The following is a 121,896-nucleotide window of genomic DNA, read 5'->3' on the forward strand; positions in this document are numbered from 1 at the left end:
GTTTTAATGAGCCCCTTTCTCAGGGTGAGAGACTAAACTTCTAATTTTGGCGTGGGCTGAAAATGATGAAGAACCTCTGGAGTAAGACAACTATAACTATGTTCATCAGGCAGAGCAATTCATTAGAGATGCAACATTTGTTATCTATTGTTTGTAATGTGGATAAACCTAGCATAAAAAGTAAGGAAATTTGTCATTGGTCAATTAATTTTCACCTTTAAAAATATAATACCAAAATGAGATATTAGAGGGGACTTTGGCACAATTTTTGGATCCTTATAAATTATAACTTGTAAAGGTGACTAATCAGGCTGTCCAAAAATGTTCAATACCAATTAGTATTATTAAAAAGAACAAACAAACACAAATTTCCTCACCTTCTGTGCCATGTTTAGTCAGGGCAAGCAGATATACCCACAAAAAAAGCATTTTCTGTCTGTTTACAAGCATTAAAAAAGGGTAATAAAAGACTTTAATAAACATGAAATGGCATACATTATACAGGCAGCGTGTAAAGATGTAAGTATGCATATTTCATTTGTAAAATAGAAAAAAAAAGCTCCACTGATAATACATTGCCTCTTGGGCTGCACGTTCTCTCCCAATAGTTCCACTGAATGGAAGCAGCAGCACTAGCTCTACAAAATACATACAGCTCTGTCTCTTATAGAGTATTTGGGAATGAGAGTTTCCAATATCCTTACAAAACCAGCCTGTCTTGACTTTCCCAAAAAGAAATGACAACGTTTCTGTAATCTTTTTACCACCTCTGCCCTAACTTGTCACCCAGAGAGATACCAGAAAATGAGGCAGCTAAAAAGACACACATTGTTCCCATTCCACGGCATGCTTTTGTTTCTGGTGCTGCAACAGGTTTGTCGTGTGCCATTTTTCATAGTGCGGTGGTCTGTTCAACATCAGTCCTTGGAAACATAAACCATGTCCATATAATGGAATCATTTACTTGTCTTCAGCTACTGCAGCTGACATTACTCAAGTTTGTGCATGACCAGCAAAGCGAACACATTCAGAAACCAGTAACCAGTGACAGCCCAGCCCTATACATAGCATGCTTATGGATACAGCAACTATAGTGCAGTAAAATTAGGCTTTATCACATGTTTTGCCATTGTAGTTCAAGAAAGAACAAATACTAATCATAAAATTATTTCATAAAATTGCTTTCTTTACCAGCAAAACATTGAAGGTTAATTTGCTATTCTGACTTCACTTTTAGTGATCTATAAGGATGATTCAATAGCAAAACAAAATGAACAAATACATGCAACTCTGATTTATAATTTACACTTTCAACTGCATCAAACTTTTGATGAGCATGTCCGTGGAGGAAGATTAAACCCTCTAGCTAACAAATCTTACATATAATGATTTAAAGTGTAAATATCTATGTCCAGAGGATAAATCAGACACAAAGATATGAAAATAACACCCATTTTCTCTTGGAAAAAAAAACAAAAAAAAAAAAAAACAAAACTTGCACATGCAACAATATGCATACGCGTTCCAGGTGTGTATTCAGCACTGCCTGTAAAACCTTCTAAGAGCCAATAATCTTGCCCTGGAGGTGATCTTTAACTGAACTTGAGCTGATCTCAATGTGTGGTCTCAGTAAAAGTCTAAACAGATCCACAAAGCTCTCTGCAGCCTGAGATCCTTCACTGCTCATCGATAGAGTGATCAATACGTGGACATGTGGGTATTGACTAGGGTAATGATGATAGCAGCACAACTACACAGCCACGTACACACATGGAAGTACAGCATTTACACACCGGCCTACACACTGACTCACATAAATGCGCATATATGCAGTCTTACTAAACTGCTCTGAAAAGGCAACTTTGAGGCAGAGATGGATTTTGGCTGAGTGTGTTTGTGGAAGTGAAGTATAGGTACGGTAAGAGTGCTCGTCTGAGAAACTCATAACAAATAAAGAGTATTCTTGTCAATGGTTGTTATAGACTTTCTGAGACAGCATTTTATTTGCCCTGTTGTGACCCTGAAATGGCAGCGAGTGACATTCATTGACTACTGTAGTTGAACGGGACTCAGACTATGAGACACTTTGACTCCATCATTCTTTTTTTTTTTTTTACTTTTGATTTATTTCAACTGTATTATTGACAAGAGAATCTCACAAACAGGAAAACAAAGAAACCTAAAATAAATATGTTTCTTCATACTCAGTTTAAAGCAGTTTGCTTTAAATGTGAGTTTGGACCCAAAATTGGCTCATAGGTCTCCATTTGGCAGGTCTTCACTGGACACAAGAAGCAATATATTTTAATGAGGCTCAGACCTATGAAAAAAAGATTAAATTACACATTTGATTCCTGAAAAAAAGGAAAGTTTAGAGACTTCAGCACAGATGTGGGCAGAATACAATTGAGTTTTAGAGCATTATTTTACTTATATTTTACTTGGCACACTGGGTTAAAATGACCAAAACCCCTGGCGCCATCCAAGAAAAAAGAGTCCAAATCAGTTTTCCATTCAGGTTAGAACAAGCCATAAAAATTATTTGAGAACACTACTGCACCCAGCTGTGAATAATCGAACTGAGAGGAAAAATGGAGATGTGAAGCCTGGCAAATGAAACACTGTAAGGTGCAAAATGTGTGCACAGATCATCATTCAGAAAATGCCCTCACAGTGAAGAGGAGGGCATGTTAATTCATTAAAATAATCTCAGTTTGTCTTGATGTTGGTTTGAGTCGTGACACACATCAAGTCATTGTTCAGGGAGGCCTAATAAAAGCAACAATGACTTAACAGGCAATTGTGTCCATCTTGCTACGAGCACACTCTTAGTCACGGACAGTGAGTTTATTGGGTGGATCAGTGTCAGGAGTGTGTGCATACACACACATGCGCACACACACACACACACACACACACACACACAGAGGGTTTAATAAGCCCACACTTTAATTTAGGCCCCGTCACTACAATGAGGCTTCCAACATCAGACAGCAAATTGTTCTTGCTCAATGAAAAAAAAAAAAAAAAAAAAAAAAGAAAAAACATCCTGTCTTCTTGTCTGGACAGGAAGACTGGCAGATAAAAGGAAGAAGGGGGAGACACTATGCATGGCAGCCACATGTGCTTGTGCAGGGTGTGTATACACATCAGGGATGGTATCTCATGTACATTATGAACTTTACACATCAAGTGTTTTTACGTTTGATTTTGTGTGTGTGCATGTGTTAATATGCGCATATCACTATCAGGTAATGTGTGTGAGAGAGAGAGCGAGAGAGACTCAGAGTTGGTGTCTCTAGCCTCTTGAATATGTTCAGTCAAATAAGCCGATTGTTCTTTAAAAGCTTAATCAAACCCTAATTAGCATAGCTATAATTGCACTTGCCTGGTGGCTGTGGCCCATTGACATGGATTCCCATGTTAATTATTGTAATTGCCTCACTAATGCTATGAATACTTCAAAGTTATGCTAATTGCAATGATGAGTAATCCAGCAAGTGTTTGAAATGACTGCCACTACACACACATATACACAAACTGATTGTCAATTGTTGGATGTCTTTCTTTTTGATGAAAACACATACAGTGGTACACAGGTGAAGATATAACACTCACATTTACATACTCATTCACAGTTGTTTAACACAAGCATAAGAACACACACACATAATTTAATACAAAGGGGAATACACGCCAACATTAACTAACTTGCACCCACCCACACACAATCAAACTCTCAGATCAAAGTGTTAAATCATAAAGATGAGAAGCTCTCTAAGAGTCTAACACTTCAAGCAGGGTGGTGGTTGTATTAGTACAAAGAATTAATGAGGGCACACAAATACACTCGCCCTCTTGCTCGCAGAGACTCACACACATATTCACACTCAATGGAAGTGAAGCAGAATGTTGGACTATTCTATATACTAATTACCCTTGGTTCATCTCTCTCATCTCTCATACTCACTCCCTAAAACATGCACACATACACACATTAATGAAGGCCTGTTGACTGCTGTAATCCCATGCTAATACTCCAGGGAGTCAAATCAATGTGACCCCACAGTCTTTGTGCATAAAGCCACGCTATAATGAGGTTGGTGTTGGAACGTCTGCGTATTCACAAGCTCACACACATACAAACGCCAACACTTGTTTTGTATAAAGGTTGATTTCTCTCTCTCAAAGTGAAGATTAATGAGTCAGTGTGTAAGGAGTCTGAAAGTATGTACATGGCAGACAAAATGTAAAAGTCTATTTGTATTAACTAACAATTGTCAACAGTGTGATGACTGTTCTGGGCATCACAGATGTTGTGCTAATTTACCTATTTTGGAAGAAACTGTTTTAAATTCCCTTTTCATGACCCAAGTTAGAGTTTAAAATAATTTAACGTCACATTTTGGAGTAAAATTGACAACATATATGACTCACAATTGTCACATACAACAACGAAATGTGTTCATTATAGCTTAAAAATGATAAGACAATAAGGAAAGCTACATGAGCTCATGAGGACTGTTCTAGTTTTATGTAATCCTGCATACACTAAATTAATTTACTATGGAATCACAAAAGCTTCATTAAAGTGTGTGTGTTCCTTTACATGTGCATATGGAATTTTAACAGCATCACCTTTAATTAAACTAAAATTAGACTCATTAACATGCCGGGTATATGCATTCCATTTGGAAACTTTCTAATGCCATTTTCAGATACACCTAACGATTAAATTTGTTTAAGAGATCAAATGTCAAATATTTAAATCTTTATGTGTAAGAGACGTGTTTGAACGTATAAACAGATTACTTTAATCTTCTGCTCCATCCTCAACAAAAAGTAAGTGTTATCCAATGCTTGGGTATGACTTGTATTGTCTAATAGGGGCAGCAGGGTGTCTTTAAGGGTGGTAAATAATAGAAAATGTTATATTTAGTCCATTTAAATCTGGGCGATTCTTTTAAAGTGTATTTCTTAATTTTCTGAAAACTTTCAAATACAAGCTATCAAATAATACAAATACTTCAGATTTGCAACCTACTGTTGTTATTTTTAAGAGAAGTTGCAAAAAGTCTGAAATGTGTAAATTTGTTTAAACAGGGATGGTCACTGTAGTGTTGAGTAAAGGAGGTACACAGATATATCCACTACACATACAAAACACACAACACATGCCTCACCCACAAACATGGTGACAGTCCGCACGGACAGCTCCCTGGAGAGTGCCACTACAACTTCCACCACTTTATTATTGGTCAATTTGGAGGCTTCTTTCACAGGGGTGACATGGCTTAGGAGATGTCACAGCCCAACCAATCAATACCACTCTGAAAGCTCAGGATTCACAGTCTGTGTGTGTGTGTTTGTGTGGCTGCACACAAATGTGTGCATGTGCCTGTGTGAATATGTGTGTGACTTGCTGAAAGCTGCAGCAGCTGTGGCTGGACTCTACCCTTCTGACCTGTTTACTGGACAGTAATTACATGGGAAGAGACGTCCATCCAGCTCCTGCTGACCAGTTGGGCTAATGAAGTAAAACACAGACAGACAAGCAAAGCCAAGGACCAACAAGAACACATCACAGGCAGATAAATACACAAAGTAATTGCATGCTTGTGTACGCCTACAATTAATGCGTATAAGAGCTTTTATGTATATCTTGAACATAGCTATGTGTTTTTTTTCTGTTGCCTGTGGCAGGATAGGCCTGAGAAGAAGAACAAGCAGCACAGCATGTAAGCAATCCCAGGCGCGAGTTTCCCTGACAAACCTATTGATTCTATGGATTTCCACCCAAAGTTGCGATAATGATACATCATGGACGGATTTGGCAGGACAGACTGCTGGGGAAAGAGGTGGCAAAGCAATTTGCAGCTGTAAAGACCAAGGAATGGTGAAGGTGGGGGGGAGGCTCTGATTACTAATGCCCCAAACAAAACTAAAAAGGAGAAATGTATCCTTCCATCACTCTGTCCATCACTCCATCCTTCTCTCCTCGGGTGTTCTGTTTCCTGGTGTGTCGATATGGATGTATGAATTTGTTACAGAGGGATCTAACACAATGGATTGGCTTTGCTGCTTTGTTAAGGATAAGGGGTGTGCAGGAATCATAGACTTTTTCTGTGTTTTGCGTGTGAGCAAGAATGGAGCTTACAGATAAACCAGATTGTACTTATGTCTGCTGTTTCTCTGCCGAAGGCTCAGAGCATCTTATCTTAGCAGTTGAATTCTAAGGTTTTTTTTCTTCCTTTTTTAAAAATTTTAAAACCATCTTTTACTTTCTGGCTGAAAGATATTTTAAATGAATGTATGAGCGCTTCTTTTGACACTACACTGTCGTACAGTGGTGTAAATCAGCAGCAGGATTTAACTGCACATTACTTTTAGGAGCTGTAGATTCCTCAGTTGTGCAACAAGTACAGTGAAGCTAAGCATACTCCTTCAGGTTATTAAGATAAAGCCTTGCAGATATTACACAATGTGAGCTGTAAGTTAAAGATTAATGTCATGTGTTTTATTTTTGTATTTCAGTTGGCTGGCGTGGATGAAACACAGGCAGTTTTGCTGAAGCAAGGGCAGGTTATTTCAAGTTTAGAATGCAATTCTGGGAAAAAAAAAAACCTTACAGTATGGAACATAATCCCCACGAGTGAAAGTATACCCGAATGATTTTTAATTCAGAGTTCCTGAGTAAAAATAACTATCTTTTAAGCCTCTTAAAAATGCTGAAAAATTAGATTTGTGATGCGCTGGTGCATAAACACAAGTTTGCATGAAAGGCAATAATTTATGGCCCATATTTCACTCTGATTAAAAACCTAAGCAGCGATTATAGTGACTACTCAGCAATCTTCTCTGACATCAAGGCATGTTTTTTTCCTCATTCTAATCCACTACATTATAATTATTCAGTCATTTCAACTTTCATAGGGGAAAAATAATAATCTTTTGGTTATGCAAATGATTGGGCCGCTGAAAAGGCCCTCCTTGGCAGATGGCTGGTATTTAAAATAGGGAATGTGGTCATTTGGGTATTTTCTGACAGAAGATAGATCTTTGATATAATGAAATAGGGGCTTAGGCTTGTCCTGAAGAATGTACAATAAAATTACTTAATAACCACCATCTCTGTTTAAGTATATTGCTCTGTGTGTTAATGTTTAAGCATATGGGTGGGTGTGTGGTCACAGTTGTTTGGCTGTATTGGCCTTGTATAGGAGAACACTGCGTTTTATTTAACACTTGCTGACAGATATGCATGTGTTTAATCATCTATTGCTGGGCATCTGATTGCATTTATTGATATATTTTAATATTCATTCATTCTAAATGGCCTCTGCAGTGTCAGCAGTAATTTGTTTTTTTGACTGATTATGTAGAAAAAATATTTCTGCCACGGAGCAGTTATATCTCTCAATATGGTCTCTGGCACAATACCAGACATTTGTTTTCATATTGATATCCTTTCAAAATGTGAAACGAAATATACATTAAAATGAAATGCATTTAATACCTTTTAGAATAACAAAAATTTGACCAGCCTTTCATCATCTCTCTCTGGTGGAAACTCTTCTGTCTTGCTGGTTTTCTACTCTTATTTATTCCACAGTGATAAAAGGACACAGTTTCCAGCCTCTTTGTCTTTAAAAGAGAGTGTCTAGCTGCCAGTCGGTATCCAATCCCCAGCCGTTACGGGCAAATCAGGATAATAACACCTCCCTTTAAACCAAATGACCGCAGCGTGGGACTGCCAGCTAAAATTAATTCCACCTTTGACCAGAGGCGAGAATACCCCACTGCTTAACCCCCTCTACACACTCATCCCCCCCATAAACACACACTTAAGCTCTCACATACTCAAGCACATGCACACACACCCACACACACACACACACTGGAGTGCTTCTATGCACACGCAGGCTCATAAGCACACATTCTGAATATGGAATAGTTCTTATTTGCGCTCACTGCTCACTATTCAGTCTTGATCACAAACCTGTCAGCAAACACTAAACTGCAGCATTTAGACAAACTACTGTGTTTTAGCAACATTTTTTTTTCTTTTTCTTATCTGCATAAACTTTAACAGCTTTCTTAAAATACATCACAGTAGATGCAACACACACTATTCTATGAGGAACTATGCATCTGCTAAGCACATAAACTGTTAAAATGTTTAGGTTTTGAACCAAACACTTGATACCACAGCACTAACTCCCCTCTCCAGCAATATTGATTTACAACATCAATAAATGTTGGCTCCATCTTAATACATTTAAACTCTAAAAACAGCAATATGTCACAGCAATTTCACTGCGACGCTTCAAAAATAAAAATTCTATTCTAAAACACTGCATAATGCTTGTTTGTTAAGATGCCCGAGTTTTGTTTTATTCTGACTTGTTGTTAAGTGACCTTTTGTTAACTCATTTTTAAGTGACAGTCATTCTTCTATCTGAGGGCACACTTTGTCTTTGTTACCAGGGCTTGGAGCTATTCAACTTTCCATGTTCTTCATGCTTCGCACAATCATCAAACCAATGGAGGCGCTGCCTTTTGCAGCCCTTAAAATGTTTATGTGCAGACAGGTGTAGCAAATGATTAAGATTTATTGCTGTTCATTTGTCTTAGCAAAACCAGAGGCAGGAAGTCCAGATGCTGCCAAATTTGAGTGGGGTTCAGTGATTTTCTGATGAAGATATAAAGGATGTGAGTGGCGTGAGGTGATTTTAAAGATTCTCACTTGCATCAATGTATATGTATACACAGAGAGCCCCTACTAGAATCATTACACTGTGCATTGTTTAGAAGCATGATTCTAAATTAAGTGTGGCCATTATCTCACTCACGCTCTGAGTATGTGTGAGTGTGAGATAACACAGACGTGTGTGCCCTCCCATGCATGTGTGTATGTGTTGTTTCTAGGGCAAGTCTAAACTCTGTCATGTTGATTAGCTGTAGGTGTTAACACGCTAGATACTGCCTCATCACATTCTCCTCCTGACTGATCAATGTCACTGTCTCACTTCCTTTTCCTCCTCATCCCTCCCTCCACTCTCTATTTGTCTCCAAAGTTTCTATTTAATACATTAAGCCTTTTTCTTTTTGTTTTGTTTTTCAGTTTGATTCATATAAAGAAATCTCGAGTATCTACCCTACATGTGTGTACACGTTTCTTGGGGCACAGTTTTCGGAGGTGATTCCAGCGTGTTACTAATTGTTCCTGCTCAGCTGCCAGTGGGATGCAACCATGCAGACATCAACAGATTGGAGGCTCTCAGCTGCCAGCCTCCCACCAACTGCCTTTGTGCCTCTGCCACTTGACATCTCCATTTGCTGTGTGTGATGATGTAAATAATTACACTCAATTAGCACTTAATTAACGATGCTGAAACAAAAGGACAAGTCCCTGGGCGCAGCTCATCTCCGCTCTGTTTCTGCACTGCTCTCTCCCTCTCTCTGCACACACACACATCAGGGAAAACAAAACATGTCAGCTTTTGACAATGTGCCATCTGTCCTCGAGCCAACAGATAGGCTTAGACATACACACACACAGATACAGCCCCTCAGCGCCCATAAGACATGCAGAAACACTAATCGGGTCCTTAGGCGAACATAATTACAGCTTGCCATGTTAATTACCTAACAATTAGCAGCCATCTCCTCCAAGGGCAATCGATGAATTAAGTTGTGATTTCCATGTTAAGTTATCAACCATCCCAGTCATACATGCCTTACTTCTCCTATACCTTCAGTGTTTTTCTTTGCGAACACAAAGGCTGTGTAGTACATGGGCAGAAACATATGAAACAAGCACCTATATGCCATATAAAAAATAAAAATTAATTCACATTCTGCCCAATTAGCTTATTTCATATCCCTAGGCAAACTCAAACCATTTTGCACTTTTAGTAAGCAAAGTGGTCAAGAATTTCATTTTTCCTTCTCTATACACCTAATGCCTTAAGGCAACAGTTAAAAATTCAATGTGAAATAGGCTCAGGAAAAAAACATTAGAAAATAATCACAATAGAGGAAATTGAACAAATTGGACGTCTTGTATTGCTCTTTGTGTTTGTAATTCCTGCTCGTTATTGAATGAATAATGAGAAAATTTTGCTGCTGTGATGCGAAATATGAATCTTAATGCCAATTCTGATTGGAAACAAATTGGTGAAGCAGGTGCAGTCCTGAGACTAATGATCAATAAGAAAAAACTCATATTTCATCATTTTTAGAGGACCCAAAAACCTATCAGCATGAAAAATGTGCACCCTTTACCAGAGAAATCATCCATCACTGCTCCTATTGAATTTCCCATATTAAAACTCCAATATGGAAGTCATATAGGCTGATAACACAATCAGACTGAAAATTGAGAAAAATTCACCTCCTGCCGATAAATGTATATCACAGATTAGTGCACTTGGATGGTTGCTTCCTAGAGAAAAGAAAAAAAATCTGCTGACCTCTGAGAGGATGAACAAACCAAAGCTGTCTCTTGATGCATTCAAGTCTAATCAAGCAGAAACAGCACAAGTAAAAACACTCAAAAAGCATAGTCAAAGTCCTGTAGACATCTACAAATCAGAAGCCAGTCATGGGGACTTGCACTATTTGATGTATATAATTGAATTCCACCTCTTTCTTGCACTCTTATAGAAATTTCTGTTCCTCTCATTACTCATCGTATTGCCATGGTTATTACTGCAGATATTAGATTGGTACAGATGGCCTTTAGCTTCTTTTATTACTGAAATCCTGAGGCCGGCCACATGTGTGGGTAATTCATTCGTTTTGATTGCGTTGTGTTATATTTACACATCAGAGCTACATGTCTCAACCAGCCTGCTGTGCCAGCAGCTGATGACATATGTTATACCACAAAATCAAAATATGACTGGCATATATGTTTATTTATACACACTGAGCTAAGCAGGGTTGAAATATAATTAAACAGTAGTCCAGAATGAATGCACACTCTTTCCCTCTCTCTTTCCACATCACCATCTCAGACCACAACAGCCATGCTAGGCCCAGCCACAGACAGATCTCTAATAGGCCTGGCTGTCTCCTTCTTAATTTGCTGAAATTGCAAAATCAATAGGTGTAGTCGTGGCCACCCGCTCCCTGTTTTAGTGGTAAAAGATAAAGTCTATGGGAAGGCAATCTTCACTTTCAATTTGCTCTCTGTTCAGCATTGAGGCCGAAGTGCTTATCACTCTACTTAAAGAGACCATATGCCTGTCTCGTAGTGGGTTGTGCTGCTGGACAGGACAAGCGTCCATTCTGAGCAGGTTGAAAGACATAAGAAAAGTTAAACCTAGATAATATATTACAATAGACTGTGCTATCCAAATTTGCATCCACTTCTAAAATGTAAGTGAAGGTAATTATGATCTCTTCTGGCTTTGCCTTTTTGATTTGAGCATTTAACTTATTCTTTCTCTCACTACTGTGCTCTGTATGTGCAAACTTTCATGCTTAGTATCTCAAGATTCTTCTGAACTCAGTAGGGGGTCTTCTAATTCCAGGCTCACAAGGATTATGTGACAACATCTTCCCTAAATCCTTTACTGTATGATCTGTATGCTGCTATGTGTCACTGGAATTGTAGTTTCCACAAAACACAGCAATTTCCATACAGATATATACTGAACAGTTGACCGTTTTGGTGCATGTTGATGAATCAGATCTTTCTTTCAGGCATGTGTGTGTACATCTAGCTCTCTAGATGAACATTTGTAAACATGCACACGTGTTATTGTGTGAGTGTTTTGAGACATGTGCGCTCCAAAGCAGCTCTTGTCAGTAGGATCTTTTGTCTCAGCAAGCCTGTTTGTCCTTTCCTAATCTCCCCTTGATGCTGCCTTTACCCATAATCCTCTCTTTCATTAACTGCCCTCCTATACAGCACCACCTTTATTGCAGTCTCTCACTTTCTAATTGCAAAGAGATGAGAGCAGGAGGAGGCCAGTGTGTGCGTCTGTGTGCTCTGTAGCGAGAGCCTGGGTGGGTGGCAGTTGCATTCAGAGCATCTGCATATGAAGTTATGTTTGTGGAGGCCAGGCCACAGTTGAGGGGAAAGGGTGTGGGCGGGGTTGGCTTTGTGGCTGATTGCAGAAATAATTTAACATGTTGTAGAAAAGAGCTTAAAGAAAAATTTTAATCTGGATATTAAGAACATTATATGTTCAAGTTAAGGGGGTCAAAGCCATGGCTGCTCTTGGCAGGAAATCCATAGAAATTAGAAACAGGATTTTGATGATGACGATGAGACAGGGAGAGAGAGGGAGGGTGAGCGAGTGAGAGGGCAGTTAATGTGTGTGCTTGTTGCACCACCATTATATATACAGTTGCACCAGTTCGTGGAATTTTCTAATTACTTTGTGACTTCAAATCATTTCTAAATCATCCCACGTTATAATACAATAAGCAGATTTAACAGACAAGAGGAAGAGAGACAGAAGGAGAAAGGGCAGCTGTGGAAGAGGAGATAGAAGCATAGAGGGATTGTTTCAAAACATACACTAGTGGGTAGAATTTAAAGATGTTTTAGTGTTGTGAACACACTCAAAAAATAATAATTATAATAATAAAAGGAAGGGAGAAACTAGGAGAAAAGGGAAGAAAAGAGGGGAGAAGTTCAATATTGAAAACACTGCCACTGATGCATATTTATAACTGTGCATCATAAATGCACTTTATGATAAGGCAAATAATTCGCACAGCGCATCACAGACATTACTTTAACAATATTCTATAACCTGAATTAAATACCGCCTTGTTTGCCGTTTCCTATTTCACAATAACCCCTCTAACAATTGCACCCCTCTGCCCCCGCCCCCACCTGCTTCCTCCAAGCCCGTCTATCTCCTCCACCAATGAATGCTGGCCTCAGCAAGGCCCTATACTTGGTTACACACTGGCCCCTATTGGCAGTCTCTCCACTAGGACAGATCTAGGTGATGCATGCAAATAGCCACAATTGTATGTTTAGAAATAGTCAATCTACTTTCATTGATGATATATGTACATTTTCATTTTGTCATGATTTTATTTGTGTATTTCCTCTCATGTATATATATATATATATATATATATATATATATATATACACACAATTATCTCAATTTCCTAATTGACAAAGTATATTGCTCTTGAATTATTGAATAGCAGTATTATATATCAATAGCACAATCATAGTTTTTTTGTTTTTTTGTTTTCTTTAATCGGTCCAAAATGATGGAATTGTCACATTTTTTGCTCCCAGACATAAATATTTGTTCAGGTCTAAGGGAATGAATGTCACTGTCAGAAACATGGAAATTGATCTCAACGGTAATATCCCTCAATTAATGTTGGGAGTTTTCTTTTTCCAGGGAGGAACTGTGTGTCAGTATATTTCTGCAGCTAAATACATGATTATACTTAAGCCCTGTAGTTAGGTGTGCCCAATTTCCACACACTAACACAGGAGGAACACAAGGTCACATACTGTGAGAAATGGCAAAAAATGGAGGCTAGAGTGAAGGACGAAGAAATCAAGACAAGGAAGGTGCAGCATGACCACATTTTATTTTACAAATTTTCTTTTTTTATTAAATATTTTAGACCCCGTGCATTCACCCAAGTCAGTTTGACAGTGTGTCAGACATGGGATGTGATCAGTGTCTTTGCTTCTGAAGTCCAGATTTAAGAGGTTAAATAATTAAAGTGAAAAGAACATTTGTAAGGATTTCATAAAGATTTTTAAAACTATAACTTACTGAAATTGCAGGTTAATCATAAACAACCAGGTAGCAAACAAAAGTAATCAAAAACTATTTTAACACATGGCATTGCCAGTTTACACGCAAAATTGTATAAAAAAATTGTATGGTTGCAGCTTGTATAATTAAATGGTTTATTCTTTTTCCTCAAATATTAATTTAAATTGGTAACAGTGATTTTAGAAAATAGTATTTAAGTTGCCTTAAAGTTATTAAATATGTCACCTTAAACTATGAAAATTTATGGTCTGTATATTTTTTTTCCACTTTTACATTTTCTTCCATATTTAAATCAATATTACAAAAAAAGCACTATATATATATATATATATATATATATATATATATATATATATATATATATATATATATATATAATAATTTTCATTGGTTTTGAATCAATGGATTCTCATCTTTGTTTTTAATGTATGAATACCCTCTTCATTTCTTTTTACACCCCACAAAATATGTTCTCCCTCATATCCATTTATAATAACCTATATTATTATAATTTATTTGTTATCTGAGATTTATAATTAAAAATACATTTTAAAAAAGGATTTAAAATTATTTAACCTTTGGAAGATTTTTTTATTATTATTATTATTAAAACAAACACATTTTTCTCAATGCAGAACACTTTGATGTTACCTTCTTCAGACAATTTTTTTGTTTGTTTGTTTTGTTTTAATTCCACAGAATATACACAAAATTCTACAAACAGCCAAGAAACCTTTCAGTGTTTGAATTGAACTTTGAATTGATTGTGTAAAAGAAAACACAGCAATACAGAAATCTAACAATTTCAATGTTATTTTATCACAAAGCCCCAACGTACACACTCATTAACACACATGGAAGTGAAAAGCAGACATAGACAGACTTATTCTCGGCCCCTCACATTAAAAAAAAAACAAATGTGTACATTAATACAGCTATACAATTTGTTTGCTCTCACACCTTCTCAACACTTACTCTTCCCTATGCAAATAAGCCAGGTCTCACTCACTCCCAGTCATGGTGAAGTGATATGAACTGCTGAATATAAATGATTGGGAATGATTGATAGACCTTCCCACTTGCCGCCCACCACACACAGATAAAATCCAGACAGACATATGCATCCCTTTGACTTCTTCCACACAATTCTACTCTGTCTCTTTCTGTCACAAACTCGGTTTTTAATCCACTCAGCCACACACTCAAACACATAAAAACATGCTTATAAGCAACAACCTAAAAACAAATACTCATTCTCCTATTTGATAATCAAATTCACCCAGGAGAGCCAGTGAATATTAAAAATATTACAAAATTCAACCTCAGATTAGGTCTACATGGTAGGCCTCAGCTGACTGTAAACATGTCCAGTCTACTTTTGTTAGAACATTATATCAGCATTATGCCATCTGAATTTGAGTCAGAAGCTGCCAGAGCAATAAGATTAGCTGTTCACAAAGTTAAATATCAACTCCGTAGACTACAGGACATAGGCTGTATACATGAATAAATCAGCTCAATGGAACATGAGAGTTTCCAATAAGTCACTGCGGCCATTTTAAATCCCTCAAGGTGTCAACTTTCCTCCACATCGAGCTTCAACAACTGCTGAAAAATCCATCTAACTAACTCTGCAACATCCCTGTTGACAGCGCAACTCAACTCACTGTTCAGTGCATTCAATTTCTCTGCATTTCTACCGTACCTGTGCATGCGCTAACTGGGCTCTGTCATGACAAAGCAGCTGGCTATGAAGGATTGAGACCCATACTCAAGAGGGCCAGACTTACACCTTGGCCTCTTAAAGCGCACATAATAACAGCAAGTTTACAATAAAAACTAACAAAAGCACACAGCTAAGAATGGAAAAAATACAATGCTGTGGACAACGGCTGGAAAAATAATAATACAACATAGTATAATGGCATGCCGGCGAAGACAAACACTAAATATCTACAAAAGATTCTATTTACCCGACTGTTTCCATCCGTTCCCTTTCCCCAATGCCCGACTGGCCAGGTGTGTGTATGTCAGTGTGTGAGCTACTGTTGGAGGGTCTGTGTGTGATTTCTTTCAGACAGGAGACTGGAAATGGGGTAGAAGCCATTACGCTGGGAGAATCACCCAGAGCACCCCGAAATGAGGGGCAGGGGCCTGTCAACACACATGGATGTGTGTGTGTGCTTGTTTGTGTGTGCAGGCAGGGTCCAGCCGGTGACCTTCTTTCAATGAGCCCCCCATGATTTATTTACTGTGCCCTTATCCAACCTCTCCCTGCACACACACGGACACATGATTTTTAGTATTTCAGTGATAAGGTAGAATCTGCAAATGTGGCTTTTTTTCCCACTCAGGACAGGACAGGCAGGAGAAAATGGTGTTTGGTAGGAGGAGAACAGATCTGTCACCCTATCTCACACTGCAGTAGCATCTTATTTTCCTCTCCATTTCTCTGCTCCCTCTATCCTCTTCTCATTTTAGCTTCTTCTCCAGAGGCGATGCCTGCCTCTCACCCTTACACTCCCATCCTCACCTTCCATGTGCCTTCCTCTCTTACATTTGTATCGCCTAGACTAGCAAGTCTAGATGCCATCTCCCACTTTCACTCTTTTCTTCTCCTTTTCTCTCTCATTCATTCCACTCCTGTCTCCCTCACTTTCCCTTGCTCTCCGTCTCTCGAAGAGGGTGGAGTTTAGCTGTCGTTGAGAGATGAATTTCTGATTGCTGTCGGCTAGCACGGAGCAATCTTATTGGTCAGAATAAGCCAGAGAGGACAGGCAAAGGCTGCAGAAAAAAAGACCTCTTTTTTTTTCCCATTGGCTGCATATGACCATAATTGCACCCCTTCCTTTTTCTCCCCCCTACCCCAACCATCCTTTTTTCTCAGCAGAGCAGCAGCACGCTATAATTTGAACCACTGGAGCCAATTATGCAGATTAGCTTGCCCCAGGTTGACCAATGACCTTCTCCCCCGTTTACATTTGTTTACAATATGCAAATTACCACTGGGTTCAAAAACGCGCTGGAGGGTGTCAAAACACCTTTGGACTAACATTGCAATGCAACAAAACTGGCCCCCCCACCCTTCTAGCTCTCCCATACTCGCACACGTGAGTGAACATGTGCAAATGAAACAAACAACTTAGCAGGAGAGTTTATTTTATTATGTGTTTAAGTGTTTGTGAACTGGAGGTTTAATATCACAGTGTCAGAGCCCCTAACCTCTGATCTGTGTTTGTACAACCAGATGTAAAAAAAGATGAGGAGTTTGAAGTCCTGCAACCTTTTTCTACTTTTTCTTTCTTCCTAATCTCCTTCCGTTTAAAGGTCCCATCTTTCCCTCACAAATCATCTGGCTTTCTCTCCCTTATTTCTATTCTTTCTTCCTCTCACTTTCCAAGTCTTTCCACAAATGTCTCTTACTCTCTATTCACACTCCTCCTTTCCAACCCCCTTCACTCCCACCTCCCCCTGTTGGTACAGAGATGGAAGCTAGTCTGTCTAATTAGCTGTATGGTTTACCTTGGCTCAGTGGGGCCTGGCTGCCTTAGCTGGGTTTAAACAGGGAGATGGAAGGGCTGAAATGCTGAAACCCTAGACTGTAATTAGAGACAGGCTCACTGAGGGCACACCACTGCTGACACAGAGCCTCTGTTCCACTATGTGCGCAAACACCGGGGAAAGCTTGGAAAGAACACACACACAAGCTTGTGACCAAAATACACACACAAAAAAATGAAAACAAAAGGAGTGGGCATTAAGTGCACCACCCAGCTATGGATGGCCACTGGCATAAAAAGCCCATACACGTAGAGAGTTTGCATACCCTTTTGCCAACAAACACACTAGAGAGTCTCTGATAGAATTTAGTTCCATCTTTTTCCAAATCATATTTATCCAGTTTATTAAACTATTTTGTGGCAAGATGTCCTCAAACACACTGCCAATTATGTCTGTTGCCTCTATCATCTCATCTGTTCTGGCCTCTTCACCACTGCTTTTTAAAAAAAAACACTCTTGCGGCCAAGCACATCTGTTGTTGGAGGACTGGAAGTGTTGTGTTTTTTTCTCCTCAAAGTTAACTTCATCACAACCGGGAACAAAGAGACAAAGCCAATCAATGAAATGTATTAATGAAAACTGAAATGCATTTTATTCTTTTCTAATTACACGCATTGTAGCTCATAATTGAGCTGCTGTATCAGACATGAGATTACTTCACACTTGCCAATGTGTTGCTGTTTGTGTGTACCTATATATGTGTGCATTTGTGTGATGGAAATGCAGCCAGAAAAAGCTGAATGTTGAGAAAGGAAAGTGATATGAAATGTGGAGGATGAAAGAAGGGGGTAAAAAAAATGAGTGATATAAAGCTGGAGACTGTATTAGATGTCATTTTCTGGTATTATACTGCCCCCTTTTGTTGATGCAAAGAATAATATTTGCCATCATAGTCTTGCCTTCACATGATAAAACCTGTCCCACATCTTTTTACAGAAACTATTCAAGGCCACTGTATCGAGACAACATGCATAGCTTTGATTTGAGTTCAAAGTTTGACAGCATAAACTAGATTTGCTTGCGTTTACTGACTTCCAAAAAGGAAAGATCTTGGCAGTGAGCTGAAAAGTAAGAGTCATCACTGAGGGGGGGATAAATAAAAATGTGTGAAGCCAAAGCAAATCTGTTTGGATTTTAGTTTTCTCTGTACTTCATTTCTTTTCATCTGTCTAAAAATGTAGTGTTTTGTCACGAAGCCATGTCATCACAACAACCCCTCTTTTACATTTTATTGCTAAACTGCAGTTGTTGTTGTTGAGATTAAAGCGGACTGTTCTAAAGAGAGTGCATACTTGCAGGTGTCAGTGTTTTAATGTGCTATGACAGCAAAAGACAATGTCATTATTAGCATGCATTCAAAAAGTACAGACATCTCATATTCTTTTAGGCACTGCTCACCCCCAATCAGACAAATGATTAGAGAAAGGTAGATGCTATTTGCAAGCATGTCTGTGTGCGTGAGTATAGTTTGCCATCTGGCCCCAACTGCCCTACAATAACAAATGTTCCAGCCTTCTGATTGGGCAATTAAAGGCAGCAGGGGTACTGTGCTGACGGGTTAAAGTGTGACATCCATCATCTGAAGCAATCGGCCCCTACCAAGCAGAAGTGCGTATGTGTTTGTGTGTATATGTTTGTGTACGCTCATGGGCTCCTCAAACTACCCGGCATCCCCTGCGTCCCCATAATAACTCCATGAAATCTAACACACAACTTCTTATTCCCAGTAGTGCAGTAGCCAAAAGCAAAAAAAGAAAACAGAAAAAAAAGGAAAGAAAAGAAAATCAATAATGACCATGTGACCAAACCGGGAAACACTTGAACAAAGATCCACATAAAGAAGTACAAAGTGTGTTAAAGTCCATTGGTTTCTGAAAAGTTGCCACCACTGAAAAGTTTGCAATAGTCATCATGGGTTTTGGTTTGGTACTTAAAATCACATAAAATCTAATTAGAGAAATAATGGATTTTATACCCCTTCTTAAACATGTGAAAAAGTTTTCTTTATTCTAACATTCCTGCTGAACATCATATGTATAACATATATATATATATATATATAGATATATATATATATACACTTACTATAAAAGATCTACAGGAATCTGAGGACTTGAGTACAAGCTGCAATTTCTTGTTGCTACGATTTTAATGGATATTACACAAGTAGTATAAAGTTGTCTTCCATTTGAATCATATTCTTATTTAAAATCCATAATACAGGTATGAACGTCATAAAAACATGGGTCTAAACAGACCAGAGTTTTCTCTCCTAAAAGCAAAAGGAGCATCTCACCGCTTCTTCTCATAAAAATGAGACTTTTCCATTGAAATCAGTATTACCGAATCCATGGCAGCTGAAAAATTTTATCTCTCATTATTAATTTGTGTTTGACTATGTGTCCAAATTGAAAATTTCCCATAAAAAAAAAAAAAAAAAAGAAAACATTTGAGACAGATTTTAGTTACCATTTGTATTTTTAGCATTTCCAGCAACCCTCTCTTCATCTTTGCATGTGATGAATCTTTTCAGATCCTATCAATAATTAGATCTGGATTTGTAACAATTCAAGAGTCAAGTGAGCTTCACAAGGGCCAATTCCATGAAAATCTGAGTCATTACTCACCAATATGACGGAAACATTTTTGGATATGACTTAACCAACATCATTGGTTGAAATTTGCTCACCCATCAAGATAAAAAGAAGCCAACTTTTTTAAAGAGCACTCCAAAATGACACCACGCTCAAAATTAGCTTTTCATTGTGCACTTTGTTTAAAAGTTAGCAGTTTAACGATTTCATACCACAGCAACAGCAGGGGTGGAAGGTAGGGAATATTCACTTTTAATATGTTGCCAGTATATTTTATTTTCCTTCCAAGCAAGACGTAAAATGACATGAACTCATTTAAACTGATGCAGGCTGATTTTACACCATCTCTTCTGTAACAGTACCAGTGTGTTTGTATGTGTACTTAGTAAAAATTGTTCAGCAACTAAGGAACATGAGTCCAGACCATTAGCCCAGCTTCCCACTTCCCAGAGCCCAGTCTGACGAAACATCAGAGAATTCATTGTGACAAGTGAGTTCCTTCTCTGCAAACCACAAGACTGATGAAATGAGTTCTGAATGATATTTATGTTTTCAAGTTGCATGTTTTTATCTTGTAGAATTAACATCATATACAAATAGGGCAAAGTAGACCACATAACTCATGGATTCATGAATATTAAAATTAAAAAATAAAAACATTGTAAAAATAATTTAAAATACAATTCAAAGTTTAGGTAATATAAAGAAAAAAAGGTAAGGTATTAAGCCCACAGAAGAGAGAAAGGCTTCCCGAAAAAAAATGTGTAAGGAAATAAGTCATATAGGCCAACATTACTAATTTGACAAGTTTTATGTGTCTCTTTGGTATGCAAAAGATGTACTATATTTAAAAGCGCTCATGTTTCTGGCTCAGCTCATATCCAAGCAGGACTTATACTCTCTGCTATGTAGAAATGAAGCTCAATATCAAAGCACAGCCTTAGTCTTAGCTGTTGATTGTCTAAGAGCATAATTAATACAGCAACTAATCCAGCATGCCATCTAGTCAACCCAGAAATGTCCAATCACATTTACTATTTCAGCTGGGGTTTGAAGACACTCAAAGCCTGAGTCCACAGCTGCAGAGCTTTGAGACCACTGAGTGAGGCACTAATCATGACACCATTAACTAAGAAAACATAGGGAATTAGTCAGATGAGGGAAAACTTGTGCTTCTCCACAGAGGTTTTGTTTAGTTAATTCCCTGTTGACAGCCAAGTGCTCTACTTGCCTGAAGAAAACTTCCATGAGAGTAAAAGATTATTTTTTATCCCTAATTAATGCAGCTTATTTGCATTGCTCACCAAGTCATAATATATGCTAATGTGCATTTTCATTGAAGGCTGCTGCCTAGGCAGTTAATATGTCCTAAATATGTCTGTAAAATTATTTTAAACATTATTGTAAGCTTTGTTACGGGTCTTTTTTTTACCCATGTTCACCATTTTTCCCTTCAGCAAGGGAGGTTCATCTCTTAAGTCTATAGCCATTTACACCAATGCCTAGACTGCCAACATAAGGTCACATATTATATCTGAAATCAGTAAATAACTAATATCGTGCTGTGAGTGCATATTTTATGTCTGTGGTGGATGTTGTTGAAATGTTAACACAGTTAATTGTGTGTATGGCAATTTGCCTTCCTGCATGTGTCAGAGCTTCCTACAAAATAATCAAACACTAAAGACAAGGTTTGTTGCCTTTAAGGATGAATATTGCAACTGTATTTTCAGTAGATCTGTCACAAATGGTAAAAAGCATTTTTTATTTTTTATTTGCTTTCCAAAAAGGTAAAAAATAAATTTCAAGTGTGTTTATACACAATATACACTGATGACGAGACGTTTATCCTGGAAGTGGAGAATCACAAGATCTCCAGTTCTCCTGGGATTTTGTGATCTTGCAGATTCAGCTAGGCAGACTGCACTCGCAGGTGATCCATACCTGACGCGTTCCTGATGTGGATTGACACGCCACGGAGGTTGGCACACACACACCCGGTGTAAATTGGGTGTAAGGGTATTCAAGCCAAAATAGTCCAGGAGACTCTGTTCAATTGATTCGATAAACTCAGCACAGTCCCACCTTAGGGGAGTGCAGAGTTTAGAGTTCACCATCGAGCTCTGACATCAAAAACACAAATAAAACACACAATCATAACCATGTAACTCAGTCAGTCCCACTTCTAAGATATCAATTTGTCCAGGTAGAAAGTAATACTGATTGTGAATAAACCTGCTGCTGTACAAAACAGACAACAGGTGGAAAGAAGAGACAGTTAGCAAGACAAACCCTATGAAGGAATAATCCTGCAGGTGGTGGCCAAAGACTATTTCACACTGACCACATTTGACAGACACCAGAGACTCTGGAGACACTGTGGAGAATGTTCTGCTGCCTGCAACATCCTCCAGCATGGCCAATTTGGTAGTGGGTCAGTGATGGTCTGTGATGGATGGTCATATCCTTGGAGGGTCGCACAGACCTTCATGTACCAGCCAGAAGTACTCTGACTGCCATAGTGCTGCTGCAGTGGGACCTGAGTTCCTTCTAATGCATGACAATGCTCGGCCTCATGCAGCTGGAGTGTGCCAGCAGTTCCTGCATGATGAAGGCGTTGATGCTATAAACTGGCCTGCCCATTCACCAGACCTAAGGTTCCAATTTGGCAAATTTAGGGACATCATGTTTCATTCCATCCACTACCGCCATATTGCACTACACTGTCCAGGGGTTGACAGACGACTCAGGAGAACTCTCATTAGGAGCATGCCCAGACGTTGTAGGGAGAGCATTCAGACATGTGGAGGCCACACACACTACTGGACCTCATTTTGAATTGTCTTGAGAAATTTCCACAGAAGTTAAGTCAGCCTGTGATCTGATCTTTCCATCTTTATGTGTGATTCCTAATCCAGACCTCCATAGGTTAATGATTTTGATTTCTCATTTTTTGATCATTCCTATGTTTAGAATCACTGTGTAATGAATGAAGATTTTCAACTGGAATATTTCATTTATAGAGATCTAAGATGTGTTGTTAAAGTGTTTTTTTTTTTTTTGTTTTTTTTTGTAGCAATGTATTTAATCTGTGTGTGCATAATCACCAAATCGTGCTATAACTTAAAGAAGACAATGCATTTTTTTAAATTTTCAAGATATTTGGTGCAGAGTTATTAACTAGCTTCAGTGAAGTAGTGGCAGACTGATGCCTTTGGACAATGGACAAAAGAAAGTGACCCCATGATAATGTAAAGAAAGTAACATATGTCAGGTGTCACACAACAAGAATGAACCACTTCCAGCAGTTTAGATGATTCCAGCAATGTGACAAGAGCAAGATAGTAACGATAGCAACCACAGGTCCATGTGTCCCATCTTCTCCTATATATTTGGAGGCACTGTCTGCAGCTGGATAAAACGCAGTACGACTCGTCCTCACTTAGGGGAGTAAGTCGCACCTGTCTTGACATGTTTAGTATTTCCGGTTTTTGTCTGCTGCAGATGTTTCCTGATGTTTTACAGAAATTAAGTTGTACAAAATGAAACAAGATCAGTCTGGTTGAGCTCTAATTGTCATTCTCTAAGACGAACTTATGTAAACTTGTGCAGGTTAGTAGCTTACTAACCTGAGTGTTCCACCATGGTTCCTCACTGGCTGAGATGTGGAAGTTGAGCATGATGGAAACAAGTTGTGCTGCTGAGCGTTTATGTTGTTTTGTGTAAAATGTGATCCATGGATCTGAACGTCTCTCACATAATGTTGCTGTTTAGGTTTTTTAATGAACTGATTTCCACCTCAGACAGTCTGTCATTTACTTCTAAAGGCTGATTATTTGTTGAAATGACTAGATTTACTTTGTTAATTAATAAACTTTTAATTAGTCAATTATTAATTATTAAATGTTCTATTTCCTGTCCTGTTAGATCTGATATCTGTTGGCTTCGGTTTTAAGAGTTTATTTATTTATTTATTTATTTAGTAGAGGGGAAAAAACATTTTTTGTTTTGTTATTGTATTCTATTCATAATCTGTGTCATGGGTCAAATATTGAATTATTAAACTGGAATTTGTCCTCTTATAAAGTCCAAATTCATTTGATTAATGGGGCTCGCCCCAAAGCGATCAATTACCCGCCCTGGTACTTTGGCGCTGGGACTGATATGTACGATTATGATTTGGCTTTAACGACTGAATGACAAAGCTGGGCTGTAAAACTATAAAAAATGTATAACTACTAGTATTTTTCAAAACGAGATACAAACTCATAAAGCTACTGTTTAAGATGGTATAACCCCATATTTTTCCTGTACAGCAGTGAGCTCATTTCTTGTCATTTATGGCACAGCCAGAGCAAACTTTTGCCTTAAATTTACCAACAATAAATTAAACTGCACCTTAATTCATCTTATCTTAATTGTTACTACTTTGGGGAAAAAAAACCCAAATAAACAAAATACAGCTAGCACTGAATGAGCTGGACAAGTTCAATTGCATTAAAATACAGGTTGAGAGCAGAGATAGGAGAAGGACACTTCTTGTCAGTTTTAGATTTAGTTTTTAACAGATGCATGCAGTTTAAGAATCAAATTTGTTGATTTCTTTTTAAAGGAAACCAGTGAGTGTTTCATTTGAAAAGACTTCTCAAGGGAAAATTGACCAAGTTAGTATTAGTACGCCCTGCAGTGCATGGCATGGCATGCATGCTTTGCAACAAAAGTTTGGAGAATCTATATAGAGGACACAAGAGAAGGAAGGAGGAGCATAGAATTCCCTTTTGTTGATATAAAATAGCCCATCTTGTGTCTTCGTTCCAGCTGGAATTAAGTGGATACAGGGTCTATGATCTTTCCATTCTCCCTGGTCATTTGCAAGCTTCACTTATCTTTCCCTGAGTGATTCATTTGGCTTTGAGTGGTTTTGAGAGGAGAATAACACCAGATGAGACCAACTTAAAAACAAGGTTTCTCAGAATTTCCAGTCTCTTATTGTAGTGCCGGGCTTTCTGTTTTACACACTCACGCAAACGCAGGACAAGCAGCTAATGCTGAACATGAAAACAAGTACTTTTCCATTAATCTGCAATAGCAGTGTTCTAATAATTGGATTTGCCTAAAAGATTGAGACATTGAAGAAAGAAGCAAAGATTATGGAGAGATGAGGACAGCCCATTATTTTACAGAGCATAAGGACAGCAGCACTAAAAAACAACAACCTACTGATTTCTACTGAAGTGCTCTCTTGTTTGATTACCCCCTCCCACCTTCTTTTCCTGCCTACAGAAAGGGATTCATATGCATTTTGTTGCTTTTTGGTTTTAACATCAGGGGGTCTGAGCCACAGAGGGCAAAGTGTGTGCATCAGTCCATCTACAACTTTTCAACCAAGAGGCAAATGAATTCACTCATGGCTTATGCTTGTGCATGCTTACACAGTAGTGTGACCATGTGTCTACAAACTTTTCGGTTTGTATTCATGTGGACAAGGTAGAGACCATATTCCATCTTCAAAACACACAGTGGCATCATCAAATGATTCACCCCTTTCATCTGCTGCTACTGCTCTCAGTTACTCCAGCTTCCACGCCTTGCCTAATGGATTTTCAAATGCAGGTACACGATTTCTTTTAAGACTTGACAGGCATTTTCCTTTGTGTTTAGGGATGAGGATCAGGCCCAGAGTGGTTTGTGGCTGATAGTGTTGTTGAAAGATTCTGCATACAGAACAGGAGCATTTTCCTTGAACTTACTTGTAAAGTTCAGATGTGAGATGTGTGCGTGTTTCCATATGTGGCAAGACAAAGCAGCTGAAGTAATTTAGTATTATAGTGTGCATTTTCTGTTTTTATATATTTTGTGTATTCTTATATTAAGCAGTATATTAGACATAAAGTAACTAAGGCCACTGTAATTTTTATTTTTTGTAAGCACTTTTCAAGATATATGAAAATGAATTTTTTTTTAAATATAACTGTGTACACAAAAAATAAATGAGAAAAATTCACAGTTGTGTTAATCATTTGAAGAAATACCCATGTTCTTAACTATTTTACAATTACTTTTTTTTTTTTTTTGGTTGAGCTTCACCACATGGACTCTTCCAAGACCCTGGGGATCTTTCAAGTCAAGATTCAAACTGAGCCACCCTTCACACCATCCTTATTCACTGGTGGTCAGACAAGGAGAATTAAAACCTTGATGGTTGAGCAGGCTATAGAATGAATAATAAAGCTACGATTAGTAGAACAAATCATTAAAGTGTCGTATGAGGTAGCTGGAAAGTGTATTGTCTGTAACACAGTAGGTTGCAGTTGCCAAGCCATCAGCTTAGAGAAACATGCAGGAGTCCCAGCACACAAATGAAGCAATGCAATGTTGTTCGCAGGGCTAGCAGCAAAATGCATTTTAGCAACTTAAATTTAAAGATGGGCTTTTTTCCATAAGAAAATAGCTGAAAAAAAAATGTAAATTTAGAAAACTGGCACCACTTTATCTTTTCCTAAAAGGTGAATTGAAGGCATTATCACTTTCTCTCCTTAAAGCTAAAAAACAGTTTATTTCACCTTTGACAACAGAGTCGTTGGTCAACCACTGCTTCAACGTCAGGGTCTTAAACAAGTGGTTTGGATTAAAACTGCATACCAAAGAGCCACAATGATGGAACACCCAAGTTAAACAATGACACTAAATGAGGAAGTGGTACAAAAAAAAGAGAGTTCAAATGTATATCCCTAAAGGAGTCCAGTGCTGTGCACATGCTGTGCAATGATACTACACAAAGACAATTATATGCAAATAGAAAACAAAGGCACTTAAGTATACAAAAAGGATATAATCTGGTTATGGACTTGTTAACCCATTTATGAGGAGAGCCCTTCTCTCCTCTATACAGCCTTACACATATTTGTAATATTGTAGAAGAAATTATGCTATTAGTTTTTTTGTTTTTGTTTACAAAAAGTTGAAGTATACACGAGTATGTGCAGATGTGCCATGATTGACTGTGGAAGTGTGTTGTCATGTGAGCTGTGACAAGCTGACCAAACTCATATTCTAACCTGAGTGTAATTGACTGTGATTTTTCAACTGCCCTTTTGGAGCCAAAACGGCAATGTCTTCTAATTAACTACAGAGCACTGACAGCCTGGTACCACCTACATTTGGTCCCCTCTTGATATAAGTGCCATGTCCTGAGGGTTACTGTCAGACCTAGCGCTCTGTGAACAGTATGACATGTCCCTTCATGTCTCCATTCATTTCTCTCTCTTATTTCATCTCCCTCTCTGTCTTTCCCTGGCAACTACTTTCTTCTAATCACGCTCAGGAAGAAAACTAGTGTGTTTGGCTGAAACAGAACGTGTCTACTATGAGTGTGTATGATGAGATGAAGACAGCACAAGAGAGTGACCAAGTGAGCAAACGAGAGACTTAACAAAAGAGAGATGTTCAAAAGTTGTCTTCTCTCTGTCTCTGTACACTCTGTTTCATTAGCTGCCTTGACAGAGGAGTGATGTCTTCCTAAATCAGCACCAGAGCCAGCAGCCTGCAACCACTGCTTTTCCATTTACAGCAGCACACACACCAAGCTGTTATTTAACACATAAGCACAGTGGGAAACAGACTAGAAATAATTAGTCTGTTCTGACTCTTTAGTATAATATGTGTAACTTGCATGCAGGCTTAATGAACAGGATGTAACAGCAACCTTAAAATCAGCTCTGGTGAAGCATGTATTCATTAAATCTGTAACAGCAGCAGGTAACAGCAGTGGCTCCAAAACTCCAAAAATGGAAGGTTTAAAACTGCCAGAAACACCATAAATAAGTTTTTTGGTGTGTTATGTTAAAAGCTGGGACAAAAGCACCCAGCTTTTCTGAGTACCCATATGCTGAACATCAGCTGCTCTGGCAAATATAGGGCCCAATTTGGGTTTTTAAAATGGCACCCGTAATAACTTTGTTTCTGGAAACCCATTAATAAAAATTCAAAGTGTTAGACTTGGAACTATCAGAACTTCATAAAGTTAAGGAGGATAAAGTTATTTTCTTTTTGGTGGCGGTGGTGGGGGGGGGGGTCAGTACACGTTTGTTCCAAATCACCTACATGCCCAAACTCAGCTTCTCTCGCCAAGAACAGATTAATATTGCATGAGTAATAACTTCACAGATTAATCTCTTTGCACTGACGCATTCATTTTGAGAGCCCCAATAAAAATCCTAATTTATTTGATAATAGTGGGCTCTACTATTATCAATTATATATATATATATATATATATATATATATATATATATATATATATATATATATATATATGTGTGTGTGTGTGTGTGTGTGTGTGTGTGTGTGTGTGTGTGTGTGTGTTTTGTTTTTTTGTTTTGTTTTGTTTTGTTGTTTTTTTTACAATAATCTGATGACCCCTGAAATTATCTTGGGAGAGTTTGGGAAAGGCTCAGCTCCAGGGCCAGGATATAGTAACAGATCGGACAATCAATGGCTGTAGGCGGACCCATTTATCAAGTGAAGTTTGAATTCATAAGAGGCCAAATTATAGATTAATAATTCAATATTTGGCCCATACAGAAGCAGATACTATTAAAGTATTTTACTTTTTTAAAAAAAGAAGAAAAATAACTTTTCTAGACACATAGCCTGAAATAGGATCCAACTGATATCAGTGACCGATAGGTTATAACAGAAAATGTAACATTTCAATCACGAATATGTCAGTCAAGTAATCTCATTCAGTAATCAGACTTTATAAATAAACGACCCACACAGCGATATTATAAGAGATACATTCAGCACCATGGATCACACACAGATACTCAGCGCAGGTGTTTTCATCATGCTTCTACCACTCAAGTGTGAAGGAACGCTTGAAAAAAAAAATAAATAAATAAAAAATTTAACTGTGACTTACTACACTTAGCAAGGATGAGGCAAAGTTTAATCCAGCTGCAGTTGATGCTTTCAGAGGCAGAGAGGCAAAGAGGGCAGACACCTGTGGTTGGAGCAGTGGTTGCTATCTTACTAGGTCTCGTCACATTGCTGGAATCATCCAAGCTGCTGGAAGTGGTGGATTCTTGCAACATGACACCTGATCCGTGTTCCTTTCTTAATGTTTTTGTTGAACCATTTTCTTATGTCTGTTGTCAAAAGGTATTATTCTATTAGTACTTTATTAAAGCTAGTCAATGACTTCATGCCAAACCTTGCGATACCTACACAATTAATGCTCCGTTTAAATTATTGCCAGATTTTACGATTATACATGCACATACATTTAATATACAGACACACCTACACACACATACACACACACACAACTTGCAAATATCTTGAGAGATCAGTTTTCTCGGAGCAGAAAGAACCCAAACAGGAACAGAATTATTTAGGTTGATTTACTACCACTATAAAAAAAAAAGCTGCAAATAAAATGAAATTATATTAATCATAATATAAAAGCTTGTTTCTGGATGGGAGGGCCTTGCCCACTGGGGCCAGCCTGTAGCACCGGGTCTGGAAAGGCTGCATTACAGAGTACAGTGTGAATAACGTTTGATAATGACAAAATAATTTAATCATCATGGAACAGCTACACTCAGCTGAAAGTCAAGTCACATTTTCGAACTTCATTGCGGACCAATTTTCCATAAATTGCTGAAATGCTGTGATAAACCCTAATGGCAGAAAAAAAATTCACTTTTAAATGTCTTGATGAAAACATTTCATTCAGTGGAGCCGCTCTAACTTAGAGCCTCTAAACGTTTAACAGAATTAAAAATCAAGGCAACACCCTCTATCACGGAAAAATATCTTTAAATAAATCTGTAGTCTGACACGCTCCTTGCAAAGATCTTGACATTAGGACCATGCAAGGAAACCACACAAAGCAGCCACTTAAAATAATATGATATATTCATTTAACTATTCTACAAACTACATAGGCTAAAATATGAGCATTTAAAGGATAAACAGAAAAGATGTAAATATGGTGTTCAACCAAAGTTTGTATTGTGAAGAAGTGTAAAAATGTAGGGAAATAAAGCATGAATTAAACTGAAGGGTTAATTAATTAATGTTCAAGAGGATGAAGAAAGGATTTCTGAATCTGACTAAATTTGATGGGCAGTTTAGGAGGTAGGCCTATGTTGATGACAGATAAAGGAAGACTGATTCGCTTTAACAATCTTTTGCGACGCAATCATGGGGATTTCATGTTTGACTGAGATGACACTCCCGGACAAAATTAGAAGAACTCTTCTGAGTTATTCTTCTGTTAATAAATGTGTCAAATCGTTACTGTAAATTCCAATAATGTGGCGTGCATGCATTTTACTTGTGGAAAAACAATAAACATGAATGAGGGAGGCTAAACTTGGTGAAGAAACCTAACGAATATACACAGAACAAAGAGACAGAAAGACGAAGACATTGACAAAAAATACATAAAACATTACATCTTTCTTTCACTCCATTTCTCCTTCTCTCTCTGAGTTCTCTTTGTGTTTGAAGTCCCAGGACTGAGCCTGCAGGGAGGCATGGTTTACTGTCCTCAGCTAATGAAAGCAGACAGAGTCAACAAAACATCTGACAGCCTGGACTTCATATTGAATATTAGTATTTGGATTAATGTTACTATTTGTTCATTTCCTTGCTTGGCATATAATATTTAGACATCTGTGAACACATTTGTAAATTAAAGGTTGTTTAAAGGGGTAGTACACCCAAAAATGTGTTTTTTGAGCTGTAAACAACACAGAATTACTTAATTGTGATATTGGGATTTGTATTTTTTTTATTTATTTTGAAAACAGGATTTTGTGGGTAAAAAATTACTCATAACACCTTCTACAGGGTAAAACAATGTTATGTTTTTCATGACATAGAGAGGTTATCTACGTCATGAGAAAAATTTAAAAACCTCACAGCCCCTCCCTCCAGATGCAAACGAGATGGGTCCTCACCTTGCAGACATAGAAAACCATGCCCACCAATGCATATGAAGGGATGTGAGCATATACTGTATGGTGTAGATTAGCTAGTTTCAGACTTCTATTTTTTCTGAGTTTCTGAAGAAATAGTGCTGTAATGTGATGGATTTGTGCTTTTCAGGGGTGTAAAAGTAACATACCTATATACCTACTGATCCTCATCTGACGACTTAAATTGTGGCGATGGCAACTTACAGCGGCACTTCCTGCAGCTGCCACAACCTGCCGCGAGTCTCCACAGCTTTCCAGAGCCTGCTGGAGCTGCAGCTCCACAGCTTTCCAGTGTTGCTGGAGCTGCTGACAGGTCAGCGCAACAGCGCTAACGGCTCAGACTGATACGGTTCAGGGCCACCTTGTTCCTGCGCCTTTTGCCGATGTTTTCGGAGAGTGATCCGGACTCGTTTTTTTTTATTTTTGAGCGTCTGGCCGAGGCGCGTAAGTGGGATAGTTCTGCGTGCACGCTGTTATTGCAGTGTGTCCTTGTGGGCCGCGCTCAGGAGGCGTTTTCTGCGTTGTCTGCGGCGGATAGACGGGATTATGTTAAGGTAAAGGCGGCTGTTTTGAGGGCCTATGAGTTGGTGCCTGAGGCGTACCGACAGCGGTTTCGGACGTGCAGGAAGGGTTCTGAGCAGAGTTACCTGGAGTTCGCTCGGGATTTAAGGTTACTTTTTACACAATGGTGCTCAGCTGCTAACGTCAAGGATTTTGGCCAGCTTTGTGAATTGGTCCTGGTGGAGCAGCTAAAGAACTCGGTGCTGGACGCGGTGGCTCTTTACATCTGTGAACAAAAGGCCGAGACGGTGGCTGTGGCCGCGGCGCTGGCAGATGATTATGTTTTGACGCATAGGTCTCAGCTTGTGTTTGGCGATGGACTCCCGGGCAGTGGGCATGGTGAGCGCCAGGCCGCGCCTGTGCGTCGTTGGGATGGGCCGCCTGGCTGGCGTGACGGGGCGGACGTGTGCCACTACTATATGCCTACTACTCCCATTTGTTACAACCAGGCTCACGGTTATAACAAATCCACGCCGAACAACCAAGAAAACCAATTATAATTATTTATTAAACCAAAATTAAGACAAAATAATATAACCATGAAGTGTGATTGTCTGCAATATCAGTAATGTCAGGGCATGCTTGGTTGTGTGTATAAATATAATGAATGCAGTGTTGTATGATGTAAAACTAAACCAAACACAACAACGAGGTGCAGCGGCACAGGTGCGGCCTGGGAGCGGAGCAAGGAAAGAAGAGAGCGAGGCCGATCGTAGCCAGGTCTTTTATACGCACCGCCAAATACCCCAGCTGCACCTGCACACAAACATAATTAACAAAACCCAGCCACAAAGCAGAAGGGGTCGTAACACTGAGGAGAAAAGTCTTCTTGCCAGTGAGCTGAGCTGCTGTCTGTCATTAATTTCTGCCTGTGTATCCCGACCCGCCCACTCTCCACTTCCTGATCACCCCACACTTCCCACCCCAACCCTTGCAGTTTCAGGCATTTTTCAAATTCGGCAGTGGGTGGAGTTACACAAAAAGTAGGGTGTGTAGTTACACTTTAACCCAGAGGTGCCCAAGTCCGGTGCTTGAGATCTACTATCCTCCAACTTTTACATGCAACCCTTCTCCAACACACCTGAATGAAATGGCTGAATTCCCTCATCCACATGTCATTCAGGTCTGCAGGCGGGGTAAGGAGCCATTCATCTTATTCTGGTGTGTTGGAGAAGGGATGCATCTAAAAAGTGCAGGATAGTCAGTCTTGAGGACCGGACTTGGGCACTACTTGTTTAACCCATCAATTGCTCAAACGGGAAAAAATAAGATGAATAACAACAAAAATATGTGATTATAAAGCAAAGCTATAAAGTATAATAAAAAAGGAAGAAATTATTTGAATAAACAGATTAAACATTGTATAAATCTTGATGATTTGAGCTTTCTGTGTGTTTGGAAGCCGGACAGGACACCTTGTGGCAGAGATGTGTACTGCAGCCCTGCTCAGTTGTTTTCCTTAGCTTCAGTAGCAGCAGTAGCAGAGTGAGTTAACAGTTAGCGAGACAATTAAACTTGTGCAGCGTGAATTGACCGTGCATTCATGAATAACTTGTAAGTATTGAGATGCCAGACAGATCGAGTGTTCTTTAATTTCTCATAATTATTGTAATTATAATATATGCGAGTCAATGTCTTTTCCAGTATTCTGTAAGCAGCTAATCATATCATTGTTAGCAGGCTATTAGCATGTCGCTGTAGGCTTATCTGTGAGTATATTTAGCAGTTATTGTCAATCGAGGAATTCATTGCTTCGTGTTAATACTCCGTACTGTTCAGATGTTCTGTAATAGTCATGTTAATGATGCAGGTGTGATGGGAGAAAGTAGCTAATCGCCACGCCTATGTATATTTGAGTTAATATTGTGGATTCCTCCTCTTTAGTTTAGTCCTTCAAGGAACTGTGTAAAGCTTTCTTTAATTCGGTCCCAATATGTGTTCTGTTGCAGACCACACACACACACACATACATCTCCAAGCTCAACTACTTCACGCTCATGTTCTGTGCATCTATGTTGGTGAATAAAACGAGTTGAATGACATCTCTTCTCTGGAGCCTGATTCTCTGACCGAGATCAAATTCATATTGTTACCGCCTCAGCCAGCGTCACAGCTTAATGTGGAAACCCTTTGCCACACTGTGCTTTCTACATATATATAACTATTAGAAAGGATACATGTTGTTTGGATATTTTTTGATATGAGAAACACACACGTGGAAAAATACAAAGTGAAACAGTTGTCTTTTCATAAATCTTCACCAGTTCTCATCAATAGGGTGCAAGGCAAGTTTAGGTAATAATCATCTAATGTTATTCTCTTGAATCAGACCTAACATGTATAAGAATATATATGAATATAAAATATCTTTAAAAGCCTTTAACAAAAAATAGACAAAAAAAAATGTTAGAAAATAATAGTTGTACCTTACATATTGTAGCCAAACTAACTAGAAAACAGAATGCATCAAAAATTAAATAACTAGGGCTGTCAAATGATTAAAAATTTTATTCAGATTAATCAGCTTACAAATTAATCATGATTTATCACCATTCACAAGTTTTTATATGCCTGAAATTTGCTCATTTTCACTGTGTTGCATCAACAGAAAGAGCCAATGCTACAAATATTTACTGTTTTGGGTAAACGTCAGATGTCCAAGGGTCAGTAAATGCAGCATGTAATGTACTTGTATATGTTGTATTCATATATCATCATCTCACCAACCATCGCCATGGTGAAAATGTCAGTCATAAAACCACCAGATGTGATGTCTGAAGTTAAACAGCCATCATTGATGAAGAAACTCTGATAAAACTGATAATCTGGATAAAAGTATGTTTTTCCTTTGTTTGTTTTAAAAGTTTTTCTTCACTGTTTTACATTAGATGATCCCTTTAGTTGTAATAATCAGTTCAAAAAAAATCTAGACCTAAAAAAAGGTGTCATTTGTGGCCCCCTTTTTCTGGTCAGTGCTCCTGCTTGGTCCCCCATCAGAACTTTTCTAGGCCTGCCCCTGCATAGTCGAGTATAAATCCTTTCTACAGCTATTTCCTTTGGTCAGCTACTGTGTTAGAGAAGAGTCCAGCCAAAAAACAATACTTCGGGTTAATATGTGACCGTATGAACCAAGAACCGCTAGTTTCCTCCTTCTCAGCTGAACGATAAATGCAACGAGAGAAAAGCCGATCAGCTGATCACCGACAGCCATCGCTGCACAAACAGAGATGACCAGAGAGTCACTAGAGCAGACACGTTGGTGCAAAACGCAGCTGGGCTGTTGCAAGTTTGAAACAGAATGCGGGAAATGTGCAGGTGTGGAACCCTCTCACCAGGAAAAGTGTGTTAAAACACCCCCATTCTCCACAGAGACGACGTCCATAGATTACTCCATTAATGATGTGTGATAATGGTAAAATCCCATTTAATATAAACATTTAGGTTTACATTTAGAGGATCAGAATGAGGAAGAAATTAAAGTGACTTTATCTGAGTATTTCAGAAACTGCTGATCTACTGGGATTTTCAAGCTAGGGTTTACAGAGAATTATTCAAAAAAGAAAATTAATTTCTAGTGTACAATAGTTGTCTGGTCCAAAATGCCATATTGATGATAGAGATCAGAGGAGAATAGTGGGCTGGTTGGATGTTAGGAAGGCAACAGTACCTCAAAGACAAAATAAGTAGCACTGATACCTAGTGTTTCCAATCAGAGCTGAGGGTTGCCAGTTCGATCATCGTCCTGTTGAGCTCAACCCCGAATTGCTCCTGATGGGTCGTGGTTGGCACCATGCATAGCAGATCCCACCCACAGTGTGTGAATGGGTGAATGTGACGTATAATGTAAAGCACTTTAGGTAAAAAGTGCTATATAAATACAGACCATTTACCAGTGGTATGGAGCTAATTCAGGGTCATAATGTTTGTTCATTTGAAAGAAGTTTTTGAAAATGAAAATAATGTAGGCTAAAAAATTAAAGTCATGTTTTTACTGTGAACTTTGAAAAACAAATAATTGGATTTAAAATAAAACAAAATGCATAAAATGTTTATATCAATTTGAATATCAATGTGATTATTTTTTGTATTTTTCTAAATAAACTTAAATTATAAATTTTCAGTATTATATTTCTTTTTTCAAGTTTGAGATATTTTCTTTCTTTCAGTTTCAGAGTTTATGTTTTCAGATTCAAATCTTTCCATTAAAGGTCAAAACTTTTTCTTATAGTTTCAGATTTTTATTTCACCTTCAGGCTTTCTTTTTTTACACTTTCAGATTCCTGTTTTTCAGTTTCAAACTTTTGACTGGGCCTCTTTCCAATGTTCCAGTCAACATTGTAAACAATTATTATTATCATAGTAATATGTCAATTTCCGCATTTCCTGAAGGCAACGTGAATGACTTCAGCCTCCTGTGTTCTATTGTCATTCATGAGCATAAGTCCACATCTATCTTCTGTGGCCACACCCACCACCAGGGCCAAAAGTTTGAAACTGAAAAACATGAATCTGATTTTGAATTCAGTTATTTGTTTTTCAAAGTTCACAGTAAAAACATGACTTTAATTTTCAGCTTACATTTTCACTTTCAAATATTTCTTTCAAATGAACAAACATTATGGCCCTGATTTAGCTCCATACAGTGGAAATGGGATATTCTCATCATTGATGTGCAGCTGACAAATCTGAAGCAACTGTGTGAAATTTTAAAATTCACATTTTCAACAGCAGTTATCCAAGAGCAGCTGGATGTCCTGTAGTGGTGGCCAGGCAGAAACTCTTGCGCAGGTGGAAAAATATGTTGTAACCAAAAGTTGTCCCCGAATCATTTTTACAACCTGAATATTTCATGCTGAAGATACGTTACACTATAATCCTGCACACTAATGGCGTCTTTGTCTGCCTGGGAGCTTAGGGGGAGAAACCACAAAGCCTAATTGATGATGATTGACTGATGAAGAGTAAAACCTCTTGGCAGTCTTAGGTAGGCCAGGGTGGGCAGCCACACACACAAACAACCAGGATACGCAGCAACAGTGAGTCCAAAGAAAACAGAGGAAGCGTTTTAATCTGGAACTACAGACATAACTTTTCCCTTTTAAAGAGATAAAAGACAAAAATGTTATGAGAAATGTTTATTATGACTGGAAACAAAGAGTTTCATCATGACGGTTAGAAGCAGTTAGCAGATGATTTTTCTGTTAGTAATTTATTTCATTAGGTTTCCATTTTATTCATTAGTCAGATCTAATATTTCGTTTTATTATAATTAAATGAACATGCTACGTAACTTTCCATAAAGTGAAAGACAGCTAAACAGGTTCAGTTCAGTTCAGTTTATTTGCCATTTGCAGAAAAGAAACCACATTGGAAAACAGTTGCAAGGAACTCAAAGTGCACTGTCAACATTTAACAGACAAAATATACGAAACACAAGCCTAAAAATACGACACATGGACACATCCTACCTATCCGTCGCTTGAAGCAGAAGACGGAGCAGGACCTGCTAGTGGAGGAATTGACTTAACAAACATGATAGCATAAGAGGTGCATGGAAGGATGAGGATGGCAACATATGACAACATTTGAAACAGATTACGTACTTAAGGGAGCATTAAATAGGCCTTAAGACATGGAAGTAAACTTAAAAGCTTTTACTTGTTTGTCTTCATCAATTGTCTTTCTTTACAGTGTTTTTCAACTCTTGTGAAACTAAAATCAAATACAAGGAAATGTTCTTTATACAGTTAACTCGAGGAAATATTCTCTCAATGTACAGTTACATTAATCACAAAAACACTTCCCTACTTGCTTATTTGTAGATGAATGTAAAACCAGAAAGCCACTATAAATCCTACCACATACCAAATAAAGACAAAATATGCATAAAATCCATTTTCAGATTTACTTAAAAAACAATGCTTCTCAAAGGCTGAACAAAGGTGGAGACAAAGATTCAGCAGAGGCCCAACTGAAGCCTGATGCTATGCCAGACAGTGGTTTAAAATGGCAGGTCTCGCCTCAGACTAACCATGTGACCCCCAAATGAGCAATAGAGAAACTGAGCTGTGAGTTTTCTCCACACAGTGATGCTAAAACACTCTACATATACATGAAACACTGTTACTGGTAAAAAAAAAAAAAAAAAAAGTTTAGTAAATCTGCCCCATTCTCTTTAATTCTGTCTAAATGTAGCATCCTTTATATTGGGTATGTTTGCGGCATGTTAGAGCTGCGCTGTGGCCTCTGCTGCTTTAGTCAATGGTTTGGTTTCCACAAGGTGCACAGCAGCACATATGAGAAGCATCCGAAAGCGCATTGTCATGGCACTCCACTAAATTTACGCTTCAAGTCTATTTTTGATGCGTTTTTTGAACAGTGTAAAAGCTTTTTCAAAATAAAAGTCCCTGCTGAACCATGTAAACATTATGTGTTTAACCGGTCAGGGGGTTTAAGAGTTTTTTTTTGTTTGTTTGTTTGTTTGTTTTTTTTAATCCTAGACAGCGAGACTTTTATCCTGGAAGTGGAGAATCACAAGATTCTCCACTCCTCCTGTGATTTCGTGATCTTGTGGATCCTGCTAGGTGGACTGCACTCGCGGGCGCTCCACACCTGACATGCTCCCGGCGTAGATTGTGTGCCACAGAGGTCAGAACAAAACCATGGTGCACCCTTAATGTGAAGGAGGTGTAAGCCAGACCATCACTTGACAGGACAATATGAGAAAAATATAATAAAGTAGAAAAAAAAAATGCTGTATATGGATATAATTTAGCATAAACCCATTTTAGGCCTGTGGAACAAATTTTACTTATTATGATCTATATATAATATTATAATCACAACTATAATTACGTCCTTTCCGGCTCGGAGTACTAGATTGTAGATGAGTTGCTGGACAGCATCGTCATGTGTGTGTTGTTCCGTGATTACATTTTCGGAGCACACCACACACAGTACGATCAAAACTGATTTTTTTATCTTCAAGTATGAGGTCTCAACCAGATAAAACATCTCAAAAGATTAAAAAAAATCGTTATGTGTGTACCAGGCATTAGTCAGACTGGTTCTGGTGGAGACACAACTATATGAGGTTGTTTTGACGCCAGCTCTTGGAGTTGTGTTTCCACCCAAGGTCTTCAGGAAGGAGGATTCTTTCTACAGAAATGTATAACTATTGTTTTTCCTCTTGCCTCCCCAGAGTCTCTCTCGACTTCACGCAAGTCGGTAGGACCCACTCTCATTACTTGCAAGTAATTCTGTATTCAATACTTCTCCTGTAAATAAACCTTATATACTTTTACTCGTTCCAGACTCTTGCTAATTTTTCTACAACAGGCTCCAGTTACATTTCGGAGGACGAAAATGAATCTCTGTAAAATTAAATAATGGAATAAAGGGTTTTTTTTTTTTTTTTGTTTTTTTTTCAGTAGCTATTGTATATTATTTAAGTTTGAATTGGTATCGGCTTGGATTTCATTAAATAAAATAGGCTAATTGTAATTAAGATATGCCAAGCTAATAAGCTCTGATTGCATCAATCCCTAATTTCAATCATTACCAGATGATGTGAACAGTGAATGCTAGGAATACTAAACTGAAACATTTCCTAAGTAGCGCTATGAATTATGTAGCCAGTGTAGGGTAGTCGATGTACTGAGCATCCTGTCATAATGCAATGCCTCCTAATGCCGTCCTCAAAACATCCTATGCCTGTGCAACGTATCCATTTATTTTTGTAGACAAAGAATTTAGCAAATATTTAGAAGGTGCCTGTGACTGTGTATTAGGTTTTGAAGAGACTAAAACTCTAACTTCAATACAAGATGGATATAAACTCCTTTGGGCTTGCCTGGGTTTAAAAGCTGTTTGAATTAACGTGGTCATTTGTTACTGCACTGTTTTTCTGTCAGTCATCCTTTAGCTCAACGCTTAGGAACTCTGGTCCTTGAGAGCTGCAGTCTTAAAATTATTCAATGTTTCCCTGTTCCAACACACCTGATCCACATCAAATGGATCACCAGCCTATCAAATTCCACAGTGACTCATTAATTTAAACCAAATGTGTTGGAGTAGGAAAACTTTGAAATCTTGCTGGACCTTGGCATATTCAGCCAAGGTTACTAGCCAAATACGGTATGCTTTTCAATAACAACACACATATTCAAGCTAGTTTAGGACTTTTAAGTTCAGATGATTTTGAATTGAACTTTCAACAGTTTTACAACTTCAATTTAGAAGAAGACTTTTGTCCTTTTTTGACAGCAGACTCTTGAAGTCCCTTCAATTACCTCTCACTAAACCTGGATTTACAGAAAGACATTTGTCGCAAAACTGCAAAAACATCCATCTAGAGCAGAAGTATTTAGCGTGATTTGCTAAATCTCTGTGCCACACTACAGGATCTGTCTAGTAGTTTGAGGTGCATCACAATCAGTCTAATTGGACAGGTATTTGCAAGCTATTATGACACAAAAACCGTTGTGTCAGTAGAAGAGCCTCAAAACAGCATGATGCCCACAAAAACCTGATGAAGGATTAATGCAGCAGTTAAGATGGAAAGGAAGGCTTTTACATGTCAGAGTTGAGAAAAATTAAGATGGGGGAAGAGAGAAGCACTACAAGAAAGAGAGGGAGGGAGATTAAAAAAGAGTAGCACCCACAGTATGAGGTAAGCCAAAGTCATCGCTTGTCAGCCACCCTTGGTGAGAGTACCCCTCACAGAGCAAAAGAGACAGACATTAATATTCCACTCAACCTGAAATGACTCATTTATGCAAATAAGAGAAGGAAAACATGCAGTAAACAGCAGAAAACCAACACTTTGCGCTTCTCTGTCAGTACACTACATTAGATGTTTTTTAGTAAAGAAATCCAAAAAAAAAAAGAAAATTCTTACAGTGAAGTGTTTGTTATTATTTTTATTATTATTATTATTATTATTATTATTATTATTATTATTATTATTATTATTATTATTATTATTATTATTGTTGTTGTTGTTGTTTTTGTTTTATCTCTTTCTTAAACATTCACAATAATTGAAGCTCATACAGCATTTGGGCTTTGGGTGTTTTAAATGGACTAATTCACTGTAGAGATCATATGTGTTAAAAAAATGGTCATTTAAACTACCTTAAACAATTTCAATATTTTACACCATATATGTCCAGATATGTAGGGCAGTGAAGAAAAGAATTATGGTAAATAATTACTAATGATATTGTTTTTACAATCATGGAAGGAAAATTTTAACTTAAGATAATTTGATTCATTGCACAGTTTTGCAAACACTGATGTGTGTTGTTTTAGAGAACTTTAACAAAGTTGTAGGTTTGGCATGAAGACATGTTGATTTTATTAGAGCTTACACATGAGGCCTAAAATAATACAGAAGTCAACATCAGTGGGTGAAAGGTCAAACTAGAAGATCGAAGTTCTCTCCCAGGGGTTATAACCTTATCAGAGAAACACGTACACACTTGCACACACACAAAAAAGCCTTTCTTCACCTGTTATTGGATGAGGCACATAAGCCCAAGGTGAGGCACTCAATGAATAGATCCTTATTGATTTCACCTAAACGGCATGTACACTACTGTAGAGCCAATTCAGCCTCTCAATAACACACTAATACCGCAACTCCTCAACAAGCAACTGGCCCAGACCATGAACAGGATACACATACACACAGATTCTATCTCCCACACATGCACATAAACCCTCTCCCTACCACTCCAAACTCTCCTCAATAACCTTATGAAGTAGGGTAAGGCTCTTCATACATCTAGTAACAGTGGTGGAAACAGAGCCAAATATCCTCTCACTGATTGGTTGACAGTACCCAAAGGTCAACAAGGCAGCTTTCTCAGCAAGCTGAATGGCTCACTTCAGGTCCTGCTGCCAACCGATGAAACAGTGAGAAACTATTGAGTACTTGATTGAGATAAGCTAAAAGCTGGCGAGCAATTTCAAGCACTGGAGGGTTTTCCTTCCATTTTGTCTGACTCATGTCACCACTTTGTTAACCTGCTCTCACCTTGAGTTTTCCCTGTATTGGGTTTTACTAAATTCATTTTCAAGGGGCTATATTTTGGTTATTGTTTGAATGTTTTGTAATTAATTAATGATCATACAATATAAACTATTATTGTTGAGTCATCTGACTTCAATGACTTTCAATTAGCCATCTAATAATTAACAACAGTATAATCAGGTATTTGAGATTACAATCATGGCTGCATAACCATCATGATTATCTTCATTCACTTTGATGAAAACTGTTGAGTAGAATCTACCAGAACCTCCAACTAACATTAAAATTTACTGCCTACTTGATTACTTCTCTCCTATGTGTGTATGATGTGCTCTGTGTTCAGATCATAAAATAATAAACTTATAAGGTCAGGAAATCATCTAAATTGTCTTCCAGTGGTTACTGTTCATCAATAGAAATAGGCAGGGTGCGAACCACAGGGGAGCTGGGGGAGCTATAGCTCCCCTTAATGAAACATGAGCTCCCCTAGAAACAGGATTTATGAAATGTTGGGGGAGCTATATAATACTGACAATAAAATGTATGCTGATTGCTCACAAATTCACTGTAGCCTAAAGTATGACTATGGATGCTATAATTATTGTGACCACTGAAGCGTGGTGGCGCTCCAAGTTAAACTTCCTGTAGATCTACGTTAAATACAAAATAAAAGAAGTAAATGTGTAAAAGGTAAGGTAAGACCTGCTTTAACTATTTACAATATGGGAAACTATCATTGCTCATTATATTGTGTATGGTAAGCATCGCTGTGTACGTGTGTGATATGTGGGGAATATTAACTATGTAAGTTGATCTTCGCAAAAAGAGTGGTAAAAAATTTTTTTGTAAGGGACATTTGCACATGTAAATTATTATTGTTGCATAAGAGTTGTTAACCATTATGTATTGGTACGCCTATGTTCTGTGGGGCAAGCTGTAATATCAGTTGGCATCATGTTCTTACTTGCTGAAAAAAAGATAGGAAATGCAAAAAAGCGGCTCCCCCTAAGCGCACGGTATGGTTCGCACTCTGGAAATAGGTGTGTTATTTTTCCTTTTTAAACTCACAGCTAAATATCTTTCATCTTTCACCCCTTACAACCCGTCTGAATAAACCTTCAAACTGGCTTAAAAACAGTCATAAATGGTAAACTGGACTCCACATCATTCATTGAATGAAATGAAAATTTGTGGGTTTTATGCAGATACAAGCATAAGTCGACCATTGCAACTTCAATTCAATTCAGTTTCTTTTCAACACTCTATTTATCCCTGAGGGGCACTTTAAAAGGCATGAGGACCAACATCATTAAAAGGACTGACAGAACATCAGACAACAGGAGTCATAAGACCACGACTGGTCTAACAGCTTCATCAGTTTGTGAAGCTTTGCATAAATAGAAATAAATTCTAGAAACTATAAAGTACAATCGCCTGACCTAGCAGCTGATTTTGTTCAGGATTTACTGGTTGAACATTTGCCATCTAACTCAGCCTTTTTCCCCATTGATTTAGATTTCATGGCTTTCCAGGACATATTCATTTCTTTGTGATCTTGTGAGAGTACATGATAGGACATCTGTGCATTGTGTTTGCATGTATGTGTGTCACTGGGGTAATTAGGAATAGGAAAGAGGGAGAGATCAAAGGAGGCACTTTACACCCTTCATCTCAGTTCTGATATGAGTGTGTATCCGCCAGCATGTGTGTCTGTCTGCACGCGTGTATACGTATGTATGTGTGCATGTGATCTCCTCCAAGCTTTGATGCTGTAAGCTCCGCCGGTTAATGTACTACGGATAAAAATACTACACCATGTAATCTGGCATTTATCCCTCGAGAGCAGAAGCCCAAAATGTGACACATGTCAAGAGGAACGAGGAAGGGAAGGAGAGAAGAAGAAAAGTGCAAGCAGGGTAGAAAGAGGAGGGATCATGGAGGTATGCAACCAAAACACTGTTTTTTCCTCTACGATTCAGAGTTGTCATTGCTTCAGCATGTGCAAAGCAATTACCACTAATATATTGTGTTAATATATTATATATATGATATATTAATTCAGTGAAAGACAAAGGGAAAAAAGATACCCAGTTCCTCAAAGATGCATTCAGCATGGGCTTGCAGAGTGTGCAGAGTTACTACCACATACAACAGAAAATGGATAAAGCAGCATAGCAAACAATACCACAGTCTTCTCAGTCAGTCAGAAACAGATTAGGAGAACTGAATTAAAAGAAGGGAGATGCAAATCTTTTTTTTTGGAAAATTCAGATGTATAATTTTCTATCATTTAAGCCACAGATTATTGTGTTATAACATTTAAGTGATTTATATTAATACTTTCAGAAACATGTTATTTTCCTGTCGCTCTACTGTCAACAGTTTTCTCATCACCTCACTGTACCAGTAGCCTGTGTAAGGAAGATGAATAGATGTATTTTGCCCAGTTCTGAATATTAATGCAGGCATTTTAAATAATATGCACGAAGACAATAGAAGCACTCTGCAATAGTTCAGGAAAATGCAAAGATGGGGTAGTGGAGATTGCAACCCAGTAGACATTGGCACATTTTTCTGACCAGTGTTACAGCTGTTTGAAAATCACATCTATTTGTTCCAAACTAACTCATTGCACAGAGACATGGTGTTGTCGAGGCACTGTGTTGAACAGCACCATGTCCCCTTTAAGGTCAAGTAAGAGAGGGAGAGAGGGAGATGCACAGCATCCCATGTCAGCTGGTTCAATGCACAGACAGGCCTGAGTCAGAGCAGAGCGTCGGATCGGAGACTGTTTTTGTTGTTGCTCCTGTGGGCGTGGTGTTTCATTCACCTAGCATAGCAGCCGCCATATAAATGCAGCCAGCCCAGGTTCAACCCTGATGTCTCCCTGATCCACTTTCTCACTACCTGCTGAACAATAAAGTACACTTGAGCTCATTCGATGTTATAAAAAAAGTAAAAATCACATTTATAGACACGTTATACACATAAAATCACTTCTTTTTTTTTCTTTTTTTTTAAACCTGTCCTGTCCAGCATCATAGCAAGCAAAATGCTAATCTGGTTGCTGTATCGTGCTGAACAAATTTGCTCTGCCAAGGGGAGGCCTATGGGTAAGGCTCCTCTTGATAATTTGATTCATTTATTTATTTATTTACTTTGAATCATGGGATCTACGTAATCTTGCTGGACCTGACCGGAGGGGACAGAAAAAGATGGAAAATAGCAAAAAGATGCAAAAGGGAAAGAAGAAAGGAGACAAAAACATCACAGACAGAAGGAAACGACCCTTCAATCCACACCATCACCAGACAACAAACTGTTACACCTGTACATGAACACACCAGAAAATTTCCCACAACTTCCACAAAAAACAAAAACAAACACACACCAAAAAAAAAAAAAAAAAAAAAACAGAACTGCTAGTCATTAAGAGTTTTTAAATAATAAACAAATCAAAAATACATATCATGACAGTAGCATAACAGCGACCAGATACTAACTCACAGGAAAAATAAAAAAAGAATTATCTCTTAGTATATAAACCCACTGGACAACTCAGTGACTGTGTCAGCATGCAGAGCTCGAGGAATAAGGAGTGATCAGTGATGAAGAGTGATGAGTGAGACCGTGCAAATGCGACAACGGAGGCCAGAGGCAGACCAGGGCAGCCCAGAGACCTGGGCCCCCAGCAGCAGCCCCGGAGCACCAACCCAAGCCACCCCACCACGAGGACAACTCCGGCCCCACCCGAAGGGCAGCAGAGGAGAGCCCCAGCAAGAGCTCCCCACGGTCCTGGGGCACAGGTCCCAGTGGGCCAAGATCGGCAGCTGTGCCACCCAGGGCAGCCCAAGCGAAGGGCCCAGGGCCCCAGGAGCCCAGAGGCGGCCGCCCAACCCCCCAAATGCAGTGGGCCCTCACCATGCCGAAGAGGACCAGGCCCCCCCCAGACAACCACCCGGTGGAGGCCAGCACACCCCCCGATGTTCCAGCCGCACACCCCGGGGACCAGGGCGCCATCAACCCCCTCCCCCCACCCCCTACCTACTCCAATCTGCACCTCATATAACCCCACACTCACACCCTCCCCTGTGCCTTACCCAAAAGCACTCACTATCACACAGTCACGTCACACATAACCCACCCACCATGCCCCGTGGGGGACACCACAGGCGAACCAGAGGACAGCGAGCCCCAGGGGAAGCAAACTTCCCTTTGGATGTTAGGCCTCTAGTGGTATTAGACACCCCCGCTCCCCGGGAGGTCCCCCATGGCAAGACAGGCCAGGAGAGGCTGCCCCTGACGACCAGGCCATACAGGGACCGCAGCCAATGAGCCGCCACCGACCCCTGAAGGTACCCACCCCCCCACATGCCTAATGGGGAATGAGAAGATGGGGACAGCGGCAGAGCCCAGACCCAGGGCACCCCCCCCCCCCCCCCCCACAAGTGCACTTAATCCCACCCCAAACACACACAGAAACACATGCACACACCTATATCCTTGCACACTTGCAGCCCTCCTTCAAACCTCTACACCCCTCTTGCCCCCGGGCCATACCCTGGGTCCCAGGGCGGCAACCAGACACCAGGGCATGCACCAACCCACACCATGGCAGCACATCCGGGCAGGCCTAGACCCCCGGCACATAAGGACCCCACCACCTCGGAGGGAGAGGGACCACCCCCAGGCACCAGAGCCCAGAACCCCCACCCAGCCCGCCCCGGAATAGCCCGGCCACCCGGCCCAGGACCGACGCCCACCGACCCAGGCGCCACCAGTGGCCTCACCCCCCGCCACGAGGTGACTCCAACCGCTGGCCCCCACAGCCCCCGACAAGCCCAGACCCAGAGCCACCCCCATCGCACAGCAGCCCAGTCACGCACCACGGGAAACCACAAAGAACTCGCAACCACCAGTCTCTCCAGGCCAATTTTCCAACCCCCAAAGCAACGAGGTCACAATCTTCCACCTACACTAAGTGATGGAGCTAAGCACAGGGGACCAGAGGGAATGAGATTCAGCTAAATAGTTCTTTGAGGAGGCAGACATTGTCTCACTACGGATGTGGTCTACTAAGAGATTCCTAAACTGATGAATACACAGATTATTTTTGGTTTTCCAGTTCACAAGGATAGTTTTCTTTGCAATGCATAGTGCTGTGCGTATCACGTGTGCAGAGTTAATTACCATATTAATGTCACCCAAGTCACCTAGTAGACACAGTGCAGGGTTTGCAGGAATATTACATTTAAACCATGTTGACATGTCCACACATACCTGAAGCCAGAACCTGCGGACAGGTGTGCAGGACCACAAGGCATGGAGATAGGTGTCAGGTGTGTTTTCATTGCAGTGTGGGCAGATGTTTGATTGTGACAGACCCATCCTGAACATCCTTTGTCCTGTATAATGAGTTCTATCCAGAATTTTTAATTGTATCAGTTGCATATTTGAATTCTTAGTCATTTTAAAGGTGTTTAAACATATTTGTGACCATTTATCTTTATTAAAGTTACTGGATAAGTCAGCCTCCCATTTTGAAGTTGGAAGACAGATTGAGTCTTCTAGTTTAGATAATAGTCTATATGTTTTTGATAATAGCTTTGGCGCATTGAGATTCATGAATTCTGCCACCTTAATAGGTAGCTGTAAGTTTAATTGATTAATGGTATATTTTTTACATATAATAGATTTAAGCTGGTGATATTTTTAAAAATGTTTTGCTACTGATTCCATATTGTGAAGTGAGAATATTAAATGAGAAGAAGTTTCCATTTTCTATTATATGTTCTAACTGTTTTATTCCTTTATTTTTCCATTGAGTAAAATTGATAAGCTTTTTGTTTTGCAGGATGTCAGGGTTGTTCCAGAGGGGTGTAAACTTACATGGAAAAAGTGAGGATTTGGTTATTTTTAGAAATTCCCACCAAGCCACTAAAGAGGAACTGATATTGATGCTTTTAAAACACTTATGTGTTTTGATGGTTGAGCTGATGAATGGCAGGTCAGAGATAAACAGATCCTCACACAATGCTTGCTGTACATCTAACCATGGTTCATCCAGACTGCTAGGTTTAAGCCATTTGGAGATATACTGCAGCTTGTTAGCTAAGAAAACATGATTAAAGTTTGGTAGCTCCAATCCACCTCTATCTTTAGTCTGTTGTAAAGTTTTTAGACTGATACGTGATGGCTTGTTTTTCCATAAAAATTTAGATATATGTGAGTCCAGTGACTTAAACAAGCTGGAGGATGGTTTAGTGGGTGTAATTGAAAACAGGTAGTTTACTTTAGATAGAACCATTATTTTAACTGTGGCAACCCTCCCCATGAGTGATATGGGTAAGTGCGTCCACCGTGAGAGATCATCCTCTATTGCTTTAAGTAGCTGGACATAATTTAGCTTTGTTAGTTCTGATAACCTGGGAGAAATGTTTATGTCTAGATATCTAATGTTTCCAGACTGTATTGTAGTATTAGGTGTGTTTTGTAGGTCACAGTTAATGGGCATAACACCAGTCTTAGACCAGTTAATAGAGTGGATTCCAGATTATGTAGAGTAGAATAATCTATGATGTTACTTAACCTACGCATGTTAGTAGAGGAATGTCTACCTTTAATAAAGCCTGTTTGGTCAGGATGTATTATTAGAGGGGTAAAATCACAATTTAGCTTTGGAGATTGTATTTTTGATAAAATCGTGACTAATTGATTATTTTTTTTATAGGACCTGACTAGTTGACTTGAAAAACAACCTAAAATTTGTATCCCTAGAGGGTGTATATTTTGGCCTTTTGGTAGCAGCATGTCTTTTTCCCCTCAGGTTAGTCCAAACGGGTCAAAAGGTAAAAACTAACAATGATATTTTCAAGACATCCTCTTGGAAGGTATCAAGTGAAACTTCAGTCAGTCAATTTTTCCTTCCTTTTTTTTTCACCATAAACACACAAATGTGTTTAATTTAGTTTTGATCATCTATTGCCCTAGTAGCTAAACTTGATATTTAAGAATTAACAGAAAGAATTGCACCTCTATTTATCTAATTAAGTAAACCTGTTGCTCAAAGTTAGATGGAGATAAGTCACAGTCATGTTTATAAGATAATAAGCTAGCAAAGAGACTGGAAACGAAGGGGAACTATTTGCCACCAAATCCATTACACTCCTTGAAAAGAGCAATAGAAACCCTATTTAACCCGCTTTACTTGTCCTCTAAGTTAGCAAGCTGCAATAATAGAGACAGTTAACATTTTGTCTGTTTTTTATTAAGGGAAATAAATATTCTTTTCTGACCTATAATGACACTAAATATTAACAATGCTGTATATATTTTTTATAAGGTCAGCTCCCTATATCCAGCTTACTGCACCCTCATAAACATTGAAATGATTATTAAAATAGGCAGGACCATGTTTAAAAATTTTGTCATTCATGGAAGTATATCTAAGATGGAAGGAGATGTATAAATTAAGTTAGAAATAAGTAAGTAAGTAACCTAAGTGAGACAGTTGTTTGAGGCAGTTGAAGTGGACTTGAGCAAACAAGTGAGGAAGAGTAGACTGCACAGAGCCACACATCAGGGAAGGTAGAATAAGAGAAGACCATATGTCAATTGGCCCTAATTAAGTGTGTCTTCTTCGTTCTCCCCATGCCAACACATCCCTCCAGGGTTCACTAAGAGAACACCAGCTTCACGTCACACAGAAAATGAGAGCGATGGATGATAACAAGGGCAGTGGATGGTGCTTGTCATTTCCTCTTCCCCAGGTTCTCACCTAAATCCCTCATGACTCACCATGTGGTTGATCTTTCTCCAGATTTTGAAGCACTGGAGTCACCAACTCAGCTTTCTGTTTACACTGCAAATGGTTATTGCTTGACAGAAAGGATTGCATACTGGTAATTGCAAAACAGCTATATATAGAACAACCAATGCCTGAAAATTTCTTTAAGAGTTGGTTTTATAAAAGAAAGGACAGATTACGAATCTGCTTGGAATATTTAGAGATTAATCAAAAGTTGTTGTCAAGCTTAAGAACTTTCATTACTTTGGGTTGATTTATATTAGAGCTTCTCAAATGTGGTGCAGATTCTCCTGAGGTGACATAGTCAGTCTGCATTTTTGAGTAAGGATATTATCCCCTTCTTGTTATCAAAATGACCAAAATGCATCATCCTACGTTTTTCTCTATATTTTTCAAAGTAGGACTAGAAACTGCATCCATTTTTTTGTAGCATGCACGATTTTTATTAAGTGGCTACCTAAATATTTTGACTATTGAAATTTATTTTAAGTGGTCAAAAGTTCATATCCTGCCATTTCTTTGATAATTTATTGCTGGTCTGACTACAAGTAGTCCATTAACACAGCTCAGTACAGTGCTTGAAGCAAACCACAGCATGAACAGCACTGGAACTTACCTAAGTTGTCAAGTGTGTGTTGCACATGGATTCCCAAACGGTGACAAGTTTAGATATAAGATTTTTATGCTCAACTTTATACAAAATTAACCTTAAAGGTGTATACACAGGGAGGCCATTCAGCCCCTCCCTTTAGTAGTAAGTGACTGGAATAAAAAAGATTACTGAAAAGGAAAATTAAATACTATAAGCAAATAATCTCATTTTTTTTCACCAGAAGTTAGTTTTTATTCTGTATGTAAGTGAGCTGGTAGTTTAAGGGATAACTTAACATGAAACCTAAACTATGGTTTGAAAACTCAAGAAAATAGATTTAAATGAGCATCAAGTCTTCTGTAAAAAGGGTTAAAGACAGCACATTACTGGACTACTTTCCATCCAAACTTCCACACATTTCCACCATTTTGCATGTGTGGAATAAAAGCCATGGAATGCAAATGCTGAATGTACATCAAAAAACAGATTTTGTCAGGCCATTTGGGCAATGAGAAGCAGGTGGAGTGCAGAGTAAGGTTGAAGAGGTGTGTGCGCACACTCACAGACACACATATGCACACAGAGCACTTTGTTCCCCCGGGTAGACCAGGGAGCCGTCAGAACCACTCTGATTTTGAATTAGCTCTGATTGGCTGTCATTGTAGTGTGTCCCACACAGCTGAGACCACTCAAAACCACACACACGCACACACTCGCATGTGCACACAAATACGTACACTTTTATGGCCAGAGCATCATGTTTCACTAAACTGCTGAGTTCTCTACGTTGTAACTAGGGCCGTTTGAAGAGATGTGGTTGAGTATAAATGTGCATGTGTGTGTTGTGTGTACATGTGTGCATCTGTGTATCTAGCGGCTAAGAATGTGTGTGTGCGACGTATTCAGATTTTCAGAAGGCGGGGTGCACATGAACATGCTGCAATGCCTTTTGCAAACTCTGGATATTCTCTAAGGGCCTACAACAGGGTATTTGAACCTGCAAAAACTCTACAAAAACCTGTTACATTTACATAGATTTTAATAAATAATACCTTTAGTCTCCTCCACATAAATCTCATGTCATTACTCTGTTTTTGGCACTTCTATGGTTTCCATCATGCCTGACTGAAAACACAAAGCTGTTTACCACCATTTTAGTTTCAAATGGCACTTCTGTGCCACACTGAGTCTACGAAAATTAGTGGCGCAAGCAAAACTATCACAAAGTCCTGCACTAATTTACTAATTAAGACTAAAGTGCTGTAAAAAGTTTAAAAAGCCGAAAAAATCATAAAAACCATATCGGTTAAAAATACTAATCTATTTAAATTTAATTTAGAAATGGAACAGCTTTTGCAAGTATGTCCCTATGACACCACAAACATGCTAAAGTAAGTAAAATGTGGAAACTTGGATCCAAAAGAAGCAGAACCACCCTCTCCCAAAGGGATGCCACCATTCCAGCAAAGACTTGTATGGCTAGATCAGCAGGGCATTGCCAGTCTTGCTTGCTCAGTTTAGGTTGGCTGTCCATTGGAACGAGGCTGTCTTTCTGCATACAAAAATGAAAATGTGTCTCAGTAAGCATCATTCCTCTTCTCAAAGTCAACTTGTGCAAGAATAAGCGGCATGGGGGATGTGTAAAAAATAAATCTATTAGCGTTTTCAAGCCAAAGCTGGATTTAATCTACGCAGGCCTCAGGATCGAGTTTCTCCATGAACAACAGCCCATTTATCCAAAAGTGTGGTTAAATACAGAAGGCAAAGTTGTCAGAGAAAGAAACTCACATGCACACTAACACACATTTGTCCATGAAGACATGTGTGCATACTGTGAGGGCTGCTAAAGACATAGAGCATAACCAAAATGAATAAATGCAAGTATAAAATTTTAATTAATTAATTAAATATTTTTGTGGAGATGGAAATATGACTGAGTGTGTATGTGTGTAACAGACTGTAAAGTCTATTAATGCTTACAGGACAATTCTTTACTGGTGATACATTATTACCATCTAGTGGTGGAAAAAAAGACTACTGCACAGCTTGCAATGAATAAAACTAATTCATTAAAGTCACTTCACTCAAAAATAAGCATTTCTTTTAGTTATTCAATTTGATTATGAGTTTCACTGCAGAATTGTCATGCACAGTTTGAAAGTAGAGGGCATATCCAGTGTTTGGGTGGAGTTTCAGACATTTTTAGTCAAGCAGTTTTATTGAAAAGCACAGCATTTGCATATTAACATAGTCTGTTTTAATATGAGGGAAAACAGATTTGGTTGAGAAACAGGAAGCGAAAACTCATTTATGGCTGAACATGTTTTTTTCTTGTCATAATACATGTTTTCAAACCTTTTTAATTATGATTATGATATAAGTAAACAGGTAACAACTTGGTTGCATGACTAAAGTAGCAACAAAAACAAAAAGAAATCCCAGAGTGAGATGAGACACTGTAAATTGTGTGAGCAAATAAACAGGACAAAAGCACTTTTTTTCTCTCTCTCTCTCTGTCCTTGGAAAACCAGGAAATGTGGGAGCATTTCCTCATTTCCTTCATGCCAGCTTTCATGCAGAAAAACACTTCTCATAGCTGCTGGGTGGAATTAACAGTGAATGCAATGAAAGATTTTAGCATCAGGAAAACTGATTTAAAAGCAAAAAAGAGCAGTTTGACGAGACACAACAGATACCACTAGGCTGCCATAGTTTCAGCTGACTTTCCACCACACAAGCAGCCACCACTAAATTAAGGCAGTCTTTTAAGAAGCCCTAATTTGAGCAAAACCTGCCCACAATGTACCAATTTAAGTTATGATAACAAGTATTTTTCATGTCACCAAGGACAAAACTGGCTTCTAAAATATTAGTTGGTTTAGGCTTTGGAGTAGTGTGGTCTAACAAGCAAATATAAAAACATTTACAGGCCTCTTCTCTGTAAAAAAAAAAAAAAAAAAAGGATGTTGGTTATATTTGTACACATATAACCAACTACAGTACATGTTGCTATACCCCATTTTGGCACTAGAGGTCAGTGTTGTAGAGGTTTAACAGGAAACTGGTTCATATTCAGATTAAAGTCACTCATATTTAATTGCGTGACTCCTTTTACTTTTACATCTCACATGTTGACATGTTTTTTAATGATATATAAGCAACACGGTTCTTGTTTTGGCAGAGAAATCTATATAGATTTTTTAAATCAACATTTCTATCCCGAACAACAGCATGAGTAAAAAAAGACTCCAAACAGACATGTTTAACTATGTTTGTATTTTCACCTATAAAAAACCCACGGATGCTTCACATTTTAAACTCCCCACTTCTGCTGCACAGTGCACTATAGCATGATACACCAAAGAGCTCTTTAAAAAAACAGGAAGCATTCAACAAAGGCATCCGTCAACATTTTATTTGCTCCTCGTCACGCTATTAAAAGCGTCGGGTGTTTTTGTTTCCTGGTCAGCTGCAGCTTGCTTTTCTACACCTAAAGGTCACGATGATCAATGGAATAGAACAGAAATTAGATAAGCTGGAAATATTTGTTTTTATGCTAAATATTTTATTCATTGCCAATTTTATCAATATTGTTCTGGTAAAAAAAAAAAAAAAAACCTATATAAATGCACCTCAGTTGTTTATTTATTCATTTATGGAATGAATAAATAAAGGTTCCTCAGATGCTCTCTGGGTTTCATGGAAAAATACTCAACCAACTAGATAACTGAACAAATATTCACAACAGATGAGGAACTGGATGCATTTCCTCAATTTCCCATATCCTTACTTTTAAGTCTAAGAATTAATAATTCTAAATATATCAGTAAATACTACAGAAAAATAAAATGGAATATTTTGAGTAAAATTTAATAAAATCTGAACTTATCAGATGGCAGTGAAATTCTTATTTTCATTCTTGGTTTTACAATTTTTAAAAAATTAACTGATCAGACAAGCTCACCTGAAAAGCAAACAATTGTGAATGTGGGCTCTTTTCATTCACAGTGAAACTCTCCATGTCACACTTCAGCCAGCAGCTGAATGTTAGGTACAGGAATGTGTGAAACCTTGTGGTCTTGTTTCATCCTGCCAATACTCGTTTTTATTGTTTAAGACATTTTGAGGATCTTGAAAAGACTACATAGACTGCTCTCTAAAATATTACCTTTTTCTTGAAGTGTTGCAGGGCTGTCCGTATGTAAATGAACAAAGTAAAGTCTGATGTAACAGCATTGTCATTTGTCAGTATTTACATAGCCCCAGCTTCCTTATTTTGACGCCACTCCCCAAACTGAACTTGGACATAAAGGGAAGTTCTCAGTGCTGGCTACTTATCAGTGACATTCCTGTGAAGAAATTGACTGTAAGAGGAAATTACTTCAGTCTTTTTCCACTTAGCAAGGGACAGCCTTGTCCTGCAAGCTGTGGTGTTTTAAAGGTTGTGCCTTCCTGAGGCAGACTTTGCTAAACTCGTGACCGGCGGAATCGTTTGGAAATCTGGGTTTCAAGCCACAGGAATATAGACTGTTCCCTCAAGGAGCCACCAGAGGATGCCCTTCAGGACTGACAGCGACTTTTGGGTTCTATGACAGCTTCTTGAAGGATTATAGGAAACCTGCTGGTCTTCCTGGTTTTACTTAGAACTTAGCACTACCAAATACATACCAGCAGAGGGCACACTTTGACAACATATTAGTGCTGATTTTTTATATTGTATTATTATTGTTTTATATATTAATATATATATACTTTTCAAATATATGTATACTTTAAAGAGTTATTTCATTCTAAGTGAACTCTTTTGTAGTAAAGAAGAGGATTTTACCTTAAACTATATTTTTTGTTTCAGAAAGCACTTGGAGGTATGACGCAAACAAAAGTAAAAGGAAACTGACTGAAACACAATTTCCATTCTAACCTTAACCCCTAACTATACTTTTACTCATTATAACAAAAAGAAAGGTCATTAATACTTTTATTTTTACTCATTAGAATTAAAGGATATGCTATTGTCACTTTATAGCGTCAGGTCTTAGGCCCAGCTTGATTTGCTGACTTGAACCAGGAAGTTCCTTAAATAAAAAACCGGTCTAGCTGCTTTTGTGTTTAAAGGCGTTTGACTCGCAAAGAGAAATGCAGATAGAACTGTAAAGGAGAAGTTCAGTAGACAGCACTGAACGTTGAGGAGAGTAAAAAAGATGAAAACACTTTTTATTTTACTGGCACTTTTTGCCTTCTTCAGTCTGCTGTGTTTTGCTACATTTTTATTATACAGCCAAAGCAGTTATCCAGGTCTTCTTAGTCTATCCCATGTTCTGGAAAATAAAGATATAACTTCTTCCTGGAAGATAGAGAACTATGTCAATGAGTTAGGAACCAGCAAAGACAACCAAGATGAAATAGTGATGCAGTCTGTTTCAAACCGGACTTTGGAAACTTGCCCAGACCTCCCTCCAAACCTTGTTGGTCCTCTTAAAGTGGACTTTTACTCTAAAAAGACTCTGGAGGATATCAAAAAAGAGGTTGGTTCCTCTCTTCAAATGGGAGGACGGTACAAGCCACCAGATTGCATCTCACAACATAAGGTATGTGAATCAAGGAAATTTGTTTTAAAATAAGTATAGACACATATATGTATATACTTTTGGAAGTGATTAAAAAAGAGGTATCACCTTTGTAAAGACTTTGAAAAAAGAAAATGACATTAGAAGTTTGAACCTGGATTCTGGTTGGAAAAAAATGGAACTCTTTATTCAGAAATCCAAACAAGGCTTTAAATCTTTAAGTCTTCTTAACTTCCTGTTGGTTGATAATGTCAACTGGGTGTTTTTTGTAACAGCTTTTATTGCATTTACCAACAAGCATAAGAGAGTTAAAGTCCAACAAGCTCCGGTGCAGATTTGAAAAGGGTGGAGCTAGATCCATACACCATTGAAGATGGTTTTTTGTTGTCAACAAAAGCAATCCCAAAATCATACAAGAGCACATAAATTTCCAGCCTAGCCTTGAAAATCCAATCTTAATTCTGGTATTAGGAAGTAGTTTCATATGTTTCATTTTTTTTCTCTCTCTTTCCATTTTTTAGGTGGCCGTTATCATCCCATTCCGAAATCGGCATGAGCACCTGAAACATTGGCTGTATTACCTCCATCCTATCTTGAAACGACAGCAGTTGGACTACGGTGTGTATGTCATTAACCAGGATGGAGAAGGAGTGTTCAATCGGGCTAAGCTGATGAACGTTGGATACCTGGAAGCACTGAAGGAAAATGATTATGAGTGCTTTGTCTTCTCTGACGTAGACCTGGTGCCCATGGATGACCGTAACCTCTACAAATGTTTTGACAATCCAAGACATTTGGCTGTTGCCATGGACAAATTTAACTTCCACTTACCCTATAACACCTACTTTGGTGGTGTTTCCTCATTGTCTAAGCCACAGTTCTTGAAAATTAACGGCTTCCCAAACACTTACTGGGGCTGGGGTGGTGAAGATGATGACATCTACAGGCGAGTTATTTTCCGTGGAATGGCCATTTCTCGGCCAGACTCTAAGATTGGGAAGTACAAGATGATCAAGCATCAGAGAGACTTGCACAATGAGCCTAATCCAGAAAATCCTGACAAACTGAACAAAGCAGAATCGAAAATGGATAAGGATGGGCTTAACACTCTCGAGTACTTAGTCAAGGAGACTGTAAAAGATTTATTGTACACTTTCATCACTGTTGATATTAAGGCTCCATCAAATTGAATGAGGATACAAAGCGGGGATGTTGGAATATAGTTAACTGCTGGTTCAAAGGATTTTTTCTTACATTGTGGCCCTCATGACAGTTCTTTTATAGGTGGTTGTGCGTTCTGAAAATCTCTGTAAATTCAGTGTGTCTAGTGGATCTTGATTAAGCTTGTTCAGTTTGGTGTCAGGGTGTTGGGTTATATGTATAGAAACAATACAACATAGTGAATGTAAACTGTATGATGAAGATTTACCAAAATTAACATCAGTTCCTCTCAGGTTTTTTTCCCCACAGTCATTAACCAGAAAGACTAAAACATTCTGTGCCTTTTTACAAACTTTCTCACAGTTGCCACACACAGAAATATCTCATGTTTTACAGTTAAAATGCTGCTTTCTTCAACTTGTTTACTCTACCCAGACAGTTTTAAAAGCAGAAGTTTTGAGTGCAATGTGTGCATGTGGGCACATATTACATTACAGCCATAACATCTGAGGCACAATGACAAAACAAATTTATTTTGAGTGCAAATATATGTGGTGTTTAAAAAAGGACACCACTCTAACATGTTTATTTGTTGTTTTTTTCTGTAAAGTTGGCAAAAAACTAAATTAATTCTTACATTTAAATGCCTATCTGAGCTCCTATTTTTTTATTTTTTTATTATATATATGTATATGTAGTATATCAGTATATATATATATTCTTCTATATACATTCTTAATTTGTACATTTAAAAGAACATCAGGTCTAATTTATTTAATTAAATGTATAGGTTTAATTCTCATAGCTTTGACTATCAGTGCTGATTCTAAATGTTTCTGAAAGGAAAACTGACAATGAGACATCTGTACAGTAAGAACTATCATTTTTAAAGCTGCTTTTATTGTTTTCTATGCTGCTATTGCTTAGAACATTCATAGAGAAGAACATTAAAAAAACAAAAATATATATATATGGCTGATAGATATCTGACAATTCCATTTTAATAATTTGAGCTTTATGGAGGTTTCAGCACCGCATCAGCATTGAGTAAACTTTCCTTTCATGGTGAGCACAAATTTTGAGTTGTCATTTTATGTTCAAGAATATGAAGTTCTTCCTTATGACTTCAGATTTTCCCCACTCATCTTGTGATTGATAATTTAATTTCACTTTGCTCTTTACAAGCATCCATTCGGTTTTGCCAAACATCTTGTTTCCTGTTTAGCGATTTCAACAGCATTTGTCTTCCTTACAGTCACTGTAAGAAAAGAAATACCTTTTGTATGATTAACTCTAGGTCATGTGATTTTAATAATAGTTAAAAATCCAAAATGTCCTGCCAAGTGGCTGAGTAAAATAAACCGGTCTTACAAATTCTGTAGTCATGCTCTTCTGTTGGTATGGCATGTGTGCCAAACAGACAAGGAACAAAGTCAAAAGCTAGACTGTTTATGAAATATTAACTAGCTGGATGATTGCACAATATTGCCCTGAAAGAAACTGTGACATCATACAGGACAGAGAGAAGTGAAGCATGAAACCGAACCAAAGAGCACATTCGGAGAGAGGGTCAAATGGTGATGGTGGAGTGGGTTGGGCGTCCCCATGGGGCTAAAGGAGAACTACAGCACTGCAGAGATGTGCTAAAGGTCAAAGCAAACTTTGAGGATAAAATATAAATAAATATATTTCCAATTCTTTGCTTTTTTTTTTTTTTTTTAATACGTTCTGAGACAAAGACGATACTTTGAATATGTGTGCAAAGGCAAAAGCAAATTAATTTACCATGAATATATTTGCACATTTATATCAACATGTGGATTTATATGGATGGGTGTGTTGAAATGTTTTACTGCACCAATTCGACTCATATCTTTGGCAGTTGGTATGAGCAACCCCCACTTCCCCATCCTCCTTTCTGCCCAGCCCCCTCTTCTTATTGGCTGACCTAGTGGAGTTACTATGGGAACGACTGGCTGCCATGCAGAGTCTGGGGTACAGCTTTTGAATGGTGCTCCATCACACACTCACACTTATTGAGGTCAGGAAACCCTACCTAACAAAATAGATAACAGAAGGCTATTTGCAACAAAAGTAAAAATACACCCGTGATTTCTAGCGCATATTAGGAAATATGTGAATGCTGTGTGGAAACTGTTTGACTATTGCTATGAAAATGACTTGTAAACCCCAAGACTTTCTCAGCTTTCAAAGGAAAAACAAAAATGCTGGAGTCTCATTATTGGACTTTAAAAGATAGAAAAGGAAAAGCTCTGTCACCAAGTAAAAAACTGAACCTGTTGAATACTGGCAGCACTTTATTTGTTTATTTTATTTTTATTTTTTTGTAAAATAAGATCAAGACAGTCTGGTTAACCTCAGATCAAATATATAATTAGGGTGAATCTGTGCTGGGATGATGTGGAGTTAAATGAGTGCTAAAAATATATATATATATAAATGCTATCAATACATATGAGTACACAAATAATTAAATAAATAATGTCTGCAATGAGGAAGAAATTCAAACCAGGCCAGCTGTGATGCCTTGGTCTTTTAGAATAAAGTTAGGTTATATTTTCAAGAAAAATAGCAAAACAGCCATTACAGCAAAGAAGTATTATAACAGTGTAAAGAATGGCAAACACTGCTACTGTCCATGCCTGGGACTTTTGAGTATATTATCAAAAATCAAGTTTAGTAGGAAAAAACAAACTGATAATTTTTCCGTTCATGGAGTCTGAATTTTCAGTATGGTCATACATAACAATTACTGTTAATTTTACATAAAATAATCCGTTTGATTAAGAAATAGTGCAATTAAGTGATGCTGATCACTTTATAGTGATGCCAAGTGAAACCTAACCTGGGGTTCTTCAAGTAGCTTATACATCTATGTAAAACTAGAGCAAGACTGACCATGGTAATATCCCTCTATATGAGTTTTTTTTTTTTTTTGTCTTTTTTAAAGGAAAATCTGTTTGTTCAGTGGATGAAAAACCTTGAAGTTTGCTCGATTGGGTTTGATTGACTGGGTGTTAGAAAATGTCATGTATACTCAACATGCAAGTGAGTTGCTCCCAACTGCCTCAACAAAGGACAGATTGAGCTCTCTGGTAATTCTTTCATCACATTGCTATCTTCACAAAGATATTTACAGAATATGAATTTTTTTATTTTTGAAGTACATGAACATTTTTCTTTTTTCCCCCCCTTAGTTTTTTCCACTCCAGCCTCACTATAAACTACATACACTACAAACGCTACAGAACTAGGGCCACCAGAATCCTTAAAGAATCCACTCACCCTGCCGTAGACAGATCACCCTGCTGCCTTCAGGGCGACGTTACAGCTGTCAGAAGGTTCATGCAAAGAGGATGAGGAAGAGCTTGTTTCCTTAGGCCATCCATATCCTGAATGGACATTGACCCTGAGCTACACATTTCTATATTTATATTTTTATTTTCATCTGCATGTCTGACCCTGTTTTTATTTTCCTATGTTCTTGTGTTTAGGCTTTTGGAGTAGGTGCACAAAGCATTTCACTGCTCATTATACCATGTATGATGTGGATGTGAAAATAAAGGCAATTTGATTGATCCGTTATGATTAGCTTACAGTGCTTAACATTAGCCAGCTAATGTGACCCAACATTAGCCAAGTGTTCCTTAACCTTGAAATACTTTATAGGTTTGTGTTTTTTTTTTTTTTTTGCTTGAGTCATTTGCATACTCATTTAGCATATGCTAATTCTGCATATGGTAGATACTGTTCATCAAAAGCAACAGAGACTGAAAGTGAAAGATTCCTTTAAGATCACATTTGTATGAAGACTTTATGGGTAAACACAATTAAATACTTGCTATTGTGAGCTATGGACTAAAACAAGCAGTGAGAGCAAATGTACTCATTTGGAAGATTAATGAAATCAGCTGACAAACACACACACTCCAATGTGCACTATTCTCACTGTCAGCATCCTTTGCTTTGATGTAGTAGGCTGATAGAAGTGAGTGTCTTACGTAAGGCTTTTACATAAACCTCAGTGTGCAGATCCAGAGAGAGAGAGAGAAAGCTGAAAGGGAGGTGGGTAGTGCTGCACCATTACAAAGGGGATTCGCACTGCACCAAATCCTCCTATTGCACATGCAAATACACCCAAACAACAACAAGCTTTTTCTAGCAACATGTGTCTTTCTTGAAATGATGAAACTATGTTTTTTTCTGTGTATTTTTGTCAGTGTCACCAAGCTGATTGTTTGTTTCTGTCTTTCAGTTTTATTTCCTACAGGAGACCAACAGCAGAGAATAGCTGTCATCTCAGAAATCAATTAAACATATTGATAGCCTATTAGCCCTATACAAAGATGACCTATCTCCAATTGTAATACCAGAACCAGCATGCTCCACACTATAAAATAAAAAAAAGCATAATTTTGTCAATGAGCGTGCTCCATGGAGATTCAAGCCCACGTGATGAGGACATAGAATAACAAAAGGAATTGAACCTGTAGAACTGTATACTTGTGTAAATGAGCTACAAAGAGTCAGAAACTCATCTACCAGCACAAATAGTTTAATTAATCAAAACCAAAAAGTGGAAGAATTTTACACTGTAAACAAACATAAATAGAAGGAAAACAAATGTGTTTTTCATTGTTCAAAATTCTCAAATAAAGGCCCAGATTTATAATCAGAAAGAAGAAAGAAAGTATCATTCAGCAGTGAATACATGGACCTGAATCTGGCAGCATGGCGGTCTTAGGAATGTTTATATGTTAGAAAATTCGATGAAAGAAAAAAAGAACTGTGGAAAATACAAAGTTGTTTAATTCACACGCAAACTTTGACTTGTGAAAGAGAATATTAGCTATGAAGGATGCTGCATTTAAACAAATATTGCATGATGATCAGTCCTTGACTAGCTCATAATTCCAGATTCTTTCTCAAAATTAGCACTGATATCATTTGTCCACAGCTTTTACATTCACAAACTAAAACATTTCAGGCAAAGAATTGGGTTAACATTTGATAAGCATCATCCAGGAAAACGCATGTTACTCCTGTCAATCAGCAATCAAATGAATGGAGACTTATTACAGAAGTTATTATAGAATAAACCAAAAAGGGCAAAGAGCACAACACAGGCAGAGAAAACAAACCTGCATGATAACTCTGTTATACCCTAAATGACCTTTTGTTTGCCCTTTCTACATTGCTGGGGATATTCTTGCTGCGGACCTGGAATCAGGTTACGCTATGTTCTGTCCTACACTTCTTTATCTGGGGGCTAAAGAGGAATCCAAACCTGTAGCAGTGTGGTGGATCAATCATTACATTCTTAATGAGACAAAGTTATGAACTAGCATGACCCCCAAGGGTCAACAGTTTCTGTGTGTGGCTTCCATCATCTTCAATGTCTTTTCCTATAAAAATCAAATCCAATCAGGGGACAATCTGCCCCTTGTAACTTGTCTCACTGAATGACTGACAAAGGCCTCTTGGGACTGTAGCACACCCCCACACTTTTAAAACAAGTGGAGCTTTACAAGGCCATACACACTGAGCAGTGGTTTGTCTTCATTTTTCAGAGCTTGAAGGACTTAGAAAACAGCTAAATCCACCATTTGTCTGACTCCCACGAAAGAGGGACAATGAGGAAAGAATCTACAGTGTTACAACGTCAAGCTACATTCAGATTCACAAACAGCTGCAATTCAGCCGTTTATATACCAGGAAAAAATCATGAACTGAAGAGGGTGGCTTTCTGAATATCAGCCTGTACAAAGGAGACTAAAGAGGAAGGAAAGTAAATAGGAGAAGTTGGTGCAATCACAGTTTAAGATTTGTGCTGTGAAATTAAAGACAGCAAAACCTTTAAAATGAGACAAATGTGAAATCCAGTGAAGAATTCTACTACGAAACATGGCATATATGTCCTCAAAGAAAAAAGTTTTCCAGTGCAGCTACAAAGAGAGGGACAAGTGTTGAACAGTGTTCAGAAAATAAGAATCCTTTAGCATTAGATGACATTCCCTGACTTTTATGCCTCAGGTGTGTGGCACTGCATGCAGAGAGAAATAAATTTTTTTGTGTGCATGCCTGATTTTGAATGTGCAGGTGCAGAGTTTGTGTTGATAAACAATGGTGCATCAGTGCAAAGGATCCCTCCAGGTGGAGTATTGCAATAGTTTTGCAGGTTTCTGTTAGAAATTAAACAACTGTATATCCCAGAGATTGGTATCCAAGGAATGTTCTCTCAAAAATGCAACAGGATGTATATGAGATCCAAAAGAAGCCTTACTGAGTCCAATCAACAACAACAACAAAAATACATCAGTCAACAAAGAGGAGGTCACCTCCAAAAGAAAAATGGATTTTGTGCCATCATTTGCAAGGCAGCTTTGTAGCTGCAAAGTGAACAAGTAATAAAACAGGATCAGATTTAAACATACAGTTTTATAATCAGTGTGAGGTCACAAGAAGACCAATGTGAAAAACAAAAACAACAACAGCAAAAAAACTTGTACAATGGCCAAATAAAAATAGGTATTTATTAAAGATTGCAGACATTGCTGAGATTGTTGAGAAAAAAAAATAGAAAATCAAGAGTGTGTGTTTTCTTTAAACTTTGGCTCTAAAGTCACAAGGTTAGGAGGTAATTTGTTATGGATTAGACAAGATGACAAAATAATAATTAAGTTAGAAATAATAATAATTATGAACTTTGATCAGATTAGGTCCTCATGCGCAAATGTGGAACTCCATAGAAAAGAAAAATGACGAAAATAATAGAAGGTGCTCTGCTTGTTTTGCCTTCTCAGTAAAAGTGGCTGTCAATTCCAGCAGGTCAGAAACTTTTCCAAGAAATAACAAGGTGATAGATCTTAAACAAGTCTGTGGATTGTCAACAGTCAAACTCCAAAGTGCGACTAAGCTCTGTGAAATATTAACCCTGCTTTTTGGAGTGTCCTTGTGACTTTCTCTAGTGACCAAGGCCACTTATTATAGGCTAACCTGTTTATAAGCCAAAAAAAAAATCTAAGGAATGAGAGCTTTTAAGATTTGAGAGGAATTTGTAGGCTGTTACCTCTACAGCTCAACATTTTACTTGGTCTGGGAAAGCTTTTGGCTCTGCATAAGCAGCACTGTAGTAATGTACACTCAAGTCCAATAGCAGAAGAGAATCAACCATTTGATAAATTACTTCTTGTGTGCGGCTCCTCTGGTTGTGCTGCCAGGTTTGTTTCCAGAGCGACGAACAGGTACCTTGGATACAGGGATTCTAGTGCGAGCTGGTGGGGGTGGTTGAGTCTTTGATGGAGGGGATTCCGCCTCCAGAACAGATGACAGAGCTGACTGGCTTACAGAGTGGGGAGGTGAGGCTTGTTTAGTGCTTACTGGGATCTTGGACTCTCGAGGAAGGCTGGTGCTGCCTTTCATTGATCGGAAAGAGGAGGAAGAGGAGGAGGAAGGGGGGCTTGTTTGGGATGTGGGACTCATTTTGTATTCAGTGGATGGCGAGGGAGTACTGTTTAGATCTTCATCTCTAACATGATCTTCTCCTTCCTCCTCAGGTTCATTGTAGAGGTCATACAGGTGGTCCCCAGAGCAACTATCACGTGATAGGGCTATTTTCTGATCACGTTGTAAGCCAGTCTCATCAGGTGTTGCTGTTGGAGTTGCCGAGGGTGTGTCCCAGTAGCCCTCATCGCTAAGTGGCTCTTTTTCTCCAGGTGATGTAGGATGACGACCATGTGTGTGAGGAAGGGGAGGTTTAGCTGCCCGGCTTCCTGATCCACCAACTACTGGAATCTTACTAAGTCCCAGTGCTTTTACTTGGGGTGCCTTTCTGTCTGCACTTCTGGTAGATGAGGGAAGGTGGCTGCTTGCAGGCGTGGTACGAGGAGGATAAGTGGAAGTTGGGGTAGCTGATGAAGGTTGATGCAATCGAGGCAATGCAGGGGAGTTGTCTCCTGTAGAAGGCAACATATGCCAAAGCCCCTGCATGTCTGCATCATCCACTCCTTCTGGACTTGCCATTTCTTCTCCTCCACCCATGTAGGCAACCACACCACTACCAGCAGGGTGCTGCTGGGGTGGAGGAGGCACTCGGGTCCGAGCAGGGAGGGAGGCACATGCTGAGCTTTGAGAAACAGAAAACATTGACTGGGTAATCTGGGAAGGTAAAGGAGGTTTAGATGGAGAGCCACAAGACGTGGCACTTGAGATCCCAACAGTTTTCCCAATGCTTGGTCCCACACTCCCCCCTCCTCCCCCACTGCTGCTGCTACTGGTGCCACTGCCTCCATTACCCACTGGCCCTTCTTCATCTGCATCAGCAATAATGTCACCACAGCCTGTCAGTGAATCAAAGCTTTTAAGAGATGTGACATCAGTGAAGAGGAGAGAGCACAGGCGGTCTACCGAAGGCTCTGAAGGTGGGTCGCCTGTGCTACAGCGATCCAAAGGGGGTGTAGCAAGAGAAGGGGTGAGACTGGAAATCGAAGCTTTGGCTTTTTGGATGGAAGGGCGCAGTGGTGAGTCGGTGGGTGTGTAAGGAAAAGGGGAGTCTGGCTCACCAGATGGTCCTGGCATGGCAACACAGTGAGTGGGTGTCATGGTAACACTAGTCATGGGAGTGTCTGTTGCTTGAAGGTTAGGTCGTGCTTCTGCATTTTCACAGTCCTCTTGGTGATGATGTGGAGGTGGTTCAAGGGTGAGAGTAATGTCTTTTACCTTGTCAGAGTCAGCAGCATCCTTTTCTTTCTTACCGTCCACCTCTTCTCCCTCACCCTCGCTTGCTTTTTCTTTGCGTCTCCATCTCATGCTGCTAAAAAATCCTTTCAGGCCTCTTCCTCTTCTCACAATTCCCACTCCCCCATTTTCACCCGACCTAAAACTCCCACGTCGGAGAAGAGAAAAAAAACTCAGGGATTTGCTGAGGGACCTCACTGGTCCTGCCTCCAGGCTAGCAAGCCCCTCCCCTCTCTGTCCATCAGCATCATTGCTCGTTAGTCCATCGTGTGTTTTGCTCCTCACTAACTCCACCGATGCTACCGAGCTGTTTCCATTCAAAGAATTCCCATTGTCAGAATTCCCGTTGTTTCCACTGTTTGTAGCCCCTTTGTTCCTGAAGGAAAAGAAGCTGGCCATTCCTGAGCCTGTGCGTCGCTTTCCAAAGAGTTTGAAGGCAGCTTTGTTGATTTTCCCCGTAGGCTGGGGGTCACACTGAGGAGCCACAGGAGGCTCCACACACTCCGACTGCACCTCCATTATCTGCTCCTGCAGTGTCGTTTCCCTGGTGTTCTCTGGCTGCCTTTCTATCCTCTCCCTCTCTGGCCACACATACACTCTCCCTCTTTCTCTCTGTCTCCCCCCACCCTGCTGTCTGGTGCTCCTTCACTCCCACTCTGACTTGCTTTAACGCCTGCCTGCTGGTTTTCTCTGCCTCCCTCCCTCCCATCTCTCTCTTTCTCTCTCTCTCTCCATCTCTCTCTCTCACACACAAGTGCACACACATGCACGCTGAGTGCTGTTCCTCACTGTATCCATGGCAACAGGGTGGGCTAAGCAGCTTTCGTCAACATTGGCAGGGCGCCAGCGTCTGTCCTCCACTCCCTCCCCCATCCTCTTCCTCTTCTCTTCCTCCACCTTGCCTGTCACTGATGCAGTCTTTTAATTTAATTGACCATCAGTCCAAAGTCCTCTCAGTTCAGTTGCTTGCATCCCAGCATGTGGGGTTCTACTGTGCATGCTCCAGGCTGCTTAATAATCAGCAAACACATCCACTGATGGGTACTAACTAAACATAGGTATAAAATATCAATATCAGCTTTCTAATTGGGTTATGAGACAGACTGGAATAACTGGGATTACAAAGACACAACATAGGCTACTTTACATGCATTTTTTTAAATAAAATCAGGGCTATAAACACTTACAGAACCAACAAGTGAAAGAGCATAACCTGAACATTTTTTTGTTTCAAATTTTCACATCAAGCTTTATTCAAAACTTAAGGTAAACAGTAAATTTATTAATACAACCTGTTTCACTCAACCTTATTTTTACTGAACTGTATGACCACATTTGTGTTTGACCATGGAAAATCTCAAAGTAAACAAAAATAATCCTACCAAACGCCTGAATAAGGGGACTCAGACGCAAGAGTTGCTGATCAACAGAATTAGTGGGCATAAGCTGGGATATGGATTTAGATAAAATATTTCAGTGCTGTAGCATATAAGGTTTCCATCACGTCAGAAGACTCTAAAGTAAAATCCTGGAATTTATATCTAATCCTAACCAAATGTGCAACCTATAATTAGTAAAAAATTTTCATTAGGAGTCCCCACAATTATAACTATGTAAACAGATTTAGGTCCCCAAAACATGAGTAAAGCAGTACAAGTATATACACATGCACAGACCATTTCAGTTTGGGTTAAACGTATACACCATATGCTCTCTGACTCTCCATATGGACACCCAGAGTCAGGTGTCTGAGAGCTATAACTGTCCTCCTGTCATCCTAAATCAGGGTTGCGCGTTAACAGTCTTGCAGCCAACAATATAATCTTCCTTTCCAGATTAGTTAATATGTTAGCACATACCTTAACAACCAGCAGCGTTTCCACAAGCATGCTGAATAATTAACTATTGGGCCTCAGTGGTTTTTTTGTTTTTTGTTTTTTTTACTTTTATGACTGTTGTAGTTTAATGGTTTACAAAACTGACTGCAGAATTATGTTATTACTTGTAACTACTTGAAAATAAAATGTGAACTATTAGGGTTTCTTAAAAAATATTAAAAGTTTTTTTTTTTCCTAAAATTAAAAATTTAATCTTGATTGCAGCAGAAAAGAAAAGAAAATACGTTTCAGTGTGATCCAATGTGGGTGCCCTTTTTTATTGCCTATTTAACCCCCCCTTAACCCACTTACACCCCATGAATCACTCTGATACCCCGACCCCCTTACAAACCTCCTCTACCATCCTTCCTTCCCTCTCTTTTTCCTTTTCTCTCTCCTCCTCATCCGTCTCCTCCTCCTTCTCTTAGAGGCTGTAGGCACAGGCTTTCCTCTTCCAGTCCACTGCTATCAAACAATGTCTGCATTCATGAGCCCAAGGCAATGCACACACACCCACAGATCTACAGACATGCTCACACCCACACAAACACATTTTAAGGGCTTCCCCAGAGTGAAGAACCTAAGCATATATTTCTTATGCTCTCCCACTAGAAACAGATAATCTGTTGACAGCCAGTCACCCATGTTCAGGTTTTCAGGTGTATCAGACACCCAGGCAGAGTGCCCTGCAGCCACGCTTGTGAGTCATTGGTTACTGGATGGACTTGGAGCTGATTCTGAGCAGCAGATGGCCGTTGGATAGATAAGTGTAGACTGATGAGTGGCGTCAGTTTTACATGATGAGACAAAAGATTTTGCTCAGCTTCAAAGGCGGAAATGTATGTGGCTTAAGACTTAAACACCAGTAAATTATTCAAGCAAGTATATCTCTACTACACATTCAAGACCATTATCATAAATCTTGTGGGATATTTAATAGATTCTAAAGTGTTGCATTTGGATGGATGTAGAGCGAAAGCGACAGGGTTTAATTAGAACAAATTTGAGATGATCCGTAACGTGAGCTGCAGTTTGCAGGCTTTTAATGGATATGGGGCAGGTTTAGTCAGTTTGGCTCTTAGAAAATGCAACATGTGCTCTCTTCATTTCTTTTATGTGTTTCTGCTGTGGAAAAGACAACAGACGCCTGCATGCAACAGAAGAAGCACATACCCTATTATCCCCCCCACCCCTACCCCCACCCTGTTTAATTAGGGTTCCCATTTCAGCCCCCTGAGTGTAGCTTCATACTAAGTGGGACAGTTAGAGGACATTTTCTCACTGCATCACTCACCATGCTGCCTATTCCTATGGTTTGCCTGTATATGCATGTACTGAAATAATAGCCAAATTATTACAATAATGCTTTCATGCTGCTAAGAGGGCAAAGTTTAATTAATATTTTTTTTTTCTGTGTGTATAACCTGTGTGTGTGTGTGTGTGTGTTGCTTAATGTACAGTATTTTCTATCAGGTGCTGCAAGAATGAAAACAAGAACTCTTCCTTTGCAAAACTGAAAAAACATGCAAATAATTTAATGGGAAAGGAAACACATATGTTTTGTTCTCACTCATGCTAGGAGTGCCAACCTAGAAGCCTTTGCAGTAATCCACTCTCGTTCAGTCATTGCTTTAATTATTTTATTTTATTAACGGATGCATCATTATTATATGACTTTATGAGAGTCACTCTGGTGCCAAATAGTAAATACTACTATGAGATCTTGATCTTTTGTCTGTTCAATCTACTTTAGAGTCTTTTTCATATTTTTTAACAACTCTGTGGTCAAGTGATATATCAGGATGGAAACTGAATCAGATTCTTCATAAACACACACTCTAAATATATAAAAATATTTAACTGTAAGAAATATACTGCAAACTTATTTACTTTAAAATAAGTTTACTTGCTTACTTTAAAACTTAACTCTAAGTATAGTTTTTGCTGCCACCACAGTGTAGCTACAACAGGACACGTGTGATAGACACATCAAATGCTAACATGCAAACAGAGCTTGGTTGTGGCTGATCATCCATTAGTGGTATTCTACAAACAAGCTGGCATTGCTGCACAGGAAAGATCACATCACACATTCTTGTCCTGTTAGCCAGGTTGTTTTAGGACAGGGGGTCTTCCAGCTTTGGATTAAACTAAGCTACAGTGCGTGTGTGTGTGTATGTGTTAACACATTCTCATTTGGGTCCACACTATAAAAACCTCCAGGATTAATCTCAGAGGTCTTTTATTACTTAAGTTAACAACAGGGAGTGGTACACACTCCTATTAAGCTGTCTAGTGACAGGATTCCCAAACACTTTTACATCCCAGAGACTTCAAGTTTTGATTTACAATGTTATATATTTATTTTGTGAATGGCAGAATAACCCCCTACCTTTTAAATAAACCCACATCAAATAAAGTAAATAAAACAAGAACCATTTAAATTCAACTAACAGTGCAGTCCTTTTCAAATCATTATTTTCTGTCCAAGTTACATTTTTTTAATAGATGTATGTTTCTACTTTGAAAACATACAGTACACACTTCTTTAAAAGTGTGTTTTAAAACTGCAAGAATATAGGTCATGTGACAGAGAATGGCAGTAAATAATTATCTAAGTAAGTAAATGGAGTAGTGCTGCTGCCTATTTCAAATAATAAAAACAAAAAGAAAGAAAATAAAAGGGAACTGTTGACCTTTTGTATCTCTGTCTGGCTAAAACACCACACAATCATAGCAGCTTGTTAGTCACATACACTTCTAATCATGTTAGCTGTAATTGCACCATAAAAGTCATAATAAAATCAGGTTACCACTCACAACACACACAGCCAGCATTGTGCAGGCTTATGTATAGTTTAGGTAGATTTAAAAATGAACATGTGCATTTGTGTATATATAGACATTTTGCAAGCATAGCGGATGCATTTATGTCCAGTGTTAGTACAGCCTTCTAGCCTTGTCATAGGAAGTGTTCTACCAGTATGGTGTGCTGCACTTATCTGAATGATTCAAAACCCTAGGAGAGCCCTCAGCAGCTTGTCTCTGGAAGAGGCCTCTCAATGTTTAATGCAATGCAATGGGCACAAGCAGGTTGGAGGAAGGCCTTTCTAACAGAGAGCACAGACAAAAGCGCCGGAGGCGGATTAACCTGGCAAACATTTTCATCTTGACAATCTCTTAATACCATTGGAATCACTGTTTAATCATTGATACAGCACTGTATTTCTTCTTTAGCTCACCCCAGCCATAATTATGGTTGATGATAAGGCTGCTGATGTTGAATCAACAATGACTTGCTTATTTGCTCATAGACATGGATTTGTCTGAGGCTATACGTCCCTTTGTCCAGCAGCTTAAGACGTGTTAGCACAAATCTTCATTTATTTTCACAGCATGTAAAGGGGGTTAACAAGGGGGTGTTTGAGAAGCAAGTATTTTACTCCCAGTGCTGCAAGCACCAGTTCAATAAAGTATTTATTGGCTGAATATTTGCATAGCAGAGAACACTTTATCAAAATTAAAATCTCAGCACACTGCTGCAAACTGATTGATGATGTTGTTTGTACAGTAGATCTAATCCAGTGCAAGTCTAATCCTTTGTGAGCTCTGATATCAACCAAAGTTACAACATTACTTTGGAATTAACACAGAACCATTTTGGTATTTACAAATGAGATCATTACAGGCTGAGCCAAAACATAAAAGTCTGGCTCAGAAATGAAGCTGAACTTGTGGCCCAGATTCACATTTTACAGGCACTGGGACCTCTTTAGTAGATCTAACCCAGATATGAAAGAGTGTCACTTTGCTGCTCCAAGACATAACACAGTATCTTCCAAAGATGTTGGGCCAATGTCCCAAAAATATGTCAAAATCCATTTCTAGCAGTGAGTACCAATTGCCAAAAAAATCAAAAAAATATCTGAAAAGATAAAGTTTTGTCAAACTGAACCGTTTAAGGGTTAATATTTTATGCAACAGCAAAAGCAATTCTAATGATCTCAGGCTAAGTTTGTTCCTCATGAATCTGTGCCAGTAACTGCAGATCAGGGTCAGCTGTCATAAATAATGGGTCACCAGCTACATGGCAGATAAATCAATAGGATTTCAGGATCAAAATGCATTAATAAAATCAGATTATGTGATCAGTGCCTGATCAATGTAAAAAATATAAAGGTTTAAATAACCAGTGTTGGCAATGGTTGGCAGCTGATGCGTTTTAGAGCCTGTGGCCACAATAATAAACAATTTGTTTCAAGTCATTTATTTCTGTTCTTCACTCTGCTACAACACGATCAAGTGACTATAGGAAGATAACGGATGGAAGAACTTGAAAATCAGTCTGACAATATTAATTTAAAATGGGCTAAAATCAAACCTGATACTTGAAACATTAACACAGTACTCATAACATTCCTTTTTATTGTTTAAAAAATAAAAAAAACTAAAGCTAAAGACTTTGCAAAGTGCCTAGAAAATAAACCAAAGTGAATCTGGTCAGATTAAGGACATTTTGGTACACAATTTGCTCTGCCATCTCTCATGAGGTAGAGTATGATGTTCTATTTTTTTCCTAATCGGCCATACAAGAGAAAAATAAGCTCAGAAATGTTAGATTAGGTTGGCTTCCAGCCTTCGGTTGAAGCTAAAAATGTCCAGTGCCAGAAAATGTGCTTTTCTCAATATTTAGAGCGAAAAAGAGAAAAGAATAACCATTTATTTATTTTGTAGGCCATGTATTTTAAAAGTGATTCAAAATAACTGAAAAAATGAGCATCAACTTTTTTAAATGATTTATTCTGTTATTCCGTTCATGAGTTTCTGAAGTGCTTTTCAACATTCATTTAAAAAACAAAAACAAAATCTTCTTCACTATAGGTGCAGTATATGACATTATAATGAGGCTTTCCATAGAGATTGACTATACAGACATACAATTTCAGCCATTTGGACCATAATCACATACACAACCACAGCTTCTCCTTAATCCACACACACGCACACACACTTTCGGTAAGCCTTCTCAGTCAGCCATGTACATTTATCAAAGTCCCACATCCCCTTTGTTTGGTTTCAGCAGGTCATACGTGCCACACCGAACTCCAGACTGACAACAGCCGGCTCTTCTTTGGCGACGCCACTATTGTATGTCCCTTCCAGTTCTCCGTAGCTCTGCTTCCTGCTCCCGGTACCACTGCTGCCCTCCACCGTCCGCTCCGTGTCTGTGCTCTCCGTGGCCTCCTCGCCCACCTCATCTTCATCCTCGTGATGCTGCACTTCTTTGTGGTTGATGGGTGCACCCAAAATGAGGGAGTCGGGCCGTGGGGGTAGGGGGTTGGAGCGCTGATCTCTGGTTGGAGGAGGCGCAAGGGGATCAGAGGTTGCGACGGGGGTCACGCCAAGCTGTTGGAGCCTCTGAATGCATTATGTAAAGATAACACAGAAAAGTTTAATTCAATCAGTCTTTTTAAAACATTTTTTGATAAAAAAAAAAAAAACATTAACTACAAGCAAACTAAACCTTTGGAAATACCATACACAAGGATGAAACATCCTTCTTGAAACACTCCAAAGAATAAGAAAAATCTAAACAACAAACAATGACAAAAAATTCAACTCAAAATTTTGGTACCTCAAGAGATTTGAGCTCTTATGTAACATATACCAAGAAGTAAAACGTGTTTGTTCAGGCTTACAGTTATTCTTAGCAAAAGCAAGGTGATGCAACATTTGAAACAGTGAAAAGTTTGCTCTTCCAGCCTTGTTATAAAAATAATTACAGTTTCCACAGAGCCAAGTACTCTGAAAATTCAACTCTTTAGGTGCTGAATTTTTTTGAGAAAACGTTCAATTTTGATTGAAAGAATTCAAAATTCTGTAGCTTGGAAGGGGTTAGAGAAATGTTGAATATAACCTGAGTTTATGGTGGTCTTTCACATATTTAACAAGCAATGGCTGAGAAAGTACTTAATAGTGAAAAAGTGTTTTGATGTGTGCATTCTCTGTAATCTGCTCTGTATCACAGACTATGAATGGATCCTCATCATCTTTTAAACTCCATTTTCCTCATGAATTTTGAATTGAAATTCAATGCATTTGGAAATACGGTACACCCTCTAACTTAGCAACTAACAGAAATTCGGCCATGAGCTGCCCTTAGACTTTGCGGGCTAATGAATGGACTACTATGCATGAAAAGAAAGCAGCTTACAGTCTCCAGTGCATGCAGCGTGCTTTCTGTCTTGCGGCTGTTCTCTCTCAAAGTCAAAATGGTTTTGAGAATTGACTGCCGTGGGTGCATGGAACGGTCAAACTGGTGGTACATGTTCCTCCAGAACCTTGGAAGCACATGAGTACATGAAGATGAGGATAAAATTGATTTTTTAATTCAAACAGTTAATAATAATGCAGCAATAGCAGGCAGGTGAGGAAACCTGTACTGACTTGAAATGGTAGGGCATGCTGGACGGCTCCAGCACAGGATGGGCTTCAGAGAACGCAGGACTGTAGAACGGATTCAAGTAGTTCTGTTTTTCGCTCATTAGATATGCCCACAGCGAGTGAGTCCGCTCTCTCAACCTGGAATATCAGTTAAAAGACATCTAACATACATATTTACAGTCTGAATTTTAAAGTTTCCCTTACTTAATGCCACATTGATCTGTGAATCACATCTATTATTATATATTATACAATTATTATTAACATATATATTATTTTACAGAGTACAGTTTCAGTTTCAGTTGCACTTTCTGACACAGGATTTTCCCAATGTGTACAGTTCAGCACATTCATACTTATAGGAAGGACAAGTAAAGTCTGAAAATTGAGTTTTGTAAACAAAGAATAAAACAATAAACTGATAAACAATAAACACACACGTATTCATATTTGCTATTGTTATTTTTGGCTCATGTGCTGCAAACAACAGAGTAATTAACACAGCCAGATCAGATAATAGGACACATGGTGTGCTTGTTTACTTTCTATTCATCCTCACTGAACAGTGTCATTTTATTTTTTCTTTCACCAGGATGCAACACACAAAACACAACATTTATTTAAAGTATTAAAGCATCCACATTTCGGGATCTTTTTTACAAAGAGAGAGCATTTTAACCCACCCTTACTTCTAATTTAAAGATGGGATTTATTTTATGCTTTACAGTTGTCAGACTACGTTTGTTTGCAATTACAGCTGATTAAGGAGGTTTTTTTCTAGAAGCATTAGAGGCCTGTGTGTTACATGAAAGTTCTGTGGGTGGGCTGGACTTACTGCATCTCCTCTCTCTGCTTCTGATTGTTGCCGAGGAAGTTTCCATATTGGCAGGAGTGGACGTGTTCATGGATCTGTAGCAGGAACCACTCACTGAACTCAAAAGCCTGAGAAGAGCGTTTCATTAAATACACAATGCACTTTGCAAACAGGTATGTTTGTGTTGGCAATAAATGCAGTCTGTCAACACACCTGTGGAAACTGCTCAGTCAGTTGCCAGACACACTCCAGGAATTGAGTGAAGATAGGAGACACTTCCTTTGGATCCCCGTCCAATTGGTCACACCTTGCAAATGAATTAAGATATAACTTCATATGACATCAAATACATATAGGATACCCTAAAATGACAGCAATACAATAATGAATCCCTGCCTGATTCTCCGCAAACTTACCTGTCTGTAAACTTGTGACCAAAAGAGATCCAGTCTTTCTCTATCAGTACCTACAAGACAAATTAGTATAAAAAACAAGTTTAGCGCAACACACACACACACAGGCATCAAAAACTTCAAGCGTTTGTGGGCCACACCATGAAGCCTTTGATAGTGCGATAGTAGGGGTCCATGAGCAGCGTCCCCAGGGAGCAGACTTGAGCTGTTCTGTCCCATCCATCAGAACAATGAACCAACACACTGACTCCTTCCACCGTCACAGCCTGAGGGATAACAACGTGAGCAGACAGCAGAAGAAAAACTGAGAAACAGTTCGTGTATGCGATCGATGTGAAGACAGGAAGTGAGCCAATATATATTTCAAAATAATATAATTACCTTGCACAGAAAGATCGCTGCATCCACTATAGCCTTGATATGCCGCAACCAGCCGCTGCCTTCTAGTCCCACCAGGTAGTCGCTCATGGAAAGAGACCGAACCCCAACCACTGAGTGACAGAGTAATTATACATTCAGTTTCAGCTAAATATGCCCTTCTTAATCTATATTTTTTTGGTGTGGCAGCAGCACCTTCTAGTAATTTCTGCAGGCTAGCCCTCATAACATGGATGTTTTCAATCCCAACAAACTGGAAGCGGATGTTGGAGTAGTTGTCCTTATTTTCGTAGCCTTTACCTGCAGCTCGGTTTGCCAGTGCATTCAACTGCAGGAAACAACAACACAGACTTAAGAAAAAAAATAAATAAATAAACAAAAACAATACAAAACATCTTCTGGAATTCCCAGTGTTGTAAAATATTTGGCCGTAAATTTAGGCATGCATCAACCTTGTTTTTTATTCAGTAAAGATCTAAGCTAGGTTGTCACCAGCTCACCTTTGGCCTTGTATCCATGACATAAACAAACCGGCTGTTATTGGCCTTGCTGATGGCCTGCAGCATGCTCTCATCCTCAAGGCATCGTGCGCTGAACCCAGAAAGAGGTTGACTGCAGCGGCACACTGCTGCCTGCCACACAGTTCAAAGAGACACTTATTAGATAGATTATTCACAACATTGCAGTCATCACCTCTGTCCATTGGGATTACTATATTAACTACGTCTCCCATCAGTCTGTCAAAAAGCCAAACTGTCAATACACCTTGCCTTTTGTTCTGAATAACAAAACACATGGAGGACAATGTTTCAGCTATTCATCTATGAACACATTCAGAAGACATTCAGTTAAGACTTTCTTTAAAATCCAGTTTTTCAAGTTGAACACTTGACGCAGGAAAGTCCACACAGAATGCGAAACAAAAAACAGGCAGAGCTGCTTTCTGTATGCTTCTTTACAGGAAAATCAGAAATTAAACATGGTGTTTGTTCCAGATAAATGCTGAATGTTTCCTTTGTAGTGTAACACTTAGTTCAGCCAATTTTGCAACAGAAAGGTTCCACTGTAAACGATTCTGTCCAGATTTCTATCCTAATCTCATGGACCGGGATGAATAATTGCTAATCTTTTCTGTAACTTCTTCTAATGCAAAAGAATGTTTCAACTTAGATATAAATCTAAACAGAGTTGCAATAGGTTGGTTTATATTATATTCTTCCTTAAAACTCCTTTCTTTTTATCTTTTTTTATGATCTTTTCAAATGCCAAGAAGGTTAAAAAGCTCCATTACGCAATAATATTAAAAGTACCAGGTCAAGCTTATTAACATTTGAACATGAAAAGTCTCACATAGTAAATGTGTCTTTAGGTACCTTTTTCTCTTGATAGAAATATGTGAGGACAGGAAAGCGTCCTTTGCTTCTGAACTTGGAGCTTCCCACAATGATCGGCTTACTGGCTGTGATTGGAACGTAAAGGTCCCGTGGATATGTCTCACACACCTGGCAAAAACACACACAAAGTGTATGCATCACAGACACAAAAGAGGCTGGCAGACATCACCTGCTGGTTTAGTATCATTATCAGTGTGGTCAATATTCAAATCACACACTGGACTCCATTTTGCAAATAATATTTTTTTAGGTAATTATTTGTGTTTTATTAAAGTTGTGCAACACAACTAGGTCATTCTGGAAAGAAGCTCTGCTTGTCTGTCATAACAGTGCTAAAACTGATATTTTGCATAAAAAGTGAAGTTCTAGCGCCCTCTGCTGGACAAACCATGTATAATGTCTATAACGTTTTGTAATGGTCAACTGGTTTACTAAATAAGTCGTGCTTTTTTTGCACAATATTTACACAGAATGCAGCATAAGAACAATTATTTATTAGTTCAATTTAAGCCCAAATATAAACCTGAATGACATACCGTATGTATGGGCTTGGAGGCATTAAGTGAGCCTGTGATACTGACTGTTTCTAGCAAGTGATAACAAGTCCATGTTATCTTTGTGGGAGGTGGAGTTTATGACACATATAGATGGAAGCAAGGTTCAAAAACTGTCTGTCTTTACTGTGTTTATCTATCATGTATCTTAGGCTAAAAAGATTAAAAAGATTTATGATTTCATATTCAGCTTGTCCTACTTATGTTGATATAATTTTAAAAGATCATACAGAGACATTGTCGAATACGTCTCAGAATATTTAAGATACACTGAAATTGTCAGAAATGTGAAGCACTGTGGTGCATCAGATCAGGAACATATAAGAGTTTAGCATCTACCTTATAGTCTCTGTTGACATCAGTCATCTGCCACTGGTCACAGGGGACGCCCATCCTCTCAAACTCCGCCCCCAGGTCAATGAGCTGCCATCCTTCCTCTCTTTGCTGGTCGTTCTGTTTGGGGTTGTAGGAGAACGCATAGAGCTCCTCGAAGTTTACTGCAATAAGATGGAAAAAATGCCTCAAATATATGTAGTATATATAATTTTTCAGAAATGACAAGATATAGAAACAGCCAAACAGATACATGAGAGATGAACAATGGTACTAAGATGTCCATGAAGGGCAGATAAAAACACACAGCTTGACACAGACACAATGAAAGCCACCTGGTCGTAGAAGACACAGCAGTGAGCTGTAGATGTCGTGGCAGTCTCTCTCTCTTTGTACCACGAAATGAACCACCCTGAAGTTACGACAGTGAATGACCAGAGGACAGCCTACGGTGGTTAGACTTCGCTTCTCCACAGAGGCGATATGGTGGTGCAAAATCTGGAGAAAAAGGAGAGAGAAGCGGATTATTTTCAGAGGAGGCTGGTAATAATTTACTGTGTAAAGGAATTTTTGTATATTGATGGCATATAAACATAACAAGACACCCCGCTTCTTGGTAACTGTGCCTCCCACGTCAAAGTAATAGTAGTACCCAAGACGCATGACCCAATCTGGTGACTCCACAAACTCCTAAGAGCGTTATCCTTTCAAGAACCATAAAATTTTTTTATCCTGACAGTACTGCAGTGCCAAGTACAACAGGTCACAGATCTTCTCCAAAAGATACACAAAAGGAAACATTCATGTTTATTCTGGATTTGTTCAACTGTTTCAACATCTTAATATCATAAAGTTTAGAGGATAAGAAGTTCAAATATAGCGCATTATAATAATAATTAGTGAATGCAGATTGAGACCCCAAGCCATGGGAAATCATTAAAATGCACATTCATCTGAATTGGTAATTATAAGTAAAACACACTGACACAAATAGGAAATACACACACATACACACAATCTAAATGCTGATCTCACCAGCTGTTGAGACAGACAGTAACTTCACTGCTGTTTAATATTTTATGAGGCACCATAACATTCTGACTACACTCATCCAGAGTGATCATAAAATGACTTCACAACACACACAGGAACCAGCAGGCTTGGAGGGGCAAAAAATACACTCAAACATAAAAAACAAGGTAAAAATGAGTTTCCTTTACTCAGCAAAGAAGTAGGAAGGATGTTGAGGATGAGGTCAAGACCCAGAATGTGCTTCACACAGCATTTTGAACCACACAAACCTCTTTATCGTGCAAAGTAGAGCACTGGTTTAACAGCACTACATAATAGGATTAAAAAAGAGCAGCGATGCAGCATTCATTAAGAAAAACACTGTTTAACAAAGTATGTAAACTGGCAAACTAGATGATATGAATGAAAATTTTACCACAATTAATTTAGCATTGGAAACAAAACCAAGCATATCAAGGGTTCTTATTTCATTACGTGCACCTAATTTCTTCAAGAAAAATTCTCCATAATTTCCTGTCTCGGATGGCTGCTCTGTGCTGACGGCCCCCCTACTTTAAACTCTTGATTATCTTCCATGCTTCTCTTATATCCCAGCACTGCTGCTGCATTTACCATTGCGACATAAAAAGGCAGCAAAACATCAGTGAACTGTGTCACACTGCTGCTGCTAGACAGGACTGATCAAGTTGTCACAATGCTACAACTGTGATCCTCTTTCATGTCGAGGTTGAAAACATGCATACACTTCACAAGCACACACACAAACCTAACAGGATGCCCTGCAACTCTTTAATGGGGATTTCGAAACTCTACCCTACTTCCTCCAACCATACACAGGTTTGCATTTCTCTCTCTTTCCTAACACAACACTAACACACACAAGTGCACTTTCCCAGAATGCACACTTAGGCAAAAGCAGCATCACACCAGAGCTCCAGCTTCAGTACACAGGGCATTCATGTTCATCTGAAACATTCGTGGAAATCTTGACTTTTAGATATGTACGTCTGTCTTTTGCACATTTTCACCTGATACAGGTGGACATACAACACTGACAGAATAGTCACCACAAGATCTACTCACCCAGACCTCCTGTCCAGCAGAGGTTGAACTGTTAGAGCTGCTCTCCACAAAGATGAGATGTGTGGCTGTGAGGTACAATGTGCCATTGGTGGATTTGTTGCTGAAGCGATCCACCAGCTGCACCTGCTCCACCTGCAAAGATACAAGTGCATGCCAGCGATAACTAAACGATGAGCAGTAAGGCTGGCTTTTTTTTTTTTTTTTTTGGTGTCTGTAAACAGGACACGATAAAAAGAGAAGAGATAGGAATGACAGCTTATGCAAAATTACTGTAAACTATACTTTGCACCGCATCTAGCTGGCACATCACACAACACTGACCACCTGGCTTTTACAACCATTTGGCAGATCTTCTGTCACTGAAGTCACAAATGATTTCTGAACATGGGAGAAAAGGAATAATGATGGCCATGCCAGTAAAATCCCACAGCTTTTATACATAAACAGTCAGCTTCTTAATTTTACTGTTTTTAAGTTTTACCAGCCTATTCAAAAGCACACAGACAGTTATTGTTAGAGAAACATATGAGGAGAAAATCTACAAAAGTCACACATTTTCCATTAAAGTACTGTGGGATTCCTGGGTTCCTGCTGTTGCTACTAATTGTCTACATTCATGGGTCATCACATTAACGGTCCTTCTGTTGACTCAGACATCCTCTTCCTTCTTGTAGTTTTCCTGTTGTTCTCAGATATGATGCAACAACTAACCCTGTTTCTGTTTCCAAGCAACCTGAGATTCGCAGTTCTGTTATCAGCAGGCTTCTTACAACAAACAGGAAGTCAGAAGTGTGTGAGGTAAGGAGTGGGTTGATAAAAGAAGGAAACATGAGATGTGAGTCTCTTAGGAAAGTAAACTATTGATGCAAACCACTTTTCTTTAAAATAGCTGGACAGTCCCATATGTATATGTGCCCCAGTAGGGGACACATATATTTGTGGGGTTGCAATACTGTCCTATACTGTCTCGGGAAACTATGAGGACCGGTTATAATGGGGACACACCCTGTCTGCAGGTGATCACACCCACCTAAACCTTGCAAAGTACACAAAGAACTGTGTGTACTCTGTGGTCGGGTACGATTGTTTTTAAAATCTCAAAAATTGTGTCACACTATTGTTTAACTAGTTATTTCAACATCTTTGGTCTCAGAAGTAAACATATTAGAAAAGATTCATTAGTCTCATATCCTACGTATCCACCTAAATCAGAATTAGTGCAGTCCATATATATTTGGATGTTGACACGTTATTTACTGTGCTGGATTTGTACACTGATATAATGTATTTAAAGATAAAATTGCAGCCCAACCTTTATATTAAACCTGTAAAATTCCACTTCCATATTGTGAAATTCGATTTTATAAGTTAAAAAGAAATATGCACAATTAAGCTTGAAACTGAGGTTCACAACCAGAAGACAGCACCAGCCATCTGTCGTCTTTTGAAGCAGGACAAGCCTGTCGGGCCTGCACTGCAGCACCAATCTGTCTTTGCCTTTCTGAATGAGTTTACGTTTAATCAGGTCTTCTGTAAGTGATTTGGAAGTCAAGCAGTGAACAAAAATGCCACTCTTTGGCACAGATTTGAATAACGGACCATGTGATAAAACTGCTAGTCTACAAAAAAAAAAAAAACAAACAAACAAACAAACAAACAAAAACAAAACAAAACACTGCAGATTAACAATAGTCACTTGTGACACAGTTAGCTCTGTGTCGGACAGGCCCATCAATGTCTGGTTTTAAAGTAGCTTGGTGTCTCTTGGTAGCGTTCGCTCACACAAGTCATTTACTGACTTGACAGAGTGACACAAACTAAATCAATAACAGGGCGTAGTCAATACATCGACATTGAGCCTTAGTGTAAAAAGGCCAGTCGAGGGCAGTGAAGGGAAAAACAAAACAAAACAAACAGTTCATTGATGCTCATCACGTCTGAGACTTGGAGCTTCTGGCGACACCTGCTAGCCACCATGCTACTAGATATATCAACAAGCAAGCACTGTGACAGATGGAAAAACGCAGCGACATTCAAGCACTGCGAAAATACTTTTGAAAAAAAAGAAAAAAAGAGAGACATGGCCGAGTTGGTGACTGTATCCAATCCATTTTATTAGCAAGAAAATGTTAGCTACCTTAGGCGTTCGGATATGTTCCATTTCTCCGAGTCTAAGCAGCTGTCAGTGCCTTCGAGGTTTCAAACGACACCTTCTTGTAGCATTGATAATATGATTTCTTCAAATGCAGCGAATTCCTCCTATACTTTTTCGGTGGCAGACGATATGTGTTTATTGTCAATTATTTCACTCCTCCATCCGTGTAAAAGTTGCTGCAATTACACGAATAATGTAGAATGTATATTGTCAAAACAAAAGCTAGGAAGCTATTAAAATAAACACAGCACCTATTTAAATTCAAATTGTGCTTTAAAAAGTATTTGAAAATTCAATACTCTACTTGTATTAGATTTTGAAAACACATAAGGATTATTTACGTAGTCCACGAGCAAAATTGTCTCTTTTATTTTGACAGAAAGACCGGGACCAAATTTGTGGTCTTTTCCGTTGTTGTGTGGCTATTTACAATTCACCCAATGCGCCGTCAGTCACAGGTTAGCACTTCGCGCATGCGTGAGGCGTCCCGGGACCAACTGACCGGTTTCAAACCCCAAAGAATGATGGTAAACGTAGTTTAGAAAAGATTACCCGAAATGCAATAGCACTCGGAAAATACCAGGCGGGGAATAAGAAAACCCATGCGGGAAGTGACCCTGCGATATTTGATAGTGTTGAAAAGCTAAGAAAAGATTAATAGATTGGGAAACGGCGAAAGGCTGTAGTGGAAACGGTCCTTATTTATTTAGAAGACCGTAGACTTCTGTACAAGCATGGTTTGAACAAAGATACGTAAGCGGCTTTGGCCCTCACGCGGGCAGGAAGGCTAACTGGCATTTGACGCCGTGTTGCGTTAACTAACTCCATATAGCTTATACATACTAAATGCGTGCCTATTAGGAAAAAAATGTCGGGCTTTAACTTTGGATCGGGGACCCTTGGCTCCACCAACACGGGGGGAGGATTCACATTTGGGGCAGTTACCAGGTAATGATGAATTTCATATAGCCGACTTGGCTAACATTAGCCTAGCTTTACGTTATTAGGTAACAAAATGTGCGTGGCTTGATAATAGCTGACCTGTAAATTGATGTGTTTGAGACATACTTTAGTAAAGAACACTATTGTGTGATGAAAGTTCCCGTATGAAAGTGTTTGCCCCCACCTCATTGGAATAATTGTTTTTAAAATAGCATCCCTGAGGTGGTGTTGATCATCCGCACCTGGATAATTTAGTGTTATTACTAATTGTATATTATATTAAACAACCCAAACGTCTTTGGCAAATACGGGTTTTGTGAATGTGCAGACAATTTTTAAGCCAAAAGCTGTAATTGAATTCTATTCTGTTTAGTGCGCCTGCGGCCAGTACTGGTGGCTTTGGTTTTGGGACTCCTTTGGGAACAGTTGCTGCGACCCCTGCTTCCACCACTAGCACCACTCAATCTCTTGGTCTAGGAGGTAGCCTCTTTGGTCAGAAACCTGCTGGAGGGTTCTCTTTAACTACACCTGCCTCAAGTAATGACACAACATATGTGCAGCAAGATTACATGCAAGCATTGAAATAAATGTCTGTAGCGTTAATGCCTGTGATCATGGTTATTCACCATGTGCTAACCAAAAACTGATATTATTCTCTTTCAGGTGCTACTGCACCCACTACAGGTCTTACATTGGGTATGTTTGCATTTCTGGCACAACTTTTAAGTAAGATTCATTAATCCCAAGATTTTAACCTAAATTAACCTCATATAATTGCTCTCAGGTGCCCCAGCTGCTGCAAGTACCACAACTGGCTTCAGTTTAGCCTTCAACAAGCCCACTGCCTCAGCAACCCCCTTCTCCCTCACCGCTACTACCACCTCCTCAAATGCGGGAGCAGGTTTAACATTTGGCTCTGTCCTGACGTCCATGGCTCCACAGCAGCCTGCAGCCACAGGCTTCACCCTTGGCCTTGGTGGTGCAGCAACCTCCTCTGTGGTCTCAACTGTACCATCATTGGGCACAGGTCTTTTCTCAAGCACTGGGTCTACAGGTAAGATATAGCCATGGGGATGTTTGCATGCTCAAAGCTGTTTTAATGTAGTTTACATTTACCACAATATCTATGATTTTAGGTTTAGGTCAGACCACTCTCGGAGGAGGAGGCGGGCTAATCTTGGGCTCTCTATTGGCTACCTCAACGGCTGTATCAGCTGCTCCTGCCCCAAGTATTGGCTTGGGAGGAGTCGACTTTAGCACATCGTCAGAGAATAAAAGTGACACGTCCTCTGGTGCCAACGCACAGTATGTCCTTGATAATCTATATGTGCATGTATCTTTATAAACGGGTTGATACAATTTTTGCTTTCTAGCACGTAAATGTTAACCTTATTAGCAGTGATCTTTCTTTGTTGTTGTAGTCATCAAAGAACAAAACTATCTTTGTTTTTCTTCCTTTCAGGGACAGTAAAGCCTTAAAAGATGAGAATCTTCCCCCAGTCATTTGCCAGGATGTTGAAATTTTCCAGTAAGTATTGTTGTATGTCTGCTTATTTGTTAACACTTGGCTGAATGTTGCTTTAGTGTCAGCTCATTGGTTCCATTATTATTATTTTTTTTTTTTTTTTGTAGGAAATTTGTAAAGGAGCAGAAGCAGGTTCAGGAGGACATCAGCAGGATGTCATCAAAGGCCATTTCTAAAGTCCAAGATGATATCAAGAGCCTCAAGCAGCTTCTCTCTGTCAGTGCCAGTGGTCTTCAGCGCCAGGCCCTAGCCATTGACAAACTAAAGTTGGAGACGGCACAGGTAAAAACGGGTTCCAGAGTTGTCATGAGTATAATTATTATTATTTTAAATATCCAGACCAAACTATTTAAAAGAGGACAGAGGAAAAGGAGTAACGGTGCTGTTCAAACTCTCATCCTCATCATGTGCTTAACAGAAGCATGACTATATGAGACTCTTTATTGGGCTTACTATGCATCTTTGAGTTGAAACATTTCTTTCATATATCCCTCAACAACTGACAACGCTGACTAGTAGACCTTCAGATGTGAAACAGCTGGCTTCTCTCTGTCTTCTGTTCTCAAGGAGCTGAAAAATGCAGACATAGCATTGCGTACACAAAAAACGCCACCTGGACTTCAGCATGAAAACACGGCTCCGTCAGAGTAAGTGAGACGGTGAACAACAATGTCTTAAGAAAATCCCAGGAAGATGAAGTTGTTGTATATGTTGCATTTGAGTGTCATATTTTTAGCAATTAATAGCTTTTTTTCTGTCATGTTAAGACAGGATGAGGTAAACCACTCTCAATTGCTTGTGTTCTCTAAATATCTTTTATTACTTTATAGGTGTGGATATTAAAATAGGCATTTTTTTTTATTTACTTATTTATATTTTTATGTTTAGTTATTTCCGCAGCCTAGTGGAGCAATTTGAGGTGCAGCTTCAACAGTATCGGCAGCAAATAGAAGAGCTGGAAAACCACCTAACTACGCAGAGCAGTGGCTCCCACATCACCCCTCAAGGTAAGAAAATTATTAACTTTTTATACAGTTCTGGTTGATTAGTATATTGTAATTAAAAATAAAGTTAATGAGTTTGTTATGTGAGACTTCACAAAAGGCAAACTGCTGATCTGTAAAAACAAAACTACAATCAAAATCTAGAAAATGTGTAATGTTTAACTTTTTTTTATTGTCCATTAATACATTTAAAGTTTGAAATAATCATATTATCGTTTTGTTTTTTTCAGATCTGACTTTGGCAATGCAGAAGTTGTACCAAACATTTGTTGCTCAAGCTGCCCAGCTTCAGTCTGTCCATGAGAATGTCAAGGTTCGTGTTTTTCTTTAATTTCTAAGAAAATCAACGGCTATGGCCGACAGTTTTTTTTTTTTTTTTTTTTTTTTTTTAATGTGTGTGTTTTTATGTTTTCATGTGGCATCTTGTCTTTCTGTCCATATCTCATACAACAGATTTTGAAGCACCAGTACCTTTCCTACCGCCGAGCCTTCCTGGAAGACTCCACTGATGTCTTCGAGTCCAAACGAGCGTCTAACAGGAAATGGCAGAGTGCGCCACGAGTCACAACTGGGCCTGCCCCGTTTTCCAGTGTGCCCAATGCTGCAGCTGTTGCCATGGCAGCCACGTTGACCCAGCAACAGCAGCCAACTCCAGGTCTGACTGCCTACAAGTTCTAGAAAGTTCTCCTCTTCACATTGTTTATGATAATAAATGATGAAGAGGAGAAACAAAAGTAAACATAAGTTTGGAAAAGACAGGTTGAGTGTGCTTTCTTTTAAATTATGTAGCAAAATGTTGAAAAGGCAGCAAACGTAATTTTTGAAAATAATTAGACAAAAAAAAAAGAGCTTAGCTGGTGCTAAGCTATCTTTGCTTTCTGTCTTAAGGAGAGAAAGGGAGATTCGAGAGATTCTGATGTGTAATTCAGACAGGAAACCTTTGTGTTGCCTTACCATTTTATCACTGAATCTTAAGGGTTCCAGGATAAGAGGCATATATCTTATGCACCCCATAATATCAGAGTAAATACTTTAATACATGCTGAAGTGCACAATAAACACCAGACTGGCAGTATTGATAGTATTTGTAGTAGTATTGGTAGCCAGTACCTAAAACAAGTTCCTTCTTTTGATTTCTCCTTTTCTCACTGTGTCCTCCTTTGATTTGTAGTACTTGTGCGACTCAAACTACTGGGGAAAAAAATGAAGTGCTAATGAATGTCAAGCTATCTCGTTTTAATTTTTCGGATTGTAATTGGAACTTATAAATCTTATTAGTTAGGGTTCTGTTTTATTCAAACAATCCGTAGAGCTAGCCTACTCTGTTATGCTGTTATTTAAAACAGAGTTGGGATCATTAGGTTTCTGCTGTGATTTAGATCTAAATAGCAAATATATTATCTGAGAATTCCTGATGAGGTGTAAATGTAGAGCTTTGTACAATTGGGTTTGGGTGTGCTGTGGGTATTTAAGACATAAACTTGTTAGATTGTATGCTCCTACGTTCTTTTATCCAGTCAGGTAGCAGAGCTTTTTATCAGATGCCAAATGGTATCAGCTTAGTTAAGACTCTTAAACATGTTTTTACAACAGAATTTATATAAAGACAGTGTTGCTGATGTTGATTGAAGCTGCAGCTGTACTTACCAGGATCTAACTAATATATTCTTCCATCTACTTTCAAGATGTGGGAAATAAAACCAACCTGCTCATTAATTACCAAATGTCACTTATAACTACAACATGTTCTATTCATTTTTTTCTTTCAGTAGTTTAAAAAAAAAAAAAAAAATGATGGGACGTTTGACCAAATAGAATTATGCGTATTGTCTGAGATGACAAGGCAAATAGTTTTATTTTGTAGGTTTTCAGAGATACATTCAAACAGTTAAACTGGCCTTTTACACTAAAGTTCAATGTCTGAATGCTTGAGGATTCATAGGTTGTTTTATGGAAGAGATAAAATAACTGTCCATAAAGTTTAGTATCACATCTCTGAGGTGTTAAAAATTCAGCCATTTTTGTAGGCTTAGGTTTGTAGGCCTTTTAAATCGGCATATCAGGGCGCCAACATGTGATGAACAAACTAAGCTACTACCATTAAGTATATTAGCACGTTTTCTGCTTTTTATTTTTCCCGTATAGTTTAATAAATTTAAAAAAAACTTGAAACAAAACATGTAAATAAACATTTTAAAGGCAACATTATAACTAGGTTTAGCTGTAAAGACAGAAAAGTTGAGGAACTTGAACATAAACGTAAGCTTAAGTCTCTCAACTTTCCAATTTCTGCTGCTTTTTTTCACATTAGACTGTTATTTCTTGTTAGAATGAACGTGGCTTGTTTTTGAGTGTAAATATTTTAAAATTCTTCCACCTTTTACTGCACAGCCAGACATGTGGAGGCTTTTTTGAGTAATTGCTTTACCAGTCTATGTGCCAGGGAGGGATGAGGCTATTTCACCAGTTCATTGCTTCACCACAATTTACAGAAATAAAAAGTACGTCACAAACGAGCCCTGTTACCATGGCAGGTACGATCCATATTTGTGAGAAATGTGCAAACCACCTTGGTGCCTGTTACAGATTTTTTTTATGTTGCTTTCCATCTTTTTTTCTTTTCTATAAAGCCAAATCAGTTTCTAATTATTTAATTGTGTTCTGGATGCCATTTCTGGCCCCAGAGATGGCTACGCGTGACGTGATTACTTCTCTCTCTCTCTCTCTCTCTCTCTCTCTCTCTTTTTGTTTTTTTTTTTTCTCAGCAAGTAAATTAAGCAAATTTTCCATCTCTTTTGCCAACATAGTGACAGTGTAAAAAGTGACTCAATTCTTCGCTAGACTAAGCCTAATCACAAGTTGTATTTATTTACCTATTTATTTCTATATTATTTTCATGTGCTTGACTTAGTCCAGACTTGGAATTGCGTGATGGAGAGTAGCCAGGATCACAGCAGATTCGACACCTAATGTGCAGCCGGCCCCCCATTCCCTCTGGCAGACTGTGGTTTTACTTGTCCTTGTGCTGGTTGGTTACTGGCCTGGCACTGTTTGAACTTGTACCTCTTTGGACAGAAGGTAAAGGCTGCCAAAAGACTCAGGACTACAAATATAAACTATTTGATTGCCTGAACCTTTAATGAAATTTTAATGTAGGAATTCGTCTTTCATTGACCATACTTGATGCTGTTTGCCATGTTAAATATGAATTGCTGGCCTAAATAAAGCAGTGTGCTTGGTATTTGTATGATTTTTGTGTACAAAAAGCTGAAGTTCTTTGGAAGGATCATTTAGATTGCTGATTGTTGAAAGTGGCTGAACCTTTTTAAGTGAATGTTAAAAAAATGTTTTGGGCTGGTTGGGTTGCAATGAGGCCATTTCAGTGTTGCTTCATGAAAGCTGTTTTTACCTAAGGGCTAACATTGGCATTACAGGGCTGGTTCATTTCATTTTCACTGAAGAAAGTTAAGGGAGTGTTCACAGGTTCTTTTTTTTTGTTTGTTTTTTTTTATTATCCCCCATGGTGATGGTACTTTGTATGGACCATTTCCAAGGTGGTTGATCTGAAATGATTCCGAGTTTTGCTGCTCACACTGGATTATGGCTATCATTATGACACATCAGTGCCAAATGAAAGAGAGGGTCAGTGATTAGTAAGGTTTTATTTCCCACCATTTCATAATATAAGGATACAGGATTGATGTAGATAGTGGTATTTGGTTAATTCTCTGAGCCAATAAATCAACAATGCATTCATTATCGAAGGCACTTTGTGTGAAGAAAGAGGGAAAATGCTGGTTTGAAGATCTCATTCCTTTGTTAAAAAACACTAAAACACTTGTCAGTATTTTATACTTCAGCCAGGTGTCTGAAGGATTTCCAGGTTGTCTAGAGTTTAGACTTTAGTGAAGATTTTCTTACACTTCAGATTGTCTTCCACATGTTTTCAGTTACACTGGCTACAATAATGACACTGAAAGTTCGTGATGTTTAATGGGCCATCAAAGGTCTTTGAACTCGATATTAAGCCACCTTTATTACTCTTGTTAATTAGCTTCCATCTGTTAGTAGTATGTATGCAAATGCTGGTTTTTGATAATACAAAATTAATCCCATATACTTTTTTTTTTAAACTGGCACATTAACACCTCTACAATTTATCTTAATTTATGCTTAATTTATGTTTCTACAAACGCCATCAAGTTTCTGAATTTTTTTTAGGACACCAAAATGACAAAGTGAAAACTTTCAGTAAGGTGTTTCAAGTGTTTGGCAGCTGTAGATTTTTTTTTAATGTTCCTTTTCGTTCAGATTTTTTTTTTCTTATTATTTCTTTTTAACAATTTATTTAATTGTTTTTTGAGTTTTTTTTTGTTTGTTTTTCTTTTTGCCCTCTATCAAAGTGGTTTTCCTGTTTGTGATTTTTCAGGAGGTACTATGTTTTGAGAGCATAAAAAGGGTTTACATTTACATGACACTTAAATAATTGCAAGATGCTAACTGCTCACCTTAAGTCAGGCTTAATCCAACAAAAATTGTAGCCTGTAATCATCAGATTTATAGTCAAGAGGCCATTCTTGTGGAAAATCGTGATCACATTTCACTTCTTTAGGCCACTGTTCCACACAGTGATTTTACTTTCTTTTTGAGCAGTTGACACTGAAAGGCATCCATAATGCCAATTTCAACTTTCTTATCCACATTTTTGAGTGTTTCTACTTGTAACAGTGTGTTTTAAACATATAACAAATGCCTGTTAAAACAATATATTTAATATATAATATGGTGTGCCTTTTAAGCTATATATGAAATGTTTGGTGCATTTTTTTCTTTCCTTTTTTGAGCATATGCTAGTTCATTCACTCTCAAATCTTAAAAAAATTGGAAACTTGTCAAATGCAGTAGCAGTTAGTAATTAACATCCGATTTTGTTCTTACCTGTTTGTGTTTTATGTAAGTGGAAATGCATATAAATTGACAATAAATCAGTTTTTAAACAAAGAAACGTTTGTCCTGGTTTCTTTTTGATTGAAGTTGTTTTAACAGTGCGGATTAATTGAATCCATCCCAAAATTTGATTGCATCACAAAAAGTATTGCATAGATGGGAAAAGACAAGTTTCTGAGTGAAAGAACTAGCAGGATTTTTTTTTTTTCTTTTTATAACTTTTGAAAATAATATCCCTCCTATTGATTTTTATTGTTTTGTAAACCCGTTAGTTTATGCACAGCATGAGTGAAATCAGTGCATTTTGTTACTTGAACTTTGTAAACTAAAGCACCATATTGTAAAAAATAATTAATACATCCTGCATTCTTACTCGGCTATTTGTGTGCAAATTTGAAGTATAAATTAAAGAGCAACATTTTTAGATTTTTTTTTTTTTTTTTTTGTTTTTGTAAGCATTATGCAAGCATCATAGCCATGCAAATTACAACATTTAGTACTTTTTCTGTTTTTGTAAACTTCAGCTAACTCATGCAGAGTAGTAAAACAGTAAAGTGCATGCTCTCTTTGTGCCTTAGGGACCCAGGCACCCTTGGGGGCAGGGTTTGGAAACCCCTTTGCCTCTGCAGTGGGCACTAGTTTGGGCTCTTCTACCCTTGGAGGTACTACCTCTGTTTTTTGTAAATGGGTATTCCTTTTCATTTTGCTTTCCCTTGCATAAGCTGTCTTTTTGTGTAAGGTTTTCTTTTTAGTTTCCTTTCATAAGTTCATGTGTGTGAGAGAAAAAGGTGCAGTCACTGCAGTGTTGTGTTTTTTTTTTGACCTCTTCTTCCTTATTCAAGTAGGTAGGGAAGTGCGTTCACACCACAAGAAAACTGGGCAAACTCTTGCTGCAGGTCACTGCTTTCGTCTTGGCCTGTCACAAGTTGGATATTTTTTTTTTAATCTAAGAGGACAAATTTGACCAGATTTCACCACTTTGTGATGCTAAAATAATATGTTGCTAAACACCTTTGCTCATCAAATGGAAAATCTAGTAGACATTGTAGGAACAGGTGGTCTGAACGCACAATGTTGCGTGTTCCCTTGGTGGTGTTTGGTAAAACCTTTGCTATCCTTTGGCCTTCGCTTTGCTATGTAGGAATCTGCAGGTCCTCGTTCTAGTTTTCAGTGAAAAGTTGAGCAGTGCGTAGCTCTGAATTAGATTGTCATTTGTTTTGCATTTGTTTGCTTGTGGCTGGCTGTGTATACTCCTAAGGCACTGCTCCTTGTGTCTAGTCCTAGTGTCAGATGTGTGTTTAGCCCACTCTGACTTTCATGTCACTTTCTCCCACAGGTTTTGGTGGTGGGCCAGGATTTGGTGGGGTGGGGACTGGGGGGTCTTCTTTTGGCTTCTCCTCCACCAGTAAGCCCACAGGAGGCAGTCTGAGTGCAGGTACATGCAAGCTGTGTATACCACCTTCACACTTAGTCCTGAAATTGAAAGAAAGAAACAAAACCGTTAGCTTTATGTACAAAAGAACAGTCTGATTTGTGAAGAATCCCTACTAAATTAAAATGAGTGAACAAGTGTGTATGCACTATAAAGACAGCGCTGATGCAAGCAGTAGGATGAGTTGCTATGAGCTTCATGATAAGCTCACACCCATTGTGCAGTCGTGTAGTATTTGCATACATACTAGTATGTATAAAGATCATTGTACTGATACGATTACTTTCAATATTTTGTTTTGTATGACTGTCCATGTGTCTTGTCCTCCTTTTCCAGGCTTTGGCAGCAGCAGCACCTCAGGCTTTAATTTCAGCAACCCAGGCATCAACCCGTCCGCCGGCCTGACCTTTGGTGTGTCTACCCAACCAACTCCAGGCTTTGCCACAGCAACACCTCTTCTACAATTAAAGAAGCCCCCCGCTGGTAATAAAAGGGGGAAGAGATAGAGACAAGAGAAACCCGAACTCTTGTGACAGAGCAGCTGACTATTTTGGGGCTTGTAGCAAAATAGTCCTAGCCTCCCAAAAGCATAAAACAGAACAGAACAGAGGAAAAGTGGATTTAAAGTAAAGCATCAGGAATGTGATTGGACCTTTCTCCAAATAAGCAGTCCAGTAACAGACGATCCTATCTAAAATCACACTGAAGTGTTTGGTTAGCATGAGGAAAAAGAAAATCCTTTTGATCATCCATTGGTCCATAAACGTGATTCCTACTCTGACATTTTCTACTTTATTTCTTAACAAACAATAAAATAAATTACTTTGATTACTTAATTGCCTGGAAGTGGAAATACCCTTAAACTTTAAGTGTGGGCAGTTTTGTTCTTAATAAGCTGGCACAAAGTCACACAGCACCATGGAACTTTTTTTTTTTTTGGTCATTTTGAGCCTGATTGAGCTTATTTTCTGTTCACTGTGGTGTAACAGTGCTTTTTGGATACCAGGCAAGAAGAGATCTGGGTCAGTTACAAGTTTTTTAGTTGTTGAGGAATTGGTTTAGCCTGAACATTATGTAAGATGTTTTTTATTTTGTTTGTTTGTTTTTTTTTGCACCTTGAGATGGATTGGTTGATCTCCTAGTGTTAACACAAACTCTGTCAATTCAAACGCTTCTCAAATTATGACTTGGCCCAATTCTCTTCTGGAGAGAGGAAAGGTAAAGGGAAAGAGGTTTATGGGATCCTAGCTGGTTGGGGACAGCACTGTCCCTGTGTAAAAATATTGTAGCGTGTTATCTGATCCTATATAGTTTTTTAGGTGTCCAGCAGTGTCCAGGGTGGGATTTTAGGGAGATACAGTTTTATTTTTGTATCAGACAAATTACATTTTGGGAAGGGTATGAGTGAATTACCAGATTGGAATATTACATGATCAAGTCCACATAACCTTTTGTTTTGTTTTGTTTTTTTAAACAATCTATCCTTATTGTTTAATTATTTCTTTTAGCCACAGTTTCTTTTTCCCTGTGTGCTACTGTACAAAAAGAACTTGGGATAGGAAAAACTGTTCTTTGTATTCCATGCTCCCAGTAGATGGTTTGTTAGTTAAATTTGAAAGAATTTCTCAAGTATTTTTTGCTTATTCAGTTTATACATGTGCTAGAACAAATTTGCACTAGCCAGCGTATGCGACCTGTAAATGATTGTGTGAATGTGCACTTATGCCTGTCGCACAAGTATGAATTTGTCTTTCTTGTATCATGCTTCATTTGAATGTTGGGAGTGGTTGATTTTTCTTTTTTTTTTTTTTTTTTTTGTCCATGTCACTTTGGTTACCAAATACTGCTAGTTGTACTATTGTTTTCTAATTACAGTCTGTGGAAACCTGTATTTTCAAGATGCTGTTTAATAATAAAATCTTCTGCCAGTTTATGGCAGCACTTCAATAAATTTGTAAATACAATGTTTTTTTTTTATATGTTTACAACAAGGTTTTGCAAATGCTCTTCCTTTTGACAGTAAAGACACATTCATGGTTGTACTGGTATGTAACTAGTATGAGGTTGAACTGTAGTGTTTAATTTTCAAAAGTAGATAAAGTTTCAATGTGGCAATTTATAGATTGTATGGGGGAAACAAGACTTTTCCCTCTCAGTATGAAACAAAGGTTGTGACATGTAGCTAAAATTGTCTTATATATTATTTTTATGGTCAATGAGTTCTTTCATTCTTTAAAAATTTCTATTCTAAAAATGAACTCCTAAATTTAGGAGTATGAATGAGCTTAGTCTCCAGTGCGTAGTTTTTTATTTTTTTATTTTATTTTATTTTTTATGCGGTATTAAACGTTTAAAGTAATCTCACTCTTTCAGGGCCATAGTGTTAAAGTAAAATGGCAAACGCTAGAGGGCAGTATACACTGTACAACATTAAAAGAGCCACATAAAGTAGAAGAAGAATGCCGTTGTTGCTATGCAACGGAAGAAACAAAGCACAACCGCTTGAAATAACAGCTCGGAACAGCCTCTATTTTGGTTAGTCTTTTCGCCATTTTTCACTAAAAGTCTTCACTCTTCAAGTCAGGTAACAGTCCTAAAAAATGTCTTTGATGCGAAAATAATGACATAAGACGTTGTATTCAACGTTAAATACAGTTAAATACTGTCCTTAGTGAGGTACATTACCAGTCAAACCTTTAGACACTTTATTATTAGATTTGGTGGAAAAGTGTGTCCAGACTTTGGACTAGTAAAAAGACAAGTGTTTCCACATATCTTCTCTTGGTTTATTAAACTTCTCAAAATGAACTTATTGAGATTTAAATAGTTTCTTTACCTTTATCTATAGAAGTTTTAGCTATTAAAATAGAACACCAGCATTTCAAGTAACTAACAGATTCAGAGGGAGAGTCTTTCTTTTGGTACTCAATAGATTGGTGATTTGTGTTAAACAGTGTTGCTTGCATATGTTGCTTAACCTCCTTATTTTTCTCAAACTTCCATGATGAGAGTCAAGTCAAGACTAGGAAACCAGAGAGACATTTTTAAATGATAGTTAACATGTCAGTGTGGGTAGCTTTTGCTCACAAGTGACCTGACATGATTTTATTTCCTCTCTGATTTTCCTTTTACTGCATGTCATCTACTAACTAGACTAAATTGCAATGCATATATTACAGTCATGCCTCCTCCAGACACATTCTACTGTGCCCAGCAAATTAATATCCCCCCTGAGCTGCCAGACATCCTCAAAAACTTCTCCAAGGCAGCCATCCGAACGCAGCCCAAGGATTTACTGGTGTGGTCTGCTGCGTAAGTTTTAATCTATGTCAATACTCATTCAGGTCAAGGGTAGGGAAACTTGAAGTTGTTGTGTTTTATTCCAATCATATTCCCTTATAAAAAAATGTGGCAACCTCACTGTATGAAGAGGCAAGCCCTGTTTACCTGTGCTTGTCTTATCTTTTTAAAAGACTGGCTGTAATTAGCTCCCATGGGCTCTGCAGTTAAAGTATCTGACTGTTGCAAAAGCAAAACATGTTGAAACTGCTAGATTAAGCTGGATCATTTAAGTTTTTTTTTTTTTTTTTTTTCCTTAGGATATTCACACATTCTGTGTGGTTGCACTGGCCAGTATAGCTTGGCAGGTTCTCAGCAAAATACCCCCCCCCAAAAAAGTGTATATGCTTCGTAAAACAACAGCAGACTCTGGTACCTTCTATAGAGGCTTAAACTTATTCTTCCAGTTAGATTTATAGTCAAATCTTGTAGAAGTAATATAAATATATGGACAGGAAACTTCTTAATAATCACAATGTTTAATTCAACTGGTAGTGTTCATTAGACGTTAATGAGTTGGTCAAAGGACAACTCGGGCCTCATTGAACGTGCTCTGCTTTTACCATCTAATTTTCTGGAAGCAGGTTAGATGAATGATAAGTAAAATAAATCTATGGCCAGTGTTCAATAATACATTTGTCTAAACAGTATGAATGTATCCTATTCCAGATACTTCAGTGCACTGGCTAAAGGAGAGTGCCTACCTGTTAAGGAGAGGCTAGAAATGAATGTTGCCACCCAGAAAACTGACACTGGGTTGACTCCTGGTCTACTGAAGACCCTCCACAAGCAGGTATTTTTCCCCACTTCCTGTTGTAATATGTAAAAGGAAACGATTCAAATGGGTTCCAGTTTAATTTACAGTTTTGAATAATTATTCTACAGGCAATGTTCTGTAAATGATTTGCTTACTCATATATTCTGTTTTGTGTGCGTTTCTGCATTTTACATTTAGATAATCAACAATGTATACTATTATAAACCTTTATTTCACATGTAGCATTTACTGGCATCTTGGTGCGGTAGATCCTTTTAAAGAACTGAATAACTGATGTTTCTTTACAGGAAAAATCTAGGCCTCCTTTAAGAGGGTTTTAAAATTTTGTTCACAATAAAAAAACATCAAAGAAAGATCTGGTGATTTTTATGACCATAGATCTCCACCAGTAGCAAACTGCATTGTTGTTCAGGATATAATCACTAAGGTAATTCTGTAATCATGAAGTCTCCTAACTCACTTCTTTCCCCGCCTGATCATAGCTGTCCTCCAGGCAAACATGCAGCAAGGAGGAACTGCAGATGAAATGGAAGGGCCTTTGTCTTCCCATGGATCAGCTGGAGACTCTTCTGTTGTTGGGCAGCTTTGAGTCAGAAATGAACTGGATGGAGTTTTTTGCCCTGGGCTGCAGTGCTTTGGGAAGGGTAGGTTGTTACATGAGAACCAGATATTACCACTTCATACCACTTCATCTGAACCTGAGACCAGTCACAGCTTGGGAACCTCACAATCTCATCTAGTGTGTAGACTCCATCCAGACTTCTCCCCAGGCTCCAGAAATAATTGCATAAATCTTTCTAACTGTGAATGTCTGCTCTGCACTTAAGCTGGTGATTTAGGTTCAATGAATTAGATGGAGCACTTGAGACTGATCAAACAGACTTTCTTCAAGCTCAAAGAACATGCCTTGGTGTTGGCAAATGTAAATGCAGCTAAGTATTTACACCTTAATGTGCTCATTGTAAGTAGTTTAGGTTTAGCTACAGCTGTGTTCAAGGGTGTTAAAGAGACATTAACCACATGGTGGCAATCTTGTTCTACATGCACTGGGTAAATTTATTTATTTATTTTTGCTCTAACCTGTGTGCATAAGTGTATTTTCTTCATGTGTTTGTAATATACACATCATATTTGATAGTTCTTGAAAGCCCAAGCATTTTTGTTTTGTATTCTTTTGCATAAAATCCTTTTGTCTGTGATTTTTACATTAATTTTCCCAGACCCTTATGAGTTCTCTGAGATGTGCCTGTGAGATCCTTACCAATGACGAGGAGGGGGGTCCTGCACGGATCCCATTTGATACTTTTGTCAAACTGTACACCTATTTAGCTCACCTAGATGGAGACTTGCAGGACCACATTGACAACTTTCTCAGCAGTCTGCAGCCACAAGTGTAAGCATTATTTTTATGTGTGAAGTGTGTATATGTGTGTGCATGTGTGCGTCTACAGAGCTTTCAGTCTTTTGATAAGAACAACGGAGGAATGGGTGGAAAATTAGGCACAAACCCACATGCTTCGCTGTCTTTCTTACAAAGAGCATAATATCATTTTCTTATTTTATTAATTTCCTTTTATTTTATTTTTTTTTTACTGATGGGTTAAATTATTGAATTAGAATAACTTTAATGTTGAATAACTTTCTATTACACATGTAGTTTTATTCCATCCTTTTGAATTTTTCTGCATTTAATTTCTCAGTTGGTTTGTTTTACTGGCAGCATTACATACACAACACAGCACAGCACAGCATCACTTCCTCTTTAGTAAGAGATTCAAAATATACAGTTCCAAAGTAAGAACTAATTTTAACCTTCTTCAAAATTTTATCAGGTGTTATACTAATTAAAATGAACATAGTTCTCCACAGTGAAAAACAAAAACCCAGTTTTGGGGTTTTTGTATTGTTTTTTTTTTTTTTAAAGAAATACTAATATTCTATATCAGGTTCAGACTTTTACCTAGAACTTGGTTAAATGAGGAACAGTGCAAGTCTCCTTGGAAATGATGCTACATACTTGGCACATTGTTCTAATGAAGATTTTGCCTGCTATTGTTGAATATGAGACAATGGTAAAAGCCATTTTTGTGTTTCTCAGAAGCTCTTCAACTAGATTGTAATTGTTCTGTGCCAGCACTTGTCTAGTTTTTTTTTTTATATCCTCTGCTGTATCAATCCTTTTTGGCTCGTATATAGACAGGCTTTTGCATTTCCTGATAACATTTAATAAACATAACATCACAAATATCACTAAGACAACTGATTGAAGAAGGGTGCTCTCAGCTGTGTCATAACAATGTCACTTATGTACAGGAGATATTTTATCTTTTTATTATTTATTTCCTGTTTTTTTTTAACAAATGAACCTCAATCTGCTTTACTATTTTAGAGAACTGTGTGTAGTTTAATAGTTTCAAAAGATTAATCTGAAACTAATCTGTAAGAAAAGGGTGGCATTTTACCAAAACAAAAAGTACAGGAATACTTTTAAATTACCAATAAACTGAATTAGTGTTACCACCATAGAGGTGGTTTATGATTACAGCCAGGTTCTTCTGACCTTACATGATATTGTGACATTATGATTGTGTAAAAGAAATCCTGCTGCTGTTTAGAGGTGTTGCCCTGATGCACTGGTGTCTCTCTACCTGACAGCAACAAGCAGAACGGCATGATTCAGGTTTCCAACTTCTACACAAGCAGGCAGTGTGGGAAGGAAAGACTAACACCAATAGAAGAAGAAATGGAGCAATAGAAGAAAGAAACAGACAGTGGTCAATTAATAAAATAACCCTCAAATGACCCTTCAGGCAGTGTTGTTTTATTATTAAGAAGTTTGTCCCATAAGTTGTTGGCACCAGGCATAATGTTTCATTATTGTCCAGCTCAATAGTTGCTAGTTTGAGCCAGGTTGAAGTCTTTGAATGAGCAGTAAAATCAGCACAAAGCTGCTTTACACAAACTGTCAACCTGTGTTTTATTTTTTCATTTCCCTATGTCTGGGTTAGCCCAAGTTCATTTATCATCCTCCCAACATCAGCTTGCAGCCTCACCACATTTGGCCCCTCTGCAGGTGTATTCACTCTTCCAGCAGATGAAAAAGGAGAGGTTAAGAGATCAGCACTGAGGGCATGAGAGCATGGTTTTCAGCTTGTGTCAGAGGCTTGTGTTCTGTTCACTCCTCCGTGCAATATCGTAAACTGGCAGGTTCAAGTACCCTGATGAGTTTATCACACAAGTCAGAAAATGCAAAAATATGTGGTGCTATGCACACACATGCATGCACATTTTTAAATCCTCCTCTGTTAAAAATCAACTTTTAATATTATGTCCTCAAGATGTTTTTTGAATGTTCTAAAATCAGTACTGTGGCTGAAGATTTCTGACTTGATTCTGTCTGCACACACCTACTGTCAAAGAGCTGAGGACAGATCACCGTATGTTCACCGTAGAGCATCAGAGGAACTAACCCTGACTTCTTTTGAATTGGGACAGTACAGCTTTGCATGTTTCATGAGGAAGAGATGTATTGAGAAGCTAGCAAGCTGTAGGCAAAACTAGCAAAAATTAGTAGCTACTATTTTGTTTAGTTTTATGTAAACAGGACATATTCTGTTTATCACTATGATAGCACAAAATCACATTCTTTAAATTTTCATGTTTTACCCAATAAGAAGAAGTGGATTCTGTTTTTGGAAACATTGTAAAGTATCAATACTATGAGTTACAGTATAGATCTGCAATTTTCAATTTATTCACAGCTATTTTGCAGATTTTGCCCATAAACAGATGCACCCCAAATTATTTGAATACTAAGACCACTGGGTGACACAGGCATGTCTTTTAGCCAGTTATTTTTATGTGTGTGTGTGTGTTTTAACAATTCTTTCACTTTAACTGGTGGGTCATTCAGTATACAGGGTTTAGGCCAGCCAAGGAAGCTGGTTGAGATGTGCAGTCATAACCCACTCCATGTTAAAGCCATGAGAGGGTTTTTGTGACCAAAACTTTGAAGTGTGAAATTTTTCTATTTATAGAACACTCTCATCTCAAATTTCCACCACTCATAACCTGCTCTTACTTGCACATCTGTACTTATTTATTGATTTAACTAAATGTCAGCACTGGTGGGTAGCACTGTTGCTTCACAGCAAAAAGGTTCTTAGTTGGAATCTTAGCTGGGGCCTTTCTGTGTGAAGTTTGTGTGTTCTCCATGAGCATGTGTGCGTTCTGTCTGGATACTTCAACTTCCTCAGATAGTTTTAAAAAAACAACGAAGTGTCAATTTTACACTGAGGACTGGAGTGAATATGCATAGCTGTCTCATTTGTCCTGTGATGGACTGATAACCTGTCCAGGGTTCACCACACCTCTTGGCTGATGGCAGCTGGGATAGGCTTCAGCCTCACTTGTATAAAGTCCAGAAAATAACTCAATCTAAATATAGAAACTAACATAGGTACTGTATGATCATAAGATCGTGGTGGCTTAAAACTACTGTCTCTGAAAACCTAATACTTAATCTTGGTCATGGTTTGCACAGAATACTTTACAAGTTTGAAGACACAGAAACAAGTTGTTCTATACAGGGAGGGTCTGGAATAGAAATATAACTTTGATTTAAAGAACAGCAACTTTTGATTCATGGTCAGAGATGAGGAGGACTGTCCCAAATACAGGATCACAGAGAAAGAGGCAGGTGGGCATAGGAATCAGAATTAAATTAAAGACAATGTTTTGGCAGGATAACAGAGAACTTGTAACAACACTAAGATAAACACACAACAGACTACAAAACAATTGCCAAAGAAAAGTTAAGGTGACTCAATAACAAACTGGGACAGGACTGAAGAGAAGATGACAATTAACAAAGAAAACCAAAAAGTACTTATGCTGAGGGAGCTAATGTCCAAATGCAGAGCAAGTGTGACAGCAAGTGTCCAAGAGTCTCATCATTCAGATCTCACGATGGAGAATTTGGAAAACTCAACATTAATCTCTAGATAAAATATTAATAATAATGAATTACTTTTGGAGCAGCAGTCATTGCAGAAACAAATTAACATTTCAAGTAAGTGTTTGGATTGAGGTCCATACCTACCTACTTCTCCACGAAAAGTCCCTGATTCATGATTTTATCCTCTGTGCAAACACGATTTGTTTGCAGAGCTTAATATTGCTGCATTGCAGATTGAAATTGAAACTTTGCACTGCCAGTTGCTATTGCAAACATGAGGAACTTCTTGTGGGAGTTGGTTTTATTGAGCTGAACTTTAAATTGTTCAGGAAGTAGTGGATTTTTTCTGTTTTTTTTTTTCTTTTTTCTTTTTTTCCCCTTTTTTATTGTTACTACAGGGTATGTTAAAACAAAAAGAATGCAAATAAAACAAGAACAAAACTTTTTTTATTCTCTATTTTCATCCATGCATACCTTCCCCCTCGCATAAATTTAAAATCCCAGTCTCACAGTGGCAAACTTCAGGGTTAGTGTGTTGGCTCAAAAACAAACGTCAGGTTTCTATTTGTATAAACGAAAACCATTAAAACTGGCAAGTGTACGTGTTTGGAAACAATGAAGGTGGAGCGCATTTCTATGGTGTCTTGATTAATAGCTCCAGTAAAATAGATTATACTCTGTCTTCATGAATAATTTACCCAAACAATCCAGTATGGACTGGTGGTCAAAACTTAGAAAAACAATCCTGTATGTGCTCCTTTAATTCTTGACCAGATCTTCACAGAACATTTATAACCACATCTTAAACATTTCGAAGCAATAAAACTTCTTTTGAGATACACCACGTACAATGATCATATTTACAGCTCCAGTTGTGAAAGGCCTGTTGTTTCAGGGTGCTGGAACTTGGAGAGAACATGATGTCATTGCAAAGATGTCAGTGGTTTAGGAATCTTAGCTGCAGGGTGGACCTTGTTGCAAGCTTTTCAGGGTTTTTCCAAGCTTTGCTCATAACATCGCATCTACAGAGACTCGGGGAAAGTTGCAGAGCCGTGTGAAAGAGGCAGGAGAAGAGAAAGTGGACACAAAGGCTCTCTTTTAACGTGCCTCTATGTAGCTGTTGTGTAACAGATTTCAGGGTAAGAAGGTGGAAAAACATGATTCATGTTGCATTCCAAAGCTGCTGAAAATGGATATTTTATCATTCTGTTCGATATGGTGCTGTGCTGTGCCAGCTATAAAAAAATGATTTGGTAATAAAAATCATAGGTTTGTTAGTTATTTTGTAATAACTTGAACATTTGCATCAGTTATTGAGGTTTTACTGAAAGCATGTGACTGAAATGTATAAATGTCTAACATAATTAACTTGCACCGTATTTTTCAGGGAGCTCCAACATGGGATGATAAAACCACTGGACTTTATCCGTAGGGATGATATGGACTCAGCTCCTTCTGGTTCTTCCGATTTTGCCAGAATAATCTCAAAATCTGAGAACTGAAGCGTTCTCTGTATCCTAAGCCGAATCCAGAAGACTCTGTCCATCCAGTATGTCTCTGGGTGTTACTGAAGAGAATTGTCTTGTCTACACAAAAAAGCAACATAATATGAAAAAACATGGTTAATTAGGATATAACTTTCTAAGGCTTAGTTACGTTTCTTGACAACATGGTTGAATTATGTACGTATTGGTTGCTAGAAGATCGTAGATGACACAGCCCCAGATTGGAGTTGCATGAGTGGTGCAACAAGCAAAATATGTTAGCCACTTAGAAAAAAGAAATCACTATTTGTGACAATATACTTTATATCTTAAATATTTCTACTTTACACTCCTTTTAAACAGCCTTTATATGAACCCGATGCTATCTTCAAAAACAATCATTGACTGAATGATTTTTGTTATTAGTTGTTTGAATATGTTAGTTCAGATTCGAACACTGAAGAACATGAAAGTTATTACTGCATATTCTGATAAGTATAAGTATTATTTCTGTCAGTGGAGTTTTAAGAGAGAGATTTATATTACGGTCTCAGGACTCTATTAGAATTGGCTGTCTTACAGCAAGATATAGCGACAATATTCTAAATACAGCCCTGGGGGTAAGGTTCCTTCATTATCTCAAAATTATGCCAGACAGGTTTTCAAACATGTCTTTCTAGAGTTCATTAGCACAACCTGAGAGTAGAACACGGGAAGTACTCAAAAACAGTCCTGTCAACCTACCATTCTTTTAACTGCACACTAATTAAACTGGTTGACTTTTTTTCCAGGTTTGCCTCCATTTTCATTGTTGAAATAAAATTAATTGCTCGCCCCATTCACACCATTATATAATTTAGGTTCTGTGCTGGTACTCTTTACAGCTTCTCCAAACTGGGGGTCTGCTGTAGATGACCATGGCAAGTATCACATTCAAACCCACTTTAAAAAATGGAACTTTGCCTTTAAGGCTTCATTATTATGTCCAAGAGTATTTTGAGGCCAATGAAGTTGATGGCTGCATTTTTGAGGTGAAAGTTGTTTATGCACACATGAACACTTATCTACTAAAAGATCTTAATTTGAGGTGATTGGCTGCTGATTAAAATGAATTAATTACTACTTGTGGACTACTGAATTTCAACAATAAAAGTTTTTTCCAGCCTTGAATTTAAGTATTGTCCCTAGCTTCTGAATTGCCAGTCCTCATCTCATTAAGCAATAATGATAGCGTCTCTAGTCAGGCTGTTAATAATCAGAACATTCTGCCTTTGCTATGATGGAGAAAAACAAGATTACCAGAAACACCTCTGTTTTTGGTCACATTTTCTCTTCATCACACACACTTGCACAAACCTAACAGATGAGCACTTGTTGAAGTGCTTATAGAAGACCTTTGTACTAAAGGCCTGCTCCGTGCCGTGGAAGAGACTGTGGTGTGTGGGTGTTTTGGTTGTTTGTGGTTTAAGGGGGAATACATTAATAAATAAAAGAGAGAAGGCATACAGGAGCTTGTCTTAACCCAGTGGCAAGGTTATGTTATGCTCATGAGGTGCATGCAGGCCATCTACTAAGAAGGGGCGAAGTAGGAAAAAAAAGATAATCTGGAGTAGGAGTAAAAGAACATTGTGTTCGTTAATGTGGAAATGATTCAGTGATTTAATGAACATTGTTTGAACTACAGGGTATAAAGTGGAGCATAAAGCAATTTTGATTACAGAGTAAATCAGTTATTGATCAGGTAAAGTTGCATATTGAGAAAGATGTCGTAGATTATGCGGGATGTAATAGGATGATTTTGGTATTGGAGTTATTTCACATGAAACAGATAGTGGGAATACCATCTATTTTTCCCCCTATACACTACCAGTCAAAGGTTTGGACACCCTTTCCCCTTAGATATACTGGGAAAGTGCTTGCTTAACAGTAAGTAGTTGATTTCAATATGAACATCTTTACACACTGAAGTCTACACATAGTAGTATACAGACATTTCAGCTGGCTGAGTTCTTTTCAGCTTTGGCAGGTAGTTTGTGATTCACTTGCACCTTTTGCATGGCATGGTTTTATGTCACTTAATTATTTTCAAAGGGTTCAACCAAACTACAAATCAAAGCAGAAAAAAACTCCAGAAATAGTTTTGTAACCAAACTGTTTCTGTATCTGGTTTCCCTGCAGATTAATCTAGTCTAAATAAAACTCACTCCACCTCAAGCAGCAATAACTCGCCCCTTCACATGTTGATTTAATATCACAGTATCATAAAAATGTGTCAGTCAGCCTACATTCTGCTACAGTGTTTATGCAATTAAGGATTTTCAAGCTGAACTTTTACTTGTAATGGAGAGACTTTTACTTAAGTAAGGATCCACTGAGACTGGTGGGAATTAAAACATATCTCTGAAAGAGTTGACGTGACTGTCACCATTGCAGCGGGAGACTGAAACCATAGAAATGGAAGAGCCACAGGAGAGCAAAGCATCCAGCTGCAGGGTGTAGATGAAGCATTTTAATCATGTGTACACACTGGGACTGTTATCCACTTATTTTTTTCCATGGCAGGTGATGTCAGCAAATTGATATTATTAAGAGAGATCTCCATTGTGAATTGTGTGGAAGATCTGATTGCCCATATTAAGCTGTCAGGCTCTCCCCATGATGTTGTCCCCCCTGGTTTCCTGAAAAAGAATTTTTCCTAGTATAGGACAGGCGGTTCTGGCCATTATCAACAATAGTTTGTCATCTGGAGTTCTGTTGAGTTTTAAACACGCTGTTGTCCAGCCCCTACTTAAAAAACATGGCCTTCATGGCAGCATGCTGGCCAACTTCAGACCCATCTCGAGGCTGCCTTTTATTTCTAAAATCTTAGAAAAAGTTGTCCACACTCAACTCAAGCTGTTGATGAACATGATGTCCTGGAGGTGTTCCAGTCTGGTTTTAAAACTCCGCACAGCACCGAGTAAGCTTTGATAAGAGTATTTAACGACATCCTCTTAGCAAATGATAGTGGTGGACATATTATTCTTATTTTATTAGACTTAACAGCAGCTTCTGACACCGTGGACCACAATACTTTAGTGGCTCGGTTACGCCTAGTGGGCATGGGTGGTACTGCATAGGAGTGCTTCAAGTCCTATCTCTCCAACAGAAGCATGGGCATGAGCTTTGGAAATTTTGAATCCAGCTCTGCTCCACTTTCCTATGGGATTCCCCAGGGTTCGATTTTAGGGCCCCTGCTTTTCTCTATATTTACTGACCCTGGGATCAATCCTGAGAATGCATGGCATCTCTTATCACTTACGCTGACGATAGTCAGATATATGTGCCACTCAAAAAGAAAAATGCTTTCCCTGAACCCTGCTCTGTTGATTTGGGCCCTTTGGCAGATTTATTTTAAAGCCAACAGTCTCAAATTTGGGTTTTAAGATGGACAGTGATTTTAAATTGGATCGTCAAATCCGCTCTGTAGTGAAGTCCAGCTTTTTCCACGTTAGACAGCTAGCTAAGGTCAAACCTTTTCTTGAACAGCACTCTAAAACAGCAATCCATGCCTTCATTACACGCCTCCTAGCTGGAGTACATACGAGCACATAATCCCCATCCTGGCCTCCCTCCACTGGCTGCCAGTGCACTACAGAGTTTATTTTAATATTCTTTTATTTGTTTTTTAATCTTTAAATGATCTGGCACCTCCTTACCTCTCTGAGCTACTCCACCGTTACGCTCCTTCTCGGTGCCTCAGGTCAGCTGACCTGCTGCTCCTGGATGTACTGAGGTCCAAACAGAAGCTCAGAGGGAACCGAGCTTTTCCAGTTGCCAGTCCAAAACTGTGGAATTAAACAAGCTTCCTCATTATCCATGTTTAAGCTTTCAGCACATTATGAGACTCTGTTCCTGTTTTAGTGTGCTATGGTTTTATTTATTTGTATTTGTTTGTCTATTCTTTTAAAATTGTTTGTTGTTTCTAAACAAAAAAAAACAATGAACCATTATTTTATAATATTTTATTATATTATTTATTTCCCTGTTGATTCTTGTATTTTCTGTGTTGTTTTGTCCATTTATGTACAGCACCTTTTTTAATGGCAGTTGTTTTAAATAAAGTTGAGTTGAATTGAATCCGGTCATATCCTATAAGTTACTAAATATTTTAGTTAATGAGCACCACAAACTGTAGACAAAATCAGAAAAACTTTGCATTTAACTCATATAACTTGCAGTATATGACATGCATATATATATATATATATATATATGAATAAACATTTTCTATAAACATATATTGTTTACATAAATCAGCCAGATTTGCACAACACATGTATATGACAAATACCAGGGTTTTACTTTCAGGTGAACAGAACTGGACCAGCATATAATCATAATATTAAAGAGTTAAATACAACACCACATCTATTAGTTCCCTACTTTAATATTTATACTAGAATCAAGTTTATATTTTTTGTTTGGCTTCATCATTTGTCTCTGTGAATTAGCTCAAATACATGAAACAACATTAATTTTCCTACAGATTAGAATTAATTTGCTATTAAATTAAGCTGTTGCACAATCGAACACAAACATCTATCTGCATGAGTCAAGTAAAGAAGACAATTTAAGCCTTTCTTATCTGGAATGGCTGGTGGCTTGACAGAATGTGTCAAGTTTGTTTTTAAAGTAGCTTATCTCACAATTATTCTAAATATGACCATGGAAAATGTAAGCCATGTGCCCCAGCCCCTTTATCATCTCATCTAAACCCAGTCTGCATCACTGACTTGAGTGTTGCATGTCCCTGTTGGTTTTACAGTTGAGTGATGCTTCAAATAGCAATACGTGCTGACACCTATAAACTGGTATTCCCCATGTCTGTCGTTAATCAGATCTTGAATTGCATAGGGGGATTTTTCGTTTCTTTGCTTGTTTCACTTCCATTTGTTTCACATCTATTCATGATTTAGTTAAACAGAAAGAGGGGACACGAGAGAGAAAACATTACCAATCACTTTAAATATATATATATATTTTCCTAAGTTAATAAATTAGTTGGGATAACAAGGAAGGTCAGCCACCTGATCACCACAAATTGTCTGCTCACCCTTTATTATAGTTTGATTCATCCCTATCTTTCTTATTTTAGTATATTTTGGGCAAATACTCTTCCAACCACCTTTAAAAAAATCATGATCCTACAGAAAAGTTTTGTTAGAGTCACAAGCCAGTCCAGCTTGTCTGCTCCATCCATTCCTTTATTTTAGAACCAAAAAATTCTACTAATTGTCTACTGTATATTTTAAAGGGGCAAAATAAAAGGAACAAATGGACAACTTGACCAAGAAAGTCAGAATTTAATTCAAAATAGCCATTTTCCTGTTTGATTTAGCCTATAGGTCCTAGAGACTTTTTTCTAGGCGCTGACATGTTCTTATAGTGTATTGACTTTGATTTAAATTTTTTATGGGGGCTATTGAGCTGTATTGTAACCCAGATAGAATATTTGCATGCAGCAAGGTCTGTGTTTTATTCTTACCACACTAGTTTGTTGAAGATCAAGGGTTCTGTGTGTATTTGCCACATTTGGTGGATAAACTTGGGTCTTTTATTGTGATCTCATGAAAGGGTTTGACAGGTTGTTCAGGTGTATGGGGTTGATCATTGAAAAGCAGGACCCCACAGTGTGCAAAAAAAAAAAAAAAAAAAAAAATCATCTTCTGTTCTAAGTGAAAGGGGCTAAGAACTATGAGGAAATAGCTATATGGATCTTTTTTGGGTGGGGCATGGATTACTGTAAGTTTGATGGTGATCAGATTAAATTTGAGTGATTTATTAAAATTTGTGATGTCATGATTTCCTATTCAAAATGTGCCATTCTGCGACGGCCACAACCTTTAACTTTGGAAAAAACTTTTGATAACTTTTAACCACAAGGGTCTTAAACTCATCCCAGCCTTTAGGCCAGTAGGACAAAGTCCCCAGGAGGAAAATGTCCGGCCTTAAAAGGCCAAAATTACAGAGATAAATCACTGATTGATTTTAGTGTACTAAGAGTGTACCGAGTTTCATTGATGTTGGCCCATGTAGTGGGTGGGGCTAATGGACGGAATTCTTCAAGAGGGCGCTATAGAGTCATTGTAAAACTAAGGCAGAACATTTGAACGCTCATCTGATCAGGGTATTCTTGTTAGCATGTTGGAAACTTTATGTCAGGTATAAGGGCTTCCTGTTTTGTGCTGTCGCATTGACGTTTTGCCATTTTGCTGAAAGAGCATAAATTGTGCATCATAATGAGACTTAAGGCATACATGTTCTAACAAATATTTAAGTTTGTGGGGTTAATATTTGAGAAGCAAGACATAACAGTGTTGAAAGTGGGTGGGACTCACTTTGACAATATTTTGGCTTTGGCAAAATATTGACCCGGGGTTGTGTTCAGGATGAGACTGGTATCAAATAACTGGAATTCGGTGTAGATTGGGGGAGTCCACAAACTTTCCAGAGCTCTGACATATTGCCCCCAAAACAACAAAAAAACAAACAAATAAATCAAAAAAATAGGACGACAAAATAAACTCATAAACTCATGCCTCATAAAAGGCATTCGCAATGCCTTCGGTGCTCGGGAATAGTTATAAATCTTAAGACATAAACACTCACTAGCGGTGTTGGGTCCAGCTGGAGGATTCATCTCTCTCGAATACAACTCTACACGCAGACGCGCACTCCGAGGTCCCAGTTGCGTCTAATCGGATTAGGTGACTATGGGTTAACAGGCTGGCGTCTCTCTCCGCCCTGCATGGGACTGTCGTGTGCGCAGTGTTTTTTGTTTTTTTTTTGGTTGGTTTTTTTTTGTTCTGTTTTTTTTTTTTTACTTTTACTTTAAGCAGTAGAACCCCCTTAGAAAATTCCCACATCCTCTGCGGTCGTTCGTTTGGCTGCCCCTGAAGCGGAAAATTTACTAAACGTGGTTTCGTTTACAGGACGTGAGACGGCAAATTTCCCTTATTGGGACATTTATGGCTCAGCTGGATACATCTCCGAAAGATGACTGATGGTGTAACCAAAGCGACCAGGAACATGTTCGGTTAGTTCTGCCTATGATGCCAAAGACCCAGGAGTTTTTGTAAGTAGACTCTCGTGTGCGATGTAAGACTTTTTTTTTGCGCTTAGTACTTTTTTTTTGTCTCAAAGAGACAGTCACATGCTCGCGCCCTGTGTGCCAGGCTGCACTCTACCCCGTAGATTGTGCCCTAGGCTCCGGGGTTAGATGGTGCTGATCACGGACGACAGGGATGGAGGAGGCGTCCCGTCGGTCCGCGTCAAACAGCTCCAGCAGCAGAAAAAAGCCGTGGCAAACATCGGCCATGTCCATCCTACGATAACCGAGGAACCTCTGTCCACCTATGAGGAAGACTACCTGGGGTCGTGCGAGGAGGATGACGAGGAGGAAGATGGAAGCGAGGAAGACAGTGATGAATTTGAAGAAGTTGACTTTGAGGACTTGGATGACTGTCGGAGTATCGCCTCGGACGACTCCTTCTATCCACCGGATGATGTGTTCGCGGACTCAGAGCGCACCCCGTCCCCGGAGAGCCCAGAGCCGCTGTCTTTTTTCAGAGCATGCTGTACAAACAACGCGGCTGTAGTTCGGATAATGATACGACATGGTGTCAAGGAAGAGGAGGTCAAGGAAAGAGACAGGAATAACAGGGTATGAAGCACGTGCATCCCACTTCTGTACCACATAACTTTGCACAGCCTAACTTTGGTAACAGATTCAGCAAGTTGTGAATAGTCTCTCACAGCTTACGGTTGATATATGAGTTTAGGAGCATTAAATCTAACTTTGTATTAGTTGGCCATCAAACTGAGGCACAGGCAGCGCTGACTTTTTTTTCTATGCAGCGCAACATGTGTAGTTAAAGAGGGTCGGATTCAGAAGGTGTTGAAATAATTAAGCCTAAGCCTGCCACACTGGCTTACAGTACTTACCTGCTCCCAGGCCAGTGAAAAGTATCAGATTTGACCTCTAAATCTAATGCATGCCATAGGTTTGCCAACATGACTTACATTAATGAAGGCTGCTCATTTGCAGTGCTTTATATTCAACAATTGTTGGTCTCTCTGGCTGCATTTTAAGTGTTTCGTGTGTCTACCCATGATCATTTTCCACAAACGTAATCATTTCTAAACAGATCTAGCAAACATGAGAGAGACATGGGAGAGTGGGCAAATGCATACTCTTGAAAAATACAAAGTAATCATATTTAAGAGATCACAACAAATCTGTCTTGCTTGGCCTTGTGGTTAACCAAGCATCAGGAACATTTAATGTTAAGTATAGCATAAAAATGTATCTGCTGTAATTTGTCTGGAAAAGTACATTTATACCTCTGGAAAAGTAAAACATCTTGTCAGAGGCCAAAGATGTATTTTAAATCAATCCACGAATCCAACAATAGAGATGTACGCCTCTTGTTTAAGAAATACTTAACTTTGTTATTAAAGTACTAAATCAAAGCTTTTAAACAACTGCTAAATGCTTTTATAAGAAGTGGAATGAGTTTGTTTAACTTTCACCCTGTTGTGCAACTTTCCAGAGTGAAGAGATACATGGTCATAGTGATGAAATACCAGATTGGTTTTAATTAACTGGAACAAGCTAAATTTTGAACAAGTCTCACCTGCCTTTTATTATGCAATGCTGTATCTAATATAAAAACCCACAGTGTGTGTCCAAACCTGTAAACATGAACAGTTTTCTGTCTGCAGCATGGGTTTCAAATCAGAAGGAGTTATGATCCCTGCAAGCATCTGTTTGTGGCCAAAACAAATAAGCCCACACTAATTATTGCCATATTTTCTTTCTTTTTTGCAAATTTCCTGTTTTCTTCTAGGGTAAATAAAGTATAAACAAATTTCATAGCATCCTTTAGCTATAGGCCAGCTTTAAAGCTCTTTGTTGATTTGACTGGTTACATTTGTGGTGATGGACAGATGCTTCAGACAGTCACTTACTGTTTTTATCTCTTTTTTTGGTAATTGCTCATCCTCTTCTAAACTATTTCTGCAATGGCTTTGTGTAACAAACTATGTGATGCATCAGTTTAGCTTTCTGTCTTAGTCATCAGATTCTCATTAGCAGTGTTGTTAAAGACAAATCCCATGATCCCGCTCCACTTGACAATGTCATCTAGCAACACCTTTCATCATCATCTCTCACTGCATTTCTCTCATTACTCCACATTTAAATTGTATGATAATTTAAAAGAGCATGGGAAGGAGGGATAGAAAAAAAATCATTAGAATGTCTGAAGATATTTATAATAGCTTAAATATATCTTAAACTATTTTTTTTAATTTCAGAGACATGCATGAATGCACAAATAGTCATTTGGAGTAAGGTGTGAATTTAAGATAAGTTAAAGTGAACGGGTACGTGCAAGACATTGAGTGAGGAAGAATCATGTTTTGATCTAGATAAGTAGGATATGGCCAAGTTATGTCCTGTGACCTTGGGGACATACATATACTTCAAGACACAATGCAGGGTAGGCAGCAGGTCCACTGGACACACATCCTGATGCAGATGTTAACATCCGAATAATAGCAGCAAGCCGACAAAGTGGTATGTCAGACAAAGACGGGTGTTTACAGCTTTGAATATGAACACATACAACACGCAGTTTCCTCTTCCCTCATCCGTATGTTCTAAGTAAATTTACAGTATAGTGATTTGTTAATCTTGAGAAACAAAGGACCTTATATTTATGTTACATTTGCCGTATTTAGAGGTATGTCATTGTATATAAATGGTATGACTGATGCGCTGTACAGTAGCCAAGAACTAAATTAGTTCAGTAACATTTTTTTTCTTTGCAATAAAACCATGCATCTTTTTACGCCTAACACTAACATGCATCAGCTCAAAAGTGGGCAAGAACTTCAGTTCACATTTGACATCAGATAGCTTCTTCACACCCATCTCGGCTGCATGTGATCAGATATCACTCCCATCTTTTCAGTTTGAAAAGATCAAATGCTTTGTGGTTTTAATCAGTAGGCTGCAGCAGTGCATGTCCTGGGCATAGTGAGCCAAAGTAATGAAAAAGATAAATGCAGATTTGTTCTATGTTTTGGCTTCCTCCAGGCAAACAGACTTGGTCAACAAATTTTAAAGCACTTGTAACAGTGCATAATTCTGTAGCTTTTTTTTGAGTTTAGTTAGAACTAGCAAATGATTCTGCACTTCTATTTGCATCGGTGGAGCTTAAAACAAGTTTGAACACCTACAGCTTAGATAATGTGGCAATATGCAGCCTGGACCACCTCCAGATTGGGCAAGAGAATTCTGATGCCAATGCAATTCTGGTACATATTTACTTACGCTGTTTTACTCAGTGCTCTGCAAATAATCTGTAAACTGAACTGGAGAGCAAACCAGGATCTGTGGATACAGGAAGGAAGCATATTTGTGTTTTTAGGATTCCTTCAGGGCATCGGTGCAAGGTTTTATCTACTTATTGTTACTTAGCTTATTCTTGCACAGTTTGGAGAGCATTTCAGTTTATATTGTACATGTATAATAGAGCATGTGACAGATGAACATCTTGAATCTTGAGGTCAGACACAGAAGAGTAAATCTCAACATTACTTGTTATCTCTGTCCTTAGTGGTAATTTTTCAGAACACTTATCTTTTTATGGATGCCTGACAGCTGAAACATTAGTGTCATACAAAATCAATAACAACTTCTTATGCATTTTTCCCTGCATGTTTTGGAAACCTTTTCAGACTCTGTTGCAAATCTATGTTGAAAAATAATGTCACGTGTCTTAAAAGTCAATAAAATATATACATTCTGCATAGAAGATTTAGTGAGAAAAGTGATGGTAAATTATGTGACATGTAAATTAATTCTCCTTGTATATAGATTAAAGCATAGTAATTACATCTACTGCTGCTTTCAGTTATATTATTGCTGTGATTTGAAGGTCTTTTAAACAAAATGCTGGCATTCGGATGTAAGATGTGTCAGATGAACATAAGCTTATCACCTCTTGAGTCTTGATTATTTGGACATGCGTTATAATATCATGTATCAAGTTAACATTATATCCTCGGGCACATCTGATCCTGTTCAGAACAGTGTGTGCTCCCTTTGGAGTGAATTAAGTTTCTATGCATACACACAAACACTAAAATGCAATCATATTAAATTAGGCCATGAGTCTCACTACCACTCACTCTGTTTCTCTGTGCACACAGACATCTAAACTCCCCTCTTTTAGAGAAAAGTGGTATATATTTTTTTGTTAAGGGGTTGGGATTAAGTGACAAATATGTGACTGATCCAGAACTGTATGCTTGAGCCATGCCTGCCAAGACAACAGCCAGCAAAGTCAACCACAGTGTGTCCAACAAACCAAAAGATCATCTGACTAACATACAGATCGACCAACTGGCCAACAGGCAGAAAAACTAAATGAGGCATAGGCAGATAGAAACAGAAATCTGGCACTGCAGATGGTAGCAAGCACAATGCTGCTAGCAAATGCAGACTAGTGGAAAAATCAAAGCGACAGTCATACACATCCGATTTGATACAGCCTTGTGAAAGCTCAGCTGGAGACAGAAAGACATTTAACAGGGTTGTTATTGATGGAAACGTGGCCTAGTGCATCTGTGCCAGTGGTGCTACAGATGTACATGATCGAGGGTAATCTAGAATGTGCATGTGTGCTTGTTCCTGAACAGAAGGATGTTCTGTCAACTGTAAAATGAATGCAACATAATTTAGGCAACCTGCAAAGATGCTAGGATTCAGCTGAGACCAATGCCTATTTCTACTGAAAAAAAAAATAGTGGGAAGGTTTTATGTAGGAAACAAAGGCAAAGGTAGAAGAAGGAAACAGCATTCTAGTTTCTCATACATAAAAGTACAATACCAGAGATTTCTACTCTACTCAGATGCTCTTGTGGTTCTCTTCAAACTGTTGCTGTTTAGATGCAACCTGCCAAAACTTCCAATACTAGCAAATTGAGCTACATCCCATAGGTAAGTAGGCAATTTGGTGGATTAATAAAACAGTTGGAACAGGACGAATATTTCATATTTACATTGATTATTGGTTATTGTCTATTTTCAGTGTCATAACTTGGCATATAGAGTTGTCTTTTTAAGATCCCATGATAGTAATGCAGTTAGTGTAATCTCAAGTTAGTGACACCTGTATCTGTTAGCTGCATTGACATATTTTGGTTATGCTGTGTACTACATTGTGTTTCATCCTCTTCGGAGGCAGTTTAGCATTCCCATATGTAATGTAGATCGACTGTTAGGTTTCCCCCTCCCCCTCTCTCTGTGTCATTCTGACTGATAAGGCTAAGCCTTTCTATTCCTAGCTCTGGATATTCCCCAGATTACTTAGGGTTTGCATCTTTGTGTGGCTCTTACTTTACGTCTGCGTGTTTTTATGGAGCAATGACTAGTTCAGCCTGAGTTTTTGTGGATGTGTGTGCAGTTTTGCTCAAGAGGAGCCTTTAACTTTGAAAATGCAAGCTTTACAAAATTGTTAAGAACCCACCACAGTCTTTTGTTATAAATTGCTCACATATTTAATTGAAATTTCTAGCATTATACACAATCACTTACAGAAGGACAAGTATAAGTGTAAATATGCAGGAGAGAGTTGTACAGGATGTACCCAGCCTCCTGCCTTATGGCAGCTGGGATGCACCACTGCTTACCATGAGCCAGCTAATAGGATAGAGTATAGTTTAATGAACTATCTACAAGTGCTTGTTTTGATGAAGGAACAATATTCTATGCTTTCAAACACATCTTTTTTGTACTTAATTAACTGGTGGCCATGTTGTTAGTCATTAGCATGATTATCTTTTACAACAAACTTTTACTATCTTCACAGAGGTTCTTTAAATCTTTTTAAATCTTAAAAAAAAATAAACAAATACATTTAAAAACAAGAAGAGGGTGAATGCTTGAATGTGTAACATGTGAGAAAGATTCACAGGGAAAACAGGATGTAATCAGACAACTGCTCCAGACATGCTGCAGGGCATGTTGCTTAAGCACATCCCAGCAAGACTGGAGGGTTGCCAGAAATGTGTGTGTGCATTTGTGTATGTGGGGAAGTGTGAAAAAGACTAAGACAAAGTCTAGAGGAGTGTCTAAACAGAAAGACTTATCAGATGAACATCTTGCTGGCAGTTTAGCAGCTACTCCACACAACCTTTGTACACCTTTTCCGTCAAGCCTGACAACATTGGTGTGACTGCATTTCCAGCTGGCTGACAGCTCGACTTGTTTACTTGTTAGTTTGTACTGTAGGTGAGCCACATCAGTTGTATTTGTTTTATAGTTCAACTAAGCTTCTGTACAAACCAAATGCTTAGCTGACATATTTAATTAGGAAATCATGTGTTCACTATGATAAATATTAACACAAAGACAGTACTCAGTAAGCTGCTGTCATATGATTTATCAGCATATTTACTTGTGAAATTAAAAACATTGGAAACATTCTCAATTTTTACGAATTTGTGTCAGTTTATAAACTAGAGTGTTCATTTGTCCTCTCACAGTTTCAGTGTTAAGTTTCCTCCAAATATGCATATATTTTGTGGGTTTTCTGTAAATCTTCAGGACTTATCTGTGCTTTTTTTTTTTTTTTTTTTAGTTATTGTACTGCAGTTATTAATTTCAGCAAAACACTTTTGGTTACATCCCAGTGTTTAAAAGCATCATTTAATGTGGTGACATCCTGTACTCCAGGCCAAAACTAAAAACTTGTTTTGCCAAGAGGTGGGAAGCATGACGCAGATTTAATGAACATTTTATGAGAGGAGAACATTGTGTTACAGAGGCAGGCTCACGACTCAATGAATATTAAATGTGAAACACTTACTACTTACCTAAAATTTGTAAAAAAAAAAAAAAAAGTACATAAAATTTCTGCTGCTATGATGAAGAAACTTGGAGGTGCAAAGTTAATCCCATTCCACTCACCATGTAACACAGCAGAACATAATGTACACTACCCCTGATGACCTGCAGCTTGAGTCATGAGGTTGTGATGTTTGATGTGCACATGTTTTTTTTTGTTGTTTTTTTTTTTTTTTTTACTGTATGTGGGCATGTCTTGTAAAATGTATTCATTGGAACCCCTATTTTCAATAAATTAGTACTTTTTGCTCAAGATCAAACACAAGATTAAATAAAAAATTAGCCAGCAAAAACTGGCAGCAGAGAACATATAAACGTGCCTCATGCTGATTGCATGTGCTATGACATAAGCAGACCTGACTAGCTGACAGTACATATACCTCATCACAATGACTTGTGCCTGATTTCTGCTTTAGTATGGAACAGGTTGGGTATTTGTTTCCTCTCTTATTTAACAATCTTTATTATATCTATTTTGCACCACTGTTTACTGTGTAAATGATAAAACATCAAATCCTGAAACTGATTCATTGTACTATTTTATAAAAAAATATGAAGAATTTAATGTCAGAAAAGCTGGGACAGGGCAGTGTTTAACAATTTGATGCAGGCTTTGTTTTTAGCTATGGTCCATAAACATGTAGGAACTGAGGAGTCAAGCTGTTGGAGCTTTGGGGATATTGTGCCATTATTGGATCGGACTACTGATATGATATTCTAGCTGTTCTAGGTCGTATTTTGTGTTTCATGTTGTATAAAATGTTTTCAGTCTTTGAAAGATCTGGATCAGTCCAGCACAAGGACCAATCTACTAAGTCATGTTGCTGTATTAGATGCAGTATGTGCTTCAGCATTGCTTTGCTAAAAACACCTGGATGTGAGCATGTGTTGTTCTAAAACATGCATCTATAGTACCTTTCATCTCTGATTATGCATTTCCAGATGTGCAAAGTTGCCACGTCCACAGCCACTACAGTACACCCACACCATCAGAGATGCAGACAGTGGAACTAAGCCCCAAAACACCCCGAATGGCCCCTGTCCTTTTTAGTTTAAAAGATATGACATTCAACTGACCACAGAACAGTTTTCCACTTTGCCTCAGTCCATTTTAAATGTGCTTTGGTCCAGAGAAGATGGTGTTGTTTCTGTGTCATGTTCCCATACCAATTCTTCTATGCACTAAGCTTTAATCTGCATTTTTGGATGACATGACAAGCTGTGTTGGCAAACAATCATTTCTGGAAGTGTTTCTGAACTCATGCAGTGACTGCCATGACAGAATCATGGATGTTGTTAATGCTGTGCTGCCTGCGGCCCACATTCAAGATCGATTTTTCCCAGTCCCCATGACTTAGAATCACCAGATATTATGTACCATAAAGGATAAAATATTAAAAATGTCTGCAATTTTATATTTATTATCATCAGTGCTGAAAGGTACAATATATGCAGTTTTTTTTAACCTGAATATTTATTTGCTGAGCCTTTGCTCATTGTCACGTCTTAAAGACTGTTTTTCTAAAGTGTTCTTTTACACCCAATAACATTCCTGATCTGTTCCCAGTTTCCTTAATTAGTTGCAACATGTTCACCCACATGTTATTTTTTGTATGACATACTTTTTTGCTGATACCATCGCAACTTTTCAGGAGTGCTATAATCAAATTAACGATGAGCTAATTTTCCATAACACAGTGACAGTTTTTTAAGGGGTTGAATTCTGTATTGCCATTTTTACATGTTTGGAGGGGAATTTGAGTTTTATTTATATAACCTAGTAATGTCTTTCTGTTGGAACTTGAACTCCAAATTCTTTTGGATAGAAATATTCCATATGCAAACACTTTATCTACTATGTTGAAAACTCTATGTTCTTGACTTCTGGTGGTCAGTTTGTTTTTCTGGTCCCTCTGGGCACAACCTTTATCCAGCTTGCCAATTTTCCACTCTCATAAATTTACATTCTCAGAATAACATTTACACATTTGTCTGTTCATATAGTGTAAAAAGGCCTCTGTTTGCACAGTCGCTCTAAAATAAAGCCACAAGCATGAAGATCAGGTGGGGTGATGGCTTATTTTTCCAGTGACTTCAAGGTATCTTGCAAAAAAAAGAACATATGCCATATTTAATCACAAATATCAGTTTTGGAAGCTGCACAAAGGTCCCCTTGTCTTTTAAAATCCCACTCATACTGCCTTCATCTTCTTATTATATATGTGTGTGAACACTATAAAGGGATTTTGCTTTAGAAAATATTTACTATATTTTGGCTGATTCCAACCTTTAGCCTGTCATTCCCCATCACAAATATCCATGTTCTGTCACTTTGTGTCTCAGATAGGACTGCTGATTGCCTGTTACCAAGGTTTCGTGGATGTCGTCATAGCACTGTCTCAGTGTCCGTACCTGGATGTCAACTGGCAGGACAGCGAGGGAAACACTGCACTCATAACTGCTGCACAAGCAGGTAATACACTGAAACAACCTAACAAATTCATATCAGGGGTACCTTTGTATATAAATATAACACAGAGATGCTGACAGTACTGTTAGACACATGCACACACTGATACAACACACAGCTTGGCACTAATGCTGACACAGATGAACACACACAAGTTTTCACCATTCTATAACAGAGCTGAAATGAGAAGTGTGTTGTCTAACCAGCCATGTGGATTCAAAATATTGTAGACAAGCATAAATAGAAATACATTTGAACCTTCTTTTGTTTAGTATTGTCTTGCAGTCTCTTGTACTTAAGTAAAAGTAATTACTGTCTTCCTCTCTTTGTTGTCAAAGGCCACATAACAATTACCAACTATCTGCTGAACTACTTCTCTGGGCTGGACATAGAGAGAAGAAACTGTCATGGCTTCACTGCTCTGATGAAAGCTGCCATGCAGGGCAGGGTGGAGTGTGTGCGCTCACTCATGATGGCAGGTCATTAAAAGGATGTTTTATTTCTGACTTTGCATTTAGGAATTCTAACTTCTCATCTCAGAAATTTCTAACATATATCTAGAGTATCTGCACAGTGACTTAATATCTAGGAATTTTGACATAATTCATATTAACTGAGATAGCTTCTCTAAATTCTGACTTACTGCCTCTAAACCCTCAAAAGTTTGACTTATTTGCAAAACAAACATATTTTTTAAACTAACCGAGACATAGAAGCTGGAGAATTTCATTGTTTGGACCAATTCTTGGTGCTGCACACAGCTATTAACTGATCCTGTGAGAGTTTTAAGTCAGTGGTGAACATGAGCTGACCTCACAATGCTCACCTTTTTTACTGTGTTTTAATAACTAGTTTCTGCATTATGCATTAATCTTTTTCTGTCCTCTACTGGTCCACCAGGAGCCTCACTGAATGCGAGGGACTTTGGGCGTAACCTGACTGCTAGGGAATGGGCTTTGTTCACAGGCCGTTTTGAAACTGCTTGGGTGATGACACGCCTAATGGAAAGGCCCTGCCCATCCCAGTACTCTGATGCATACAGGTAAAAAGAAAATACTGTAGACTTGTTATTGGTGAGACTAGAACACAAAGAATTGTCTAATTTTTTTAAGTTTTAATGTTTTTCTTCCCTTTGATTTATCTCATGAGAATAAACCCTTAAATCCCTCTTTGCAGTATGTTTAAATTTAACTTGCTCCTTCCAGTCTAGAGTGGCCCCCGCTGGCATCTATGGTGGCCAGGTCCCAAGAGCCCCGAGGCTGTCTGAAGCGCATCTCAGACACCATGCGGAGCGTCTTCAACATCGCAAACGTCACCAACCCAGAGGAAGAAGGCGTTATTGACCACATGGTGTCTGTGACAACAGCTATGAGGAGCCCTTTTATTGCCGTGGCATGCCACACTGTGAGTAACTAAGCTTCAAGATATTCTTAATCTGCATCTGTGTATTTTTTACTAACAAGTCTGTCAAATATTCTACACATTCATCCCAACCCATGCCTCATAAAAACATCACACTATAAACTTATGATTAAGCCTTATCTTTAATCATACTGTCTCTATGTTGCATTGGAGTAATAGTACTTTAAAGTATAAATGTGGCACTAATTTATCTTTTATTTTATCAACATATTCTCTGTTCCTCATAATTATAAGCGATAACTAATTCCACCCTAATCCTATAAGCAGGTTATCTGTGCAGGCTTAACAGTGCTGCACATAATAAAGGGACAATTGATCCTTGCTATTAATTAAGAAACATCTATAATTATTGCTACTATATCTATCTATCTATCTATATATATATATATATATATTTATATATATATATATATATATACACACAACTAAACAGGAACTTTGTTTTGGTCCAGGTGTGTCCTGACAGCCCTCCAAGTGTGGGCAAACGTCGCTATGCAGTCCCAGAGATCATCCGGCAGCAACGCGCCAAAGAGCTCCGCTCCAACAACCCCGACAGGGTGGACAGTCACCGCAAACTCTTCCAGAACTCTCGGGTAACACTGGTAGCCAAGAACTCAGAAGACCGCAGAGCCAGCCTTCAGGTCCAAAGAATGGTGCCTCGACATAGGAGCTCCAGCCTGGGCATGGTGGCTTATAACCAAGTCCGGGAGATGCGGAGAACCAGCCTGTTGCCCATGCACATGGTACTGAGGAGGAGCAGCGTCAGGCCGGGCTTCAGCATCCCCAAAGTGAGGATATCAAAGGCCCCTGCGTCCACCTATGAACCAGAAAAGATTCGACGGAAGAGCAGCGCCAAAGAAGGAGGGGCAAACCTGCTACAGATCCCCAAGTGGCGGTACAAAGAGCTCAAAGAGGAGAGAAGGAAAGCAGAAGAGGCTGAGAGGAAGAGGCTGGAGGCTGCAACCAAAAGACACATTGCAGCTGGGAAAAGGAAATAATATAATTACCTCAGGAATCTTGTCACACTTTAATCCCCGAAACTGAACTGATTGGAAGTTGTTTCTGCAGTGATGGAGGTGGGGTGCTCACCAGCCCATTAAAAATGACTGACACTACTTTCACAGCTTTATTACACAACACTCAGTGTCCTTTTTAAGGTCAAACAGCAAATACCCAGGGGATTTAATACTTGAAATGTTTCTAGATTATTTATTTTTCATATTTATTTCTTATTAATAGACAGTGGGGACTGTAAGCTTTAGGTGCTGACTTCAGCAGTTTTTTTGTAGTGTCACACTGTAGTGGGGCAGAAGACATATTCTCTCAGACTGCAACCACAGCAGGTGTTTATTCATCTTTCTGACCAAATGAAAAGTGGAAGCAGTTTATTTGTAATACTTTAGAATAACATCTTTAAAATATTGACTGGTGAGCATGTCATTGGCTAAAAAAGCTAAATATGTAATGCAGAGTCTAATGTTGATCGACATATATATATATATATATATATATATATATATATATATATATATATATATATATATATATATATATATTTAGGATGCTTTTTGTTTTGCTTTAAAATGAAAAAGCCTGAATGTACTTTGCATACACATATATTTTATATTAGAGATTTGAATGCTTTTTGATGACATTTTTTATTCGGTATGGATTTTTTTCCACATTCTGATGTCAGATGTTTTCTAGTCTTAATATGTGGGTCCAAGACTGAAACACAGAAAAACTTTCAAATCTTT

General features: G+C 38.4%; 6 protein-coding genes across 9 annotated transcripts; 4 read left to right on the forward strand and 2 right to left on the reverse strand.

Annotated features, from left to right (window-relative positions):
- Window positions 1–54,217: 54,217 nt before the first annotated feature.
- Window positions 54,218–58,019, forward strand: LOC121628955 (beta-1,4-galactosyltransferase 1-like). The gene is made up of 2 exons (XM_041968380.1): window positions 54,218–55,505; window positions 56,006–58,019. The coding sequence occupies exons 1-2, from the start codon at window positions 55,119–55,121 to the stop codon at window positions 56,672–56,674; spliced, it is 1,056 nt and encodes a 351-aa protein (XP_041824314.1). The 5' UTR covers window positions 54,218–55,118; the 3' UTR covers window positions 56,675–58,019.
- Window positions 58,020–61,200: 3,181 nt separating this feature from the next.
- On the reverse strand, window positions 61,201–66,044 carry amer2 (APC membrane recruitment protein 2). Its single transcript, XM_041968379.1, has one exon. It carries the CDS (start codon window positions 65,919–65,921, stop codon window positions 63,849–63,851), a length of 2,073 nt encoding a protein of 690 aa, XP_041824313.1. The 5' UTR covers window positions 65,922–66,044; the 3' UTR covers window positions 61,201–63,848.
- Window positions 66,045–71,541: 5,497 nt separating this feature from the next.
- On the reverse strand, window positions 71,542–82,064 carry mtmr6 (myotubularin related protein 6). Its single transcript, XM_041967829.1, has 15 exons — window positions 81,862–82,064; window positions 79,725–79,856; window positions 77,945–78,107; window positions 77,616–77,773; window positions 76,702–76,830; window positions 75,829–75,960; window positions 75,524–75,656; window positions 75,332–75,441; window positions 75,091–75,216; window positions 74,954–75,003; window positions 74,751–74,844; window positions 74,559–74,665; window positions 73,727–73,861; window positions 73,494–73,620; window positions 71,542–72,697 (listed from the first exon to the last, which is right to left on the reverse strand). Exons 1-15 carry the CDS (start codon window positions 81,883–81,885, stop codon window positions 72,356–72,358), a joined length of 1,962 nt encoding a protein of 653 aa, XP_041823763.1. The 5' UTR covers window positions 81,886–82,064; the 3' UTR covers window positions 71,542–72,355.
- Window positions 82,065–82,420: 356 nt separating this feature from the next.
- nup58 (nucleoporin 58) lies at window positions 82,421–93,676 on the forward strand. 4 transcript variants are annotated; one of them, XM_041967832.1, is made up of 14 exons: window positions 82,421–82,827; window positions 83,195–83,301; window positions 83,485–83,517; window positions 83,606–83,875; window positions 83,958–84,126; window positions 84,284–84,349; window positions 84,454–84,628; window positions 84,914–84,993; window positions 85,235–85,353; window positions 85,581–85,663; window positions 85,804–86,005; window positions 90,876–90,959; window positions 91,634–91,732; window positions 92,066–93,676. In XM_041967832.1, the coding sequence occupies exons 1-14, from the start codon at window positions 82,748–82,750 to the stop codon at window positions 92,233–92,235; spliced, it is 1,737 nt and encodes a 578-aa protein (XP_041823766.1). In that variant the 5' UTR covers window positions 82,421–82,747; the 3' UTR covers window positions 92,236–93,676. The 4 variants fall into 4 exon arrangements, with proteins under 4 accessions (XP_041823766.1, XP_041823765.1, XP_041823767.1 ...); XM_041967831.1 differs by having other exon boundaries at window positions 82,423–82,827; window positions 83,195–83,358; XM_041967833.1 differs by lacking the exon at window positions 90,876–90,959 and having other exon boundaries at window positions 82,424–82,827; window positions 83,195–83,358.
- A 535-nt stretch (window positions 93,677–94,211) lies between these two features.
- Window positions 94,212–98,649, forward strand: ropn1l (rhophilin associated tail protein 1-like). The gene is made up of 6 exons (XM_041967498.1): window positions 94,212–94,313; window positions 94,909–95,041; window positions 95,738–95,861; window positions 96,329–96,490; window positions 97,067–97,239; window positions 98,502–98,649. Exons 2-6 carry the CDS (start codon window positions 94,911–94,913, stop codon window positions 98,599–98,601), a joined length of 690 nt encoding a protein of 229 aa, XP_041823432.1. The 5' UTR covers window positions 94,212–94,313; window positions 94,909–94,910; the 3' UTR covers window positions 98,602–98,649.
- A 10,513-nt stretch (window positions 98,650–109,162) lies between these two features.
- ankrd33ba (ankyrin repeat domain 33ba) lies at window positions 109,163–121,622 on the forward strand. Its single transcript, XM_041967492.1, has 7 exons — window positions 109,163–109,404; window positions 109,473–109,992; window positions 118,591–118,720; window positions 119,056–119,196; window positions 119,618–119,759; window positions 119,923–120,121; window positions 120,592–121,622. Exons 2-7 carry the CDS (start codon window positions 109,549–109,551, stop codon window positions 121,135–121,137), a joined length of 1,602 nt encoding a protein of 533 aa, XP_041823426.1. The 5' UTR covers window positions 109,163–109,404; window positions 109,473–109,548; the 3' UTR covers window positions 121,138–121,622.
- Window positions 121,623–121,896: the final 274 nt, after the last annotated feature.

Source organism: Melanotaenia boesemani, chromosome 18, assembly GCF_017639745.1.
Source record: "Melanotaenia boesemani isolate fMelBoe1 chromosome 18, fMelBoe1.pri, whole genome shotgun sequence".
In the NCBI taxonomy this organism is placed as follows: Eukaryota; Metazoa; Chordata; class Actinopteri; order Atheriniformes; family Melanotaeniidae; genus Melanotaenia; species Melanotaenia boesemani.

Bases quoted from the DNA above. Each gene is read 5' to 3' on its own strand.
- LOC121628955 (XM_041968380.1), top strand. From the start codon at position 55,119: ATGAAAACACTTTTTATTTTACTGGCACTTTTTGCCTTCTTCAGTCTG. The intron at 55,506-56,005 runs GTATGTGAATCA...TCCATTTTTTAG, and splicing joins ATTGCATCTCACAACATAAG to GTGGCCGTTATCATCCCATT.
- amer2 (XM_041968379.1), bottom strand. From the start codon at position 65,921: ATGGAGGTGCAGTCGGAGTGTGTGGAGCCTCCTGTGGCTCCTCAGTGT.
- mtmr6 (XM_041967829.1), bottom strand. From the start codon at position 81,885: ATGGAACATATCCGAACGCCTAAG. The intron at 79,857-81,861 runs GTAGCTAACATT...GTATCTTTGCAG, and splicing joins AACATATCCGAACGCCTAAG to GTGGAGCAGGTGCAGCTGGT. The intron at 75,004-75,090 runs GTGTGGCCCACA...TTTGTCTTGTAG, and splicing joins GCACTATCAAAGGCTTCATG to GTACTGATAGAGAAAGACTG.
- nup58 (XM_041967831.1), top strand. From the start codon at position 82,748: ATGTCGGGCTTTAACTTTGGATCGGGGACCCTTGGCTCCACCAACACG. The intron at 83,359-83,484 runs GTAATGACACAA...ATTCTCTTTCAG, and splicing joins TTTAACTACACCTGCCTCAA to GTGCTACTGCACCCACTACA. The intron at 84,994-85,234 runs GTAAGTGAGACG...TTTTATGTTTAG, and splicing joins GAAAACACGGCTCCGTCAGA to TTATTTCCGCAGCCTAGTGG.
- ropn1l (XM_041967498.1), top strand. From the start codon at position 94,911: ATGCCTCCTCCAGACACATTCTACTGTGCCCAGCAAATTAATATCCCC. The intron at 95,862-96,328 runs GTATTTTTCCCC...GCCTGATCATAG, and splicing joins TGAAGACCCTCCACAAGCAG to CTGTCCTCCAGGCAAACATG. The intron at 96,491-97,066 runs GTAGGTTGTTAC...TAATTTTCCCAG, and splicing joins GCTGCAGTGCTTTGGGAAGG to ACCCTTATGAGTTCTCTGAG.
- ankrd33ba (XM_041967492.1), top strand. From the start codon at position 109,549: ATGGTGCTGATCACGGACGACAGGGATGGAGGAGGCGTCCCGTCGGTC. The intron at 119,760-119,922 runs GTAAAAAGAAAA...TGCTCCTTCCAG, and splicing joins CAGTACTCTGATGCATACAG to TCTAGAGTGGCCCCCGCTGG. The intron at 120,122-120,591 runs GTGAGTAACTAA...GTTTTGGTCCAG, and splicing joins TTGCCGTGGCATGCCACACT to GTGTGTCCTGACAGCCCTCC.